Here is a 144179-nt window from a genome sequence, read left to right as displayed (position 1 = left end):
TAATTTCTCTTTCTGGTCTTTCATTGTTGGTGTGTAGAAATGCAGTCGATTTCTGTGTATTAAGTTTGTATCTTGCGACTTTGCCAAATTTCGTGGATGAGTTCTAACAGTTTTCTGATAGAGTCTTTCAGATTCTAGGTACAGTATCATGTCATCTGCAAATAATGATAGTTTTACTTCTTCCTTTCCAATTTGGATTCCTTTTTATCTCTTTCACTTCTCTGATTGCTGTGGTGCTTTCATGTTTTTTCATTTGGTTTTCTGTCTGCTGTCCTTATTGGGTTATTTATATATTCTCTTCCACATCACTTATTTGCTCCTCTACTTTATTCATTCTGGTCTTTATAGCCTTTAGCTCTGTTTGTATCTCTGAAAATGAATTTTCTATTTTTTTGGCTCCTCCTTTTATTTTCTTGTTCCTTTCTAAAGGAATCTGCATTACTGTCATATCCTCTCTTAATTCCTTCAGTATTTCACTATCTCCATTTTGAACTCAAAGTCTGTCAGACCTCAGAAGTCTGTTTCATTGTTGACTGCTTTAGGTGAATTCTCCTGTTGCTTTAACTGGGAATCATTTCTGAGCTTCATTTTGCTTGTGTTTTTCTTTTTCTGTGAGTTGGGGAAGCCAAAACTTAGTCTTGTAAGGCTACTTCTATGCAGAGGAACCCCTTTGCATTTTTGGGGATGTTGCTATTTATTTTTAGTTTGGGAGTTTGAATATTTTCTGTCTCTTTCCTCAGTGTGAACAGGCTGTTATCTCCAGAATGCTAAGTGTGTTTTCAGGAGAAGGAGGCAATGGGTAGGGCCAGCAGTCAGTGCCTGGTCATTGGTCTCTCAACAGAAACAAATACCTGCAGGTAGGTGGCACAGGCTACTTCTATTTGCAGGGCCCTGGGTAATGGTAATGAGCTCAAGGAGGATGGCAAGGTGAACAGAGTGTTTGGCAGAAGAAGCAGCAGGGTGTGTGAGTTCCCGGGTGTGTGAGTTCCCAGGGTTGTGAGGGCAACAACAGCTTGTGTTGGATTGTAACACCCTCCTCTGAGGTGATTGGAACCACAGGTTGTGCCTATCCAGGGACCCTAGTGGGAGTGGGCTTTGGCTGAGCATCAATAATAAATGGTGTTTTACCCCTGCCAAGCATCAGTAATAAATGGTGTTTTCTCCCTAGACCATGCATGAAGTGATCCATCTCACTTAGCCCACATAGGAGGTGCTGCACAGGTGCTCCTAGTTGCAGGATCCTGGAAAGTGACAGAGATCTGGCATATGGGTACTGCCTGTAACATATAGCAGTGGCAGCAGCAGGGCCGGTGTGTTCCCAAGCGTGCAAGAGCACCAACAGGAGGTGTTCAGTCACAATGCTCCCCTCTGTGGTGCCCTTGTAGTGAATGGGGCTGCAAGTTGTGCCTGTTCACTGACCCCTAGTGGTGTTGGGGTACTGCCACCTCTGGTGCCAGAGATAACTGTGGTGGTTTTGCCCCCACGACCTGTAGATCATGCAAGAATTACCTCATCCTACTTTGCCCCCACAGGAGGTGCTGCACAAGCTGCTCTTAGTTGCAGGTTCCTGGAAAGAGAAAGTGATCAAGCATCTGGGCACTGCCCAGAACATTTGGCAGTGGCAGCTGCAGGGAGGTTGTGCTCCCAGGGGAGTGAGAGCAACATCATGTGGTATTCCTTCATAATTTTCTTCTCTGTGGTGCCCTCTGAGTTGGCTGGGGCTACAAGCAATTTTTGTTCAGGTATCCACAGTGGCGGTGGGCCACATCCACCTCTGGAATCAGGATAAATGTGGTGGTTTGCTCCCACAAACTGCAGGCCATGCAAGAGGCATCCTGTCCCCACTTAGACCATCCAGGAGGTGCTGCACCAGCTGCTCCTAGTCGTACGGCAGTGACCAAGTGTTCGGGTTCTGGCCCAGAGCATTTGTGGCAGCTGCAGGGATGGTGTGTTCCCAGGGGAGTGAGCGCAACATCATATGGTACTTGGTAGGCACTGTGTTAAATTTAGCCCCATGATGCCCTTAGCCCACTCTAGAGATGCCTGGCCACTGGTAGCCTGCACAAGAAGTGCCCAATCTCTCAAATGTGAGCAGGAGGCTTCTCTCTGTCAGCAGCCTGTGCCAGAGATATCTGGTCCACCACTGGTTAGCAAGTGGCTTCTGGCCACATGTGGGCTGCACTGGAGATGCCTGGTCCACTGATGGATAGCAACCAGCTTCTTGTGGCCAGAGATACCTGGTCCACAGTGGGCTAAGAATCAGGTTCTGGCTGTGGGGGTGGGGCTGTGCCAGTGCCTCTCTGCCCTCTGTGAACCCACAGGTGCACGGCACACTCAGGCACAAGGAGTTTCCAATGGCAGCCCACCCCTCCTCTCATCCTCTCCAACAATGGCACCTTGCCGCTACTGCAGGTCTGGACCTTCTCCCAGGTTCCCTCTGCTGTGGCTTTCCACTCCCCAGCCCTTAGCATGCCATTCTCCCACCCATGGCACACTGGTCCTTATCCCCTTAACCTGTCTCCACACTGCCTACCCAAGCCCCCTCCCAGGGACGGACCTCCAGAGGCGAAGTCTCAGCATCCAGCCCCCATCCAAGCATCTCAGGCTGTGATGTCTGTGCCAGTGTTTCAGATGATCCATGCATCTCACCCTGCCATTCTGTTCTCAGACCTGCCTACTGCATTTTCTCAGTGACTTTGTGGTCCCCCACACTTGGTTTATCTTTCCATCAGTTAGGTGGCTTCCCAGGGTATGGGTTCTTTTTTCCTTCAGAGCTCCCTCTCTGGAATGCTAGTGCAGTCCTTATTCCTTTTCTCTTTCTCTCTTTTTTCTTTTGTTCTACCCAGTTATGTCAAGAGTTTCTTGCACTTTTTGGAGGTTTGTGTTCTTCTGCCAGAATTCAGTTGATGTTCTGTGTGAGTCACTTTACACGTAGATGTGTTTTTTTGATGTGTTTGTGGGATAAGGTGAGCACAACCTCTTACTCCTCCACCATGTTGCTCTGACCCCCTCAACAAAATTTTAGTCAACCAAATCCAACCACATATAAAAAAGATCATACATCACAATGAAGTGGGATTCATCTCATGTTCACAAGGATGATTCAACATATGCAAATCAATTAATGTCATACATCATATTAACCAAAGAAAAAGTCAAATTCACATGATCATCTCAATATATGCAGAAAAGCACTTGAAAAAGTCCAACATCCATTCATGATAAAAATTCTTACCAAAGTGGGTATAGAAGGGCCATACCTTAACATAACAAAAGCCATTTATAACAAACCCACAGTAAGTATAATACCCAATGGAGAAAAGCTGACAAACTTCCTGCTAAATTCTGTAACAAGTCAAGAAAGCCACTCTCACCATTGTTTTTCAACGTATTATTGGAAGTCCTAGCCACAACAATAAGAAAAACAAAAGAAATAAAATGTATTCAAATCAGAAGAGAAGAGGTAAAACTGTCACTGTATGCAGATGATATGATACTAGATATAGAAAACCCTAAGGTTTCCACTCAAAAACTGCTTGAACTGATCAAGGAATTCAGCAAAATAACAGGATACAAGATTAAAATTCAGAAATCAGTTGCCTTTCTGTATACTAACAATGAAATATTAGAAAAGGAATATAAAAATACAACATCTTTTAAAACTTCACCCCCCAAAAAAAAACACCTAGGAATATACCTGACCAAGGAGGTGGAAGACTTATATGCTGAGAACTATAAAATATTCATCAAGGAAAATAAACAGGATTCAAAAAAATGGAAAGATTCCATGTTCCTGCTTTGGAAGAATTAACGTTGTAAAGGTGGTCATACTCTCCAAAGAAATCTACAGATTCTATAGAATCTCTATCATATTACCCATGACATTTTTCACAGAACTAGAACAAAGAATCCAAAAACTTATGTGGAACCATAAAAGACCCAGAATTTCCAAAGAAAAAGTGAGGACCAAAAACCAAGGAGGAGGCATAACTCCCCCAGGCAATGTTACAAAACCATAGTAATTAAGACAGTGTGGTATTAGTACCAAAACAGACATAGGGATCAATGGAACACCATAGAGAACCCCAAAATAACCACAGTCACCTATGGTCAATTAATCTTACAAAAATGAGGCAAGAATATAAAATGGGAGAAAGACAGTCTCTTCAGCAATTGGTGCTGGGAAAAACTCAATAGCTGCATGTAAATCAATGAAACTAGAACACACCCTCATGCCATGCATAAACATAAACTCAAAATGGCTTAAAGATTACATGTAAGATAAGACACCATCAAACTACTAAAAAAGAACATAGGCAGAGCATCTTCTTACATCAACCATACAAATGTTTTCTTAGGTCAATCTCCCAAGGTAACAGAATAAAGCAAAAATAAGCCAATAGTACCTAATCAAACTGACAAGTTTTTGCAAAGCAAAAGAAACCATTTTAAAAAAAGACAACATAAGAAATAGGAGAAAATAATTTCAAATGATGCAACTGACAAGGTCTTCACCTCTAAAATATACACACAATTTATATAACTCAACAGCAAAAAAAAAAATCCTAATTGAAAAATGGGCAAAAGATCTGAATAGATATTCTCCAAAGAATATATACAGATAGCCAACAAGCACATGAAAAAAAAAGTGCTCATCATCACCGATTATTAGAGAAATGCAACTCAAAACTGCAATGAGGTACCACCTCACACCTGTCAGAATTGTCATTATTAACAAGTCCACAAATAGAAATGCTGGAAGGGGGTGTGGAGAAAACAACCCTCCTGTATTGTTGGTGGGAATGTAAATTGGTATAACCACTATAGAAAACAATATGGAGGTACCTCAGAAAGCTAAATATAGAACTATCGTATGAGCCAGAAATCCCTCTCCTGGGCTTACAATCAGACAAAACTTTCAGTGAAAAGACACATGAACCTGTATGTTCACTGCAGCACTATTCACAATAGACAAGACATGGAAACAACCTAATGTACATCGACAGATGAATGGTTTAAGAAAATGTGGTATGTATACACAATGGAATACTACTACTCGGCCATAAAAAAGAAAAAAATAATGCCATTTGCAGCAATATGGATGGAACTAAAGATTCTCATCCTGAGTGAAGTAAGTCAGAAAGAGAAAGACAAATACCATATGATATCACATATCCAGAATCTAGTATGTGGCACAAATGAACACTTCCACAGAAAGAAAATCATGGACTTGGAGAATAGAATTATGGTTGCCAAGGGGGAGGAAAGAGGGAGTGGTTGGCCTAGGAATTTGGGGTTAATAAATGCAAACTATGGCATTTGGAGTGGATAAGCAATGAGATCCTGCTGTATAGCACAGGGAACTCTATCCAGTTACTTGTGATGGGACCGTGAAGGATATTGTGAGAAAAAAGAATGTATGTATATATTTCTGACTGGGTCATTTTGCTGTACAGTAGAAATTGACAGAACACTGTAAATCAACTATAATGGAAAAATTAAAAATCAAAATAAAGAAATAAAAATAAGCAAAATCTATAGGCAAGAGAAAATCACAATAGAAAAGACAAATATATAAAGGATTAAACAAATAAGGCAAAGCATAGATTTAAAAAAACAGTAACAAAAAGTAAATAGATTATAACTGCAAATTACAGATAAAGAATAAGTGTAAAAATGTAAACTTTGTCAAAAACAGAAAATATTTGAGAGAGAGTTAAAAAAATATCTTTCAGAATGTGTTTGAAATCACATGACTATTGGTCTATGGAAAACAGATACAGTTATGCCTCAACATACTTGAAAACAAGGATAACCACAAATCAAAAACATACAATAGATTTATAGAAACCAAAAAGAAAGGAATTCAAGGATTATAAAGATGAAAACCATCAAACGACAAAAGGAAAAACAAAAAAAGAGGAATGAAAAAATGACTATGAAATTAAATGGAAAATATGGTTTGAAATGGAAATAAAATACATCCCTACAAATAATTATTTTATATTTTTTAATCTTTAAAAATTTTATTGGAGCATATTTGACTTACAATGTTGTATTAGTTTTCAGTTGTACAACAAAGTGCATCAGTTATATTAAAAAATATATATCCACTCATTTCTTCCATATAGGTTATTACAAACTAGTGAGTAGATTTTCCTGTGTTATATAGTAGGTTCTTCTTAATCTTTGTTTTTTTACTGTGGTGTGTGTGTTATTTCCACCCTCCCAATTCCCTCTCTCCCCCAGGTGGTTTCCCCTATAGCAACTATAGGGTCTGTTTTGAAATCTGAGTTTGTTCCTGTTTTACAAATATGTTCTTTTGTATCATTTGTATTATAATTCCACATGTAAATGATATCATATGGTCAAGTAATCTATGATAAGTAGGCAAAAAATACAGTGGACGAAAAACAGTCTCTTCAACGCATAGTGTTGGGAAAATTGGACAACTACATGTCTAAAAGAATGAAACTAGAACATTCTCTAATATTATATACAAAAATAAACTCTAATGCATTAAGGACCTAAACTTAAGGCCAGGTACCATAAACTTCTTAGAGGAAAACCAGCAGGACACACATTGACATAAATCACAGCAATATCTTATTTGATCCAACTCCTAGAATAATGAAAATAAAAACAAAAAATACACCAATGGAAGCTAATGAAATTTAAAAGTTTGCAGAACAAAGGAAATCATAAAACAATGAAAAGACAGAACAGAGAATGGGAGAAATCTTTGAAAACAAAGCAAATGACAAGGGATTGACCTCCAAAATATACAAACGCCTTTTGGAGATTTATATATTAAAAACCCAAAAACACAATCAATCAAAAAAATTAACATGAGAGTTCTGTTGTGGCTCAGTGGAAATGAATCTGACTAGCATCCATGTGAAACACAGGTTTGAAACCCTGACCTTGCTCAGTGGGTTAAGAATCTGGCATTGCTATGAGCTTTGGTGCATGTTGCAGACACAGCTTGGATCTGGTGTTGCTGTGTCTGTGGCATAGGCCAACAGCTACAGCTCTGATTCAACCCATAGCCTAGGAACCTCCATATGCTGCAGGTGCAGCCCTAAAAAGACAAAAAATAAAAGAGCAGAAAATCAATAATTATTTTAATTGTCAATGGAATAAATGCTCCCATCAAAAACATAGAGTTGAAGTTCAAATTTAAAAAAAAAAGTTCCTACAATATGCTGCCTACAAGAGACAATTTCAGGGTGCAATACACACACAGATTGAAAAGTGAGGGGATTAAAAAAAATAGTTCATTAAATGGAAACAACCATAAATGGGAGTAGCAATACTCATAACAGACACAATATACTTTTAAAACAGAGACCACAAAGAAGAATAAAGGACACTCTATATTGATGAAAGGATCAAGACAAGAAGAAAATATTACATTCCTTAATAGATATGCACCCAATATTAGACTACCCTAAAAATTAAAATAAACACTGACAGACATAAAGGGAGAAATTGATAATAATACAATATAGTTGGGGATTTTAAACCCCATTTATATGAATATTCAGATGATCAAGACAGAAATTCTGAACAAGAAAAGTCTTAAATGATTTGATAAACCAGTTGGACTTAATAGATATCTATAGAACACTTCATTCAAAAACAGTAGAATATATATTACTTTTCATGTGCACATGGAAGTTCAACAGGATAGATCCCATATTAGGCCATAAAACAAGATGAACAAATTGAAAGCATAGTAATTATCAAGAAAATTTCTAGGCAACAACAATATGAAACTAGAAATAAATTACAGGGAAAAATGGGAAAAGCAAAACATATGGGGACTAAAACAAAAATAAAACAAAACAAAACAAATAAAACAAAACAAAAAAAAAACAGTGGCTCAATGATGAAATCAAAGAGCAAGTCAGAAAATACCTCAAGACAAATGAAACAGAAATTCAATTTTCCAAAATCAGTGGGATACAGCAAAGCAATTCTAAGAGGGAAGTTTATTATGATATAGTGATACAGGCCTATTACCGAATAAATAAATAAATTTGAAGCAAAAAACCTAAACTACTATCTAGAATTACTTTAAAAAGAACATATAAAGCCCAAGTTCAGTAGAAGAAATGAAATAATAAAGATCAGAAAAAAATAGAGATTTCAAAAATAGAAAAGATCAATGAACCAAGAGCTGTTTTTTTGAAAATATAAACAAATTGACAGATATCTAGCCAGATTAACCAAAAAGAGGACCCAAAAGTAAACAAAGTAATAATGAAAGAGGAGAAAAACAACTAATACAGCTAAATAAAAAATAAGAATATTTTTCCAAGAAATTGGACAATATAGAATAGACAAGTTTCTAGAAACATAGTCTTATAGAATTGAATCAAGAAGATAATTTAAACAGACTAATCACTATAACTGAAATAGAATCTGCAGAAACAAACAAACAAACAAAAAATCCTTGCAAACAAAATCCAGGACTGTATGACTTTGCTGGGTAATTCTACCAAGCATAGGTAAATTTATACCTGTCTTCCTCAAACTATTCCAAAACATTGAAAAGAAAGGAATATTACCACATTCATTTTATGAAGTCATCATCCCTCTGATACCTAAAACAGACAAATACGCTAGAAAAAAAAGAACCTTACAAGCTAATATATTTGCTGAATATAAACACAAAAACTTCAAAAGAATATGAGCATATTGAACCCCAAAATACAGAAATAGAATTATACACCCTGATCAAGTTGGATTCACTCCTGGGTAGCAAGAATGTTTCAATATATGAAAATAAGTATATGTGATACATCACACAAACAAGAAAAGTCAAAAAAACACCTGATAATATCAATAGACACAGAAAAATCATTTGAAAAAATTCAACATCAATTCCTAATAAAAGTTCTCGCTAAAGGCTGTCTAGAGGGGACATATCTCAATTAATAAATCCATTTATGATACACCCACAACAAATATAATATTCAATGATGAAAGATGAAAGCCCTCCAAATAAGTTAGGAAAAAGACTAGGATGACACTCTCACCATTCTATACTTCCAAAATAGTATTAGAAGTCTTAACCACACCAATCAGAGAATAAAAAGAAATAAAAGTTATCCAAATTGGAAGGGATGAGATAAAATTTCATTACCTTCAGATGACATGATATAGTATATATAGAATCCTAAAGACCACACAAAAATTACTAGAACTAATAACAAATTCAGCAAGTTAGCAGAATACGAGATTAACATGCAGAAAATCTGTTGCATTTTTTACACTAATAATGACAAATCAGAAAGATAATTCTTAAAAGTTAAAAAGCACATGCAAAATACTTAGCAATAAAATTAACCAGTGAAATTGAAGATGTTTAACCTGAAACTTATAAAACATTAATAAAGAAAACTGATGATTCAAAGAAATGGAAGATAGTCCATGCTCTTGGATTGCAATAATTAATATATTTAAAGGGGGCACACCACTTAAAGCAATTGTTTTATGTGATCCCTACCAAAATACTCATGATCTTTTTAACAAACTAGAAAAAAAAATAATTTATATGGTATAACAAAGGACCCAGAAGGAAAAATCAGGAGTCCTACCCTACCAGACTCAGACAATATTACAAAGCTAGAGTAGTCAAAAAAAGTATGTTACTGGCAAAAAACAGACATATAGATCAAAGGAAAAGAATTGAGATCACAGAAATAAACCCACACATCAATAGTCAATTAACCTATTGAAAAAGAGGCAAGAATATGCAGTGGAGAGGACAGTCTTTTCAAAAAGTGGTGTTGGGACAGATACATGTAAATCAATAAAATTAGAACACCACCTCATAATGCATACAAAAATAACTCATAATGATTTAAATACCTAAATATAAGACAAAATATCATAACACTCCTAGAAGAGAACACAGGCAGCATATTCTTAGACATAAATTGTATCAATGTTTTCTAAAGTCAGTCTCCCAGGTAACAAAAATAAAGCAAAACCAAAGGGTCAATGAAGAAATCATGAAGGAAATTAAAAAATATCTTAAGACAAATATAATAAAGACACAACCACACAAAATCTATGGAATGCCACAAAAACAGTGCTCAGAGGGAAATTTGTAGTGATACAGGCCTTCCTCAAAAGAAGAAAGATCCACAACATCAATCATGGTGATACACCACATTAACGAATTGAAGAATAAAAACCATATGATCCTCTCAATAGATGCTGAAAAAACCTTGACAAACTCCAACCACCCATTCCTGATAAAAACCCTTCAGAAAAGTGGGCATAACGGGAACCTACCTCAACATGATAAAGGCAATATATGACAAACCACAGCGAACATCTTTCTCAATGGTGAAAAGCTGAAGAATTCCCACTGAGAGCAGGAACAAGACAAGGATGTCCACTCTCGCCACTACTCCTCAACATAGTTCTGGAAGTCCTAGGCACAGAAATCAAAGAAGTAAAAGAAATAAAAGGAATCCAAATTGGAAAGGAAGAAGTAAAACTATCATTATTTGCAGATGACATGATACTGTACCTAGAATCTGAAAGACTCTATCAGAAAACTGTTAGAACTCATCCACGAATTGGCAAAGTCGCAAGATACAAACTTAATACACAGAAATCGACTGCATTTCTACACACCAACAATGAAAGACCAGAAAGAGAAATTAGGGAAGCAATCCCATTTACCGCCACATCCAAAAGAATAAAATATCTAGGAGTAAACCCACCTAAAGGGACAAAAGACCTGTGCTCTGAAAACTATAAGACACTGATGAAAGAAATCAAAGATGACACAAATACATGGAAAGATGTACCATGCTCTTGGACTGGAAGAGTCAATATTATCAAAATGACTATACTACCTAAGGCAATCTACAGATTCAGTGCAAGCCCTATCAAATTACCAAGGACATTTTTCACAGAACTGGAGCAAGATAATTTAAAGTTTATTTGGAAGCACAAAAGGCCCAGAATCACCAAAGACATCCTGAAAAAGAAAAATGGAGCTGGAGGAATCAGGCTCCCAGACTTCAGACTATACTACAAAGCAGCAATCATCAAAACCATATGGGACTTGGCAACAAAGACAGAACTATAGATCAGTGGAACAGGAGAGGAAGCCCAGAATTAACCCACACAACTACAGCCAACTAGGCTATGACAAAGGAGGCAAGAATATACAATGGAGAAAGGACAGCTTGTTCGATAGTGGTGCTGGGAAAACTGGACAGTCACATGGAAAAGAATGAAATCAGAGCACTCCCTAACACCATACACAAAAATAAACTCCAAAGGGATTAAAGACCTAGATATAAGACCAGACACTATAAAACGCTTAGAGGAAAACACAGGCCAAACACTCTCTGATGTAAATGAGAGGAACGTCTTCTCAGATCCACCTCTCAGAGTATTGACAACAAAAACAAAAATAAACAAATGGGACCTAATCACACTTCAAAGTTTCTGCACAGCAAAGGAAACCCTAAACAAAATGAAAAGACTACCCACAGAATGGGGAGAAAATCTTTGCAAGTGAATTGACTGACATTGGATTAATCTCCAAAATTTATAAACACCTTCTGCAGCTCCACACCAACAAAACACAACAGCCCCATCAATAAATGGGCAGAAGATCTAACAGACAGTTCTCCAAAGAAGACAGTACAGATGGCCACAAAACACATGCAAAGATGTTCAGCATCACTCATTATTAGAGAAATGCAAATCAAAACCACAATGAGGTACCACCTTACCCCAGCCAGATGGCCATCATCCAAAAGTCTACAAACAATAAGTGCTGGCGAGGGTGTGGAGGAAAGGGAACCCTAGTACACTTTTGGTGGGATTGTAAGTTGGTGCAACCACTGTGGAAAACAGTATGGAGATGCCTCAAGAAAACCAAACATAGAGCTACCATTTGACCCAGCAATCCCACTCCTGGGCATCTCTCCAGAGAAAACCATGACTCGCAAAGGCACATGTACTCCAATGTTCATTGCAGCACTCTTCACAATAGCCAAGACATGGAAACAACCTAAATGTCCGCTGACAGAAGCATGGATCCAGAAGATGTGGTACATATAGCACAATGGAATATTACTCAGCCATTCAAAGGAACGAAATACCAGCGTTTTAGCAACATGGATGGACCTAGAAATTATCATGCTACGTGAAGTCAGCCATACAATGAGACACCACCTCCAATGCTTTCACTGACATGTGGAATCTGAAAAAAGGACAGACTGAACTTCTTTGCAGAATAGATACTGACTCACAGACTTTGAAAAACTTATGGTTTCCAAAGGAGACAGTTTGGGGGGTGGGGGGATGTGCTTGGGTTGTGGGATGGAAATCCTATAAAATTGGATTTTGATGATCATTATACAACTACAAATGTAATAATTCATTGAGTAATGAGAAAAAAGATGACACAAAGAATAAAAAAGATATACCATAATATTGGATTGGAAGAATAAATACCATCAAAATAGCTATGCTACCCAAGGCAATCTACTGATGTGGTGCAATCCCCATTAAAACAATTGGCATTTTTCACAGAACTAGAACAAATATATTTTAATTCATATGGAAACACAAGACACAAGTAGTCAAAGCAATTTGGGAAAAACTTGGAAGTGTCTCCTGACTTCAGTCTCTACTACTATGCTATAACCATCAAAACAGTATGATACTGGCACTGAAACAGAAATGTTGGTCAGTGGAACAGTGTAGAAAGCCCAGAAATAAACCCAAGCACCTATGGTCAACAAATCTATGACAAATGACAGGACTGTACAATTTTAGAAAGATAGTCTCTTCAACAAGTGGTGCTGAGACAACTGGACAGCGCATATAAATCAATGAAATAAAACATTATTTTACACCATACAGAAACATAAACCCAAAATGGATTAAAGACCTAAACATTAGACCAGATACTATAAATCTCTTAGAGGAAAATATAGGCAGAACACTCTTTGATATAATCACAACAATATCTTTTTGGTCCACCTCCTATAGTAATGAAAATAAAACAAAAATAAACAAATATGACTTAATTAAACTTAAAAGTTTTTTTTGCAGAAAAGAAAGCCATAAACAAAATTAAAAGACAACGCAGAATGGGAGAAAATATTTGCAAATGATGCAATAGACAAGGGATTAATCTCCAAATATGCAAGTGATTTATACAGTGCAATAACAAAAGAAAATCAAAAACCCAGTAAAAAATGGGCAGAAGCTCTAAATAGACATTTATCCAAAGAAGACAGACAGATGGCCCAAAATCACATGACAATATGCTCAACATTGCTAATTATTACAGGGACCCAAATCAGAACTACGAGGTATTACCTCCCACTGGTCAGAAGAGCTGTTCAGAATAGAATAACCATCATCAAAAATTTACAAGTATTTAATGCTGGAGAGTGTGAAGAAAAGGAGCTCTCCTATACTGATGGCAAGAAATTGGTATAGACACTATGAATAACAGCATGGAGGTTCCTCAAAAAACTAAAAATAAAGTTTTTGTATCACCTACATATCCCATTCCTTGGCATAGAGAAAAGCCATATTCAAAAAGAAGATGTACCACCAATGTTCATTGCAACTCTATTTATAATAAAGACAGTGAATTAACATGTGTCCGTTGACAGAAGAATCGATAAAGAATATGTGGTATAATATTTAATATACATTTAATATATATAATATAATGATATAAATAATATATTTAATATAATAATATAAATATTATAACATAAATAATATAGTCCTATATAAAGATATAAGTAATATAATAAAATATATAATTTTATATACAAATATAATATAAATATTTTAGCATATTATAATTTATGTATTAAATATTTAATATCATTTATAAATATAAATATATTCTATATATTTTATACATTAATATATAATATAATATAAATAACATAATATACATTCCTCTATATATGGAATATTACTCAGCCATTAAAAAGATGAAACAATACCATTTTTATCACTATGTCACCATGGATAGACCAAAACTTCACCTTTACTTTGCTATGTGAAGTAAACCAGAGAAAGCAATATCACGTGATATTGCTTTTATGGTAAGTCTAAAACATATTTATATACAAATTTATTTCCAAAACAGAAAAAGACTCACAGACTTAGAAAACAAACTTATGGTTACTGAATGGGAAAAGGAGGTGGGGAGAGGGATAAATCAGGATGTTGTTATTAACATATACACACTGCTATACATAAAATAGATAACCAACATGGAACTACTTTATAGTACAGGGAAGTATACTCAATGCTTTGTAATAACCTATAAGGAAAAAAAAATCTGGAAAGGAATATATGTGAATCACTTTGCTGCATACCTAAAACTCATATGATATACTAAATTAATAATACTTTGATTAATTCTTTAAATTTAGGGGGAGGGAGTGGGATGGATGTGGTGCTTGGGGTTGATAGATGTAGGCTATTGCCTTTGGAATGGATTAGCAATGATATCCCACTGTGTAACACTGGGAACTATGTCTGGTCACTTATGATGGAGCATGATAATGGGAGAAAAAAGAATGTATACATGTATGTGTAACTGGATCACCATGCTGTACAGTGGAAAATTGACAGAACACTGTAAACCAGCGATAATGGAGAAAATAAAAATCATTATATATAAAATATGCAACACTACCAACAATTTACTTCTTAAAATCTTGAGGAAGAAGAGCAAATACTGGAGGCATCTCATAATTTCAAACAATCCTACCAATGCTTAGTAATCAAAAACAGTATTGCATTTGCATAGAAATAGACATATATTAATGAGATGGAATAGATAGGCAACAAATAAATCCATACATATATGGTTAATTAGTTTTTGACAAAGATCCAAGAGTATATAATGGGGAAGAAGGGTCCTTTAAAAAACAGTGGTAGGAAAAACTGGAGAGCTCTATGCAAAAGACAGAAACTGGGCCCCTATCTTACTTCACTGACAAAAATCAAGTAAAAATGCACAAATACTTAATTTGAGACATGAAACCAAAATAACCTGGAAGAAAATATATGAAGTAAATTACTTGACCTTGGTCTTTGCAATTTTTTTTTTTAATTTGACACTTAACAAAGGCAAGTGAACAAAAAGAGCAAACAGCAAAGGCAAATGCACAAAAAGTAAACAGAAGATACTACATGAAACTAAAAATGTCCTTCTGAACAGAAAAAACAGACACAGTGAAAAAATAAAAGGCCACCTATGAAATGAAAGAAAATATTGGCAAAACATATATCTAATAAGGAGTTAATATACAAAAGATATAAAGAAGTTATAGGACTTAATAGCAAACAAAAAATCTTATTTAAAATGGGCAGAGGAACTGGAGGTATTTTTCAAAAGGATATTCAAATAGTCAACAGGTACATGATATTGTGCTCAACATCACTATCACAATGGAAATTCAAGTCAAAACCACAATGAGATCAAATCAAAGTCTTATACCTGAGGGAATGGCTATTCTCAAACAAGAGTTAAGAAGTATTGCCAATGGTCAAAATATGGATAGTTTATGTTGTTGGTGGGAAAGTAATGGATGCAATGACCATGCAAAACAGTGGGGAAGGTTCCATAATATGTTTAAAAATATGGAAAGTCCTCATAATTTTTAAATTTAATCCATAGAAATTTCTCTCTCACACATGTTTTGTGGAATGAAGTGGGATATAAATGTGTAAGAAGGGAGGGAAGGAAAGAAGGGAGGAGGGAAGGTGTTATAAAAAAGGTACCTGCAAAAATATGTCATCAATAACAGTTTCCCATGGCACCTCTATAGGCAATGCCCCCATCGCAAGGGCAAAGTGAGATAACCATGTTGGTTTAGCAATATTTTTCAACATATCCCTTAATTAATGTCCTTCTTTGACATTTGAGCATTCTCACGTTTCCTCTAGATATTATCTGAAGGAGGATTTTCATCCAAATTGAAAATCTTCAGCAATTGCTCAACAATCCAAAAGATTATTCTCGAGCTTTAATTTCTATAGTTTAAATTTTAAAAAATAGATCTTGGAGGGATCGAGATAGTGGAGAAGTAAGAGAGCAATCACCTTTTCCCACAAACACATAAAAAAAAATCTCACCTATGTGTAGAATGATTCACATAAACAAAGACCAAACACTGGCAGAAGACCTTAAACCTCCAAAAATGACAAGAAATCCTCCAGATAACTGGGTAGAACAAAAGGAAAAAAAGAGAGAGAATCAGGAGGAATCAGGATGGGACTAGCACTACTGAGAGGGCAAATATGAAGATGTTAAAAAAGGACTTCAAAATCATACAATGTGAGGAAGAAATGTAAGTTAATCTATACTCTATTTTAGAATGGGTTTGAGCCTATATGAATATCAGGCTAAAGCAAGCAGATATAGGAAGGTGTTAATATACATGAAAAACAGGGCAACAACAAATAAAAACCAAACATTACATTCACACAAATTAAAAAGAAGAGGACATAAGCATAACAAAAAGAAAATCATCCAATCAAAGAAAGAAAGGAACAAAGGAGAAAGAGTCAACTGGAAAACAAGGATTAAAATGGCAATAAATACATATTTATCAATAGTTACCTTAAAAGTCAATGGAATAAATATTCCAATCAAAAGATATAGGGTGGAAAATTTGATTAAAAAAAAAAAAAAGCAAGAGCCTACAATACACTGCCTACAAAAGACTCAGCTTAGGGCAAAGGACATATATAAATTGAAAGTGAGGGGATGGAAATCATATTTCATGTGAATGGAAAAGAGAGGAAAGCAGGAGTTGCAATACTCATATCAGACAAAATAGACAAAAACAAAGACCATAAAGAAAGACAAAGAAGGACACTATTTAATGATAAAAAGGATCCATTCAAGAAGAGGATTTTACACTTGTCAATATATATGCCTTTAATATAGAAGGACCCAAACACATGAAACAAATACTGACATAAAATGAGAAATTGATGGGACTATAGTAATGGTAGGAGACTTTAACACCCCACTAACATCAATGGACAGATCCTCTAGACAGAAAATCAGTAAGGCAACAGAGATCCTAAATGACACGATAGAAGAAAAATGAGACAATTGACATTTTCAGGACATTACATCCAAAAAATCAGAATATACATTCTTTTAAAGTGCACATGAGGAGTTCCCGTTGTGACTCAGTGGTTAACGACTAGGAACCATGAGGTTGAGGGTTTGATCTCTGGCCTTGCTCATTGGGTTAAGGATCTGGCATTGCTGTGAGCTGTGGTGTGGGTCACAGATGTGGCTCAGATCCTGCATTTCTGTGGCTACAGCTCCGATTCGACTCCTAGACTGGAAACCTCCATGTGCCACGGGAGCTGCCCAAGAAATGGCAAAAAGACCAAAAAAAAAAAAAATTTAAAGTGCACATGAAATATTCTCAAGGTTCAGTCACATACTGGGGCATAAAACTAACCTCAACAATTTAGGAGTATAGGAATTATTCCAAGTATCTTCTCTGACCACAATGGCATGAAATTAGAAATCAACCACAGGAAAAAAATAAGAAAAAACTGACTACCTGGAGACTACACGACATGCTACTGAAACAACTAATGGGTCAAAGAGGAAATCAAAGGGAAATTAAAAAACACCTTGAGACAAAGGAGAAAACACAAATGCAAATCAAAACTACAAAGAGGTACAAACTCACACCAGTCAAAATGGCCATCATTAACAAGTCAACAAATAACAAATGCTGGAGAAGTTGTGGAGGAAAGAATACCCTTCTGTATTGTTGGTGGGAACATAAATTGGTACAACCACTATGGAAAACAGTATGGAGGTACCTCAGAAAACTAAGTATAGAACTACCATATAACCCAGCAATCCCTCTGCTGGGCATATATTCAGACAAAACTTTCAGTGAAAAAGATACATGCACCTGATGTTCATTGCAGCACTGTTCACAATAGCCAAGGCATGGAAATGGCTTAAATATTCATTGACAGATGAATGGATTAAGAAGATGTGGTATATAAACACAATGGAATACTACTCTGACATAAAAAAGAACAAAATAATGCCATTTGCAGCAAAATGGATGGAATTAGAGACTCTCATACTAAGTGAAGTATGTCACAAAGAGAAAGACAAGTATCATATGATAACACATATTTGAAATCTAATATGTGGCACAAAATAACCTATTTACAGAAAGAAACAAACTCATAGACATGGATAAGAAACTTATAATTGCCAAGGGGGAGGGGGAGAGAGTGGGATGGACTGGGAATTTGGGTTAGTAGATGAAAACTAGCATTTTGAGTAGATAAATAATGAGGTCCTGCTCTATACCACAAGGAAATTTATTGAATCACTTGTGATACATGTTGGAGGATAATGTGAGAAAAAGAATGTGTGTGTATATATATGTATGTATGTACAAATGGGTCTCTTTTCTGTGCAGCAAAATTTGACAGAACTTTGTAAATCAACTATAATTAAATTTTTTAAAATAAAAAGTTAAAAAACATTTAAAAATCAGTTTTAGGAATATTCCCCAAATAAAACAATGTCAAATCTTTAATTTCAAAGCACATGCTCCCTAGAGACTCCAAGGTGGCCCTCTCCCTGGAGATCCTTGGTCCAAGGCAATTATAGTCACCTATGAGACCAGACAATGCAGTTACTCCAGTGCTTGACTGTATGTTACTCTTCAGGCTTTGTCTTAATCACATAATTTTAAAACTGATGATTATGAACTATGAAAGGCCGTATTGTGCCTGCTTGCTTTTTACCTTTGGGGCCAGCAATAAGAGTGTGTTTGTGAATTTTTTCAAATGCCCTTTGATTGCTTAGAGGAATTCATAAAGTGTCTGCAACACTTAATTAAATGAACCAGATGTTAGGATTGTGAACAGAAGTTCAAGATGACTTACAGTCTACAGAAAACTGAGTCTCTCCAGATAGTTCGTGAATTCCATAGAAGGCCTCCTTCAGGCAGCAAATATGGTTGAGCAAAGCTGGGAAAGAAGACAATACAAGAAAAACTGGGACTTTGAGTTCAAAAAGCACTCTGCAAGGCAAAGAGGTGAGCCTCAGATGGCAAAGGGTTCTCTAAACAGGTCATTATCCTGGCCACTGGAACAGGGCAAAAATATGTGGTATGCAGTTTCCAGCATTTCCTATTTCAATCTATCCTACCAGGCAGCAGACCCTAGAAAATACTATTTGCAACATCAGTCCCCTTCTTTAAGGATTTTAGTTCATCCATTCTATAGAAATTATCTAGATATCTTATATTATACAAACAAAGCACTGTGCAAGGTGCTTTGGGGATGCAAAGATGAAAAAATATGAAGTGTTTTCCCTTCTGCAACTTTAATTGAACAGGAGGTGAAGTCTGGACAGAATTAACATATATGTAAACTATGGCATCGCTGTGGCTGTGTCATAGGCCAGCAGCTGCAGATCTAATTCAGTCCCTAGTCTGCGAACATCTTCATGCTGCATGTGTGGCCCTAAAAAGCAATAAATAAATAAATAAATAAATAAATAAATATATGATAAACCCACAACTAACATCATTCTGGTGAAAAGCTGAAAACATTTCTGCTAAGATCAGGAACAAGACAGCTATGTCCACTCTTACCACTGTTATTCAAGATAGTGTTGGGAGTCCTATCCAAGACAGGACTCCTGAAAAGTCCACCCAGTGCCACTGGCTCTGAAGTGCATGGATTTCCAATAATTAGGAACTCAGGAGACCCAGGGGAGAACAGTGAACCTTGGATGTATTTGCATTCCAATTTGATGAACAGAGAAGTCCTGGCAAAAAGGACTTCTGGGAAGAAGAGGAAGAGCTTCTGGGATTTCCAAGAAAACCTTTTGAGAAACACTGGATGGAGATCATTTGCTGACAGCATTCTCCAACTAAAGAGAAGCTAGACCTAATGTGTCAATCACATAGAGAGATGTTACCTCAAACATCTATGGCCAAGTTTTGCCATAGGCAATAACATTTGCACTGAGTTCACTGTTCTCAGGGCTAACAGAAGGAAAAGTCCATTTTACATCTACTTTAGACAGAGTTCTTCCAGGGGTAATTTGACTGTTGGTTCCTTCCTATTCTGGCCAAGGTCTGTGCACTAAGCAGTTGCCTTGGTTGGGCAGGAGGCTGATGAGGCGGAGTGAGTGGTCACTACACAAACAGAACTTGCAGAGGTTCACCTCAGCAGACTCTAAAGCACCAATTGACAAAGACTTTAAGACCTTTGGAGTGCAGCTTTACTAGCCTGGGGAGAATTTCTCACATGCCCCACAAGTATGCATAGTCTCTAGCCTGCTGAATTGAAGTGACATGACTGTTACTTCTCTAGTGGAATTTTACCCACCAGGCATGCACCAGGCCCTAAAAGATGTCCAAGCCCACTAACACAATACCATAGCCAAGGCAACTGAAGGAAGGCTGGAGAGAAAGCCATTCAGAGTGCACACCATTTTCTATTCATTCATAGAAAACGTGTGAATTTTCTGCAGCTGGAAGAAAAGGAAGGACCCAGGTGGTTCTCCTCACCTGCATAGCACTTACAGCCAGTGTCAGCAGCAGGTAACAGATTGTGGGAGGGATGTGCAATAACACTGCCTTCTTATCCTTACCGTAAGCTCTCTAAGCTAGCAGTGCTAAAAACAAATGGCTGTGAATTAGGTGCAGAGAGCAAAGGACAGCAAGTCTCCTAATACAGCAAGTTTAGTCACTTTGAAAAAGTCCCCTAAATGAAGAGTTACCACATGTTCTTTCAGGGTTCCCAGAGAGTTCCCCAAGGGAGCTGGCCCTTGAGTGCATGAATTTCCAGTGATTTGGTACTTGCTAAAAGCAGGGGGTGAACAGTGACGCTAGGCTGCATTTGGGTTCCAACTGTGATCTGCAGCAAAGCCTCACACCAGACATTTGAGTTAAAAATGTGGAAGTGGCAAAGGATATCCTGTATCCTTTTGAACTGTGAGTTTATGTTTCTTTTTGATTCTAACTGGAATGTTCACAAAAGACCTATCATATGGCATGTTATGAATAAATTCCGCATAAAGTAAATTCATCTTTTTAGTACACTGTCTAAATTTTTTTTCTGACAATATTCTCTCAGTGAGAGAAATTAGATCCAGTTTGCTTATAGTAATTTTCATTTAAATAAATGTATTACTACTCCCAGTTTAAAGTTAACTTGATTTTTAGCATCTATCTCACTGTTCTTAAAAGACAGTGAAGGGAAAGTGGAAGATGTCTTTCAGATTTCCTCAGTATATACATCTCTCTTATAAACAATATGTTTTTCTACTTTGTACTCTAGAAATTTTGTGTGCACACTGTTCTTTAGAGTAATGTGTGATATAGTTGAAATCTTGGGCATGTAAGGAGTAGTTAACAAATCTATAATGCATTTGGAATCAAACTATGGGGCCATTCTCCCATATCCTCTTCTTTATTGCCTCTCTGAAGAATAGCATGTATCTTTTTAGAGGTTTCCCAGGGTATCATGACCTGGCCTCCATGGACAGATACAAGAACAAAGGGTTTCTGCACTAAGAAGTTTGTAACAACCAACCATACCCCTCCTTCACCTTGCCTTTAAAAATGCTTTGCAATTTTGGTTTGAAGAATTCAGAATATTTTGGGGGCACAAGACACCCATCTCATTACATGGCCTTCAATAAACATTTCACTGCTCCAAACTCTGATATTTTGGTATGCTTGGCCTCACTGTGCATCAGGCATGTGGACTTGCTCTAACAATTTAGCAGAGCCAGCCTAGGAGTCTGTGCCATAGCATGCCAAACCCAGCCAGAGGCAGCCCCTTCCCTGACCCCTCAGCAGCTGCTAGAGCCCTTTTCACTCCAGAGATCTTGGGGAGATGGTCCCCAATAGGCACTGGCTGCTTATGGCATGAGGGTATTTTGAGCAGAGAAATGTTCAGAACTGTGGTTCACACTCCATGTCACTGGGGGTAAGTCACTCAGGCTTGCCCTTTTGGAAAACCTCTCTACTCCACCTGGGCTGCTTCCCTTGCTGGAATGGAGCCACTCTGGGTCCAATCTCATTTGAGAGCTGAGCCAGTCTGGAGGCTTCCTCCATCTGATAGTAGAAATGGAATCTCTGGGCTACTCCTTGCCTGATCCTTTGTTGTGTGGGCAAGGTAGTACTTTCACTGATCACTTGAGACATCTTTGGTAATGGGGCTGTGTGTGATGACACCAGGTATATTTCCCTATTGCTTTGGGTTTCACCTGTGGTGGAGTGGTAGTTGGGATTTTCCCTTTGCAACAGATGGGAATCTCCCTTTTGTTGCTTTGTACCTGGGATCCTGAGAGACTGTTCTGCATTGCACTTATTTGTCTCATATTTGATAACAACTGCTATGATAATCAGAGCCCTATTCCATGTAATAGTCCCCCCAGTGCAGGTTTTGCAAAACTGTAAGATCATTAGTATGCTTCTTGAAAGAGAGAGAAAGAAGATTGTTTTTTTAATATTCCATGGCCATTATACTCTTTAGACTCTGGAGAAAATCGGTTAAGCGAAAGTCTTGAATTCCCAAAACTGGTTCTTTTTGTATATGAAGTTAGAAAAACCTGGCTTGATGGAATCACCTAGGTATAATAGAAGTTAAATAAAATCTTTTTATATCTATTATCAATTTATCAACAAGAAAAATAACTTGATATTTTGAACTGGAATTTGTCACTTGCTGTCTGTCTCTACACGGAATATATTATGAGCCATTGCAGCTGCTAATCCTCAGCAACCCCTGAGTGGAGCTCAGGGTGGAGTCTAGAAGTGAAGCACTGTGAGTGCTGGGAAAATTGGAAGGTTTTAAGATAGATATGAATATTTTTTTCTTTTTTATTTTTACAGCTGTACCTGTGGCATTTGGAGGTTCCCAGGCTAGGGGTTTAATCAGAGCTATAGCTGCTGGCCTATACCCACAGCCACAGCAATGTAGGATCTGAGCCACGTCTGTGACCTACACCACAGCTCATGGCAACACCGGATCCTTAACCAGATGAACAAGGCCAGGGATCAAATGTGCAGCCTCATGGTTCCTAGATGGATTTGTTTCTGCTCTGCCATGATGGGAACTCCTAAGATAGTTAGATATTTCTAGGAGAAGATTTTATGTGCCAAATTCTTTCATCTCCTCATATCTAGAAAAACACTAAAATCCTTCATGGTGATGTCTGCTCCTCCAGACCAAAAGCAAACTCTTGCAAAATGTGTGCATGGCTGTATGCACCTCCCTCTTCACCTTTATTACATACACTGATATTATTCCCCCATGCCTTTTTGGAACAGAGCTGCCTGGCCTGTAGTTAAGTTAACAAAACAAAGGATGTCACAGCATCTGTGAATGCAGCCACCTTCAAGGGTGAGCCTCTGATCCCAAAGGGAATTCAGGAAGGAAAGAAAAATATCTGCCATCTAGTGGCCATCAGGCTGTATGCACTCCTAACAGTGAGCCCCACATATCTGAGATGTATATCAAAGGAATTATTTCAGTGAGCCCAGACCTTTGCATCTTCTCACAAAAAAGCACTAAATTGCTTAACCTGAAATATCTGGTTTTCTGTAATCTTTTGTTCCTACTGAAGTAAGAGTTTAACTAAAGAAACAACCCACCTACAACCACTGAGGAGGCAGCTACATGCCTGACAGCAGCTTTGCTCATCCCATACCACCCTTCTTGTATTCTTGTAGAAACTACATGCCTTATTCCTTGCTAGCAGCTCTGCTAGCAGTGCTCCAAGCATTGCTTATCAGTTTCATTTTTGTAATCTTAGTTTACTCAGCTTCTTAGGCAGGAACTCTGTCTGCTTGGGGAAGGGGGAGGTCCCAGGTGCTTGTGCAGGAAAAACAAGACCCGGAAGTCTGTATTGTATAAAAGCTACCCAGAACAAAGACCTGGTGCTCAGATTCTGGAGGCAACTCCTCTGAGCCTGCACTGGTGCTGAATAAACTTTGTTATTCCACATCTCTGAGTGCCATTTTTCTCTTTTTGCTGCCATGGTTTCTGTAACACTACTACCTGCCTTTGTTGCAAAAAAAACTCCTATATATCCTGACACCATACCTCCTCTCCTTGGAGTAGTTTTCTCAGGGTTTCCTGAGATGCAAATGAGATAAAAAGCTCTTTTGTGTGTGTCTTTTGTATTTTTTAGGGCTGCACCCATGGCATATGGAGGTTCCCAGACTAGGGGTCGAATCAGAGCTGTAGATGCCAGCCTACACCACAGCCACAGCAATGCAGGATCCCAGCCATATCTGACTTACACCACAGCTCATGGCAATGCCAGATTCTTAACCCACTGAGCAGGGGCAGGGATCAAACCCACATCTTCATGGATAATAATCAGGTTCATTAACCACTGAGCCATGATGGGAACTCCAAGATAAAAGCTTGGTAAACTCTATAGGAATGATTCAAAACTGCCACACCTCTAAGATGGACATTTTCCAAGAAGAGATTTATGATAATTTTTAAGTTATATCACTAAACTAGGTATTTTGGAAGTCTAAACTCTGATTTCATAGAACTGTTGGTAAGAGGGATTAATTATGTAAGACTGAGTAATCTGATGAATATGGTAATGATTTTTTGGTTTTGCCTGAGATGTTATTGGCTTTTGATCTGTGTTTTTTTCCAGATGGAGGGAAAATATTTGCCCTTGGGACAGTTATTTCTATTGCTGAAACTCAGCCTCTGTTCACCAGTGCCAAATAGAAATGCAAAGACACAGTGTTGGATGAAGGAGAAAAAGAGTTTTTATTGCTTTGCCAGGTAAAGGAGGCCACAACAGGCTAATGCCTTAAAGACTGTGCCCTCCATTGGGAAGGATTGTGGGGAGTTTTACAATAAAAGTGAGAAAAACAGGATTCCAGATAAGAATGAGGGTTGAGGGCAAAGATGCATTTTTCTTTCTTAGGGGGAATCTTAGTTATAAAAGCTGGCATCATGAAACCTCAGCATGATCATTACAGTGCTCTTGTGGGTTATTACCTAAAATAACACTACTTGCAAAAAAAGAGGGCATATTGATCTGAGTTTAAAACAAACTAGGAAATTTCCTGAAAAAAATCATGTTCTAGTAACTTTAACCCACAGGCAATTGTTGTGTTCAGAGTGCCTAATCTTTTTTTTTTTTTTTTGTATTTTGCCATTTCTTGGGCCGCTCCTGTGGCATATGTAGGTTCCCAAGCTAGGGGTCAAATCGGAGCTGTAGCTGCCAGTCTAGCCAGAGCCACAGCAACATGGGATCTGAGCCGCATCTGCAACCTACACCACAGCTCACAGCAACACTGGATCGTTAACCCACTGAGCAAGGGCAGGGATCGAACCTGCAACCTCATGGTTCCTAGTTGGATTCGTTAACCACTGTGCCACAAGGGAAACTCCCAGAGTCCCTAATCTTAAGCTTATGGGTGGTTGTGTTTAGGGTGCAATTAAGCCAGAGAGAAGGACAAGGAAGGATTCTAAGCTGATCAATTTTAAAGTATTCATTTCTAAAAGGAGCGTAAGGAATATAACTTTTCTCTTAGGTGCATAAGATGCCTACACCATTATGTGTATTCCTTGAAATGGAACTAGGATACTGCCCCAAGTCTGTAGTATTGTTTCTTGACTATTCCTCCCTTGTCTTTACATCCCTTTCCTTCTCTGATCAGCAACTGCCTAAAACTCTCCCTTGGAACTCAAGTAAGGCTATGGAGGCTGAAGAGGTCCATTTCCTAATATCAAGATATGGGGGGCACAGAAAGGCTTTTGAGCCTTGGAGCCCCACAGAGCCTGACATGGTTACCTGACTTGCAGCAGTTTGTTGGATTATGCTTTTGTGAACAGAGTTGAAGCATTTCTACTTTCTACCTAACCCCTGCATAAATTGGAAACTCAGATTACCAATGGAGAATTCCTATTTTTCAGATAGGCCTTCCCAGACTCCCACTCATGCCCTACACTTTCCTTTTTATTTACAGAAAAACTTTAGTAAATATTAGAGAAGTGCAAATCAAAACCACTATGAGGTACCACCTTATACCAGCCAGAATGGCCATCATCAAAATGTCTACAAACAATAAATGATGGAGAGGGTGTGAATAAAAAGGAACCCTATTACACTGTTGGTGGGAATGTAAGTTAGTGCAACCACTGTGGTAAATAGTATGGAGATTCCTCAGAAAACTGAAAAATAGAATTACCACTTGATCCAGCAATCCCACTCCTGGACATCTATCCAGAGAAAACCATAACTCAAAAAGATACATGTACTCCAATGTTCATTGCAGCACTCTATACAATAGCCAATATATGGAAACAACATAAATGTCCATCAAAAGAGGAGTGGATAAAGAAGACGTGGTACATATACACAATGGAATATCACTCAGCCATTACAGGGAAAGAAATAATGGCATTTGCAGCAACAGGGATGGACTTAGAAATTATCATGCTAAGTGAAGTCAGTCAGACAGTGAGACACCAACATCAAATGCTATCACTTACAAGAGGAATCTAAAAAAAGGACAAAGTGAACTTCTTTGCAGAGCAGATACTGACTCACAGACTTTGAAAAACATGGCTTCCAAATGAGACAGGTTGTGGTGTGGGGGGATGTGGTCAGGGTTTTGGATGGAAATGGTATAAAATTTGATTGTGATGATCGTTGTACAACTATAAATGTAATAAAATTCATTGAGTAATTTAAAAATTTTAAAAAGAAAAACTTTAGTCAAAGAACCAATTTAATCAGGGAAGTGAAAAATACAGAGAAAAAAGAAAACAGTAATAATAATTTGGCCATTCAACAAAGTCAAGGACCTTCAGTTCTTCAAAGACTATAGATAAAATTTTGAGCCATGTCCTTGAGACTGTCTTGCAGGAGCTGAAGCCCCCACCCGGTAGAAGAAGTCAACTGCATGCAGCCCACAAGCACATAGATCCTAGACCAGTTGGAACCAGAAGGTTGATGACACTGACTCCCAGTTACCTCACCATGCACCATTGAGGTACATGTCCATGACTGAACATGGCCTGCTCCTCAAACACTGTAAGACTTCTCGCTGCCCCCTCCAAGGGGAGCACAGTTCTTAAGGCACTAGCCTGTTGCGTTCCTCTCTTTGCCTGGCAATTAAAGGTACTTTTTCTTTTTCCTCCAACACTGTGTTTGTACTTGGCATTGAGGTACAGAGGCAACCAATATTTTGGCAAAAGGAAGGCAACCTTCACCCTTACACTACATCCCTTTATCCTCCTGCTCCTCCTTTTTCTCCTCATCTTCCTCCTCCTTCTCCTCTTGTTGGGTCTCTGTGCTCCTGCTCTGGAGCCCGTAGCCTTCCTTAGCTCATGCCAGACACTCAGACCCTACACCCTGAAAGCGTTTGTTAATGGATGTGGTGGCCCAAGAAACCATGACCCAGAGGAGCAGGTTAAAAAGATATGATGGCAGCACCACTTTGACCAGGTTCATCCTCAGACAGATTGAATCTGAAACCTCATGGTTCCTAGTCAGATTCGTTTCCACTGTGCCATGATGATAAATCCAAAGGAGATGGGATTATGATGGCAGAATAGAAGGACTGGAGCTCAACATCTGTCATAAAAACAACAAAATTACAACCAAATATTGAGAAACCTTTGACCAAATGGTCTGGAAACTTTCAAAAAGATATCCTACTCCAGAAGACAAAGAGGAGGTCACATCAAGTGGTAGAAGGGGTGATTATGTGATATAAACAATTCCATACCTCCTGGATGGGAAGCCCCACAGACTGGAAAATAGCTGTATCACAGTCTCACCTACAGGAGTGAGAGTTCTGAGCCCCACATAAAATTCCCATGCCTGGGGATCTGGCATTTAGAGAAAGAGCTCCCAGAGCATCTGGAATTGAAGGCCAGTGGGGCTTGTGCATGGGAGCTCTATGGGACTGGGGGAAATGGATGACCATTTGATCCAGCAATCCCGCTCCTGGATATCTATCCAGAGAAAACCATGACTCAAAAAGATACATGTACTCCAATGTTCATTGCAGCACTATTTTCAATAGCCAAGACATGGAAACAACCTAAATGTCCATCGATAGAGGAGTGGATCAAGAAGATGTGGTATGTATACACAATGGAATATTACTCAGACATTACAGGGAAAGAAATAATGGCATTTGCAGCAATATGGATGGACATAGAAATTATCATGCTAGGTGAAGTCAGTCAGACAGTGAGACATCAACATCGAATGCTATCACTTACATGTGGAATCTAAAAAGAGGACACAATGAACTTCTTTGTAGAACAGATACTGACTCACAGACTGAAAAACTTATATTGGTTTCCAAATGAGGCAGGTCGCGGGTGTGGGGGGATGTGCTGAGTGTTTATGGTGGAAATGCTATAAAACTTGATTGTGATGATCGTTGTACAACTGTAAATGTAATAAAATTACATTTACAAAATTAATTTTAAAAAAGGAAGGCCGGAGTTCCCGTCGTGGCGCAGTGGTTAACGAATCCGACTAGGAACCATGAGGATGAGGTTGCGGGTTCGGTCCCTGCCCTTGCTCAGTGGGTTAACGATCCGGCGTTGCCGTGAGCTGTGGTGTAGGTTGCAGACGCGGCTCGGATCCCGCGTTGCTGTGGCTCTGGCATAGGCCAGTGGCTACAGCTCCGATTCGACCCCTAGCCTGGGAACGTCCATATGCCGCAGGAGCGGCCCAAAGAAATAGCAAAGAGACAAAAAAATAAAAAAAAAATAAAAGCAGAAAGTCTGCTTGTTCTCACACCTGTAAAGAAATCTGAGGATGAGCATGCTTGCACTGTAGTGCTGAACAAACTGCAGCTGTTAGTACCAAAAAAAAAAAAAAAAAAAAAAAGGAAGGCCACCTTCTAATATATATAAAACAAAATCTCAAGGTACTTTTGTGAACCCACAAAAAAGTGCATAATTCACCTAAGCCTGTAAGGTGAAGCTGACATTCTTTGGCATGGTTGTTCTAGCCCTGAGAAGCCTTTTAACTTTCAGTCTGAGACTCCTTATGAAAAAAATTTTAAGACAGCCAATTTAAAGGAATAAATTGTGATTAACCAGAATTATTTTTGAAAACAAACTAATCTTAATTTGACTGTATTTGACTTTAAAATGCGGGTATTTTTAGAGAGACAGAGACTATTTCAATGGATATCAAATTCTGATTCTGTTGAGGGCTGCATGTACTGTCTAAGGCCTACCTCTCAGATAGTTACTTCCTTATAGCTGGCAGATGAGTCAACTTGTTTAATCTTGTTCAATAGAACAGCATGTGAATCTAGTATAGTTAAGACAGTCTGAAAGTTAATAGGTAAGTGAACTGGAACCCAAATCCTAAATCCAATTACAAATTAGACTATAATAGAACTAAGTCAGGTTTAAATAATTGTAGATAAATAAGGAAAGAGAATTGTATTATTTACTAAAGATTCTAAGGAATATTTGCTGCCCAAGGCTGATCAGTTCTGTTCCACAAGCACCCCTCATTGCCCCAGTGCAGCTGGACATAGCCAAAGCAGTTGTAACCCCTTTCCCACAAGACTGTGGAATGGACTTTGACAGTGGGGAGCTGTAGTAGGGAATAGCAAATCTGACTCTTTTACTTTAATCTTCATATATCTTATAGTACACATAATGCCCCATTTCTGGAAACCCTATCACATGCTTGCCTGTTAAATAACTTTGTTCAGCTCACAAGGAATATCCTGACCCAGCCCTCCTGTGAATGGCTGCAAGAAAGTAGAAATTAACACATCCTCTCTGAAACCAGGAGATATTTGCAACAGTGTATGATTTATATTGCCTGTTTTACAAAATTGTTTTCTCTGCATTAACAAATGTGCTGCTGAGCCTCTGATAATACATAGATCCATATGAGATGCATGATTGTAATCATGTAACTCTGGATATGGGAAGAAGCAACAAGAGGGAATATTTTCCTTGACAGTAACAGACCAGCAAGATACATGGTCCAGAGACTTTTGGTTACTGTTAATAAGGCCTCATCCAGTAATAATGCACTAAGCAGCCAAGCAATGAAATCTTCACCAGACCTGGGAATGAGTTTTCTTAGCACCATGGGATGCCCCCAAAAAATGTCAAGTCTATGACATTGAAGGGGCCCTGCCAACTAAAAATTTTCTCTTGTCATCTGCCTCTACAAGGGTTAAGTCAACAGCCACTGTAGTCACTGACCTTCAACACCCCCTGAAGGGAATTCAGGGTGGACATCAGGAGTGAGCTACTCTATGCTCTTGAAAAAAAACTGACAATATAGTCCTTCAGACAAATAGATATTTTCAGAAGAGTTTATGAGCCCAAATTATTGCATTTTCTCATATCTATAAAAGTGCAAAAATCATTAATGGCGACATCTGCTTTGGCCACTGAGGAGAGAATGAATTTGGAAATAAAACTGGAGTGACTGTGTCAAATTCATATGCCAACTGCCACTCTCAAAGCTGGTAAAACTTAGCAGGACCCTGTGGGTACCTCTGTCAAGTTTATCTGAACTTTTATTCTTTTCTTCTCTATCACTTTGAGGGAGAACCCTAAAGAAAAAGGGGTAATTGTAAGCTGGTGGGACCCTATGGGGCTTTCCCGGGGCAGGTCTTTCCCCCATATCCTCTACTTCAGCTTCTCCCTGAAGAAAAATTTATATCCTGTTGGAGGTTTAGAGGAAATTGCGACATGAATTCTGTAGACAGCAATAAGAACAAAGGATTTCTGCACCAAGAAGTTTGCAACAACCCACCATGCCCCTCCCTCACCTTGTCTTTAAAAATGCTTTGCAATTTGGCTTCAGGGAGTTTGGGATATTTGGGGGGCATAAGATACCCATCTCCTTGCGCAGCCTGCAATAAATCTTTCTGTGCTCCAAAATCTGATATTTCAGTTTACTTGGCCTCACTGTGTACGGGGCACATGGACTTACACTAACACATCCACAGTAAGAGAAATTTTAGGCTCAAGTTGACTAAGTGTTCTAAAGTCTTCTGTTCAAGCTATTCAGATGGCATTCAAAAACCTTCCTCATATATAAAATATATAATTTTCATACACAATATCTAAATGAAGTAACATCATTTTGCTTGTCCATATGAAACTTCCCCCAAATATGCTGCTGACCCTCCATTGTATGACTGACCTGAAATTCAATTCTTTCCCAAAGACGCTTTAAAGCTTCACTGTGCTGTGTCTCTAAGGTGATTTGGAGAGAAATCCATTCAGCGTGCATACAAAGACTTGTTTTCTGTGCAACAAATGCATGTGTTCCCTAAAAGTATATGAAATAAATTTGATACAGCATGTTCTTCATCTATATAGAATTTATACCCCAGTGGTGAAAGCAAGTGGTGTGTTATTTTAGATAATTTTCTCTCTATTGTCTCTATTGTCTATATTGAAGCTTAGTTCTGAACTGGAAGAGTTCTTACTGAAAGAACATTGTCAGAGGAACTTCTTTCAATTAGAGTTGTAAAAAAATGCATTTTGTTGTAGAGGGAAGCTATTCCTACTCTTTAGATTAAAGGTTTTCCTGTTTTTTTTCAATAATATCTGGTACAGAGCTTTAATGTACCACATAGAGAAAATGCAGTGAACAGGTCTCTTAAGTAACCCACTACCTCCTTGTGCCACTGGGTCCAGTCTCATGAAAGTGTCTATTTATAACATTTCTTTCATGTAGCTTGTAGAAAGTTCTATGCCTTCTGAAAAGCTTTAATTTCAAGTCACCTCTAAAACAGAGCTTAGCTCTGCTTTTCATTAAACTGTACTGCAGGTCTCTCAAAAAATTCAGGACCTCCAGCAGAGTATGGGTTCTATATATAGAGAGAACACTGTGTATCAGCTTTTTTCATAAGGCTTAAATCAAACTTATACATTTCCTACATGGGGAACAAGTTTTCTGCGTGTAGTCTGGGAAGCCTTCACTCCAGATGAATTTAGAACTCTGAACCTAGGGCAGCTCTAAAGTTCCTGTCAATGACATTGTATTAGCATTTTGTAATTAGTCCCTATGTGTACCTGACAGCAATTTTATCATCCACTTAATGAATGAACTCTGCCTAGAATTTCTCTAGAATAGAAAGTATCAAACACCTGCTTATATGTCTAACCAAGCCATCTAAAAGATTTTTCCTTCCTTTGCCTTGAGCACAGTAGCTAAGGTCAAATGCAAAGTGGCACTTAGAATCACAAAAATGACAGCTTTATGAAACAAATCACTTTTTGAATCACACACTTCTCTTCACTGAGAGAGCACTATCAGGAGACTGTTTATGTATCCTTGTAAAAAGACCTTCTGTTTAGTATGCAAATCTATCTGTATTTTGTGAATTAACTGGTCTTTTTTTTTGCCATTCTCAGTTAGAACCCAGATTGACTAGAGCTTTAATGTAACCCACGGAGACACTAGAGAGACAGCCTGCTTGATATTTACTACCCACTTGAGCTGCTATGGTAATGTCCAATATCCTGAAAGAATGCTGTTTTTAATGTTTTTCATGTGGCTTGGAGTTAAAATATAGTCTTATTTGCATTTTCCTTATAAAATAATTTTTCTGGATTACTGTGCCATGTCAGGAAGGGCCTGTGCTGGCAGGAACCAGGATTTATACTCAGCCCCAGGCCTCATTGAAAAGCCCAGCCTCTGTGTCTGAATGACACTTGTGGCTTCTGATGGAATGTGATAGACCTGCCAAACATCTCATATGGTTGTCCTTTTAAAGGGTATTTCCAGGGAATTATGTTCAAAATGACAGGTGATAGCCCTCTAGCTCCTATTTGTGTGGGGAGTACCTGGGATAAGTTCAGAGCAGTGTCTGATTTTCAACAAGATTGAAAGAATTCCAATATTCTTGGAGTTCCCATTGTGGCTCAGCAGTTTAAGAACAAAACATAGTGTCTGTGAGGATGAAGGCTTGATCCCTGGCCTCTCTCAGTGGGTTAAGGATCTGGTGTTGCTGTGGCTATGCTGTAGGCCAGCAGCTGAAGCTCTGATCGAACATCTAGCTTGGGAACATCCATATGCCACAGTTTTGAATTTAAAAGAAAAAAAAACAGAAAGAATTTCAGTATTCTAATTGATAATGCTGTTTTCATTATGCCCAGAGTTTGGTATCATTCCCTTGATGCAACTCCCTATAATCTTTCCTCTCATATCTGTTCTTCAAAGTTCCAACAGAAAATATCTCCACCCTCATAAGATATCAAAGCATGAAACTGTGGGAAAGATCACAGCTGTCCCACAGGGTCTGAAAGCTCAATGTGCTCAATCAAGCCCAGCTACAAATTTAAGGGACGTCAGTAACAACACTACTGGGTGTGAAAACTGGGGAATGTCTGAGACTATGGACTTTATTTATGTGTGTGTTTACCCCCCACTGGTTTATTTTTACACTGTTGTGTCAATTTCTTCTGTACATTAAAGTGAAAATGGATCCTGCTGCTCACCCATTCCAAATGTAGTAGTTTGCATCTACTAACAACAAACTCCCAATTCATCTCACTCCCTCCCCCTACCCTTTTGCAACCACAAGTCTGCTCTCCAAGTCCATGAGTCTGTTTATTTTCTGTAGAAAGGTCCATTCATGCCATATATTAGATTCCAGATATAAGTGATATAATATGTTATTGGTCTTTCTCTTTGTGACATACTTCACTTAGTGTGAGAGTCACTAGTTCCATCCATGTCGCTGCAAATGGCATCATTTTGTTCTTTTTTATGGCCAAATAGTATTTTATTATGTATATATACCACAACTTCTTAATCCATTCTGTCGATGGACATTTAGGTTGTTCCCATGTCTTAGGTATTGTGAATAGTGCTGTAATGAACATACAGGAGCATGTATATTTTTTGATGATAGTTTTGTCTGGATATATACCCAGTGGGATTGCTGGGTCATATGGTAGTTCTATATTTAGCTTTCTGAGATACCACCATACTGTTTTTCATAGTGGTTGTACCAGTTTACACTCCCACCAACAGTATAAGAGGGTTCCCTTTTCTCCACACCCTCTCCAGCTTTTGTTACTTGTTGACTTGTTAATAATGACCATTCTGACAGTTGTGAGGTGGTACCTCATTGTAGCTTTGATTTGCACTTCTCTAATAAAGAGTGATGTTGAGCTTTTTTTCATGTGCCTGTAGGCCACCTGTATATCTTCTTTGGAGAAATATCAATTCAGGTATTATGCCCATTTTTCAATTGAGCTGTTGTCTTTTTTGCTGTTGATTTTTATGAGATGGACTTTAGAAACAACACGTTTGCAAGTATTATCTTGGCCATCAAGGGAAAGTGGGGATTTTTCACTGGACTAGTATTCAGATCCCTATCTTGGTAAATAAAATCTCATCCTGATCCATCCTGTTTCAGCCAGGAAGAAGTGGCCACAATGTACCTGATAGAGAGGCTAGGGGACTCCAGGGAATTTGTGCCTTAAAAATAATTTAATAAGGAAGTGAATGGCTTCTGGAAATCCTAGTTCATAGGTAATATCAATGTTTATGAAGGGAGGCTCAGCAGTAGCCTTAAAACTGTCTCACAGGGAAGTGCCCATTGTAGCTCTCTCATAAAAAAAAAAAACTGACTAGTATCCATGAGGATGCAGGTTTGAGCACTGGCTTCGCTTGGTTGGTTAAGGATTTGACTTTTCTGGGACTGTGGTGTAGGTTGAGAATGCAGCTTGGATCCTTCATTACTATGGCTGTGGTGTAGCCTGGCAGCTGCAGCTCTGATAAGGCCCAGGAACTTCCATATGCTACAGGTGCAGCCATAAAATGGGGGAAAATGGCTGTCTCATCTTTCCCCATGTTTATGAAACAAGAAGGAAAGGAATTGGGAGATAATTAACAAGGACACAAGAAGGATTTAAATCTAGGTAAAGGGTGATTCAGAAGCCCCTGTAGGAGGACTATGAATGTATTATCCTGCCTGCCTTTATTCTATTTGCAAATTATCTTCCTCTTGCCTTGTCCCTTCCACTTGCATGGTTTTACCTCTACAGGTTTTTCTCCATGTAATTCTGATACAATACTAGAGGTTGGTCAAAACAATCTCAACAAGAAACAATCTCAACAACAATTCAACAAGAAAATCAGAAAATATTCCCTCTTCCTCCAGAGCTGTAGAAAGGCAGCCACTGTCCTGGAACAGGCAGGGGCTATTATTAAAGAATCCCACATTTCAGTTGGGTTGTTGCTTTACCTGTAAAAGTGCCTCAACTTCTAAATTCCAGTAGTTCTGTCTGCTTCTTGTCCAGGTTCATGGTACTGAAATGAACATATTCCCTAAGGAGGGAGTTTGAGGGTTTCTTTCAGTAACCAAGGAGGCAGAGGTTAGCTGGTTAGCATTTCTCCCTTAACTTCCATACAATAAGCTGATAATCCTACACAATTCCTAGTTCAAGGTGGAACTTGAATGTACATATATCATTTAAATTTTCATAGATCGTCATGTTGTTTTTGACTTTTCTTTTGAGAATGTGGTGTATGACATAGATTGATTTGCCTATTTTGAGCCATTTTTGTGAACCTAGGATGTATCCCACTTGGTTGTGGTGTATGGTCTTTTTCTATGTAGTTGGATTCAGTTGGCTAAAATTTTGTTGAGAAGATTTGTGTCTATATTCATCAAATATATTGGCCTTTAATTTTCTTTTTTGGTAGTATTTTTGTCTGGTTTTGGTATTAAGGTGATGGTGGCTACATAGAATGTCTTTGGGGGTGTTCCTTATTCTTCAGCCTTTTGGAAGAGTTTAGGGAAAATTGGTATAAGTTCTTTGTATGTTTGGTAGAATGCCTGCGAAGCCATCTGGTCCTGGACTTTTTGTTTGTAGGTAGTGTTTCTATTACATATTCATTTTCATTTCTAGTGATCAGACTGTTCAGTTGATATATTTCTTCATGATTCAGTTTTGGTAGGCTGTGAGTCTCTAGAAAGTGGTACATTTCTTCTAGGTTGTCAATTTTGTTGGCATATAATTAAAAAAAGAAAAGTTGAAAACCATATGATCATCTCAATAGATGCAGAAAAAGCATTTAAAGAAGTCCAACATCCATTCATGATAAAAACTCTTACTAAAGTGGGTATAGAGGGAACATACTTTAACATAATAAAAGCCATTTATAAAAACCCATTACAAATATAATACTCTACAGAGAAGTGATGAAAATCTTCTTGCTAAAATCTGGAACAAGACAGGATTCCCCACTCTCAACACCTTATTCAACATAGTATTGGAAGTCTTAGCCACAACAATAAGAAACACAAAAGAAATAAAAGGTAACCAAATCAGAAGAGAAGAGGTAAAATTGTCACTGTATGCAGATGACATGATACTATATATTGAAAACTCTAAGATCTCCACACAAAAACTACTCAAACTGATCAATGAATTCAGCAAAGTAGCCAAATATAAGATTAACATTCAGAAATTGGTTGCCTTTCTGTATACTAACAGTGAAGTATTTGAAAAGGAATAAAAAAATAAAATATCTTTTAAAATTGCATCCCCCAAAATTAAATTCTAGTAATAAACCTGACTAAGGAGGTGAAAGACTTATGAGAGAACTATAAGCTGAGATCTATAAAACATTAATCAAGGAAATTAAACAGGATTCAGAGAAATGGAAAGAGATTCCATGCTCCTGCTTTGGAAGAATTAATATAATAAAAATGTCCATACTACCCAAAGCAATCTACAGATTCAATGCAATCCCTATCAAATTACCCATGATATTTTTCACAGAACTAGACCAAATTATCCAAAAATTTATATGGAGCTATAAGAGAACCAGAATTGCCAAAGAAATATTGAGGTACAAAACTATGCAGGTGGCATAATTCTCCCAGACTTCAGGCACTATTACAAATACACAGTTATCAAGACAGTGTGGTACTGGTACCAAAACAGACATAGAGACCCAGGGAACAGAATAGAGAGCCCAGAAGTAATCCTAGATACCTACAGTCAATTAATCTTTGACAAAGGTGGCAAGAACATAAAATGGGAAAAAGTCCTTTCAGCAAGTGTTTCTGGGAATACTGAACAGCTACATTTAAATAAATGAAACTGGAACACACCTTAACACCATACACAAAAATAAACTCAAAGTGGCTTAAAGACTAAAATATAAGACAAATCACCATCAAACTCCTAGAAGAGGACATAGGCAAATGATTCTCTGACATCAACCATACAAATATTTTCTTAGACTCCCAAGCCAACAGAAATAAACAAATAGGACCTAATCAAACTGAGAAGCTTTTGTACAGACAATTTAAAAACACCAAAAAGACAACCTAAGAAATGGGAAAAAATAGTTTCAAATGATGCACCCAACTGGGCTTAATCTCTAAAATATACCAACAACTTAACTCAACAGCAAAAAAAAAACCAACAACTTAATTGAAAAATGAGCAGAAGACCTGGACTGACATTTCTCCAAAGAAGACATACAGGTGGCCTGTATGCATATGAAAAAAATGCTCAATATCACTCTTTATTAGAGAAATGCAAATCAAAACTACAATGAGGTATCACCTCACAACTGTCAGAATGGTCGTTATTAACAAGTCAACAAATAACAAAAGCTGGAGAGGGTGTGGAGAAAAGGGAATCCTCTTACACTGCTGGTGGGAATGTAAACTGGTACAACCACTATGGAAAACAGTATGGTGGTATCTCAGAAAACTAAATATAGAACTACCATATGACCCAGCAATCCCACTGGGTATATATCCAGACAAAACTTTCAACAAAAAAGATACATGAAAAATAAGGAATTCCCATCATGGCATAGTTGAAATGAATCCAACTAGGAACCATGAGGTTGTGGGTTTGATGCCTTGCCTTGTTCAGTGGGCTAAGGATTTGTTGTTGCCCTGAGCTGTGGTGTAGGTCTCAGACATGGCTCGGATGCTGGTTGCTGTGGCTTGGTGTAGTCCCATGGCTACAGCTCCAAATGGGATCCTTATCCTGGGAACCTCCATATGCCACAGAGGCAGCCCTAAAAAAAAAGAAAAGAAAAAAGAAAAGATACATGCACCTGTATGTTCATTGCAACACTATTCAGATGGAGACTCAGATATGGCCTGGCCTGTATTGGGCTGTCCTGTGTTGCCTGTTTAGCCTTTTGGATGTCTCCTGCTGATACCAAATGAAAGTCTGTGTGCCAGAGGCACAGTGAAGTCAAACAATACCAAAATTTCAGAGTTTGGAGCAGAGAAAGTTTTACTGTAAGGCCAGGCAAGGAGACAGGTGGCTCACTCCTTAAAAAAAAAAAAAATCCCCAAACTCACCCAAGGCTTTCAGCAAAGCCCTTTTATTTTTTTATTTTTATTTTTTTTCTTTTTGTCATTTTCTTGGGCCGCTCTCGTGGCATATGGAGGTTCCCAGGCTAGGGGTTGAATCAGAGCTGTAGCCACCAGCCTACGCCAGAGCCACAGCAACGCGGGATCCAAGCCGCGTCTGCAACTTACACCACAGCTCACGGCAACGCCGGATCGTTAACCCACTGAGCAAGGGCAGGGATCGAACCCTCAACCTCATGGTTCCTAGTCGGATTCGTTAACCACTGTGCCACGACAGGAACTCCTCAGCAAAGCCCTTTTAAAGGAAAGGTGAGGGAGGGGCATGGTTGGTTGTTGCAAACTTCTTAGTGTCAGATCCTTTGTTCTTACAGCTATCTACATGAGTCAAGTCATGGTCTGGTCATGTTCCTGTAAACTTCCAACAAAACAAATGTTATTCTCTGTTCTGCAGACTTTTACCTCCAGATGACAAAAAGTAGCAAGTCAGCCTGGGGTCTTAGGTAAGGGTGAGGTTGGCCTGGAGTCAGAGAAATTGTCAGAGTCAACATGACTCAGCACAAACAACAAGCACAAAGATCTAATATGGAGTCAGATTTCTTCTTCCTATTACAAAACTTTAGAAGAAACATAGCAAACTTGGGGGGTAGGTAGGAAATTGGATTACCTGGTAGAGTATCTGAGTTTACCAAAAGCTGACTGTAGGAAGTTGCTGGAAAATATCTAAAATTGTGTTTAAATGGATCAGACTAACAACAGGTTGTGTTAATTACCTTCTCCCATACTCAGTCACCTCAGTGCACTGATCTACCAGGCTCAGCCTGCCAGCTGTGTGTGTGGTCAACTGGTGAGGGGTCCCTGTTGTGGGACAGGAAGTCTTGGGTGGGAGGTCTGCCATCCTGATAGTGATGGTGCCTCCATGTCTTCATATCCCACTACTCAACCACCTGAAGTGGCACATGTGGGACACACAGAGGGGAGAAGTCTTTCTGTTGTGACCACTGTCTTTATGCCTCTGCAGAGGAAGTATGCAAATGACTTGGGTCCACAGACTGACCCAGGGAGACTGCCTTCCCTGGTGGGATTCTGACCTTGGCAGAGCTGCCATCAATGGTCAATGGCTGCCCCACCCCAACTACACTGCCAAAGGGCAAGAGACATGGCAGATGAGGACAAAACAAACATCTACAATAACAAAAATAATTGTCACACTGGGCTTTCCTAAGCTCAGAGCCTTTGAAAAGTTGGGACCCAGCAGGAGATCATCTTCCTCAATTGAGGGTCTCCCATAAAGTGAGCTGAATAGGTGGCTGTGTATAAGGATGTGGGTGCCTGGTTACCAGATTCTAGGTTCTGTTGAGGTCTGTGACCAAGGAAGTGAGGTCACTTTTTACAAAATTTCATTACCAGGGTCCTATCCTTCAATCAGACTTATCCAAAGGCCCCTCTAGGCTGTCGACTGCTTAATCTCCTCCCCTTGCCATCTGTACATAATCTACCAAAATCAACACTCTTCAAACTCCTTGGAAATATAACTAGGGCCCTAGATTTGAGAAGGCAGAGCTGAAAACACACTTCCTCTTTCTTTAGAGTTCTGTGCCCTGGAAAATTCACTATGCCTTTCAGGTGCTCCCCAATGTCCAAAGCTGCACAATGGCCATCAGGCTAGAATCTATCCCTAAAGACATCATCAAGATAATATCTATGGACTAAAGCTGAGGTCATGTGTATCTAAGCCACAAACTTTAATGTACAAGAATTACAAGAACACATAGAGTGCAGCATGGAACACCACTCAAAAGAGGCCTGAGTACCAGCAATTTGCTACTAAAACTGTCAATTCCAATTTGGCCTCCTTTTCAAGTAAGTACCATGAGGTTTTTGAAATCAAAGGAAATTAAGGTATTGCCATCTTCTAACATAAAATTGTTCCACCATTTCCTGTCATATTTAGAAAGAATTTCAAGGATATGATCTCAACCTATGAGGTAAGCAGCTTCCACATGGTTCCCAGTTATCCACACCCTTGCTATACATCCCTAATTAACCACTAAATGGTAAGTGACTGAATTTTGGCCAACAGAATATAGGCAAAATGACAGGATATTTCACCTAAATATTAATTTATGAAAGACTCTTAATCCCACTCATGTTCTCTTTCTCTTACTCTCTCTATCTTTGGAACTGGGAAATGAGCAAAAATGTTAAGAGCAGCTCTATGGATAGGGACACATAAGGGAGAACTCAGGGAGAGTCTGTGCCAAAAGATAGAGTGGAACTGTGGCTCTGAGTCCAAACTAATCTTGAAAACATTCATATGTATGAACTCAAGAGAGAGTTTGGGTCAAGCCAAAGACTATGGCCTGAGAGAAATAGAATTTGAATTGCATTCTGCCAGACAGCAAAATGGAGGCAAAAACTTATATAGGCAAAAACTTTATATAGGCAAAAACTTTAAAGTTACAAAAATTGTCAAGAATTAGAATCAGGGCTGGCAAGGAGAAAGGGTGCATGTTTAGCAAGGATCAGTTGGGGTTCGTAATGGTTGCATGGTTACAAGGGGAGACCATGAAACCATAGGTGTCATTAAATTTGATACAGTGTCTTTAATTTGACACAGTTCTGAAAATTTAAGGGTTTTTTTGTTTGCTTATTTTTTAGGGTCACACACTTGGCAAATGGAAGTTCCCAGGCTAGGGGTTTAATCGGAGCTATAGCTATTGGCCTATGCCACAACACCTCTGCCACAACACCAGATCCAAGCTGCATGTGTGACCTACACCACAGCTCATGACAAAGCTGGATACTTAACCCACAGAGTAAGGCCAGGGATTAAATCCACAACCTCATGGTTCCTAGATGGATTCATTTCCACTGCACCACAACAGGAACTCCCTGAAAATTTAAGTTCTTAGTAATGCAAAAATATGTCTGAAACCACATCCACAATGGCCATCCAGCTCCATTTCGGATGCCTGAACTGTATTTACTCCATTTCAATTGCCATCAGATAGTATGACAATGTTAATAATATTGATTCTTCCTGTATCTTGACTGTATCAATATTAAATACTGCTTACAGTATTGTCTTATTTTTTGCAACATTTTTGAGGAATCTGTACAGAAGATACATGGGATTTTGAATTATTTTATAATAGCAAACAAATCTACAGTTATCACAAAAAAAGTTTAATTAAAGAAAATTCATCTCATCAAGTATCGCAACCCCATTGTTGAGACACTAAGACTATACTTTATATAGGAAATCAAGGTTGACACATCCATCTCAGTAAATGATTTGATTTCTAATAATTTATCAGTGGGTTCCACCCTCCAGTAATAAAGAAAAAGTAACTTCCTAGCACTAAGAATCATTGCAAGTTTTGGAGTCACAGGGAACCTAGGATTCCACAATAATTGGTATTCTAGATCAGAAGCAGAGGATATGTATGAATTGCTTCACTCTTAATTGTTGGCCTTGGATTAGGTGAGTTAATGAAAGAATGAAACAGAATCTTGGGTGGTGGAAATAACAAACCATATAGGCCTGAGTTCCTACTCAGTTCTCTTTCTGAATTCTCTGGACTTGACCCATATCCAGTGTGATATGTCTTTCAATGTGATGAGAAAAAGTGATCTGTGTAAATTAAAAAGTTTGTTAATATGCAAAAATTGGAAGTATGTATCAAAATACACAGTGAGGAATTCCTGTGTGGCTCTGCAGGTTACAAACCCAACTAGCATCCATGAGGATGTGGGTTATATCCCTGGTCTCAGTAGGTTAAGGATCTGGAATTGCCATGAACTGTAGTTTATGTCACAGACATGACTCAGATCCCAAGTTGCTGTGGCTGTGACATATGCCTGACAGATGCAGCTCCATTTCGGCCTCTAGCTTGGGAACTTCCATATATAGCAAATGTGGCCCTAAAAAGACAAAAAAAAAAAAAAAGTACACAGTGAAAGAAAAACTCAAGTCAATAAAACACAATAGAGATAGCTTTTGAACTGATTCAATCTTAGGATTTTGTCTAGGAAAAAAATTGGGGGGGTCTGGGGACATTTTATCCATTCATTCATACATTTTTCAAGTACCTTTATTTTATTCACCAATACCTAATTTTTTTTCTACTGCACAGCATGGTGACCCAGTTACACATACATGAATACACTCTTTTTTCTCACATTACCATGCTCCATCATAAGTGAATAGACATAGTTCCCAGTGTTACACAGCAGGATCACACTGCTAATCCATTCCAAAGGCAAGATGTCTGCATCTATTAACCCCAAATTCCCAATTCATCCCAATCCCTCCACCTCCCCCTTGGCAACCACAAGTCTATTCTCCAAGTCCAGGATTTTCTTTTCTGTGGAAAGTTTCATTTGTGCCATATATTAGATTCCAGATATAAGTGGTATTATATGGTATTAGTCTTTTTCTTTCTGAACTTCACTCAGGATGAGAGTCTCTACTTCCACCCATGTTGTTGCAAGTGGCATTATTTTATTCTTTCTTACGGTGGAGTAGTATTCCATTGTATATATATACCCACTTCTTCCTAATCTAATCATCTGTCAATGGACATTTGGGTTGTTTCATGTCTTGGCTATTGTGAATAGAGCTGCAATGAACATGTGGGCACATGTGTCTTTTTAAGGAGAGTTTTGTCCAGATATATGCCCAAGAATGGGATTGCTGGGTCATATGGTAGTTATATGTATAGTTTTCTAAGGTACCTCCATACTGTTCTCCATACAGGTTGTACCAGCTTCCATTCCCACCAACGGTGCAGGAGGGTTCCCTTTTCTCCACACACCCTCTAGCATTTATTTGTGGACTTATTAATGATGGCCATTCTGGCTGGTATAATGTGGTATCTCATGGTTGTTTTGATTTGAATTTCTCTAATAATCAAGGATGTTGAGCATTTTTTCATGTGCTTGTTGGCCATCTGTATATCTTCCTTGGAGAAATGTCTATTCAGGTCTTTTGCCCATTTTCCATTGGGTTGTTAGGTTTTTTTGCTATTGAGTTGTATAAGCTGTATATTTTAGAGATGAAGCCCTTGTCAACTGAAACTATTTTCTCCCATTCTGAAAGTTGTCTTTTTGTTTTCTTTTTGGTTTCCTTTGATGTGCAAAAGCTTGTCAGTTTGATTAGGTCCCATTGGTTTATGTTTGCTTTGATTTCTGTTGCTTTGGGAAACTGACCTGAGAAACTATTCATAAGGTTGATGTCAGAGAATATTTTGCCTATGTTCTCTTCCAGGAGTTTGTTGGTGTCTTGTCTTATATTTAAGTCTTCAATCCATTTGAGTTTATTTTTGTGCATGGTGTGAGGGTGTGTTCTGGTTTCACTGATTTGCATGCATCTATCCAGGTTTCCCAGCAATTCTTGCTGAAAAAAACTCTTTTTCCCATTTTATGTTCTTGCCTCCTTTGTCAAAGATTAATTGACCATAGGTGTCTGTGTTTATTTCTGGATTCTCTATTCTGTTCCATTGGCCTGTATGTCAGTTTTGGTACCTGTACCACACTGTCTTGATGACTGTGGCTTTGTAATATTGCCTGAAGTCTGGGAGATTTATGCCTCCTGCTTGGTTTTGTTCAATTCTAGGTCTTCTGAGGTTCTATGTAAATTTTGGATTGCTTGTTCTAGTGCTGTGAAATATACCATAGGTAATTTGATAGGGATTGCTTTGAATCTGTAGATGGCTTTGGGTACTAAGGCCATTTTTACAATATTGATTTTTCCAGTCCAGAAGCATGGAATATCTTTCCATTTCTTTGCATCTTCTTTAATTTCCTTGATTAATGTTTTATACTTCTCAGCATATAAGTCTTTCACCTCCTTGGTCAAGTGTATTCTGAGGTATTTGATTTTTGGGGGGGTATAGTTTTAAAAAGTATTGTATTTTTAGAGTCCCTGTCATGGCACAGCTGAAATGAATCCGACTAGGAACCATGAGATGGTGGGTTCAATCCCTGGCCTCACTTGTTGGGTTAAGGATCCAGAGTTGCAGTGAGCTGTGGTGTAGGTCACAGATGCAGCTTGGATCCCGAGTTGCTGTGGCTCTGGCACAGGCAGGCAGCAATAGCTCCAACTGTATCCCTGGCCTGGTAACCTCCACATGCCATGGGTACAGCCCTAAAAGACAGAAAAAGCCAAAAAATAAAAAAATATATTGTATTTTTGTATTCCTTTTCTAATATTTCATTGTTTGTATACAGAAATGAAAATGATTTCTGAATGTTAATCTTATATCAGGCTACTTTGCTGAATTTGTCGATCAGTTCAAGTAGTTTTTGGTTTGAGTCCTTAGCATTTTCTATATATAATGTCATGTCATTTGCATACAGTGATAGTTCTGTCTCTTCTCTTCCTATTTGGATGTCTTTTATTTCTTTTGTCTGATTGCTGTGACTAGGACTTCCAGTACTATGTTGAATAACAGTGGTGAGAGTGGGCATCCTTGACTTGTTCCAGATTTTAGTGGGAAGGCTTTCAGCTTTTTTCTATTGAGTATTATATTTGCTGTGGGTTTGTCATAAATGGATTTTTTATTAAAGTATGTTTACTCTATACCCATTTTGGTAAGAACTTTGATCTTGAATGGACTTTGTTAAATGCTTTTCCTGCATCTATTGAGATGATCATGTGGTTTTTGACTTTTCTTTTGTTAATGTGGCATATGACTTTGACTGATTTGCATATGTTGAGCCATCCTTGTGTAGCTGGGATGAATCCCACCTGGTCATGGTGTATGATATTTATATGTGGTTGGATTCAGTTGGCTAAAATTTTGTTGAGAATTTTTGCATCTATATTCATCAAAAATATTGGCCAATAGCTTTCTTTTTTGGTGGTATCTTTGTCTGATTTTTGAATTAGGGTGATGGTAGTATCATAAAATGTCTTTGAGAGTGTTCCTACTTCTTCAAACTTTGGAAAAAGTTTAAGGAGAATGGATATAATTTCCTCTGTGTATGTTTGGTAGAATTCACTTGTGAAGCCATCTGGTCCTGGACTTATATTTGTGAGGAGTTTTTTTTTATTACATATTCAATTTCATTTCTAGTGATTATTCTGTTCAGTTGATCTATTTCCTTGTTGATTCATTTTTGGCAGGCTGTAAGGCTCTAGAAAGATTTCCATTTGCTCTAGGTTGTCAAATTTGTTAGCATACAATTGTTCATAGTGTTCTCTCATGTTTTTTTTTCCTTTCTTTATCAACTTTTGCCATTTTTCTTATGTCTTGGTGTGGGCCTGTTTGGGTTCAACTCATTTGGGGCCTTCTGTGCTTCCTGTATCTTGATATCAGTTTCCTTTAGATTTGGAAAGTTTTCAGCCATAATTTCTTCAAATGTATTTTCAATCCCCTTTTCTTTTTCTTCTCCTTCTGGAATTCCTATTATACTTAGATTGGCCCACTTTATACTATCCCATAGGTCCCTTATATTGCTTTTGTGTTTTTTTCATTTGGTTTTCTGTCTGCTGTCCTTTTTGGCTGATTTCCATTATTCTATCTTCCACATCACCAATTTGTTCCTCTACATTATTAATTCTGGTCTTTATTGCCTTTAGCTCTGTTTGTATCTCTGAAAGTAAATTTTGCAGTTTTTCATAACTCCTCCATATGTTTTCTAGTTCCTTTCTAAAGTAATCTGCATTACTGTTCATATCCTCTCTTAATTCCTTCAGTATTTCACTATCTCCCTTTTGAACTCAAAGTCTATAAGACTGCAGAGGTCGGTTTTGTTGTTGACTGCTTTAGGTGAATTCTCCTGTTGCTTTAACTGGGAATGTTTTCTGAACGTCTTCATCTTGCTGTGTTTTTCTTTTTCTGTTAGTTTGGGGAAGTCAAACTTTAGTTTTGTAAGGCTACAAAATGGTACCTATGCAAGGGTACCCCTGTGTATTTTGGGGGGAGTTACTATTTACTTTTGGTATGGGAATTTGAATATTTGCTGTCCCTTTCTTTCAGTATTAGTAGGCTGTTATCTCCAGGATGCTCATGTGTTTTCTTGGAGAAGGAGGCAGTGGGTAGGGCCAAATGTCAGTGCCTGGTCATTGGGCTCCCAATAGCAGCAAGGACCTGCAAGAAGGTGGCACAGGCTACTCCCAGTTGCAGGGCCCTGGGAAGTGGTAATGAGCTCTATGAAGATCCACAAGGTGACAAGATCATTTGGCAGTAGCAGCAGGGTGTGTGAGTTCCCAGGGGGGTTAAAGCAACAACAGCTTGTGTTTGATTGCAATGCTCTCCTCTGAGGTGATAGGAACTGCATTTGGTGCCTGTTCAGGGACCCCTCTTGGGAGCAGGCCATGACCATCTCTGGATTCAGTGATAACTGTGGTGGTTTGCCCCCACCACCTGTAGACCTGGCATGAAGCAACCCATTTCACTTACCCCACATAGGAGGTGAGTACAGGCTGCTCCTAGCTGCAGGATCCTGGGAAGTGACAGAGATCAGGCATGTGAGTACTGCCCAGAGCATTTGGCAGTGGCAGCAGCAGGGCTGGTGTGTTCCCAGGGGTGCGAGAGAGCACCAACAAGTGGTGTTTGATCACAATGCCTTCCTCTGTTGTGCCTTTGAAGTGAATGTGGCTGCAAATGGTGTCTGTTCATGGACCCCTAGTGGTGGCAAGCCACTCCCTTCTCTTGTGCCATAGATAATGGCAGTGGCTACCCCCCTTCTGTAGATCATGACAGAAACACATCATCCTGCTTAACCCCCACAGGAGGTGCTGCACAAGCTGCTCCTAGTTGCAGGTTCCTGGGAAGGGAGAGTGATCAAGCATCTGGGCACTGCCCAGAGTATTTGGTAGTGGCAGCATCAGGGTGGTGTGCTCCCAGGGGAGTGAGAGCAACAACAGATGGCGTTCTGTTGCAATGTCCTTCTCTGTGTTACCCTCTGAAATTGTTGTGGCTACAAGTGGTTTTTATTCAAATATTCCCAGTGGCAGTGGGCCATGCTCACCTCTAGAATCAGAGATGACTGCAGGGGTTTTCCCCCACCATGTGCAGACCATGCAAGAACCACCCTGTCCCACTTAGCCCACACAGGAGGTGATGAACCAACTGCTCCTTGTTGTAGGGTCTTGGGAATGGACAGTGATCAGGTGTCTTTGTGCTGGCTAGAACATTTTGCAGGGTGGGTGTGTTCCCAGGGAGGTGAGAGCAACAGTGCATGGTGCCTGGTGGCAGTGCCCTTTTTTTTTTTTGCCAACCCCTGAGGTGACTGGGGTCCCAGGTGGAGCCCACTCACAGATCCCTCAGTGGTGGCAAGCCATGCCTCTTTCTGGCCTCTGAGTCAACTGCAGACAGAGTCTGTCCCTGCTCCCTGTAGATTACACAAGAGACACCATATCATACTTAGCCCCCTGATGCTGTTAGCCCATACAAGAGGTACCTGACCACCAGTAGCCTACACAAGAAGTGCCCAATCTCCCCTAAATTAGCATGAGGCTTCTTGCTGCCCAAGGCCTGTGCCAGAGCTGCCCTGCCCTCTGAGAGCTCATGGGCATGCACACACTCTGGTGCAGGGAGTTTCCTATGGTGGTCTGCCCTTCCTCCTCTCACCCTCCCTAACAATGGTGACTTGCCTCTCCTGCGGACCATCTCCTGGTTTCCCTCTGCCATGGCATTCCCCTCCTCAGCCTGTGGCATACCATTACCCTGCCCATGGCACACTGCTCCTTAGTCCCTCAGGCTGTCCCCACACAGCCAACACCAATCCTCTCCCAGGGACTGACCTCCAGAGCCTAAGTCTCAGTGCCCAGCCCCTGCCTGAGTATCTCAGGCTGTGGTGTCTGGGCTGGTGGTTCAGATGATCTGTGCTGCTCTTACTCTGCTTTGCTGTTCTCAGTGCAGCTGCTGCACTTTTCTCAGTGACTTTGAGGTCTCTCTGACTTGGCTGATCTTTCTGTCAGTTATGTTGCTTCCCAGGATGTGGGTTCCTTTTCTCCTTCACAGCTCCCTCTCAGGAATGTTGGTCCCATCCTGATTCCTTTTCTCTCTCTCTTTTTTTCTTTTGTTCTCCCCAATTTTGTCAAGTGTTTCTTGCCCTTTTTGAAGGTTTAAGTTCTTCTGCCAGCATTCAGTTGATGTTCTGTGTGAGTTGTTTTACACATAGATGTGTCTTTTTGATGTGCTTGTGAGAGAAGGTGAGCACAACCTCTTCCTCCTCTGCCATCTTGCTCCACCCCTTAAGTACTCTGTCTAAAACTTCTATGAAAGGAATTCTGATCAAAATTCTCTGTTCATAGCAGTTCCCATCATGGTGCAGTGGAAATGAATATGACTAAGAACCATGAGGTTGTGGGTTTGATCCCTGGCCTCACTCAGTGGGTTAAAGATCCAGCATTGCCATGAGCTGTGCTTTAGGTCACAGACATGGCTCGGATCCTTTGTTGCTGCAGCTGTGGTGTAGGCTGGCTTCTGTAGCTCTGATTCAACCCCTAGCCTGGGAACCTCCATATACCATGGGTATAGCCCTAGAAAAAAAGTAAAAAAAAAAAAATCTATGTTCATCAAAATCCTGATGAACAGAGAAATTGAGTGTGAAATAATACATATTTATAAATAAATTAATATTATTGAAAATATATAATATACATTATATGAATAAATACACATTTGTGAATAAATAATCACAATTTTGTTAGTGTAGAACACACTACACCTTTGTGTAATTTCCACAATACTGTAGATTTAAAACTTACTTGATTAAGCAACAATCTTCATTAGGCATTTTAACATTAGGGTAAATAATGTCTTTTGAATTTTTATATCTATGCTTTAACGGATCCTCATTTCTATGGGCCTAGACCTTTAAATCCATGTATGGAGTAATATTTTATTACATACTTTCCAAATATCCCTTTGATTGTTTTATGTATTCCTCTTTTCTATGACATTTCTCCATATTGTGTTGTCTTCTACCCATTATTTCTTCTATTTTATTTTGATTTTTGTTGTTTTCTGTTGTTTTTTGTTTTCTTTTTTGCTTTTTCTAGAGCCACAGGTGTGGCATATGGAAATTTCCAGCTAGGGGTCAAATCAGAGCTACAGCTGCTGGCCTATACCACAGCCACAGCCATAGCAACACAGGATCTGAGCTGTCTCTGTCACCTACACCATGGCTCATGGCAATGCCAGATCATTAACCCACTGAGAGTGGCTAGGGTTTGAACCCATATCCTCTTGGATACAAGTTGGGTTTGTTTCCACTGAGCCACAATGGAGACTCCTTTTCTTTTTTTCTTTTTCTTTTTTCTTTCTTTCTTTCTTTCTTTCTTTCTTTTTCTTTCTTTCTTTCTTTCTGAAACCTACACTACCACTCACAGCAATGGAGATCCTTAACCCATTGAGTGAGGTCAGGGTTTGAACCCACATCCTCATGAATACTAGTTGGATTCATTTCCACTGTTCCACAATGGGAACTCCCTTCCCTTTTGTTTTGTTTTGTTTTAATAGTTATTTAAAGTTCTTTCCTTGTTAAAAATATCTATACACATATTTGTCAGTTGCTATTGGTTATCTCTATTATTCCTCAACATGTTACTAAGGAATTAAATGATATAAGCTTCCTTTGGTTTGTCCATTTCCTTCACTGAACACACATGTGTTGAGTGTTTACTAGACATGGAGTTCTGGACATTCTTGGGCATAATGAGGGAGAGAGTTATGGAGAGGTGAGAAAAAGAGGTGAATGTGTTTTACCATGGTGTTGGTCATGGCAGAGTGTACTATAAATTTATGAACAGTGGCTATTCTCAGGGAGGAGCTGATGAGTGAACTAGTAAGAGGTTGACATAGGGGAAATCCTAGGCTGACATGGAGGATCTTCTCAAGAGGTAGGCTAAAAGCCCCTCAGATTTATGGCAGGCTGTCCTGGCCTTGATATCTGTAATTTAGGATGATGGGCAAGTCAGTCTTGTGGTTTAGGAAATGCCTGGCTTAATTGGATTTCCATTCCAAGTTGAAAATTCAAACACCAGGCAGACCCTGTCCTTTCTGGTATTAGGACAAATCTGAGAAATAGAGAAAGCCCTGGAAGATGAGGGCTTCACTTCATCTTCCAGGGCTTTCTGGAAGTTTCAAATCCAGTAGTTCAAATACAAAAGTTTCCAATCCAGTAAGGATTAATGCAGGTATGCACTTTAAATTGTGGAAGGTATTCAGGTTCTTCATTTCCATCCTAAGAATCTCCTTTGAAACCACCCCACTAAATGACTCCCAGAAGCAGGGCCCAACAATCTGGTCAGGGCTCTTCAGCATAGAAATATCCAGAAAAATTCTCCAAGGTTATTTTATTTAAAAGGTATTTTTTTCAGGACACTGTACAAGTTTCCCATTTAAATTGATGACAAGAAGCTTTCTATGACATTAATTTTATTTTATTATTTTAAAGAGAAACATTTTAGGAGTTAATGTTTTTGTTCAGGGGTTTAATGACCCTACATAGTCTCTGTGAAGATGTGGGTTTGATCTCTGGCCTCAGTCAGTGAGTTAAGTGGCCTTGATGCAAGCTGTGGAGTAGATTAGAGATGTGGCTTGAATCTGGTTTTACTGTGGTTGTGGTTCCCCCTTTGGGTGTGTATTACTGCTTTGCTTCTGCCTTAGATAAACTATTTCTCTGTGTGCTTTCCTAGATGTTGTACTGCATTGCTGAAACCAACAACACTTATGATTTGAACTCACGTGCCAGGACTCAAACACAGGCAGGAGACAAATTGGGACTTGAACCCATGGTTTTTTAATTAGAATCAATCACCTGGTGGCTGGACTTACTGAAATTCAGGTTCTTTGTGTCAGCAAGCGACAAAGTGATAGCTGTAAGAAACAATGTTCAATGGTCCATTTTCAAGAGTAAATGCTAACTTAAGAAACTTAAGAATGGGGATCTCCAGGAGTTCCCGTCATGGCGCAGTGGTTAATGAATCCGATTAGGAACCATGAGGTTGTGGGTTTGGTCCCTGCCCTTGCTCAGTGGGTTAACGATCCGGCCTTGCCGTGAGCTGTGGTGTAGGTTGCAGACGCGGCTCGGATCCCGCGCTGCTGTGGCTCTGGCGTAGGCTGGTGGCTACAGCTCCGATTGGACCCCTAGCCTGGGAACCTCCATATGCCGCGGGAGCGGCCCAAGAAATAGCAAAAAAAAGACAAAAAAAAAAAGAATGGGGATCTTCCAACAGCTCATTGTATAGCTTGTATAATTATTACTGGAGTTCCTGTCCTGGTGCAGTGGAAATGAACCTCACTAGCATCTGTAAGGGCTCAGGTCCTATCCCTGGCCTCACTCAGTGTGTTAAAGATCCAGAATTGCCATGAGCTGTGGTATAGGTCACAGACGCAGCTTGGCTCTGGCATTGTTGTTGTTGTGGTATAGGCCAGCAGTTATGGCTCTGATTCAACCCCTAGCCTGGGAATACCCATATGCTATGGGCATGGCCTTAAAAAAAAATAGTCGATTACTGATATAGCAAACTATGAGGCTTATAAAACTGGAAACCCACTGGTAATGCCTGAATAAAACATGAACTTGGGGAAAATCCTCAGCAAACAGCCCTGGAGCTACACTGCTGAGTCCTGGTGGAGGGGGGTGGGGGAATTGGGAGGTCTAAAGTTTCACGTGGAATGACTCTATTAATGAATTCAAAACATATGAGTGGGAACTAGTACTTAGGAAGTGAGAAGCTAGGGGCCAGTCCATAACCAACATTTAAATGAAGAATGACCTTATAAGGGAATAATGAAATCTAGGCAACATCTGTGAAGATTGTATATCCCAGCCAATGAGGAACCAAGGGAAGGACTTTCATACTACGCAATAAATTGCTTACTGTAAGTGCACCGGGGGGGGGGGGGGGGTGCCTGCCCACCAGACACCCCATCTTGCAAGACCATCATTAAAATCTCACTTCCATTGTCCTTTGTGTCTCTGAGTCCATTCTTTGAATTTGGATAGGTGAGAGCTTCTCACAATGTGCAAGAAATAGATACAAGCAGGCAGGCAAAGAAGGACAGCCCTGAGGATGAGTTGGGCTACATTTTTATAATCCAAGGGAAGCAGGGAGGAGAAAAGACCACCTTCTTCCTTATTCTTTGTGTAGACATCCTTCATATCAGGTAAGAGAGTATTTGACCCTGAGGTCAATAGGACTGTCATGGCATTTATTCAAATCAACAGAAGTGTGGTAACATATGCTAAAATATGTTGAATCATCTCAGATTTCTGTACACTGAGGGTATTGTACTTTGGAATGTCACCTTTTCCTTAAGTTCCTCTCCTTGGGCCTAAGGATCACAATCTTGCTGAACTTGAATGCAGGCCTCATTTTATATTTCACTTAATGACCTGAGGCATATCTTGTGCTTTTACTTATGGTTTTGTAGTTAAGCAAGCATGCTTCCTTCTGATGGCTTTCTTGAACAATTATTAACTTACAGTGGTCTCCCAAAATTACCTAGGTTTCCCTCTCTGTCTCTGGTCCCCTACTGGGACTTCTACAACTACGTGTGTAAATATCCTACTTCATCCCTATCACTTTTTTTTTCTTTGTTTTTTAGGGCCACCCCCATGGCATATGGAGGTTCCAAGGCTAGGGGTTGAATCAGAGCTTTAGCCACTGGCCTACACCACAGCTCACAGCAATGTCAGATCCAAGCTGCATCTGTGATCTACACCACAGCTAACAGCAACACCAGATGCTTAATCCACTGAGAAAGGCCAGGGATAGAACTGTGTCATAGATGCTAGTTGGATTGTTTCCTTTAAGCCACAATGGGAACTCCCATACCTATCATGTCTAAGAGTAAAATTTGCACCTGCTTTTATAGTCTTTACCTCCTTGAACGACTGTTGCTTTCAACAGAAGCAAAATCAGAGTAATTCTCCTTTTATCTGCTCTAGTAGACAGGATTCTTTGTTTTCATCCAGGCTGCCCAAGTTCATTTCCTGAGAAGAAAATTAAGATCTTCCTTCAAGCCATCCTTCATCTCTGTCTGAAATCAGCAGCTTTCTTCAACTTCTCCACACACCTGATGTAAGAACTGAAGATTTGGGAAAACTCAGTTCATGGGTGGATACCATCCCCTAGTTAGTGTCCAGGAGGCCTACTTCAGTCTTTTGTTATGTTAAAATACCTTTTTAAAAGAATGTATATGAAAAGTAAAGCTTTACTATCTCTGTGTACATACAAACTAATACCACTTGCTATTATTATTATTGAAAAATAAAGTGCATTATTGAAAACTAAGAGAAATGCATTCCTTTATTTTGCAAATTCATCTGCCATGGTCCAAGATCTGAAAAACAAATGCACAGGAAGGTGAAGCCAGATTCATTCAGTTCCCACAGCAAATCCACTTAAGCATCCCAATTGGAAGCTTTGCTGTGAAGATTTGTGATCAAAAGGAGAACATCAAAATATTTTTTAGGAGATCTTAATTTGAAAAAGTTGGTAGTCCCACTAGGGTCAAATCAAGCAATTTTTGATCTTCAGTCCAAAGCCCTTTGAACTGAGTTTTTTGAGCTATAGAGAAAATGAGTGACTCACAGATGAGGATACATAGACAATTATTCATTTCCCAACTGAAAATCAGTATATGGCTTCCACTTGCAGGTCCTAGAATCAATGAAGGGGAAATTTCTAAACCCTCCTTCCTCTATATCTCTATATGGACCTATCCATATTGCTACTCCACCCAGGAGGTGTTTAAGATGCCCCAGTAAGGAAGAGATTGCTGTCATCTAAGCAGGTCTTGTCAGGGAGCAGGGTCTTGAGAGATAGAAGTGAGTGATGGCTTGAAGCAAAATCTTAATTCTCTGCTCAGAAATTAAACCTGGGCAGCCTGGATGAAAACCAGGAATCCTAGCTACTACACCAGCTAGAGGGTAAAGTCAGTATTGCCCCGATTCTTGCCCCAGTAGAGCAAGAATGTGTCAAGGAGGCAAAGACTGTAAAAACAGATATAAAGTTTATTGTTAAAAACACAGTACAACATGTGGGAGAGCACAAAGAGAAGTAGTCTATTTATATAAGGCAGAAGCAAAGCAGTAATATACACCCAAAGGAGGAGTGCAGGTGTGCTCATACCACTCAATGAGGAGAATGCCAGAGAGGTGCATTAAAACACTTATATTGGGCAGCTTTTTTGGGTCTTTGTCTTTCTTTGGCCAATTATCTTGTTTTATTTTTCACACCTGACCAGACCCATGGCCCTCCCCTATCTGTGTTGGCATCATTTGGCCAAGCTGGATTCCAAAGAAAAGCATGATGGGAAGGTTATCTAGACTTATTATGGCCTGGCACCTCCTCCCTTTCTGACCCATATGGGTCTTTCTGCACATGTGTAGTATAAACAAGAGGCTAATTGTACCTATCTCCTGCCTCAAGAAGTGTAACTGAGAGGCCAATTGTAAATGTTTATCCTGGAGTGTATCTATCTCCTGCCTCAGTCCTAGGCATATCACACAATGTTGGGTAAAAAGCAAACTTGTAAAAACATTTTTCATACTAATCTAACTGTATATACAAATGAAAAATTTTATTTTGTGATTATGACCCCCAGTTATAAGTTTATCAGTCTAATGAAACCATAAATAATCAATGTCTGCATAAAATGCACATACTGGGACCTAAGCTACCTGAGGCATAGTGGGTCCTGGCTTTCTCTTTTCTGGCATCTCATGTTGGGTGGACCTGCTGTGCAACTTGGTCAGTCTGAATGGAGACCAGATTTTCTGTTGCAACAAAAGAAAACAGATTTTCATTCTGAATTACCACCTATCTCACTCAAAAAAAGGAAAGGTAAGAACATGTATTCCAAAACTTGGAAGGGAAGTGATGGAAAAATTGCCATCAGAAAAATCAAGTCTGTGTTTAGGCATAGTAATTAGTGCCCCTGAAAACAGAGGCTTCACTGGAATATAAACCCACCAGGGGACAGGACAAGATTGTAAACTCACAAGGGGACAATTTTGTCAGTGGAAAAAAAAAAGTTTTCCATCAAATAAATAAATAAATTATGCTGCAACAATCATGCCATCACAGTGCAGCCATCCAGATGGTGAGCCCTGAGGGAACTAAGAATAGAAATAGGATGCTGACTATCAAGCCACCAGCCGAGGCAGCCACCACCCTGATGAGACTCAGAATGAGAAAAAACAGGATGCTGGCCCCAGATAGCTGAGGTGCATATCCAAGTAATGATTTCAGTGAGCCCTGACACTTGCATCTTCCTATACATAGAAAAGTGTCAAATTCCTGGAGTTCACATCATGGCACAGTGGAAATTAATCCGACTAGGAATCATGAGGTTGTGGGTTCGATCCCTGTCCTCACTCAGTGGGTTAAGTGTCTGGCATTGCCTAGAGCTGTGGTGCAGGTTGCAGATGCAGCTCAGATCTGGTGTTGCTGTGGCTGTGGAGTGGGCCAGCAGCTGTAGCTCTGATTAGACCCCATCCTAGGAAGCTCCATATGCTGTGGGTGCAGCCCTAAAAAGCAAAAAAAAAAAAAAAAAGTGTTAAATTTCTTAACTTGAGATGTCTGGTTTTCTTTAATTAACAGCAATCTTTTGATGTTCCAACTACCTGCTCTTTGCTGCAAAAACTTCTAACTATCCTGGCTCCTCCCTTACGTTTTCAGACCAGCCCCTCAGAGCTATCTGAGAGGCTGTCCTGGGCTTAAGTCCTTAGTTTTGTCTGACAAATAAAACATAATTTTCAACTTTTACATTGTGTATTCTTTTTCAATCGACAAGAGGTATGGTCTTTCATGTCCTGACTCTGGGGAAATTTACCTAAGTTCCTTACTGCCACCACATTCTTGGCCTTCATAATGGAATGAGAAATTGACAAAGAAGCTCCCTTGCTCACTTGGGGGAGTGAAGCAGTTTCTTTTATGGGAGTGAGGCTAGGGGTGTTGCAAGAAGGGGAGCCCCTTCAAGGGCCCCAGCATGGACTCTTGTACAACATTCAGAAGTGAATTGTTGGTGGAGACACATGTGCTGATAAAGAAAAAAACTTTATTGGGATGAGGTTCCTGGGCAGAGAGCAGCAGGGTGAGGGAACACAGAACTGTTCTGCCATGTGGCACAAAGTCTCTGATTTTATGGGAATAGTGTTAGTTTCCAGATCGTCTCTGACCAATCATCTTGCTTATATTTTTGCTCAGGTTCCTTCCTGGTAGTGCACCCACTTCTCAGCTAAGGTGGATTCCAGCATTAAGGATTCTAGGAGGTCAGTCTTCGCTTCCCTCCACTTGGCCCCTCCCAAATATCTCCTGGTGAGTCTTCAGGGCAGCACCATGTCCCTTATCAGGACTTCCTATTGTGAGACAACACACTCAAGTGGCTATTATTGTGCCTGTCAAGGCAGGCAGTTACATTCAATGCTGTTGGGCCAGAGTGGTGGCTTAGGTGGTCTGCCCACTCCTTTTGTGGTGGTGCATGCAAGGGGTATGCATAGTACCCTGTTTTGCTCCCTGCTCTTAAGAAGCTGCAGTTGGGTTTTTAGGTTTTTGTGTCTTCTTGCCTATAATTTGCCCCAACTCTGCATGTACACAGTTATTTTTAGTCCCTTATAGTTTCTTTGTATTTTGTTGTTTGAGATGTTTGTCCAGGTGCAAGCATTGCAACTATTGGGGCAAAGGATTCCAGGTCCCAGGTCCCAGCCTGTCTTATTTCCCTGTGAGAGATTTTATGCCCTTATTCTTAAGGAGGAAGGGGCTGAAGGTCTCTTCTGAAACTTCTTGCTGTACAGGATCTCTACACCCTTGGGTACTATGGGTTTAGAAGTCCCTTGGTGACTGTTTCAAGGATCTGTAATCCCGTGGGTCATCCTCTGCTGGAATGGGTTGAATTCCTCAAGCTATCATGCTAGAGTCTAGAGGACATAAACTTAGCCAAAATGCCAAAAAGGAGAACAACAATACTCTTTAAAGGGCTTAGAAAGGGAAGGAATCAGGTTAGCTTTAGGAGGGCTTCCTTAACTGTGGACTAGACAGGGGAGGCAGCATTGCCCCTGCCAAAACTGTGAAGCCAGTCTGCCCAGGCATATATTCCCTTAATATTAACTTCTGCCTGTCCTATCATATTAATCCAGATGCAGCAGGAAATATTAGTTATACAAATTCCACCATATTCTTCCAGAAGGTAACCAAGAGCTAGACAACTGTCACAAACTCCATTAGCCAAAGGAAAAACAGAAGTCTTAAGTTCCCTCAAGGCTTGTCCTATCTGTTCCAACATATAAGCATGCTGTCTGATGAGATTTCCCATTGTTGCTTTATGGTAGGTAAAGCCTACCCATGGTGGTGCCAGCCCTATGGTCAGTCCTACCCCTGCTAGGATCCCTAGTGCTTTCCAGGTTCAGTACTGGGCCTTGAGTGGTTCCATTAGAGATGAAAATCCCTATAATGTACTCCTTATTATCTATGCATTTATGGGCTATAGTTTGGTTAGAAAAGGACAGGTTCTGGCCGTAATTCATTATTCCTTGGGTGTCTGCCAAGGAAAATGAACCCTTAAGGGGTGCATATCTGAATGTTTGTCTCATGGTTGTTTGTCTCATGACTGTTATGTTCTTTAAGTATATAATTGTTAGTACTTTAACAATTAGAGGACAGCAGAACATTATGTTGATAATTGAGCATATGAAGCTCTAGAACATTTCTAAAAAGGTGCTCATGTGTGATCCTGCTGAGTACAAGAGACAGAATGACCAAGAAATTCAACCCACTGCATAATTTTCCTTATCTGTTTATGGGGCCTGTCTTTTGAATAGGTATCTCAGAGCTTCCACTGGCTCACAGGTATACTGTCCTTCAGTTGTGAACTGTGGGGTTTCTGGAGGCAAAAGCTTTAGTCTGGACAAATCTACCCAACTGGCCATTGCTTGCAATTTGACAGCAGTGGTGGTAGGTAAAATTACTTTATAGGGGCCCTTCCCTTTTGGCAATCATTGGTCTTTAGTGGACCCCTTTTTCCAGGTTTTGAGAAGGACTTGACCCCTGGGATTTATTGGTGAAGGAACCTCTTCCTCTCTATTTCCAGTGGGATCTGGCAGTGTCCTGTGTACATAATCCTCTACTGCCTTCTGAATTTTTCCTAGGTTAATAATATATCTCAGGGCCTAGTCCACTTCCTTATCAGTGTAAAGGCTTCCAATAGGTCCTTTCAAAAAGACTAAGCTCAAACCACTCCTGAGGGTTACACATATCCTGAAGAACACAGTAGGAAGCAGGTTGGCCCAAAGTTCATGGGTTTCTTGACAGAGATTTTCTAAGGTTTTCTTTAAAGTGTGGCTCATTCTCAACCTTCGCAGAAGCTGAGGATGCCAAAAAGTATGTAGCTTGTGATCTATCCTGAGGGCTGATGTGAGCCCCTGTGTGGTTATGGCTCTGAAGTAGGGCGTGTTATTGCTCTAGAAGGATTTGGAAGTCCAAAGTGAGTAATTACTTTTTCTACAAGGGACTTGCCGACTTCCATAGTCTTTTCAGAATTGATGAGAAAGGCTTCAACCCATCCCATGGAAGTATCAATAAGCACAAGAAGATCATTTGTATCCTGATCATGGGAGCATTTGGGTGAAATCTAACTGCCAGTCTTCCCCCAGATATGTCATCAGCAATGAACTCTCCTGAGTAGTGAAGGGGGGGTTAGAGGGGCCTGCAAGGTTATTATAGGAATATAAATCACAGGAATGTATTACCCTTTTTAGGGATCTTTTAAGCTGCTGCCCTGAAAAAGGGTTTTGCTTTAAGTCCCATTGTGTTTTCCTCCCACAGTGGGTGCATCACATAAGCTCTTAGTGAGTTTCCATTGTTGGGACTCAGGGATTTGAATCTTACCCTCCTTTTTCTACCAGCCTTTGCTTCCTCTCTCAGACCCCAATTGCTCAGCATTTTCCTGTCCCTGCAGGGGACACTGGGGAAGGCTGAGGGGTTTGGAGGGCCAGTCACTAGGGCCATAACTTGCTCAGGCTCCTGCAATAGAGCAGCCTGTTTTGAAGTTTGATCAGCTTTGCTCCTTCCTTGTCTCACAAAATATCAATCCTTCTGATGGCCCCTACAGTGGATCACTGCTACCTCAATTGGGAGCTGTACTACTTCTAAAAGAGCCAGAATCAAATCTATATGTTTTACAGGAGAATTTCTAGAGGTTAACATTCCTCTTTTTTCAAAATAGCAGCATGAGCATGTAGCACATGGAATCAAGTAAAAACATTTAATTTCTTATCCCACCCTAATTGCAAAGCTCTCATTAATGCAACTAGTTTGGCCTTATGGGATGATGCCTGGGGTGGCAGGGCCTTGGAATACCCCACCTCTCAATTTCCCATTTCTATAAAACTGCCCCCATTAGTAAACCATGCTGCCTCAGGGTTGTCAAGAGGTTCACCTAGAAGATCAGATCTTCTGGAGTAAGTTTGTTCTATGGTCTCCAAAAACTGATGCAATAAGTTTTCACTCTTGACCACTGGAAGCAGAGTTGTTGAGTTCAGGGTGTGGCATACCTTTACAGTAACATTGGGGGTGTCCTTTAAGAGGGCCTGATATCCTGTTAACCTTCCTCCAGTCAGCCAATATTGTCCTTTGACTCCAGCACAGACTGTAACTGATGAAGGGTGAGTGCATCTTAGTGTTGTCCCAGGGTGAGCTTGGAAGCCTCATTTACCAGCAGGGCTATGACTGCTACTGCCCACAGGCAGCTGGGCCATCCCAGGGCCATAGATTCCAGTTGTTTTGAAAAGAAATCCCCTTGTCTCTGATCTAGTCCCAGCCTTTGGGTAAGGGCACCTAGCACCATCCCTGACCTCTTATGAATGTACAGGGTAAAGGGTTTGTCCAAATTTGGAAGCCCCAGGACTGGTTTTCTACTCAACTCAGTCTTTAGAGGCTCAAAATTCCCACTAGTTGTGCATGTTCCATTGAAATTTTTCCCTTTCCTCTCTCTTCAGAGCCTCATATAGATGAGATTGGCTTTAGGCCATAATTTGGAATCCAGGTATGACAAACCCAGCCCTCCCAAGAAAGCCTCAGACTTGCCTCTCTATGGTTGAATATGGTAATATACTAGTGGTTGTTTTTCAATCTATGGTCAGGGCTCATGCCCCTGGGTTCAAAACAAATCCTAAATTTTGAACCCATTGCTGTGAGATCTGGTCCTTGTTTGAGGTGATTTATATCCCATTTTTGTCAGGAAATTTAAGACCTTAAAAATATTTGGATCTGAACCCTGTTTGGTTTCACAACTTAAAAAAATCATCAACATATTGTAGTAGAATTCCCCTCTCAAGGCTCAGTTTTCTCAGCTCCCTTATGAATGCATTTTCAAAAAGATGGGGGCTGTCCTGAAAAGCCTGAAGAAGAACTATCCAGGTATATCAGGTAGACTCCAGGTGTCAGAGTCCCTCCATACAAAGACAAAAATGTATGGAGAATCTGGATGTGAGGGAACACAGAAAAATGCATCATTGAGGTGCAAAAGAAGAGATACACTGAGCACTCCCCAGCACTTGGGTGAGGATATTGTATGGGTTCAGTACCAGTGGATGACTGGGATGATGGCCTCATTCACTGCTCATAAGTCTTGCACAAACCAATACAACCCATTAGGCTTCTGAATGAGGAGGATGGGGGTGTTGCTCAGAGATAGGGAGGGCCCAATTTGTCTGTGTTTTAGGAGTTTGGGGAGCAGTGGATGGATTCTCCTCAGGGCCTCAGTTTTTAAAGGGTATTGCCTCTTCCGTGTGTACTTTTCCCCAGGCCTTAACCTTATTTTTACTGGGGAACATGTTTTGCCCTTCCTGCAACTGAGGTGTTCCAAAACACAGGATCTATTTTCCTCTCATTTCTTGGGGATGTCTTGGGGACAATTTTGATGACCAGCAGATGGGTCCCTGGGGCTACCAATAGATTCATACCCTGCTTGATTTCCCACTTCCTTGGACTTCACCCTGTCCTAAGACTCTGCTAGCTGATTTATATAGAAGCTCTCTTCCAAGTAGTTGGCAGGGCATCCTGGCACATCCACAAAAGAGGGAGTCATGATGATGGACCTGGCTTCTCAGGAGAGGGGAGATGTAATCTCCTTCCCTTTGGCTGTCCATCATGTCCCATCACAGTTCAGTCACAGCTGAAGAGGGGGCAGCTGGCCACTGCAGAACAGAGTAGGTGGCTTCAGGGTCTACAAGAAATTCACTTATCCTACCCACCATATTGAGGGTGACCAGAGACTCCATTGGAGTGTTGAGGATGAATCAAGGGGGATCTGGAGCTGGGCAGGCTCCTGGGCTTATAGTCAGTGTGTGGGACTCTCTCATCCAAAAGACTCATGGAGTTCCCATCATGGCTCAGCAGTTAACGAATCCAACTAAGAACCATGAGGTTGCAGGTTCGATCCCTGGCCTTGCTCAGTGGGTTAAGGATCCAGCATTGCCGTGAGCTGTAGTGTAGTTTGCAGATGCAGCTCAGATCCTGTGTTGCTGTGGCTCTGGCGTAGGCCAGCAGCTACAGCTCCGATTCAACCCCTAGCCTTGGAACCTCCATATGCTGTGGGAGTGGCCCTAGAAATGGCAAAAAGACAAAAAAAAAAAAAAAAACCTCACAAGATACTGGGGCCAAATAAGGTTTCCCCTCAGGTGTCCCACAGGAGGGTGCTGCAGACATTCCCCCTTCCAGTGCCTCTCCTTCACCCAAATTGCACAATGGCCCAGGCCCAGGTGCCTTCCTTGGTGTTGGTCTAGACTCTTGGCCCTCCAGGATCCCCTCAAGGTCATGGGTGAATCAGAGCAGCCAGAAGCTTCATTTTCTTCACTAGCCTCTCCTCTTGTTGTCATTGGTCTCCTCTGTTAAGTCTCGGTTGGTATAAAACTTGAAGGCCTATTTACCAAGGTTGACGATGGGGTTTGTGGCACAGCCTCAAGATTTGGTAATTTTCTCCTGCTATCAGGAGTGGCCTAGCTGATAATATGCATGGCCAAGAGTGTTTTCCTTTCTTTGGACTCAGGGTCTCTATTATTGTCCTTCCTGATGCCTCTGTCACCCAGCTCAGGAAGACAGCTGAGTTTTCATCCTTTTCTTGTGTGACCACTCAGCCCTTATAATACACAGGCTTCAACATTCACCTTTTCATTCCCTCTGATAGACAAATAATATAATGTCTCACCCTAACCTGACTTATGTTATCTTCATAGTCCCAATGTGGTCATGCCCTGGGACAGCATCCCTACACAGAGAAGTAGTTTGTTTAAGACAGAAGCAAATAATAAACATCCAAAAGAGGAGTGTGAGTGTGGGCATCCTCCTGAATGAAGAGCATGCCAGAACCACTTATATGGGGCAGTTCTTTTAGATTTTTGTTTTCCTTTGGCCATTTTTTTTTCTGTTTACAGTCACTCCTGTGGCTTATAGAAGTTCCTGGGCTAGGGGTCAAATCAGAGCTGTAGCTGCAAGCCTATACCACAGCCAAGGCAACACAGGATCTGAACCACATCTGCAACTTATGCCACAGCTTGCAGCAATGCTGGATCATCAACCCACTGAGTTATCAGGATTTATTATGACTTGGCACCCTCTACCTTTTTGACCCCTAGGAGTCTTTATGTACATGTGTAGGGGAGTTCTCCTTGACCCTAGCAGGACTTATTGCTTCAAGCCACCTTATTTTTCTTTGAGACTCAGCCACACATTAGGTAATACAAGAAAAAAAAATCTTGCAAAGCAGGCAAATATAAGAAATATAGCTAATAACAGTAATGGAGATATAAGCAAATATTTAAGCCAACAGCTTCCTGCTCCAAACCACTTTTAGAAGAGGATGTTGTCAAGACTAGGGAGCAGGTCACTTAAAGCAGCATAGGAACTCAAAATTCAGTAGGCTAAGAGCCTTGTTATGGTCATTTAAAGTCTGTTTGAGTGAGTTTCTTTAAGGATTTGATGTGACTGATTATAGGCTCCTATCCCACTGACAGTACAAAAATAGCTGCTAAGTTGTCATTCCAGTAGAATACAGATTTCTTGACCCATTGGTAGATTGGTTGGGGTCATATTTAAATTGTTAAGTATATGACCTTAGGTCCAAGGGAGTCCTGGAGTACACTTTCCTATCCATCCTTGTGGAAGCCAAGGCCATGAATTAGCACTACAAATTCACTGAATTTCATTAGGTGTGACCTAAGGAATCTCCAGTTGTCTGACCCAGCACTTTCCACACCAGCCATTATGTAAGCATTGTTCATCAGGCACCCAGCCTATTTTCCCAATGTTACTTAGGCTGGTCATTCTTGGTATGATTTAATTGTTCTCAACATAGGAGCCTTTAAATTTAAATGGCCATAGCTTTGTGTTAACCACTAAATCCATCTCACAAGTGTGGGAGGTCCCCTTTTAATAAGCAGGAGGTTAGAGTTTTTGACTGAGACTTAGTTCATTGCTCTGGGATTGAGTGAATCTAAAAGAAAATTCATATTTATGTCAGAGAAGGTATGAATTGGCCAGGTGAGAAAATTCCACCCAGGAATAAAATAAATTTCCTAAGGGTTGTTCAGCTCTCTCTTATCTGTCTCAGGTTTCCCAGTGGGATCTAGAACACCATAGGTGCTCAGATAGCTAAATAGCCAGTTCTTATTTGCATCCCAGGTTGAGCAAGAATTAATTAATGAGTGAATTTCCCTACAGGACCACTGCATCATGTGAGGATTCAGCCTCCACCACCCCTGTTAAATTTCTCAGTCACCTGAGAAAACTGTAACCAGTCAGGAGAAGTCTTGTCCTTTTTCAAATCAGCCTCTTACCTAAACACTCAGCCCAGACCCTTCAGACTCTTCCAACTAAGCAAGGTGCAGTAACTTAGTCATTGTTTCATAGCTGTAAGTCAACTAGTTGCCTGAGATCTTTCCCAGGGAACTGCCTAATGGAATTTCAGAGATGTTTCCCATATTGGCTTTGTTTTTCCTTAGCTTGCAAAACTAAGTCCTAGGCTAGAACCTCTGTCAAAATCTTTTCTAGGGTACTGAGGCAGAATAATAATTCAGGTAGTTAGTGTAGGAGAATGGGCTTTGATAGATTCTTTGATATGGTCATTAATTAACATCCATGACTTAAGAGTTCCAGGGAGTAATATCCCCATTGGCCTTGTTTACTACAGAGAGTATATCTGTTTTACAGCTAGATGGATGTTAATCTCTAACCCACTCCTCAACTGATAGAAAATGAATAAGAGGAATGAGGACTCCCAGTCTAGGGAAAAGAAGAACAAAGAAACCATAAAACTTGAGGGGTATATCTACGTCTAAGACCCCATTGGATAAGAACTGATATACGTAAACTGGACAAGGCCAATAGGAAAAAGAACTGATATCTGGGCACATTGGTATTCCTGTCTTTAAGAAATAAAACACCCTTAGAAAATTAGAGGAGGGGGGAACTCTTCTTCCCTGCTCTCAGTGTCTATGCTGAGAGCTGTTTGCCTTTCTACAATAAAGTCTTTTGTTGCTGCCTGTATGAGTGTGTTTGTGAAGTTCATTCTGCTCTGTGGACAAGAACCTGGATTCTGGTAACTGCACCATCAGATGGAATTAATACTCATGCACAAAAATGAGAAAAAAAAAAACTGAAATCGTTACCAGGCAAAAGGAAGCCAAAGATTGCAAGTCCCAAGTTGGCTTCCAAGTTCCACTAAGCCTGGGATCTGAGTCCATGTGGCACCTTTACAAATAGAATTCCCAGTGAAAGCCTGGAATTCCCAAATGGACCAGATCCAAAGGACCTTGAAGTGCATGCAGGAGGACTTACCCAAATGCTGATAGTGGAGTCACTACATCCCAGATGTTACTTTTCTCCTTCCCAAAAATTTCTTGAAGTGAGAAGTTTGGATCAGCAGGAGCAGAGGGAAAGTGAGGCAGAATAATAACTCAGGTAGTTAGAGTAAGAGCATGGGCTTTGATGCATTCTTTGATATGGCCATTGATTACCATTTGTGGCTTAAGGGCTCCAGGGAGTAACATCCCTACAGGTCTTGTTTACTATAGGGAGTGTATCTACACCCAGATGGACATTACTCTCTAACCCCTTCTCAACCGATAGAAAAGGAATGAGAGGAATGGTGACTTGGTCTAAGAGAAGAGCAGGGCAAAGAAACCATAAAAATTATAGGATATTTCCATTCCTAATACTCCTATTGGAAAAGGACTGATACAGGTAACTGGGAAAGGCCAATGGAAGAAAAACCACATCTTTCTGGACCACACATTGGTAACCCCCATCTTAAGAGATAAAAACCCTTATAGCACAATAGATATGGGGGCGCTTCTTTCCCTTCCCAGGCTGTCCTGGGAGCTCTTGATTTCCTGTAATAAAGACTTTGCTTTCTTGCTACCTGTGTGTTCACAAAGTTCATTCTTTAGCTCTGTGAACAAGAACCTGGATTCCAGTAACATCTTTCCAGCATCAAAAGAAAGGAGTTCCCCTAAGGCCAATGGAACCTCAGCAGCTGCTTGGGTGGTCCTTGCCTTCCAACCACTTTCCACACCAGAGTTCCAACTTCCAAGATGGCTAGTTTGGTCTGCTTGAGGCAGGTCCTGCAGTAGGAAATGCTTGGCAATCCGGTCTCCAAAAGTGTCCTCCAACACTCTGCTCACCCAAAGGGAGCCTGACATGGAAAGAAAATTAAGAGCATCCAATAAAGCTGAGAGCCCTACAGGGCTGGCTGCCCAAAGGCAGATCCTGGATGAGCCCCCAAAATTTGTTGTTGAAACTTAGCCTCTGTCCCCAGTTGCCAAATAGAAATATGGAGACAGAGTTTTGAGTGAAGGAGAAAAAGACAGCTTTATTTCTTTGCCAGGCAAAGGGAGCCACAGAAGACTAATGCCTTAAATGTTATAGCCCCCTTGGAAGGTGGTTTTACTGTTTGGGAGTGAAAAATAAGGCCATTGATAAAGATAAGGGCAGATGAGAACTTGTATTTTTTCTCATAGCTGGTGTTTAGTTGGTCTTAGGATTTGGTCTGATGATCCTTCTTTTGGAATGAAGAATTCTCCATCAATATCTTCCATTTGTTGAGGGTTTTGGTTTTGTGGAAAAACTCAAAGATACTGTTACATATATTCCTTGAGGAGGAACCAGGACACCATCCCAAGCCTGCACTTCTGTCTCTGTCTCATGAATGCTCCTCCCTGGTCTCTGCATCCCTTCCATTCCCTGATTTGCAAATGTTTAAACCTGCTTTTTGGAAGTCAGGGAATGTCATGGAAGCTGAAGCCCATTCCCCAAAAACAAGAAATGGGGGACACAGAAAACTTGTGTGACCAGGAACCCCACAGGGCCACCTCAGTTTCAAAATCATGAGTGAGGCACACTGTGCACTGGGAAAACAGGAAGAACAAGTCTTCATATAGTCATTTTTAGGAGAAGATTTTATGTACCCAATTCTTGCATCTCCTCATATCTAGAAAAACACTAAAAATACTTCATGGTGATGTCTGCTTCTTGAGACCAGTAGCAAAGTCTTGTTAAATGTGTACATGGGTGTGTGCACCTCCCACTTCACCTATATATGCTGATATTACTTCCTTCTGTCTCTTTGGTGATGGTATTTTAGAGTTATCTGAAATGCCTCCACCAGGGCTGTAGTTAGGTAGACAAAACAAAAGAAGTCACAGTCATCTATGAATGTAGCCACCTCCAAGCATGAGCTGGTGAGCCCTGAGGGAAGTCAGGAAGGAAACAAAGAATACCTTCCATTTAGCAGCCACTCCTAACAGTGAGCCCTGGGGAAACTCAGGCTGTGAAAATGCAGGATACTAGCCCCAGATAGCTGAGGTTTATAACCAATATTATTATAAACAAAATAATAATAATAATAATAATGCACAACCTGAAAGTTGAGAGTTAAGTTTTATTTGGGGCAGAATTAGGAGTTAAACTTTGGAGACAGCCTCTCAGGTAGCCCTGAGAAACCACTCTGAGGTAGTGAGGGAGGAGCTAGGATATATAGGAGTTTTTGTGAACAAAGGGCAGGTAACAGGAATAAAAGAGGCCTGGGCTCACTGAAATCATTTCTTTGATAAGCACCTCTGCTATCAGGGCCAGTATCCTAAGTTTTCACAGCCTGTAAGACTCACTGGCTATAATCCTTGGAGGTGACTGCATTCACAGATGACTGAGACATTCTTTGTTTTATCCTTAACTACAGCCCAGGTGGGCAGTATTTCAGACAGCTGTGAAATGTCATACCAAAGAGGAAAGGGGGAATATCAGGATGTGATAAATGTGAGGGGGAGGGGCATGCATCCATAAACATATTTTACAAGAGTTTATTGCTAATCTCCCAAAGGTCACAAGGAGCAGACACCATTAAGGATTTTAGTGTTTTCCTAGATATGAGGAGATGCAAGAATTGGGTACATAAAGTATTCTCTTAAAAATATCTGACTATCTGAAGACCTGTTTTTCCAGTTTTCCCAGAGCACAGAGACCCTCACTCCTGATTTTCACCCTGAGCTCTGCTCAGAGGGTGCTGCAGGTCAGCCTCTTCAGTGGCTCATAATTTAGTCCATATAGAGGCTGATGGCAAGTGCCAAACTTCAGTTCACATGTGCCTATCAAAGGAATGATTTCAGTGAGCCCAGACCTTTGCATAGTCCCATAGAATAAAAAACACTAAATTCCTTGAGATATACAGATTTTTGTAACCTTTTGTTCCTATTACCTGCCCTTAGTTGCAAAAACTCCTATGTATCCTGACTCCTCCCTCCCCTCCTTGGAAAGTTGTCCTCAGGGTTACTTGGATGCTGCCTCCTGGGCTTAAGTCCTCATTTTGCGCCAAATAAAACTTAATGCTAAACTTTCAGGTTGTGAGGGTTTTTGTTTGTTTAAGTTGACAGCACAGTGGAACAAAAAGTTTTAAACACCCAGTCAGATAGTGTTTGCTGTGAAACAGTACAGTGAGCCTTCTGCAACTTTCTGTACCCATATTGTATTGTCCCTTATTTTCACACTCAGAAATATGTAGCTTTAGGACAAAATCACTTATTTTTCCTTTTAACAAAATGTACTTTTGAAACTGAACACAGCCCTGTGGGGCTCCTAGGCACAAAAGCCTTTCTGTGTCCCCCATTTCTTGTTCTTAGGAAATGGGCCTCATTCAGCCACCATGACCTTCCCTGAGTTCCTAGGTGAAACTGACAGCACTAATGGCTTGAACCTAGCCAGAACACAGATTGGGACTTGAACCCAGCTTAACCAGACTGGGACTTGAAGCCACATGTCTGAACTCGAACCGAGCCAAAACCCAGATTGGGACTTAAACCCAATGTTTTCTATTAGAATCACTCACCCAGTGTCTGGAGTCACTGAAGTTCAGGTTCTTCATGCCTCTTCACAGAAGGAATTCATTGAGAGACAAAGTGATAGGCAAGAAATAGATTTAAAAGGATGCTTGTGAGAGATGTAAGAGGGCAGGTAAGGAGACTCTTCCTCAAGGATCAGGTGGGCTACAGTTTTATCATCCAAGGGGAATGGTGGTCAGAAAAGACCACCGCTTGCTCATTCTTTGAGTAGTAGTTCCTCCTTGGTATCTGATTATGGTGCTTATTCCAATCAGCAGAAGGGCAGTACTTAAACTCCTTCCCTTGGCCTGAACATGAATGAAGGCCTCATCCCATTCCCCACCTGATAACCCAAGGTATGTCTCACATCTCCACTAGTCAAGCAAGCCTACTTTCTTCTGATGGCCCTCTTGAGCAGTTATTACCTTATGGTGATCTCCCCAAGTCCCCTAGGTTTCCCTCTCTATCTATGGTCCCATATTGGGACTTCTACAACTACCTGTGCCTACTCCATCCCTATCATAGATACAATAAAAGTATTACAATTAATGTTAATGACTCTAAAAGACAAGTGTGTTAACTAGACCCACAAACTTAAGCTAAACTAAATACAAGTTATCAATTCAACACTGAATACTTTCCATATCACAAGAACCTGAAAAGTATTCCGATGAGTTTCTTTTATATTTCTGAGAATGTAAATAAGGGCTCACTTTCCTTTAAGCCAATTAAATACAGCTCATTTACAAGTTAATTTTACTAAAGACTGACAGTACAAGAGATCTCATAGTTTCCTGCTTGAATTTAAAATTCTATCTTGGGAGTTCCTGTTATGAGTCAGTGGTAATAAACCCGACTAATATCCATGAGAACTCGGTTTGATCCCTGACCTCCCTCAGTGGGTTAAGGATCTGGCATTGCTGTTAGCTGTGGTGTAGGTCACAGCTGTGGCTCAGATCCTATGTTGGGGTAGCTGTGGTGTAGGCCAGCAGCTGCAGCTCTGATTAGACCCCTGGCCTGGGAACTTTCATATGCCATGGGTTCAGCCCTAAAAAGACAAAAAATAAAATTAAAAAATTAAAATGTCTCTCTCTCTCAATCTAGGGAACTACATATGGATCAGATAATTTCTGAGAGCCAAGGCAGAATATTTACTTTACAAAGACAGAGTAGGGAAGTGCAAGCACCTCTCCTTTGTGTTTTTTTTTTTTCTTTCTTTTTAAGATCCCACTAAGTAAACTAATTCTGGAGTTTCAGGCACTGTTGGCTGCATTTGCATTTCAAAGTTTAAATGCTCCACCACACTGTCAGACATGCAGGAGTAGTTGTACAGACAAAGCTATATAAAACAAAGATACCAAGGAGAGAAACTTAAAGACACAAACAGGAGGTTTTAAGGATTAAGGGGACAGGAGCATAGGGGTGAGGATAAAGGAAGAGATAAAGAGAAGAGGGACATGAAAATCTGAAAAAGAGAAAAACTGAAAGAGAGAGACTGCCCTTTCAAATTGCTTCCTGCCAGTGTCTATCTAGGCACCAAGTTGTGCACTTCTAGAAAGGGCCAGTGAAAGGGGGAGCACCCTGTGCACTGCTCACTGGGGTGATCTAGCCCAGAAACCAGCCAGCTCCATGTCATCTATGGGTCCCCAAAGCCCACTGGTGGGACTCTCACCCATGCATAGATCAGTCATCATCGGTATATAGAAATCTGCTACTTCAGCCCATTCCCAAGGGGACTTCTCTTGGTGGCAAGAAAATAAAGGTTAGAATAATGAGATCAGACTTCCAGCCACTATGGGGAATGAGGTTTGAACCTCTAGCATTCTCATACATCTCCAGTCAGGGAGAGCCTGCTGTACCTGTCTCTGCATGTTGTGAGGCAAGCCTTTCCCACCTCTGCTTGTCACCATTTAAGATGAGCCATTGCCAGCCAGAGGGAACAGGTCTCACAAACTGAAAGGACTGATGCTGTATCTGCAGGATGGCCACTGTCTTGGAAGAAGAGGGGAGGAAAGGAGAAGAAAGGGGAGGGTAGGGGGAAGGGAGGAAGGAGAAAGTGGGGAAGAGAGAGAGATATCTGGAGAAAGGGACAAAGGGGAAAGGTAAAATGTTGTGGGAAAGTGTGAATTGAAGTTTGGCACTTGCCATAAGCCTCTGCATGGAGTAGAACATGAGCCACTGCAGCTGCCCACCCACAGCACCCTCTAAGTGGAGCTCAGGGTAGAGACCAGGAGTGAGGCACTCTGTGCTCTTGGAAAACTGGAAGAAAGAGCCTTCAGATAGTTAGATATTTTCAGGAGGAGTATATGAGCTGAAATCTTACATCTTCTCATATCTAGAAAAACACTAAAACCCACAATGATGACTAGTGTCTGTGACTAATAGTAGCCTTCACAAGACCGGCAGAAAACTTCTGTATATTGTGTGCATGGCTGCATAAACCTCCCCCTTCACCTTTATGACTTATATCTTGATAGTCCCCCTTTCCTCTTTGAGGCTATCTGAAATACTATCTCCTGGGATGTAGTTAGTGGGCAAAACAAAAGATGTCATGGTCACCTGTGAGAATAGTCACTCCCAAAGTTGGGCTAATGAGCCCTGAGGGAACACGGGAAAGTATATAAAAGGAGTGATTTCAGTAAGCCCAGACATTTATGTCTTCCTATAGAAATGGTTTTCTGTAAATCTAGTTATCTGTAAATCTTTTCTTCCTACTACCTCCTCATTATTGCAAAAACTAATATATACTAGCTTCCTCCCTTGCCTCCATGGAGCAGTTTCTCGGGGCTACCTGAGATGCTGTCTCCTGGGCTTAAGTCCTAATTTCACACCAGATAAAACTCAACTCTCAACTTTCAGGTTGTATTTTTTTAGTCAACAAAGGAGAATAAAAGTTGAGGGGGGGGGGATTGCTTGAATGAAGGTACCTAGGCCCTCAGGGGCCAGGAAGGCAGATTTGCCAAATGTGCTGACACTGAAATGAAAGGTTCAGGTGGCTGCTTGTTACCCATGGGGAAGCTGCATTTTGTGGTCCAGGAGGTGCCCAGATCTTCTCCCAAGAAGGGGACAATGTGATGTCACCACAGAATGTTACTATTGGGGGGAGGGGTTAACCTTCTTAATCAATGGAAATTGATAAGATACCACATGGGAAAATTGAATCAAGACTTAATTTGGGCTCTTGCAGTAGCAAGGGAGAGTGACAACAAAGAGGTTCCCTTGCTTGCTGGCTAGCTAGTATTACTACCAGTCACTGTGCCTGATCCACAGTAAGGCCAAAGAAACTAAAAGTCAGTGTGTTGCTGGAATTTGGCCTCTGTCTGCTGGTGCCAAATTGAAATGCAGAGACAGAGTTTTGGGTAAAGGAGAAAAAAAAATAGTTTTATTGCTTTGCCAGGCAAAGGAGGACCACAGCAGGCTAATGACTTAAAGACTGTGCCCCCTCCCTTAAAAGAATTACAAGGAGTTTTATAGTAAAAAGGAGAAAAACAGGTTTTCAGATAGGAATCAGGATTGGGACAAACATGCATTATTCTTTCTTCAGAGGAATCTTCGTCATCAAAGCTGGAGTCAGGAGATCTCAGCCTGACCATAGTGGTGGTCTTCTGGGGCACTGCCTAGAATAACAGTATTTGTGAAAAGGGAATATTGATCAGAGATTAGAACAAACTAGGAAAGTTCTTGAAAAACATCATGTACTGATAATTTTTAACCCACAGGCAGTTATGCTCAGGGTACCTAATCTTTAGTTTACAGGTAACTGTGCTTAGGGTGTAACTAAGTCCAGGAGAAGGACAAGGAAGGACTCTAAGCTGTTCAATTTTGAAGTATTCATTTCAAAAATAAGGGTAAGGAATATAACTTTTCTCTCAGGGGTATGAAGTGCCTGCATCAAGTGTTTGGAACAGAGGAAGGTTTATTGCAGGCTATACAAGGAGGTGGGTGTCTTGTGCCCCCAAAATATCCTGAGCCAAAATTGCAAAGCATTTTTAAATACAAGGTGAGGGAGGGGTGGGATTGGTTATTGCAAACTTATTGGGGGCAGAAATCCATTTTTCTTGTAGCTGTCCACAAAAGTCAGAACACTAAGTTCCTATAAACCTCCAACCAGAAACAGTTTATTCTTCAGAGAGGAGCTAAAGCAGAGGATATAGGGGAAGGGCCTACCCTGGGAATGTCTCCTAGAGTCCTGTTCCTTACACTGGGGGTGAGGGTAGGGTATGAGTTGGTTCCTTTTATGGAGAGAGGGTAGGGGTGGTTCCAGAGGTTAGAGCAAGGTGTGGCTTATATATACTTGATCATGTCCCTTCCCAGGAACCTACAACTGGAAGCAACTGGTGCAGCACCTCCTGTGGGGGCTAAGTGGGACAAAGTGCTTCTTGCATGGTCTACGGTTGGTGGGGACAAACCACCACAGGTATCTGACTCCAGAGGTGGGTGTGGCCTACCACTACTAGGGGTCCATGAACAGGCACCACCTGTGGCCTCAATCACTTCAAGTGTACCACAGAGGAGGGCATTGTGACCAAACACTGACTGTTGTTGCTCTTGTACTCCTGGGAGCACACCAGCCCTGTTGCTGCCACTGGCAAATGCTCCAGGCAGTGCCCAAATGCTTGATCACTGTCATTTCCCAGGATCCTAAAACTAGGAGCAGCCTGTGCAACACCTCCCATGTGGGCTAAGTGAGATGGGGTGCTTCTTGCATGCTCTACAGGTGGTAGGGGAAAGCCATCACAGTAATCACTGACTCCAGAGGTGGATGTGGTCCATGACCACTAGGGGATCCATGAACAGGAACAACTCGCAGCTCCAATCACCTCAGAGGATGGCATTGCAATCAAACACTACCTGTTCTTGCTCTCATTCCCCTGGGAACTCACACACCCTGCAGCTGACACTGCTGAATGCTCTAGGATCATTATCATTTCCAAGGGCCCTGAAACTAGGAGTAGCTTGTGCCATCTTCCTGCAGGTCCTTGATGCTGTTAAGAGCCCAGCAACCAGACACTGACTGCTAGCCCTACCCATTGCCTCCTTCTCCCTGGAAACATACTCAGCAACCTGGGGATAACAGCCTGCTCACACCAAAGAAAGAGAGAGCAAATATTCAAATTCCCATGCCGAAAACAAATAGCAACCCCCCCCCCAAAATACAAATGGGCACTCTTGCATAGAAGTAGCCCTCCAAGAATAGACTAGAGTTTGGCCTCCCTAAACTCACAGAAAAAAAAAAAAAAACCATAAGCAAGGTTAAGAAATTCAGGAACCATACCCAGTTAAAAGAACAGGAGAATTCACCTGAAGCAGCAAACAATAAAAGAGACCTATGGGGTCTGACAGACGTTGAGTTCAAAAGGGAGGTAGTGAAAATAGTGAAGGAATTAACTGGGAATAACTAATGCTGAATAACAGGGAAATAGAGTGGATATAAACAGTAATTCAGATTCCTTTAGAAAGGAACTAGAAAATATAAGGAGGAACATAGAAAAAATTAGAAAACTCACTTGCAGAGATGCAAACTGAGATAAGGCACTAAACAGCAGAATTTATACTGCAGAGGAATGAATTAGTGACTTGGAAGATAGAATAATGGAAATCACCCAATCAGGACAGCAGACAGAAAACCAAATGAAAAAAAAAAAACCATGAAAGCAATATGAGTTCTATGGGATAATATAAAGTGGACCAATCTATGCATAAGAGGAATTCCAGAAGAAGAAGAAAAAGAAAAGGGAATTGAAAATATATTTGAAGAAATTCTGGGTGAAAACTTTCCAAATCTAAAGGAAACTGATATCAAGATCCAGGAAGCACAGAGGGCCCCAAACAAGTGGAACACAAATAGCACCACACCAAGACATATTGTAATAAAAATGCCAAAAGTTAAAGAGAGGATTCAAAGGCAGCAAGAGAAAAGAAAAATGTTAATTATAAGGGAACTCCCATAAGGCTATAAGCTGATTTCTCTTCAGAAACACTACAGGCCAGAAAGGAGTGGCGAGATATATTTAAAGTTCTGAAAGTAAAAAATCTGCAACCTAGAATACTCTATCCAGCAAGAATATAATTTAAAATAGAATGGGAAATAAAGAATTTCTCCAACAAACAAAACCAGAAAGAGTACAGCAGTACTAAACCCATTCTAAAAGAAATACTGAAAGGGCCTCTCTAAAAAAAGAAGTAAGGAGAAATAGTATAGAAGAAACTACAATTGGAAAGCAATCACTTAAATAAGCCAGAAAAAATATTTTAAAATGGGGGAAAAAAAAAACCTACTGTAATAGTGATGATAAAAACAAGGAACAACAAAAAGACAAAAAGGAAGATGTTAAAAAAAAAAAAAAAAAACACTTCAGGAGTTCCCATCGTGGCGCAGTGGTTAACGAATCTGACTAGGAACCATGAGGTTGCGGGTTCTTGTCCCTGCCCTTGCTCAGTGGGTTAACGATCCGGCGTTGCCATGAGCTGTGGTGTAGGTTGCAGATGCAGCTCGGATCCCGCGTTGCTGTGGCTCTGGTGTAGGCCAGTGGCTACAGCTCTGATTAGACCCCTAGCCTGGGAACCTACATATGCCACGGGAGTGGCCCAAAGAAATAGCAAAGAGACAAAAAAAGAAAAAACTTCAAAATCATAGAATGTGGGGAAGGAAAGTAAGAAAATATAGATTCTTTTGATTTATTTTAATATTGTGTTTAAGCCTATATGACTATCATGCTAAAGCAAGCAGATTCAGAAGGGGGTTAACATACTTAAAAATCAGGGCAATCACAAATCAAAACCAAACATTACATTCACAAAAACCAAAAAGAAAAGAAAGCAAGCATAAAATAAATAGAAATCATCCAACCAAAAAAAGAGAGGAACAAAGCAGAAACAGAATCAACTGGAAAACAAAGTTTAAAATGGCAATACATATATTTCTATCAATAATTACCTTAAATGTCAATGGACTGAATGCTCCAATCAAAAGACAGAGTGACAGATTGGATAAAAAAGCAAAAATCTTCAATCTGCTGTCTACGAGAGACTCACCTTACTGATGACATATTTCAGAGAACTACAACAAACAATCCAAAAATTTGTATGGAACCATAAAAGACCCATAATTGCCAAAGCAATCCTGAGGAACAAAAACCAAGCAGGATGGAGTTCCTGTCGTGGTGCAGTGGTTCACAAATCTGACTAGGAACCATGAAGTTGTGGGTTCGATCCCTGGACTTGCTCAGTGGGTTAACAATCCGGCGTTGCTGTGAGCTGTGGTGTAGGTCGCAGACATGGCTCAGATCCTGCGTTGCTGTGGCTCTGGCATAGGCTGGCAGCTACAGCTCTGACTGGACCCTAGCCTGGGAACCTCCATATGCCGCGGGAGCGGCCTAAGAAATGGCAGAAAGACAAAAAACAAAAAAACAAAAACAAAAAACGAGCAGGAGGCATAACTCTCCTAGACTTCAGGCAATGTTACAAAGCCACAGTCATCAAGACAGTGTGGTACTGGTACCAAAACTGACAGACAGACCAATGAAACAGAATAGAGACCCCAGAAATAAACCCAGACACCTATGGTCCATTAATCTTTGACAAATGAGGCAAGAACATAAAATGGGGAAAAAATAGAGTCTTTTCAGCAAGTGGTGCTGAGAAAACTGAACAGCCACCTGTAAATCAAAGAAACCGGAACATACCCAACACCATGCAGAAAAATAAACTGAAAATGGCTTAAAGACTTAAACATAAGACAAGACACTATCAAACTAGAGGAGAACATAGGCAAAACATTCTCTGACATTAATGTTACAAAATGTTTTCTCAGCTAGGTCTCCCAAAGCAACAGAAATAAAAGCATAATAAACCAATAGGACCTAATAAAACTGACAAGCTTTTGCTCAGCAAAGGAAACCTAAAAAAAAAAAAAAAAAACACCTTACAGAATGGGAGAAAATAGTTTCTAATGATGCAAGTGACAGGGCTTAATATCCAAAATATAGAACTTAAACACCTCAACAGCAAAAAAAGCAAACAACCTGATTGAAAAATGGGCAAAGGACCTGAGGAGACATTTCTCCAAAGAAGATATACATATGTCCAACATGCACATGAAAAAATGCTCAACATCATTGATTATTAGAGAAATGCAAATCAAAACTACTATGAGGTACCACTCACACCTTTCAGAATGGGTATCACTAATAAGTTCAGAAATAACAAATGCTCGAGAGGGTGTGGAGAAAAGGGAACCCTCCTTCACTTTTTGTGGGAATGTAAGCTGGCACAACCATTATGGAAAACAGTATGGAGAGACCTTAGAAAATTATATATAGAAGTACCATATGACCCAGCAATATCACTCTTGGGCATACATCCAGACAAAACTTCCTTAAAAAAGATACACACACCCACATGTTCATTGCTGCACTATTCACAATAGCCAAGACATGGAAACAACCCAAATGTCCATTGACAGATGATTGGATTAGGAAGAAGTGGTATATATACACAATGGAATACTACTCGGCCATAAAAAAGAACAACATAATGTCATTTCCAGCAACAGGGATGAAACTAGAGACTCTCATACTAGTGAAGTAAGTCAGAAAGAGAAAGACAAATACCATATGAGATCACCTATATCTGGAATCCAATATATGGCACAAATGAACCTTTCCAGAGAAAAGAAAATCATGGACATGGAGAATAGACTTGTGGTTGCCAAGGGGGAGGGGGAGAGACTGGGATGAATTGGGAATTTGGGGTTAATAGAAGCAAACTATTGCCTTTGGAATGGATAAGCAATGAGATCCTGCTGTATAGCACTGGGAACTATATCTAGTCACTTATAATGGAGCATGATAATGTAAGAAAAAAGAATGTATACATGTATGTGTAACTGGGTCACCTTGCTGTACAGTAGAAAATTGACAGAACACTGTAAACCATCTATAATGAAAAAAATAAAACCATTATAAAAATAAAACTTATTATAGTTATTATAGTATATATTATATATATGTACTTTTTCTCATATTATCTTCTATCATGTTCTATCACAAGTAATGGAATATAGTTCCCTGTGCCATATAGCCAGACCTCATTGAGGATTAAATTTCTTTTAAATTAAAAGTAGTAGAGAAGTTCCCGCTGTGGTGCAGTGGGATAAGAATCTGACTGCAGCCACTCTGGTAGCTTCAGAGGTGCAGGTTCAATTCCCACCCAGCAGCTGCAACATAGGTCACAGCTGTGGCTTGGATTCAATCCCTGGTCCAGGAACTTTCATGGGCCACTGATGTGAGAAAGAAAGAAAGAGGGAGGGAAGGCGGGATGGAGGAAGGGAGGGAGGGACGAAAGAAGGAAGGAAGGAAGGAAAGATTTGTTATCTTAAAGTCTTTTAAGAGATGTTTTTTGTTGATTAAACATTACCTATGCTAATTAAATGGTATTTGGTTACTTTATCAGCATAAAGTCCTCTGTCCATTTGGTTATTTTGTTGAATGGTTTGATCTTGGCCAGATTAACCACTGATTATACATACAAAGGGGGAATTTCGTATTAAAGAAACACTCGGAATGAGATTTCAGCTGTATCGACCAGAGACGACTTCTGTCCATGTCCTTTATGGCTGAGCTGCATAAACAGCATATCTAACATTGACGCTCTTCCAAGTATCCCACCCGCATGATTTCACTCAATGCGGCAACGCATTAAGGCGGCTATTGCTATTATATCCTTTTTTTTTTTTTTTTAACAGGAGTGGAAACTGGGATATACGAACGTTAACTTGCACTGTCACAAGGTAGAGGGAGAAGAGCCAGGATTCAAACGCGCAGTTTTACTCCTGAGCCTGCAAACTTCACTCTTGTGCTCTTCAGTCCCATCTGTTAGTGCACTGTCAGTACACTACTCCGATTCACAAAACTTCATGTACTAACTGTGGCTCAACAATGAATGTGCTTTGGTTCAAACAGCAGGTGCGGATGAAGACCCACGCACAGCCGCTAGGAGCCAGTTCCCTGCTCAAGAGAGGGAGCTAGATGGGTCCTGTCTCCTAGGCAACGACTAATGCAAAGGCTGCCAACAAAGCACACCACTCCCCAGGTCTGATGTCATTTCCTTCGTCTGGGCGGTTGCCTGAGTGACGCGTCTGCCTGCAGGGCGGTGCTGGGTACCCAAGAGACCTGGCGGTTGAGTATCACTTCCTCCAGGAGACGCTGGTTCCTAGCAACCGCCTCCCGCCTCCGTCTTAGCCCCGCCTCCTAGCTCCTTGTGGAACCTGGATCTCCGAGAGCAGGCAGGCGCAGGCGCAGGGCTGGGACTCCTGCCAGAAGCCACCCTGCTGGGTCCTCTGGAACGCGGGGGTGAATAACGAACAAGGCACTAGAGGGTCTCGGGGAATCGGGACCCGGGCTGTGCAGCAGCCTGACCGGTGCCGCAGGCTCGCCCGGCTGCGCGGGGCTGAGCGGCTGGAGACTGGGTGCCACCTGGTCTGGCCGGAGAGGTCCCTGAGGGCGCTGCGGAGAGCAGCTGGGCTGCCGAGCTCGGGCCTGCGCCTCGCAACCCTAGAAACATTCACGGGACCATTTGCACGCCGATCTTAATGCAGTCCATTGCGGAAGTTTCATTTTGTTTTATCTAGTACCGTTAATACTTTTGTGAGAGGGAAGAGTGGCTGGGAAAATACCACTATTTATGATCTTTTTCTTTCCCAGTGCTGTGTAAGCATTTTGTTTGTTTTAGTGGTAATATTTTTAGTTATATTCTTTAAGCTGACAGCAGCCCTCTTGGTAGCCTTTTAAATAAGTATGACTGTTCGTAGACAATATTATGCTTTTGGGATGGAAAAGAGGTGAAAAAAGTTTGTTTTAATTGGCAGCAACCTATTGCAGTCATTTATTTGTTCATCCTTAAAATAATTGTTAAAATATTTTAGGAAAACTTCAATTTGAATTTTTTATAAAACAAGTTAGTAGAATTTGCTGTTTCTTTACAAGAGTTCTGGTTGCATTTTTAAGTGAAAATGTAGCTCAGTGTTCATGTGATGCTTTTTTTGTTGGCTTTTTTTTTTTTGAGGCTTAGGGGAAGGAGCACTAAGAGTAGTAATAGACATTCTGGATGTTGCAAAAATCTGATTTGTTTTTTATATGTTCCAGCCACCACCAGAGTGTGAATTATTCTTAGCATTTGTTAGCCATTTTATAAAGGTAGGGAATTAACAAACACTATGTCTGATGAAGTTTTTAGCACAACTTTGGCATATACAAAGAGTCCAAAAGTCACCAAAAGAACTACTTTTCAGGTAAAGTATTTTTATTTTGAATGATTTTACAAAGTAAACACTGTATTATGAATATTGGACTTGAAAGTGATTCTAGAACAGTCCTATATAAAGCTGGAGTAAATCTTAACTTTCTTCTGAGATTCTGGAAATGATTTTACGTAGGCTCCATTATTACCAACTCTTCTGTGGGGCTTTAAGACTTCCGAATTAGGAGTTCCCATCGTGGCACAGTGAAAATGAATCCGACTAGGAACCATGAGGTTGTGGGTTCAATCCCTGGCCTCCCTCAGTGGGTTAAGGATCCATTGTTGCTGTGACCTATGGTGTAGGCCACAGATGAGGCTCGGATCTGGAGTTGCTGTGGCTGTGGTGAAGGCCAGCGGCTGTAGCTCTGATTAGACCCCTAGCCTGAGAACCTCCATATGCTGCTGGTGCGGCCCTAAAAAGACAAAAAGACCAAAAAAAAAAAAAAAAAAGACTTAAAAGACTTCCGAATTAGACTCAATACTAGGTTCTTACTAAGTTAAAAGTTAAATGAGCTTTTAAAGGTCAATTAGCAGCTTGAAATTGCTGTTTTCATATAAAAATTTTTATTTTTTTTTTCTGGTGTAACATAATATTATTTTAGCTTTCTCTATCCAGTCACTACACTTTTGAACTCATCCTCTAAATCTGCAGTATTGATTACATCAGTTAACAGCAATATGCTGAAATAAAAGAATCAAAAAGATTTCCGTTTCTTCCAGAATGCCAGTTTGTAATGAACCCTGTCTAAATTGAGTCCCTCGATTAGTTTAGTTGATATCGTGTGTCTTCTTTAATTTAACTGTAAGCTCCATGAGCTGAGGGATAATGTCTGTGGATGTTCTGCATTGAGTCTGAGGGGTGGGGTGCATGGTATAATGCAGGCTTTCAGTGAATAGTTGTTAGATGAATGAAACCTAGGTTTTAAAGCAGCTATTAATCAAGCATTATTTGTTTAAAGAATTCTCAATATGAGTCCTCCACATTTGGATAGAAATTGATTCTGATTTTCTCATTTCAGGATGAGCTAATAAAAGCAATTACAGCTCGCTCTGCAAGACAGAGGAGTTACGAATATTCAGATGACTTTGACAGTGATGAGATTGGTATGTGAGAACATGAGAAAGTAACCCGCTTTTCTTTTTGCTTCCTTAGTTACATTTAGTCCAGACCTCCAAACAACAACAAAAAATAATACCTATGAATTCACTGGTTTTAGATCTTCAACATTTTAATGAGTAAAAAGACACTTCTTTTTTTTCGGCTACACTCTCAGCACATGGAAATTCCTGGGCCAATGATTGAACCCAAGCCACAGCAGCACTTTTAGCTGCTGCAGTTACAATGCCATGTCCTTAACCTGCTGTGCCAGAAGAAAATTCCAAGACACTCTTAATTTTCAAGAAGTTGTATGATTGTCCTTGGTTTTTTCTGAATGTGTATATAAAAATAAAAATTAACTGACAGCAGATTTGCTTGTCTGTTGTAAACCTCATTGGAGATGACAAGTTCATCTTTAAGGTCAACCCTGTGAGACCCTACCAGTAAGTTAATTACTAGGGACCATAGTACTGAATTTGGTGTTCATCAGAAGCACTTTTATAATGCTTTTTATAAATCAGATTTTTTTGGCTGTGACAAGGGGATCAGTTTTAAAAACCCAGTATATCTGTACTGTACGATTAATTTGGTTTCCTTTGATTATGTAAAAGCATTAATGTTTTAGCATTAGCAGTTCCTGTTGTGGCTCAGTGGTAAATGAACCCAACTAGTATCCATGAGGACATGGGTTCAATACCTGGCCTTGCTCAGTGGATTAAGTATCAGCATTGCTGTGAGCTCTGGTATAGGTCACAGACACAGTTTAGATCCTACATTGCTTTGGCTGTGGTATAGGCCAGCAGCTATAGCTCTGATTCTACCCCTAGCCTGGGAACTTCCATATGCAGTGAGTACGGCCTTTAAAAAAGACAAAAGACAAAAAAAAACAATTTTATATTTTGGGATAAACATACAAAATTCTAAACTTGAAATTCAATGTTTTATGCTTTAATATTCAGTGACTAACTTTCAATGTTCTCTGTAAAAATGATCAGAACAACAGTTAAATCATTGTTGTATGTTAGGTTAATATTCTTTATTATTCTTACAGTAAAATCTAATACCATGGTGTGGAGGGAATTTTAATTCCAGAATTTTTGTGGAAAAACATAATTAGCAAGTCCTTCCATTTACACACATTCTTAATTTTATATGATGAAGTTTTTGCAAATAAAAGGTTTAGAGTCCAAATCTAATTTAAATATCTATGGCTGATTGTTATTTTGAAGAACCTTTGGATGACTTTTCTCAGAGCAAGCGCAGTGCTTGTCATGACACACTGTTTGCACTCCCTAAATATGTTTTGAATAAATTAATGAATTTTTTATTTCATAAATGCCAATAAAAACTGCCTAAGTTAGTTGCTTTTTACAGCTGCAAATCTCTTCACAGTTGTAAATTCATTTCTAGTCTTTAAGGTAATCTTTTTTATAAATTTAACCTTCAAAACTTTAAAACATACAATTAAAAACATTATTTTCTGTTATATCATTCAATTTCCTTAGGTGATTTTTCTGACACCTCAGTAGATGAATATTCAGTTAAGAAAAAAATAAATGATTTTCATATACCAGATGATGAAGAAAAGAATTCTCCAAAACTGTCATTTTTGAAAACCAAGAAATCAAACAATGATGTGAGGAAAGTTGAGCCAAGAGTCTCCATTAAAAACGATAAGGACATGGAACCAAGTGGTGATGGAGAAATGAATGTAAAACTCCTATCTGAATCTCAAAATAAACAACAGGAAATTGAAAATGAGAAAATTAAAATGGAAAGTAAACCCAGAATTCGCCCAATCAAAGACACATCTTCAGGTAATTTGTTACTGTCATTGTGTTTCTTGAAAATTTAAGATAATCACAAATACTTTTGTATAGTGGCTAGTAAATAGAAAAAAAATCAGACTTGGAGTTCCCATTGTGGCTCAGCAGGTTAAGAACCTGACTAGTATCCATGAGGATGTGGGTCCAATCCCTGGCTGCTATCAGTGGGTTAAAGATCTGGCTTTGCCATGAGCTGTGGTGTAGGTTACAGATGAGGCTTGGATGTGGCATTGCTGTGGCTGTGGTGTAGGCTGGCAGCTGCAGTTCCAATTTGACCCCTAGCCTGAGAACTTCCATATGCCGCAGGAGCAGCCCCCCAAAAAAAAGTCAGACTTAACTTTTCAGTTTTACAGATTTAAATCAAAATAATGGAACCATAGAGAAAAGTCATAATTCTGATGTCTAGCTGTACATTCAGTCTTGTGTCTCTGCTGTTGCGTGATAGGAGCCCAGAGTTCTTTTCTCCATCCACAGCCACAGCTCCAAAACTCAGGCCTGTGAACTTCAGTTTTTGAAATCCCCTTTTTTTTTGGCCTTGACATGCAGAAGTTCCCAGGCCAGGGATGGAACCTGTGCCACAGTAGTGACAACACCAGGTCACTAAGGAACTTCCCAGTGGAATCCTTTCTAATCCATATCACACTCCATACATTAGGGTTGTAACAGCATTGGGGGTAGTCTTTTAAACAGTCATTTCCATATAACCATTCACCAGAATATTTGACATTTGTGTATTTGAAGAAAGGGCATTGGTCTTGCTGTCATTGTTTAAGCCTCTAGACTTTCCTTAAGAGAAGAGAATCTTCATTTGGCTTCTCCGTTCCCCAGGAAAATCCATCAAAACTTAGTATTTTGAGGGGACATTCCTAGTGTGACATTACAGTAGTTTCTCCACAATTCTGAGCTCTGGACGCAGCAGAACAGAGATAGAGTGAAGCAGGCACCAGCTGCCGTGACATCCCTTGGGCCATCCTATAGACACAAAGGCATGGAAGGGTAAAGGGTTTGGGGTTTTCCAGTCTTTTGCTGTTTTATAGAAAAAAAAAATAGTAGTTTTTGCTAACTTTCACAAATATCTCTTTCCTTTATATCATTGTTAAATACACTACTAGTATTTCATACTTTATGTATTAGGTAGCACTGATATCCTCAGGCAAAACTTTATTTCACATATATATTTGGGACCCACTCCTTTTTCCACTCCCACGATCTCAATCCCATCCACTTTCAAATGGGGAGGAAGTGTGGGCAGGCAGAGATACTAGGGGAAAAGCCTAGTACTTAAGTTACTTAAGTGCGAGAAGGGAGGGTGAGGCTTACTCTCCTCATGAAGGGGAGGAAACCTGCCTTTCCCCCCTACAGAGTTGTTTCAAGACTCTACTAAAGTAGGTCTCAAACTATAAAATTCTACAGCAGTATGAGCACAAGGCCTAATGATGCAGAATTAACTTGCTTAAATGCACCTCCCCAGTATACTGAAGAGAATCAAAAATGTCAACAAGGGAAATGTCATCAAATGGTAAGTAATCCAATATGTTAGCATTCCCCAAAGTACACTCCATAGATTGTTCATTGGTGTTAAGGAGTTATAGAAATTTTCAACCAGTTTCTTTATGAGAGAAAATTTTGGAGTCATTAGTGAAGAAATATGCACAGTGAGTCTTCAAGAAGGACAGAATAGTCCTAGTGGTGTTTAGAAACCCATTTTCATGGGTTATGTTTTTCCTATTTGTCCTGATTCTGAAAAGCTTTTCATTAGGTTAATTAAAAATGTGAGCATATTATGGAAGCTAAAAATTAGTCTGATGTAGATAGCAGTATGTAATTAGAACTTTATGGTAGATAGTAATCTACCTGCTTAATACCTTTTTAAAAAAAAAATCTGTGACAAATTAAAATGAATATAGAAATGCTGTATTTTGACCACAAGATGGCACCAGGATTCCAAATGTGCAATACTATATACATATTATATTTGTTATTTTATATACTCTCTTTCTATATATATGTATTATTTTTACAGTGATTTCTCTCTCTCTCTCTCTCTTTTTTTTTTTTTTTTTTTTTTTGCCACACCTATGGCATGTGGAAGTTCCCTGGCCAGGAGTAGAACCTGTGCCACAATGATTCAGGTCACTGCTGTGACAATGCCAGATCCTTAACCTGCTTTGCCACAGGAAAGCTCCTGCAATACTAAAATATTTAAAAACTTGTTAACCATTTGTAATTCAGTATATGTAATATAAAAATAATTACCAAAATAGTTAATTATTTACATTTGATTATAAAACAAAGCATTTTGATAATATAGAATGTTTTTTTTTTCTTTCTGAAAACTTGATAATGTTTCTCGTTTTTTGTTTTTTGTTTTTTTTTTTTTTTAGGGCCACACTCATTGCACATAGAAGTTCTCAGACTAGGGGTCGAATTGGAGCTGCAGCTCCCAGCCTATGCCACAGCCATGGCAACACTGGATCTGAGCCACATCTGCAACCTACACCACAGCTCAGGGCAACGCTGGATCCTTAACCCACTGGGAAAGGCCAGGGATCAAACCCGTGTCCTCATGGATCCTAGTCAGGTTTGTTACCACTGCACCATGACAGGAACTCCTGATAATGCTTCTGGAAGTGGACTTGTAGTATAAAATATATCAGAATCATTATCTCAAGTTTATTCAGGTTGAAGCAAAAAGTTGATATTAGTGCCTGGCATGTAGAATTCATTAAGCATTTGAATGTGTATATGAATGAATGAATGATAGAATCATGAAAGAAGGGATGTGGTTCATGAGCTTAGCTTTATCCTTCTCTAAATTTTTACTTTGTTTTTCTTAAAGAGTTTAGAACTTAGTATTTTTAATGTGGTGAGATATTGCTCATGTGGACTTAAAGAAAAGGCACAACCTAGGAAGTTCCCTTTGTGACCCAGCTGTAAGGAGCCCAACTAGTATTCATGAGGATGTAGGGTCAATCCCTAGCCTTGCTTAGTGGATTAAGGATCCGGGTGCCATGAGCTCTGCTCAGGGGTTATTGCAGGTCAGCAGCTGCAGAGGCTCATGATTTAATCCATGTAGAAGCTGATGGCAAGTGACAAACTGCAGTTCACACTGAATATCATTTAATACTTTATAAAAATATTAGAATCTGAAAGTTACCTTTGTTCTTGCTTATCTTCTGTGAAAAGTACAATAACCAAACTCTCACTTTATCAAGTAATGATCACATTGGTAGTGATTGTAGGAAGTAATTTTTATAGGCTATGTTGTTTTATTTTAACATTAAAATGACTAAAGTCATGAGTTTTGGAATCAGTGTGCTCCTGCTTTAATCTCACAAACCAGGGTTTCTGACCATGGGCAGATGACTTATTTGTTCATTTTATTTATCTGTAAAGTGGGGACACTCGGGGTTTGAGGTAATTTAAATGAGGTCATGTATTTGAAGTGCTTAGAGCAATCTTGGCATAAATTAAGCACATTATAAATGCTTTTACTATTCATTTTATTATTCAGCATTTGTTCTTAAGCAGATAATTTTGTTTATCTACACATCTTTATTGTGGGTACAATATATATCACTATTTCAAGTGCCGTAATGGAAACTGTGACCTAGCATCAATTCTCCAATACTGTTTTAGTCTGTTTGGGCTGACAAACTGGGTGTTTATTTTATTTTATTTTGATTTGAATGTGTGTTTTTTTATTTAAAAAATTTTTGTTATAGTTGATTTACAATTTTGTCAATTTCTGCCATATAGCGAAGTGACCCATTATACATATATGTACAGTCTACATTCTTTCTCATATTACCTTCTATCATGTCCTGTCACAAGTGATTGGATATAGTTCCCTGTGCTATACAGCAGGACCTCATTACCTATCCATCCTAAATGTAATAGTTCACATCTACCAATACCAAACTTCCAGTACATCCCACACTCTCCCCCTCCCTCGTAGCAACCACAAGTCCATTCTCCATGTCCATGGGTTTGTTTCTGTTTCACAGATAGGTTCATTTGTGCCATATTTTAGATTCCACATATAAGTGATATCATGTGTTACTTGTCTCTCTTTCTGACTTCACTTAGTTTGAGAATCTGTTTGCATGCATGCTGCTGCAAATGGCATTATTTTGTTCTTTTTTATGATAGAATAGTATTCCATTGTGTGTGTATACCACATCTTTTTAATCCATTCATCTGTCATTAGGTTTTAGGTCATTTCTATATCTTGGCTATTGTGAATAGTGCTGCATTGAGCATAGGGGTGCATGTATCTTTTTCAGTGAAAGTTTTATCTGGATATATGCCTAGGAGTGGGAGTGCTGAATCATATGGTATTTCTATATTTAGTTTTCTGGGGAACCTCCATACTGTTTTCCACAGTGGTTGTACCAGTTTACCTTCCCACAGTGTAGGAGGGTTCACTTTTCTCCATATCCTCTGCAGCATTTGTTATTATAGACTTATAACCATTCTGGCTGGTTTGAGATGTTAACCTCATTGTAGTTTTGTTTTTCATTTCTCTACTAATTAGGGAGATTGAGCATTGTTTCATGTGCCTGTTGGCCATCCATATGTATTCTTTGGAGACATGTCTATGTTTTCTGCCCATTTTGCAATTGTGTTGTTTGGTTTTTTGCTGTTGAGTTGTATAAATTATTTACGTATTTTGGAGATTAAGCCCTTATCAGTTGCATCACTCGAAACTATTTTCTCCCATTCCATAGGTTGTCTTTTTTTTTTTTATGGTTTCCTTTGCTGTGCAAAAGCTTTTACTTTTTATTATCTCCTATGTGTTTATTTTTGTTTTTATTTCTGTTGCCTTCGGAGACTGACCTAAGGAAACATTGAATGTTTTGCTGTGTCCTCTTCTAGGAGTTTGATCATGTCTTGTTTTATGTTTAAATATTTAAGCCATTTTGAGTTTATTTTTGTACATAGCGTGAGGGTATGTTCCAATTTCATTCATTTACATGCAGCTGTCCAATTTTCCCAGCAACACTTGCTGAAAAGACTGCCTTTTACCCATTTTATATTCTTGCCTCTTTTGTTGAAGATTAATTGACCATAGGTATCTAGGTTTATTTCTGGGTTCTCTGTTCTGTTCCATTGGTCTGTATGACTGTTTTGGTACTAGTATCACACTGTCTTGATTACTATAGTTTTGTTACATATCAAATTTCATTTCTGGTGATTGGTCTATTCTTCTTGATTTACTGTTAGTGGGTTGTAAATGTATCTAGAAAGGTGTCCATTTCACTAGGTTGTCAGATTTGTTGGCATATAGTTTTTTATAGTGTTCTCTTTTTTTGTGTGTGTGTTTATGCAGTATCCCTTGAGGTTTCTCCTTTTTCACTTCTTATTTTATTTGGGTTGTCTCTCTCTCTTCTTGGTGAGTCTGGCCAGAGGTTTGTCAGTTTTATTTACCCTTTCAAAGAACCATTCTTGGTTTTATTGATTTTTTGCTGTTGTTTTTTGCATCTCTGTTTTATTGATAGCCTCTCTGATCTTTATGATTACCTTCCTTTTGCTGACTTTAGGTTTTGTTTGTTCTTTTTCTAATTCTTTTAGGTGGTGGGTTAAGTTGTCAAATTGAGATTTTTCTTCTTTTTTGAGGAAGGCCTGTATCACTATGAATTTCCCTCTAAGCACTGCTTTTGCAGCATCCCATAGATTTTGAGTGGTTGTGTTTTTATAATCATTTGTCTCAAGTTTGTTTGTTTGTTTGTTTTGGCTTTTTATGGCCTCACCCATGGCATTTAGAGGTTCCCAGACTAGGAGTCAAATCAGAGCTGTAGTTTCTGGCCTATACCACATCCACAGCAATGCTGGATCCTTAACCCACGAGTAAGGCCAGGGATCAAACTTGTGTCCTCATAGACACTAGTCAGATTTGTTTCTGCTGAGCCCCAACAGGAACTCCTGTCTCAAGGTATTTTTTAATTTTCCTTTTGATTTCCTATTGACCCATTGGTTTTTTTTGTTTGTTTTGTTTTGTTTTTTGTCCTTTTTGTCTTTTAGGGCCACAGCTGTGACATATGGAGGGTCCCAGGCTAGGGGTCCAATCGGAACTGTAAACACCTGCCTATGCCAGAACCACAGCAGTGCTGGTTCCAAGCTTTGTCTGCGATCTACACCAAGCTCACAGCAATGCTGAATCCTTAACCCACTGAGTGAGGCCAGCGATCATCATTGACGATAGTCAGATTCACTAACAACTGGGCTAAGACAGGAACTCCTGTTTCGTTTTTTAATAGCATCTTCTTTAGTCTCCATATAGTCAGTTTTTTTCTCATTTCTTTTCCTATGGTGGGTTTCTTGTTTCATACCATTCTGGTCAAAGAAGATGCTTGAAATAATTTCTATACTCTTAAATTTGTTGAGGTTAGTTTTTTGCCTCAGTATGTGGTCAGTCCTTGAGAGTGTTCCATGTGTACTTGAAAAAAAATGAATATTCTGATTTTTTTGGATGTAATGTCCTGAAAATATAAATTAAGTCTAACTTTTCTCTTGTATCATTTAGGATCTCTGTTGCCTTATTGATTTTCTCTCTAGAGGTTCTGGCACTGATGTGAGAGGGGTGTTAAAGATCTCCTACTATTACTGTATTCCCATCAATTTCTCCTTTTATGTCTGTTAGTATTTGTTGTATATATTTGGGTGTTCCTATATTTAGGGTATGTATATTAACAAGTTCATTATTATCTTCTTGAATGCACGCTTTCATCATTAATTAGTGTCCTTCTTTGTCCTTTTTTTAAATTACTCAATGAATTTATTACACTTATAGTTGTACAATGATCATCACAATCCAATTCTATAGCATTTCCATCCCACAACCCTCACACATCAACCCAGCCCCCGAACTGTCTCCTTAGGAAGCCATTAGATTTTCAAAGTCTGTAAGTCAGTATCTGTTCTACAAAGAAGTTCATTGTGTCCTTTTTTCAGATTCCACATGTCAGTGAAGGCATTTGATGTTGGTGTCTCATTGCCTGACTGACTTTACTTAGCATGATAATTTCTAGGTCCATTCATGTTGCTAAAAATGCTGGTATTTTGTTCCTTTGAATGGCTGAGTAATATTCCATTGTGTATATGTACCACATCTTCTTAATCCACTCCTCTGTCAATGGACATTTAGGTTGTTTCCATGTCTTGGCTATTGTAAATAGTGCTGCAGTGAACACTGGAGTATGTGTGTCTTTTTGAGTCATGGTTTTCTCTGGATGGATTCCCAGGAGTAGGATTGCTATATCAAATCGTCATTCTAATTTGATCTCCATCTGCAGCATCTCCATCCTGTTTTCCACAGTAGTTGCGCCAATTTACAACCCCACCAAAAGTGTGCTAGGGTTCCTTTTTCTCCACACCCTCTCCAGCACTTATTGTTTGTAGACTTTGGGATGATGGCCATTCTGGCTGGTGTAAGCTGGTACCTCATCATGGTTTTGATTTGCATTTCTCTAATAATGAGTGATGTTGAACATGTTTTCATGTGTTTTTTGGCCATCCATAGGTCTTCTTTGGAGAATTGTCTGTTTAGATCTTCTGCACATTTTCTGATGGGGTTGTTCCTTTTTTTTGGTATTGAGCAGTAGGAGGTGTTCATGAATTTTAGAGATTAATCCAATGTCAGTCAATTCATTTGAGAAGATTTTCTCCCATCCTGTGGGTTGTCTTTTTGTGTTGTTTAGGGTTTCCTTTGCTGTGCAGAAACTTTGAAGTGTGATTAGGTCCCATTTGTTTATTTTTGTTTTTGTTGTCAATACTCTGAGAGGTGGATCTGAGAAGACATTGCTGTCATTTATGTCGGAGAGTGTTTGGACTATGTTTTCCTCTAGGAGTTTTATAGTGTCTGGTCTTATATCTATGTCTTTAATCCCTTTTGAATTTATTTTTGTGTATGGTGTTAGGGAGTGTTCTAATTTCATTCTTTTCCATGTGGCTGTCCAGTTTTCCCAGCACCACTTATTGAGCAGGCTGTCTTTTTTCTCCATTGTATATTCTTGCCTCCTTTGTCATAGATTAGTTAACTGTAGGTGTGTGGGTTGAATTCTGGGCTTTCTCTCCTGTTCCACTGATCTATATTTCTGTCTTTGTGCCAGTACCATAGGGTTTTGATGACTATAGCTATGTAGGATAGTCTGAAGTCCAGGAGCCTGATTCCTCCAGCTCCATTTTTCTTTTTCAGGATATCCTTGGCTGTTCTGGGTCTTTTGTGCTTCCAAACAAACTTTAAAATATTTTGTTAGGGTTGTATGAAAAATGTCCTTAGTATTTGATAGGGATTGCATTGAATCTGTATATTGCCTTAGGTCATATAGTCATTTTGATGATATTGACTCTTCCAGCCCAAGTGCGTGATATGTCTTTCCATCTATTTGTGTCATCTTTGATTTCTTTCATCAGTGTTTTATAGTTTTCAGAGTACAGGTCTTTGGTCTCTTTAGGTAGGTTTACTCCTAGTTATTTTATTCTTTTGGTTTCAATGGTAAACAGAACTGCTTCCCTGATTTCTCTTTCTGATCTTTCATTGTTAGTATATAGAAATGCCATTGATTTCTGTGTATTAATTTTGTATCCTGTGACTTTGCCAAATTCATGAATGAGCACTAATGGTTTTCTGGTAGCTTCTTTAGGATTCTGTAGGTATAGTATCATGTCATCTGCAAATAGTGATAGTTTTACTTCTTCCTTTCCAATTTGGATTTTGTTTCTTTCTTTTTCCTCTCTGATTGCTGTGGCTAGGATTTCCAAAACTATGTTGAAAAGTAGTGGCAAGAATGACATCCTTGTCTTGTTTCTCATCTCAGCGGGAATTCTTTCAGGTTTTCACCATTGAAAATGGTGTTTGCTGTGGGTTTGTCATATATGGTCTTTATTATCTTGAAGTAGGTTCCCTCTGTGCCCAATTTCTGAAGATTTTTATCAGAAATGGGTGTTGGATTTTGTCAAAGGTTTTTTCTGCATCTATTGAGAGGATCATATGATCATACAGTTTTTATTCTTCAGTTTGTTAATGTGGTATATCACACTGATGGATTTTCAGATGTTGAAGAACCCTTGCATCCCTGGGATAAATCACACTTGATGATGATGTACAATCTTTGTAATGTATTGTTGGATGTGGTTCCCTGGTATTTTGTTGAGGATTTTTGCATTGATGTTCATCAGTGAAATTGGCCTGTATTTTTCTTTTTTTGTGGTATCTTTGTCAGGTTTTGGTATCAGGGTGATGGTGGCCTCATAGAATGAGTTTGGGAGTATCCCTTCCTCTGCAATTTTTTGAAATAGTTTCATAAGGAGAGATGTTAACTCTTCTCTAAATGCTTGATAGAATGTACCTGTGAAGCCATCTGGTCCTGGACTTTTATTTGTTGGAAGTTTTTAAATCACAGTTTCAATCTCAGTATTTGTGATTGGTTCATTCATCTTTTCTATTTCATCTTGGTTTTGTCTTGGAAAATTGTACCTTTCTAAGAATTTGTCCATTTTTTCTGGGTTTTCCATTTTATTGGCATATAGTTGCATATAGTAGTCTCTTATGATCCTTTGTATTTCTGTGATGTCTGTTGTTACTTCTCCTTTTTCATTTCTAATATTATTGATTTCAATCCTCTCTCCTTTTTTCTTGATAAGTCTGGCTAGGGGTTTATCAATTTTGTAGATCTTTTCAAAGAACAAGCTTTTTGTTTCATTGATCATTTCTATGGTTTTCTTCATTTCTATTTCATTGATTTCTGCTCTGATCTTTATGATTTCTTTCCTTCTACTACCTTTAGGTCTTGTCTGTTCTTCTCTCTTGAGCTGCTTTAGATGTAACGTTAGGTTGTTTATTTGAGCTTGTTCTTATTTCCTGAGGTGGGCTTGATTGCTATAAACTTTCCTCTTAGAACGGCTTTTGCTGCATCCCATAAGCTTTGGAGTGTCGTATCTTTGTTGTCATTTGCTTCTAGGTATTTTTTAATTTCCTCTTTGATTTCTTCAGTGATCCATTGGTTGTTTAGTAGCATGTGGTTGAGTCTCCATGTGTTTGTGTTTTTTTGCAGTTTTTTTCCTTGTTGATTTCCAGTCATTTAGCATTGTGGTCAGAAAAGATGCTTGATATGATTTCAGTTTTCTTAAGGTTACCGAGGTTGGATTTGTAGCCCAGGATGTGATCAATCTTAGAGAATGTTCCATGTGCACTTGAGAAGAATGTGTATTCTGTTGCTTTTGGATGAAATGTCCTATAAATATCTATTAAGTCAGTGTGGTCTAATGCTTCATTCAGGGCCTGTGTTTTCTTGTTGATCTTCTGTCTGGATGATCTGTCCATTGCTGTAGGTGGGGTGTTCAAGTCCCCCACTATGATTGTGTTATTGTCGATTTGTCCTTTTAAAGTTGTTAGCAGTTCCCTTATATATTGTGGTGAATCTATGTTGGGTGCGTAGATATTTGAAATTGTTATATCTTCTTCTTGGTTTGGTCCTTTGATCATTAGGTAGTGACCTTCCTTGTCCATTAAGACATTCTTCATTTTAAAGTCTATTTTGTCTGAATGAGTATTTCAACTCCAGCTTTCTTTTGAGTCTCGTTTGCATAAAATATTTTCTTCCATCCTCTCACTTTCAATTTGTATGTGTCCCTAGAAGTGATGTAGGTCTTGTTTTTGTATCCATTCAGCCAGTCTATGTCTTTTGGTTGGGGCATATAGTCCATTGACATTGAAGGTAATTATCGATATGTATGTTCTTACTGCCATTTTATTCATTGTTTTGGATTTGTTTTCATTGCTCTTTTTTCTTACCTTCTTCTCTTGTTCTCTCCTCTTGTGGTTTGATGACTATCTTTAGTGTTGTATTTGAGTTGATTTTTCTTATTTGTGTGTGTATCAAGTGTAGATTTTTGGTTTGCAGTTATTCTGAAGTTTTGATATGAGTCTATATGTATATGAGATTGTTCTAAGTTGTTGGTCTCTTAATTGCAAGTTCATCTCCAGTGTCCTGCATTTGTACCCACCTCTTCTCATGAGTTCTGATTTTGGTGGCATAATTGTGCATGGATGATTTCGTATCCTACTGTATATATATATATATATATATACCTTTAGTGGTGAGCCTTGTTATTTGTTGTATTTTGTTTCCTGTTGCAGCCTTTTCTTTTCTGTCTAGAGAAGTTCCTTTAGTATTTGTTGTAAAGCTAGTTTAGTGTTGCTGAATTCTCTTGGTTTTTGCTTATTTGTGAAGCTTTTGATTTCTCCTTCAAATGTGAATGAGAGCCTTGCTGGGTAAAGTAATCTTGGTTGGAGGTTTTTTGCTTTCATCACATTAAGTATATCATGCCACTTCCTTCTGGCCTGCAGAGTTTCTGCTGAAAAATCTGATAACCTTATCGGGGTTCCCTTGTATGTTATTTGTTTCTTTTCCCTAGCTGCTTTCAAGATTTTCTCTTTTAATTTTGGTCAGTTTGATTAATATATGTCTCGGTGTATTCCTCCTTGGGTTTTTGTTGTATGGTACTCCTGGATTGTGCTTCCTGGATTTGAGTAAGTGGTTCCTTTCCGATGTTAGGGAAGTTTTCAGCTGTTATTTCTTGGAATATTTTTTCTGTCCCCTTCTCTCTCTCTTCTCCTTCTGGCACCCCTATAATATGGATGTTGGTGCATTTAATGTTGTCCCAGAGTTCTCTGAGACTCTCTTAATTTCTTTTCAATCTTTTTTCTCTTTTCTGTTCCGCATCCGTAATTTCTACTTATCTGTCCTCCACCTCACTTGTTCATTCTTCTGCCTCCTATACTCTTCTGTTGGCTGTTTCTAATGAGTTTTTTATTTCAGTTATTTTATTTTGCATCTCTTCTTGTTTAAGTTTTTTATCTTGTCCCTCTTTGCTCAGTGTTTCCTGTAAGTTATCCGTCTTTGCCTCCAGTTTAGCATCAACAGTCTGAAGTCTGAAGTCTTTTTCCTGGAGGCTGAGAATCTCCTGATCACTTAGCTGTTTTTCTGGGATTTTTCTTTCTCCCTCATCTGAGTTCTAGTTCTCTGTCTTTTCATCTTGATAGGTTTTTGGTGTGGTGGCTTTTTACAGATAATAGAGTTGTAATCTCTCTTAATTCTGGTGTCTGCCCCCCTTGTGGCTGAATTTGGTACAGGGGCTTGCTGTAGGCTTCCTGATGTGAGGGGCTGATGCCTGCCCACTGGTAGGTGGCCTGGTTCCTATCCCTCTGGACGGTGGGGCTTTGTCTCTGAGTGAGATTAGAGGCAGCTGTGTGCCTGGGGGATCTATAGGCCACCTATTTACTGATGGGTGGGGATGTAATCCCACCTGGATTGCTCTTTGGCCTGAGGCTTCTCAGTGCTGATGGGTGGGACCAGATTTTCCCAATATGGCCACCTCCAGAGAAAGGAATGCTGCTGAATATTCCCAAGAGCTTTGCTTTCAATGCCCTTCCCCTACCATAAGATGCATTCACCCTTGTTTTCCCAGGAGGTCCTCCAAGAACTGCAGTCAGGTTTGACCCAGATTCCCATGAAGACTTTGCTTTGCCCTGGATCCCAGTACATGTGAACGTCTGTGTGTACCTTTTAAGAATAGGGTCTCAGTTTCCCCCAGTCCAGTGGAGCTTCTGCTCACAAGCCTCACTGGCCTTCAATGCCAGATGCTCCAGGGGCTCTTTCTCCCAGTGCCAGATCTCCAGACATGGGAGTTTGATGTGGGGCTCAGAACTCTCACTCCTATAGGTGAGTCTCTGTGAACCAGTTAGTTTCATTTGTGGGGCTTCCCACCCGGGAGGTATGAGGTTGTTTATATCACGTAATCGCCCCTCCTACCTCTTGATGTGGTCTCCTCTTTGTCTTCTGGAGTTGGATATCTTTTAATTTTTTTTTTGTCTTTTTGCCATTTCTTAGGCCGCTCCTGCAGCATTTGGAGATTCCCAGGCTGGAGTAGGATATCTTTTTGAAAGTTTCTGGTTGATTTTGTTGAAGATTGCTCAGACTTTAGTTGTGAATTTTGTTGTTTTTAGAGAGAAGTTGAGCTCCAGTCCTTCTATTCCCGCCATCCTGATCCTATCTCTCCTCCTTTGTCTTTCTTTATGACTTTTTTTTTGTCTTTATGTGTTTTCAGGGCCACACCCTTGGCATATGGGGTCAAATCGGAGCTGTAGCTACCAGCCTATGCCACTGCCACAGCAACGTTGGATCTGAGCTGCACCTGCGACCTGCACCACAGCTCACAGCACCAGATCCTTAACCTACTGAGCAAGGCCAGGGATCAAACCCACAACCTCATGGTTTATAGTTGGGTTCATTAACCACTGAGACATGGTGGGAACTCCTAAAGTCTATTTTGTCTGATATGAGTATTACAATACCTGCTTTCTTGTCTTTTCCATTTGCATGAAATATTTTTTTCCATCCTCTCACTTTCAGTTTATGTGTCCTTTCCCCTAAGGTGAGTGAGTTTCTGGTAGGCAGCATATTTCAGGCTCTTTTTTTTTTTTTTTATCCAATTTGCCACTCTGTGTCTTTTTATTGGAGCATTCAGTTCATTGACGTTTAAAGTAATTATTAGTAAATATGTATTTATTGCCATTTTAAACCTTGTTTTCCAGTTGATTTTATGTTTCTCCTTTGTCCTTTCTTTTTTTTTTGTTTGGATTATTTACTTTTATTTTATTCTTGTGTCCTCTTTTTTTTAGTTTTTGTGAATGTATTATTTGGTTTTGATTTGTGGTTGTTCTGGTCTTCAAATATGTTAACCCCTTCCAATATCTGCATGCTTTAGCCTGATAGTCATAGGCTCAATCACATTCTTAAAAAAAAAAAAAAAAAAAAACAAGATTTTCTTACTTTCTCCACATTTTATGATTTTGATGTCCTTTTTCCATCTTCATATTCATCCTTTTGCTGCTCCTTGTGTTTATCATCACATTTATATTTTTTTTCCTTTCAATCTTTATACCTGCTTATTTAAGTGATTACTTTCCAATTGTGATTTCCTCTTTTCTATTTCTTCTTACTTCTTTCCAATTTTGAAGAGATCTTTCAGTATTTCTTTTAGGATGGGTTTAGTATTTATGTATTCTTTTAGTTTTTCTTTGTTGGAGAAATTCCTTATTTCTCCACCTATTTTAAATGATATTCTTGCTGGATAGAGTATTCTAGGCTACAGATTTTTCCCTTTTAGAACTTTGAGTACGTTTTGCCACTCTCTTCTGGCCTGTAGTGTTTCAGTAGAGAAATCAGCTGATAGCCTTTGGGGTTTCCTTGTAATTAACTCTTTGTTTTTCTCTTGTTGCCTGTAGAATCATTTCCTTATCTTACTTTTGCCATTTTTATTATGGTGTGTCTTTAATTGCCCCTGTTTGGGTTCAACTTGTTTGGAGCCCCTGTTTTTCCTGTATCTTGCTATCTGTTTCCTTAAGATTTGGATGGTTTTCAGCTGTAATTTCTTCAAATATGTTTTCAATCCCCTTTTCTTTTTTTTTCTTCTTTTGGAATCCCTGTTATGCATAGTTTGTCCCACTCTATATTATCTAATAGAACTCTTATATTTCTTTCTTTCTTTTTTTTTTTTAACTTGGTTTTCTGTCTGTGTTCCTGCCTGGGTGATTTCCATTATTCTATCTTCCAAGTCACTGATTTCATTCCTCTGCATTATTCATTCTGCTCTTCAATGCCTTTAACTCAAGTTGCATCTCTGCAAATGAGTTTTCTAATTTTTCTTGGCTCCTCATATTTTTAGTTCCTTTCTAAAGTAATCTCTGTTACTGTTTATATCTACTCTTAATTCCTTCACATTCACCTTTAATTCCTTGAGTATTTTCACTATTTCCTTTTTGAACTTGGTGTCTGTTAGACTGTAGAGGTCTATTTTATTGTTTGCTCCTTCAGGGGAATTCTCCTGTTCTTTTAACTGGGAATGTTTCCTGAGCTTCTTCATTTTCCTTATATTTTTCTTATTTTGTGAGTTTAAGGAAAATAACTAATGTAATTTTGGAGGGCTATTTATATGTGAGAGCACCTCTGGGTAGTTTGTGAGGGCTTACTAATTTTTTTTTTCCCTAGCATGAGGGCTGCTTTTGGTTTGGATGCTTACTGTCTCTTTCTTCAGTGTGTGCAGGGTGTTTTCCCCTTGATAGGGGGTATGCAGATGTGTGGCCTGCATGCTTCCAGGGAGATTGAGGCAGTGAGAAGAGCCTGTAGCCAGTGCCTGGTTTCTGGGCCTTTGACAGTGGCAAGGACCTGTGAGGAAGCAGCACAGTTTACTCCTGGTTGCAGGGCCCTGGGATGTGGCAGTGGCCCTTAGGCAGGTGTAGGTAGTGCCCAAAGCCTTTGACTTGGCAACAGCAGGGTGTGTGCATTCCTAGGGGAGTGTGAGAAACAGCGGGTGGTGCTTGGTTCTAGTCTCCTCCTCTGCCACTCCCCAGATACCCCTGAGGTGATTGGGGCCTCAGATCATTCCTATTCACAGACCCCTAATGGTGGTGGGCCATGCCCATCTCTGGAATTTGAAATGGCTGTGGCAGTTTGCTCCCATCACCTGTAGCCCATGGAAGAAGCTCTCCACCACCCATAACCCATGCAAGAGGCCCTCTGCCACCCCAGAGCCCACTTGTGCACAGAGAAAAATATTCCAGTGGTGGTCTTGCCCCTCCTCCTCTCACTGTCCCCAGCAATGGTGCCTTGCTTCTCCCGAGGGCCCAGGCTTCCTCCCACACTCTTCTGTGGCACTCTGTGCCCTGCCTATAGCATACTGCTCCCCAGTTCCTCAGGCTGTCTCCATATAGCCAACCCTAGTCCTCTGTCTGGAACCAACTTCCAAAGTCTGAGTCTCAGAGCCCAGCCCCCTCTGGAATGTCAGCCTGTGGTGTCCAGGGGAGGTGGTACCAATGGTCTGTGTAGCTCTTTCTCTACTTTGCCTTCCTCAGTCTGGCTACTGCACTTTTTTCTGAGGCTTGAGGTTTCCTCTTCATCTCAGCTGACCTCCCCATCAGTTAGGTGGCCTCCCAGAGTGTGGAATCCTTTCCTCTTTCACAGCTCCCTCTCAGGAGTGCAAGTCCCATCCTGATTCCTTTTATTTCCTCATCTCTTTCTCTCTCTCTCTCTCTCTTTTTTTTTTCCCCCTTTTGTTCTACCCGGTTATGTGGAGGGTTTCTTGCCCCTTCTGGAAAGTTAAGGTCTTCTGCCAGTGCTCAGTAGATGTTCTGTGTGAATCATTCTACATGTATATGTTGGTGGTGGTGGTTTTTCTTTTCTTTTCTTTTTTTTCTTTTTTTAATGTGTTTGTGGGAGAAGGTGAGTGCCATGTCTTACTCCTCTGGCCTCTTGATCCCTTCTCCCAAACTGGGTGTGTATGACCAACAGAAACCTGTTTCTCCTGGTTCTGGTGGCTGAAAGTCTGAGATTATAGTGCTCACGTGGTCAAGTAGGGCTGTATCCTGGCAGATTTCTCATTGTATCTTTCTTGGTGGAAGGGGCAAGAGAGCTCTATAAAACATCTTTTTTAGGGCACTAATACCGTTCATGAAGCTTTTACCCTCATGACCTAATTCTCTCCCAAAGGCCCCACTTCCTAACACTGTCAGCTTTGGGATTAAGATTTCAGCATAAGTGTTGGAAGGGGGTGGAAACACAAACCTTCAGACCATAACAAAGACTTTATAGTTTAGTCAGGAAGTGTATAAAAGGAACAGTAAGAACACAGGACAATGGGCACCTAAATTGACCTGAGGGCGTCAGGGAAGTCTTTCTGGAGGAGAAAGTGTTCATAGGAATAACTGACAGATAATAGCGCCCATAATGAGGACTCTCAGTTACCAGTGATCCAGTTCAGATGTCAGTGGAAAGAGGAATTTATCACCATACAGATGATGTTACGTGGATGTCAGGAGGCCTTGCTTTAGATGTAAGTGTAGAGAATCAGTACAGGATTATGTTATCAGGATTCTTGCTCTTTACTGTGCTCTCCCTAACCCTCATCATCTCTTCCACTACTGTCCCTGCCCCTGTTACTCCAGCCCTTGGTCCTCATTTGGTCTCTCTGTCTCAGCCAACTCTTCACTCAGCAGTGGGTGAAGCCACTAGCAGTCTCCAAATCTCATCCTTGTGGCTCCGTGGCCTAAAGGCATAGAGCTGGCATATCCACCAGCTCTTACGTAGAAAAATGACTTCCTGATTACTTGCCATGGGCATGTGGAAAGGAAGTTTCTGTGATACGCTGAGCAGGAAGGAGGAGTTGCATCATTGGCCCATCTTTCTCACTGAGATATGGAGATATTGTTTAATCTACCAAAATCACACAGAGATAGAGGGGGAGAGGCCACCTAAAAAGAAAATGGGAGTGATGGACAAACCAAAACAGGACATGTCTATGCAGTTGTTAATAGTAGCTGGGCACTTTCCATGTGTCAGGCTCTGTGTGGTATACTTTGTGCATATTATCTCACTCAAGCCTCTATTAGCACCTTTGCATTTCTCAACTGATTCTTTCAGTGGGAAAAGAGGTGTGTGTGGCAGTGATCCAATTTGTCTAAGTTTACAATGCTAATAAGTGTTAGAACAAGATTCACATATGAAATATCTGAAATAAGACAAACCCACACTGAGAGTGAGTAGAATGCTAGTTGTGAAGGGCTATCTGTGGGCAGGGGAAAATGGGAGCTGCTGTTCAGCAGGCACAAAGTTTCATTTCTATAAGATGTATAAGTTCTAGAGATCCTCTGTAGGCCTTGTGTGTTTAGTCCACAACATCTACTCTGAACTTAAAAATTTGTTAAGAGATAGATTGGTTAAGCGTCCTTACTGCAATAAAACAAAAATAACTCAATGCTTCTTTTCAGGCATTTACAATATTCTTAAACCTAGGCTCCAAAGATAGGTAAGCATTGGTCAGAGGAAGCAAGATGTAGACATCTTAAGCAGAGATATTGTTTGGGTAAAGGCCCGGTGGCAGGAGGGATCTGGCACAGCTCAGAAGAACAGTCAGCCCAGCATTTCAGGACAGCCTACTAAGTGTGGGTGCCAGTGACAAGGCAGCATGGATAGCAAGGGACAAGACTGTGAAACCTGTTATATTGTTCAGAGGCAATGAAGTTTTTATTCTGAAGATCTGGATACATGGGAAAGTGTTGAAGAACTTTGTGGAGAGGGGTGACATGACCTGTTGTGTGTCTTCTAAACATCATAAAGGCAATCATGAGTGGATGAGGAGCTGATGGAGGGCCTGTAGAAAGCGGGATACATGAGAAAAGTATATCATGTAGATTCAGTAGTGTGATTCTTTGGCTGTAGAGGGAGGCATCTAGGATGACTCTTGCATTTGGGATTCAATGTTTGACTAGTTTAGGACATAGCTAAAAGTGGCAATGACACATTTATAGTGGTTCCAGTTAAGTAGGATATAGAATTTCCTAGCAGGATTTATGAGCCCACTTATAGATAAAAAGGAGAAAAAATTTTAAAAAAAGGAGAAAGGTGTTAATTAGCTCAATTTTGAAGTTTTGTCACAAGAATACGTTGGTAGATCAATGGAGAAATGGATCCGTATAACAAGTAAAAATTAAGGAAAAGTTCATGTAAAAAATTTTCTTATGTTTCGGAGGCTGGAAGTAGACCAGCATTAAACTGTTGTTTGAAACTTGGAAGTAATGGAAATAGTAACTGGGGAATTGTAATAGCAGGTGAAGTGCTAGGAACCTGTCTAGTTTTCCACCTACCTTCCAAGGACATTTGGCTCTTCTACTCCCTGTCCCAACATCATCTTCATACTTGTGATAGCACTTAGCTTGGCCTTATAATTCTGTCTGTTTAGAATCATTTCCCTTCCCAAGCTCTCAAGCCCTTGGACAGGGCCATTCCCAGTAATTTGGATTCTGAGGTCCAGTAATGTGAGGGCCTGGTGGCAGATACTCAATAAATGTTTAATGGATGAATTGCTTTATTTTATGCTGAAACTGAGGCATAGTTTTGTTTGTTTAAGAGAATTTTTAGGAGTTCCTGTTGTGGCACAGTGGTAATGAACCTGACTAGTAACCATAAAGATGCAGGTTCGGTCCCTGGCCTCGATCATTGGGTTAAGGATCTGACGTGGCCACGAGCAGATCACAGGCACGGCTCAGATCTCATGTGGCTGTGGCGTAGGCCGGCAGCTGCAGCTTGGATTTGACCACTAGCCTGGAAACTTCATGTGCTGCAGATATGGCCCTAAAAAGCAAAAAAAAATTAATACTGTGTGAGTTGATAAAGTGAGGCATTAACTACTCACAAAACTGAAGTATACTAGTTCCAGATATGTATATTTTTTAATATTGCTTATGAACTATCATGTATTTGTACTTTCTAGAGCTTTGTGTAGGGAAGGGTCTGGACTTCTTCTGGACTCTCTGGGACTGCAAACCATGGTGCGTGGGCACAGGTATGAAGAGTGGTGGCACTTGGGTTTTAGGAGAAGCCATGATAATTTTTTTATACACTCACCTTTAAACATTGTATTTTTCTGCAGGAAATAACAACAGCCTTGAAGCAGACAACCACTTTGAGCCTTCGCCTCGGCCACGGAGCATGCTGAAAAAGCATAACCACAGGGAGGGGAAAGATGAGCAAGGAGAAGATAAGGAAACTGCCCTCCATGAAGAATTAGAGGTGCTTTCTGCACCTCCATACCTCTCAAGGCCAAATGGTAGACAATCAGAAGCTGAGAACAATGCAGTCTCTGAAAACGTTGATACTGAGGTTAGCGCTACCGCAGAATTGTGTTTCGTTTTCTTCTTCTTTTTTTTTTTTTTTCAGGGCCACACCCACGGCATATGGAGGTTCCCAGGCTAGGGGTCGAATCAGAGCTGCAGCTGCTGGTCTACACCACAGCCACAGCAACTTGGGATCTGAGCCACGTCTGCACCCTACACCACAGCTCATGGCAACGCTGGATCCTTAACCTGCTGAGTGAGGCCAGGGATCAAACCCATATCCTCATAGATATTAGGTTAATTACTGCTGAGCCATGACAGGAACTCCTGAATTGTATTTTGAATCCAGGTTTTTGCATCTGATTATGAGAAAGAATATTTGCCTTCTTGCATGTGTGTGTATGTTTTACATGTTTTCTTCATCACTCGATAGGGAAATAATTTTAAGTTTTTAAATAAATTCTGTTGGGTCTGAAACTCAATTGTACGACAACAAAGGCATAGCATTACTTTACGTACTTCTAAGAAAGAAGAAAACTCCTGATTAAGCTCTAATACACTGGTTGTTATAAGATGCATCGAATTTTAGAGAAAGTAAAATGTAGGGAAAAAATGTTGCCCATTTGAATCTATGCAGCGCTTGAATTGCAAGAATTTTTATTTACATATCTTTGAATTGTAGAATGTATGGCTAAAGATAATATGGACAGTGTCATTTTATTCATTTGATTTTATCCACTCAGCAAATGTGTATTGAATGTTCATGGCACTATCCTTTATTTTGGGAGATAGGCCAGAGTGGCAGTAGATGCGATCCTTCAGGATTTCATCAGGAAATTGACTGTGTATTATTGTTGGGGAAGAGCACTCCGCCCCCTGTATTTCCATCTCACTATGATTAGAGAACTTCCACCTCACACTTCAGAAGTACTAAGTATGGGAAGAACATCCTCCTCCATAATCTCCTTGAGCAGATCAGAGACAAGGAGCTAGGCTTCTTTCTTCTCCTGACTCCTCTGTGGTTCTGATCCAAGGATCTGCTCCCCGAGAGGTGGTGCCACAGAGGCCAGAGGAACCCCTTTGTGTCACGATTAAATAAATGGATGAACTTCTTAATTCAGACCAGAATCGTGAGCACTGTTGCTGATTCCAGTCCTGTCCTGTGGGTCAGCATTTATCGGTAAAGCTGGCTATTTGCTATAAATCTCTGTGACTGCAATGTGCTATGTCCTAGTTCATTCTGAAAATCGGGAGAAGAAACAAGGATGTTAGTAAAAACAAGTAATTATTTTATATTTAATAAAATTATCTGGCCAAGTAGATACTATGTTAGTTCATTGTAACTGCCGTAACAAATTGCCACAAACTACCTGTATTAGAACAACAGAAGTGTATTCTCTCAGTTCTCTGGGTCAGATGTCCAAAACCCGGTGTAGACAGGTCCACATTTCCTCTGAAGTCTCCAGGGAAAAACCCTTCCTTGCAGCTATGTCACTCCAATCCCTGCATCTGTTATGACATTGCCTCCTTCCCTGGGTCCCTGTGTCTCGCCTCACTTTTCTCTAAAAAAGACACCATTCATTTGATTTAGGGTCTACTCTAATCTAGCATGTTCTCATTTTAACTAAGTCCATCTGCAAACACTTTATTTTCAAATAAGATCACATTCTGAGATTCTGGACAGACATGGATTTTGAAGGAACACTCTTTGTACTGGTTGTGATAACTCACTAACTGCTCTTGGCGATGCTTTTCCATGTCCCTTAATTAAATAAAAAAGTATTCCTAAAGTTTTTAAAGTAACATCATGTTATGACAAAATTTAATTGAAAAATATCTGCCTGTAATCCCACCATCTGATAACAACTATGTCCATTATTCTTATTTCCTTTTGGGCTGTTTTCCTGAGCTTTTTCATCATATTTGTCATCTTAACATTTATCATGTTGTGTATCATGCTCTTTTTTAAGAAAAAAAAAAAATCTCTTAACATTAGGTCATGAATTGTTTCCATGTTGCTGGGTGATCTTGAGACTTGTTCACCTTAATGATTATAATACAGCCGATAATGTAGAGCTGTTAAGCCACGTTGGGTATATTAGATACTTATGTTTTTAATAATATAAATTTTCCATATTCCTCATTATAAAAATTTTCCTGATTATGCTATGTATCTTCTTTAAGCCTGCCTTCACTGGGACTTCCCATTTATGTTTTGTCCAACTCTTCTCTCTTCTAAATCTATAACCTTTGGCCCTAGATGGGTCTATTTTCATCTCCATTCAACTATGCTCAAGCCTCTTTAGTTTTGTATAAACTCTCATTTGATATTGTACCTCTCTCTCTACTGCCTTACCTTCCTGCAGATGTCACAGCTAGATATTGTAAGAGTGACATTTTTTTCTTTCTTGCTATATGTTCACTCTCCAATTTTCCTGTGTGTGTGTAAGATGATACACACATGTTTATATTTTAATTAACATATAATTATACATTAAATTAACTCTGCATTCCTGACATAAAATCTAGTTGATTGCATATTTTAGTGTGGGATTTGATTTCTTTTACTTTTCTTTTTTTTTTTTGTCTTTTTAGGGCTGCACCTGCGGCACATGGAGGTTCCCATGCTAGGGGTCTAATCGGAGCTATGGCTGCCAGCCTACGCCAGAGCCACAGCAATGTCAGATCCAAGCCACGTCTGCAACCTACACCACAGTTCATGGCAACACCGGATCCTTAACCCACTGAGTGAGGCCAGGGATCTAACCCGCAACCTCATGGTTCCTAGTCAGATTCACTTCCTCTGCGCCACCACAGGAATTCTGGATTTGATTTCTTAATATTTTCTTAAGACTTGTACATGTATATTTATGGAGGCTATTTGTCTATAATTTTTTTACTTACAATGAAATATACGAAGATATGAGTGTTATCAGGCATGAGTATCATATGTATGGGGGGATGCCTCTTCCACCTTTCTTTTCATTTTTGGGGGGGAGGGGGGTGCTACACCTGTGGCATATGGAGGTTCCTAGGTCACAGCAGTAACCTGAGGCACAGCAGTGACTATACTATATCCTTAGCCCACCGAGCCATTAGGGAACTCCCCCTATTTTACTTTCTAAAAGTTTGTTTAGTATGAAACCAGTATCATTTTGAAATTAATTGAGAAAATTCACCAGTGAAATTATCTGGGCCTGGAGTTTTCTCTGTGGGAAGGTCCTGGTACTAAATTTTTTTTTTCAATAGGTATTTTGGTATATAGATTTTCTGCTTCATCAGTTTGGTAATTTATTTCTGTTTAGAAATTTGTCCTCTTTATCTGAGATAATGAATTTATAAGCAAAGTTGTTTGTGATATTCCCTTATCCTTTTGATAACTATACAGTTATCATGATAGTCCATCTTTTATTTCCAATATATAGTTTGTGTTTTCTGTCTTTCTTATTCAGTTTTGATGGGCATTGTTCCTTTTGTTTCATTTTGTAAAAACCTTTTTTCTAACAACTAACATTGGCTTTGTTTTCTCTATTGTTTATTTATGGCTTCATTGATTTTCACTATTATTTCTCTCTTTTATTTTCTTTTGGTTCAATTTGCTTACCTTTTAGTTGGAAAACATGTCCATTCTAGGCTGTTCATTAAAACCATTGAAAGTTATAAATTTTCCTCTATGCACTGACTAGAAGCACCCAATTTTTTTTATGCCACTGTTGTCATTACCATTTCTTTACATATACGTTCTAATTTTCCTTGTGATCTCTTTTCTGACCAGTTATTTTATGGTGAATGATTTTATATTCAAATTTTTGGATTTTCTTTAGATACACTTCTGCATTGGTTTAATTATTAATATCAGGTTAATATTTCCTTTTTAAAATTTCTGTTGGAGCATCAGTAGAATAATGTAACAGAGTTTTAGAAGAGCTAGATGGTATAACCTTCATCAGTATGTTCAGGGCCATAAACAGGTTTTTATGTCATTGAGAGGTAGGTGATTTACAATTTTATTTTATAAATTTTATTATAGTTGGCTTCCAATGTTGTGCTAGTTTCAGGTGTACTGCAGAGTAAATCAGTTATACATATATCCATTCTTTTTTTCCATGTGGGTTATTACAAACTATTGAGTAGATTTTCCTGTGCTATACAGTAGGTTCTTGTTAATTATCTATTTTATGCAACAGTGTGTATGTGTTATTTCCATCCTCTTAATTCCTCCCTTCCTCCTTTGGTTTCATCCATGGTGACCATAAGATTGGTTTTGAAATCTGTGAGTTTGTTTCTCTTTTATACATAAGTTCTTTTATATCATTTTTATTAGATTCCATGCATAAGTGATATCTTATGATATTTGTCTTTCACTGTCTGACTAACCTCACTCAGTATGATAATCTCTAGGTCCATCCATTTTGCTGCAAGTGGCATTATTTCATTGTTTTTTTCTTTTTAGGGCCGCATTTGCGACATATGTAAGTTCCCAGGCTAGCAATCCATCTAATCTAATTTGTGATCAGAGAATATGTCTTATACAAATTCACATTTTTAAAAATTGAGTTTCTTTTCTTTCTTTTTTTTGATGGCCCAGCCTAAGTGTGTCTTGTAAAAGTTCTATGTGCATTTACAAAGAATGTGTGTTCTGCAGGTGTTGGATATAAAGGTTCTGTAATTTCATTTTGATCAAGATGGTTAGTAGTGTTATTCAGATCTTCTCTATTCTTACTGAGTTTTTGTCTAATTAATTAATTGTTTAAAATTTTCTAATGGTCCAACCTAGAGTGTGTTAAAATCTCTAGTTATATTTGTGAACTTTGCTATATGTCCTTTCAGTCCTGTCAGCATTCTGTGCCTCTGTTATTAGATACATACACTTTTATTATTATGTCTTGACCCTGTTTAGCATTATGAAATATTTCTATCTATGGTAATGCTCTATATCTTGCAATTTCTTTTATCTAACTTTTCAGTGTTTTGGTATTTGCATGGTATAACTTTTCTGTAATTTTCCTTTCAAACTATTTGTGTCTTTTTCTTTAAATACCTCATATAATAGCAGTTTAGTATTACTTTTTTTGTTTTGTTTTGCTTTTCAGAGCTGTGCCCGTGGTATATGGAGGTTCCCAGGCTAGGGATCTAATCAGAGCTGTAGCCGCCGGCCTACACCACAGCCACACGGGATCCAAGCCTTGTCTGCAACCTACACCATAGCTCACGGCATCGCCAGATCCTTAACCCACTGAGCAAGGCAACAGATGGAAGCCACAATCTCATGGTTCCTAGTCAGATTCGTTTCCACTGTACCACAATGGGAACTCCCTAGTATTACTTTTTAAAAATCATATCTGACAGTCTTTTTAATTGTCCATTGATAAATCCATTATTCCATTTGTGAGTGTTTCATCCATATGCTTTTAATGTAAGTACACTTTGGTCGAATTTGTTATGTTTTCTGTTTATTTCATCCATTTTAAAAATTGATGTTGTTCCTCTATAACTCATTTCCTGCCTTTTTTTTTTTCTTCAGAGTTAACACATAAGTTTTAGTTTTCCATTGGATTTCTCTAATGCCTTTTTAGCTGTACCTACTTGCATTACATTTTTAGTAGCTGTTGTGTGGATTAAGAGATGTGTCTATAGGTGATCCCAATACAGTTGACACTGTATTTTTTCACATTTAAAGTAGAACTCTTGTCAGCGTAGTTCTGTACACTCCCTCTTCCATCATGCTGGTATTGTCACATATGTTACACCTGCATATGATAGAATTCCCACAATACAGTGTTATAACTTTCTTTAAAAGGCCTTTTAAACTTTTTGTCTTAGACTTTTTAAAGAACTGAAAGAAGAAAATGACAAATATCTATAGTTTTCTTAAATATATACACCATTCTGGGGAATCTTCATTTCTTCCTATAGATCCAGGTTACTTTCCAGTTTATATAACTTCAATCTTAAGAACTTATTTTTGCATTTCTTGTGATGTGTATTTGCCAGTAATGGATTCTCTCTGTGTGTTACTTATCTAAGAAATATTTACTTTATCTTCATTTTCAAAAGATGGCTTAGCTGAATATATACTTTTCGGCTGACAGTTCCCTTTTCCTTTCCCCAGCTCTTTATAGGTTTCCATTGTTCCTGGCCCCTATTATTTCTTTGGGGAAATCAGCAAAAATTTATTTTGCTGTCCTCAGTATATAATGTTTTGGGGCTTTCTGGCTGCCTTCAGAATTTTTTAAAATCTTAAAAGATCTTAAACATTTTGTCTTCTTTCTTTGAATTAGAACAGTTTGATTACAAGGTACCTAGGTGTGGTTTTCCTTGTATTTATCCTGCTTGGGTTTTGTTGAGTTTTTAGGATCTGTAAACTAATACTCTCCGTGAAAATGGTAAATTTTTTTTAAAAAAAATTCTATTTTATTTTTCTTTCCTCTTATTTGTACATGTGCATTGAAATTTTTGCTATCTCACTGATTTCTAAAGTTCTTTCATGTTTCTTCAATTTTTTTCCCTTTATTTTCTTAGACTGAATAATTTGTATTTGCTGTGTTTCAAGTTCATTGCCCTTTTCTGCCATCCCTGATCTGTTAAGTCTCTCCAGTGACTTTTTTTTTTTCAGTAGTGTTCAACTCTAGAATTTACATTGGTATTTTTTTTTAAATCTCTCATAATGAGATACTACATCTCTTTAGCCACTATGTACACATTTCTCATTAAGTGCTTGAACATATTTATAATACTTTAAAGTTATTGTTTGCTGATTGCAATGTTTGGGTCATCTCTGGATTGGTTACTGTGGATTTTTTTTTTTTTCATGAGTATGCATCAGCCATTTTCTGTTACTTTACTTGTTTATTATCTTGATTGAATACTTGGCATTATGAATGATATGGTGTAAAGATTCTGGATTCTGTTATGTTCCTCTGAACATGTGTTCTAGCACATAGATATTATGGCTAGACTCAAATTCCAGCTCTCCCTTGCCAAGGACAATGACTGAAGTATATCTCTGCTTATTTTTTTACTTTCTAGCTACTGTGATTTTATAGGTCCCTCTGAGGCCTTTCCCATGCCATGGATAGATAAGCCAGGGGTTTGAGGAAGATATTATATGTAGATTTCAGAGTTCATGCCATGTGCAGCTCTTCTCCAAATTTAACAACTGATCTTCTAGTCCTAAACTCTACCCTCTGACCCCTTATTCAGTCCAGGAAGGCAATAGCCTTCTACTACTTGGCGAAGTTTCCTCAGAAAAAAAGCTACTGAATGTATCAGCCTTTCTGCCATCTTCTCAGATGGTTTTTCTCTGTTACTTTTCACATAGAATTTTCTTTGTAGACTTTTAGAGTAAGACTTATAAAATATTGTGGGAAAGAAAATTAAAATTTATTTTTCATGCAACAAAATCAAACTTCTCACATCATATCATCACCTACAGACTAGACTGTTATTCTATAAAATAGAGATGTTTAAACATACAAATATAATTATTTCAGATACAGTAATAACTTTATTTCAAATGTAATTTTGAAGAAAACTAAAGTGCATGAAATCTATGTACTTTTTAATCTAAAATGTTTGAAAGTAGCTGTCTACTTGGTTTTATAAATTGCTTTAGTTTGTACAACTAATATTTGTTTGAAACTAAGGATTTTTACCTATTATATCTAAACTTTCTTAGAAAGTATATACTTAGATAAAGAGATATCAAATATTTGTCTTAAATATATATGAGGTTAGATTTTAGAGCGGCAAGAGTTTTCAAAATTGCTAAAAAAACAAATATAAAGGTTTCAGTTAAAGAACTAGAGTAGCTCTCTGTGACCCTTTTTAATGATCAAGACCTCAAGGCTTAGAGTTCCTGTCATGGTATAGTGGGTTAAGAATCTGACTGCAGTGGCTCGGATTGCTGCAGAGGTGTGGGTTCCACCCTTGGCCCTGGCCTGCCGTACCGGGTTAAAGGATCTGGCACTGCTGAAATGCAGGGTTAGTCATAGCTGTGGCTGGGATTCAGTCCTTAGCCCAGGAACTTCCAATATTCTGTGGGTGTGGCCATTAAAAAAAAAAAAAAAAGACATCAAGGCTTGAAAGTAAAGCCTATTATAACCTCCATGACTTAACACTTTTGGTGTTTCAGCGGGAAACTCATAATAATGCAGATTTCAGAACTATGAAGTAGTAATAATAATGTTATTGCTCCCCACAACTCTTGAGAACTAAACTTACATAGTAAATGCATTTTCTTTAAATAGGATCCATGTTTACCAAGTCTATCATCATCATCCCTTAAAGAAAGTCTTGGAGATTCCTTTTCACCAGGATCTGGGGAAAAAGCATTCACCACAGGTGGGCATATCAAATTATTCTATCTTATTTGTGAACTCTGTATTGCTTAGAATGCTATTTGTTAAAGAAACAATAATTTACATACTTATGGGGACAATATATGTTTGTATTTGCCTAAACTTTAATTCTATGTGATTTAATAACCATGTGATTTTAGATGCAGAACTTAATCTCTCAGTGCCTCAATGTCCCCATGTTGTAATAAGCTTCATAATCTCATAAAGCTGTGGTGAAAAATAAGTGATGCTATGCATTTTAGCCACTAATCTAATTCCTGGCACAAGCAGAGCTTTTGCTATATGTGAGCTATTATTATGTATGTGTTGCTGCAATAAACCACATGATAGGTAGGTGGACTTTTAGAGTGAGACTAAGCTGGATTTCAATCCAGGCACAACTACGTGAGCAAAGTAGCTCATCTTTCTGACCTGAGTATATTGAGCTTTAAAATGGGTATAAGAGTAAGGTGGTTGTGAGAATCAAATTAGTTCATACATGTAAAGCACTTAGAACAGGATTGGTTATTATGTAGTAAGTGTGAGGTGTAAGTAGTACCATTATTTCTTTCCTTAATCCTATGATTACAGCTTAATGAGAGCTAAAGGCATAGCTATTTCTAAGACTGGGATGTGTAACTAACATTTATTAACTGCTTACTGTGTAGTATAACTTTTATCATTTTACAGATGAGAGAAACTAAAGTACAAAGATATTGGGAAACATACCCAAGGTCAGTGATGGAGCTGTAATTTGAATCTTTGGCTCCAGAGTTCTTGTTCTTTTCACTGAAGACATTGATTAGCAGCTTGAAAGACTCCATTAATGATACTTCGAGTCATGAGTACTCTCCAAATATGAATGTATACTTGGGATTATAAAGTGATATTAAATCCAGCTCACCTAAAAACGCATTCCTTAAAAGTGGCTGTAATGAAAGCCACAGAATTAAGACTTGGACAGTAAGAATACAGGTTTGGCCAGCAGATGGATCCTAGTACAACTGAAAGTTGGTCATCAGCAGAGAAAGCACTGATTTTCTGTTGTGCATGTTGAAGTGTGGTAAACTCAGAATAATAGGAGTAATTCTATAAAAGCAAAACTAGGTCCTCCATGCCCTAGCTTGAGCCTGTCCCTTGAGCACTGAGAGGATAAGTGCTAGGCCTTCCTTTGCTGCCTCTTTGGTATCAGAGGCAACACTGCATCTTAGTGGGAATGAAATTCTAGAGGGTTGCTTTATTCTCTGTGTGGTGGACCCTTCTAAAATTGAATGCATTTGTGGTTGTCTTTGCATCTATACAATTTCACAGTTGCATTGCTAGTAACTATAGTAGCTTTAGAGATCTTGTGCCTCTTGTTCTAGCTGAGAAACACAGGCTTTTGAATAGAATAGATACTGCCATCTCACATCAACAAGTGCTTGTGTGTTTATGGGTTAGGGTAGTTATCCCATCCTATTTACTTAATGTGATATTTTTTATAAGTATTAGCTGTGTCAAATGCTTTAATAGATTTAGTAGCCATTTTTCTTTTTTGTAGTTCACTTGGGAAAAAATTCTATTCAACTTGAATAGGATAATTTTCTCCATATTTTATTTTACAAGAAAAAGGGTTTATAGATAGTTTTCATTTAGGGGAAAGTAAATGAATCTTTAATAAACCTTATTAATTCAGAATAGAGATTTAATTCTATTACTCTGTCACGAAATAGAGCAGAAGGAGGAATGCGCTGAAAACCATAATCCGTTGAAATCAAATGAAAATGAAGAGAACTCATTTTTGATAGACGTTGTTACTATTGCACTTGAGAAACCAAAGGAAACTCAAGTGAGTACTGATGACCTTGAAGAAGAAAAGCAGAAAGCTGAACTGATTATGAATGATGACTTAACAGTTGATGACCCACCACTGTTGCAACCGCGGAGTATCTTATGCACTGAGTCTGCTAAGGTATTTATATAAAATTCTACCTTCTATACTGCAGCTTAAGACTCAAAACAGAACTATGAAATATTTTATCTTCCATGTTAGTCACTTCTGAATTATCTCTGGAAAACTCATCTTTTGATAGTGGTATTATACTTTCAAGTGATTCTTATTCAACAGTATGTTTCATTAAAAATTATCAGAGGTAGGAGTTCCCATTGTGGCTCAGCTATAACAAGCCCAACTAGTATGCACGAGGACGTAGGTTTGATCCCTGGCATCACTCAGTGGGTTAAGGATATGGGATTGCCATGAGCTGTGGTGTAGGTCACAGACGTGGCTTGGATCTGGCATTGCTATGGCTGTGGTGTAGGCTGGCAACTGTAGCTCCGATTAGACCCCTAGCCTGGGCACTTCCATGTGCTGTGGTGCAGCCCTAAAAAGACAAAAAAAAAAATTATCAGGGGTATATGATATGATCATAATTCACTTTTAAATGTTTCAGAAATACATACCCAGAAGAGGGTAGGTTTCTAAATGCAGCTGTCTGGAACTATTTCTGGAGGTTTGAATTAGTGAATGGTATTCCTTTGGACATCATTTTTAAATATTTTACAAATTTTAATAAAAATCTTTAAGAAATATTTGTCAACATCCATGCCTATTTAAATGGATGGTCAGGGTCATTATCAGGAATGTTATTATTACCTTGAGAACCAGATTTGTGGTATGTAGGATTATTTGTCCTTCCACTATATGAACCAGAGTACTATATTGTTAAAATGTATGGTCTAGCATTTTTAGTCTTTATTTGTCCTGAATTTTCTTTATCTCTTATAGCCACCTTAGCTGGTGGCTATGTGTATTTATTATTGGGGAAGATAAGAGTGTTAGCTGAAAGGTTGCAGTAAAATAGAACTTTTATAATACAGAGTATTAGGTTTCTATTAAATTGTATGGAAAAGGTTCATTAAGCCATGTTGCAGGTATATTGTCCTTAACCACTTTTCCTTAAGAAAAAAACACTAATGCCAAGTCAGGGAGGTGTTTTCATCTGTGCTCTCACTTTAGTGCTAGCACCCATCTGCCTGTGTAAAGTAGAAAAGTTATTCCTTAAAAGGAAGAAGGGTATCCTGGACTTTGTAGACAGTCTTAGAAGTGTTAAACAGAGGTCATTCTAAATTAGAATAGGTGATTTACATAGAACAAGATTATAACATTTATTTTGACTGAATCCTTGGCTTTAATTTTACTCTACTTAGTGATATTCAGTCTGAATCGAATCGTTCCCCTCTAAGGTGTCTTTGTGGGATTCTCATCTTGCAATAAAGTCAGACTCCTCAGTACTCCCTAGAGATCCACACGGTTCTTCCTGGACTTTTTACACCTCAGTTCTCCCTGCCATTCACCGTGCCCCAACATCTTTCACCTTTTCCTCTTTCTCAGAATTATCAAGCTCTTTCCATAGAATATCCTGTGACCCTTTTCTATTCATCATTTGTCTTAGTGCTGATGTTAAGCCCCAGGGAGGCCATCCCTGTTCACCTCTGTTAAAGTAGCTCCTCCATCTCCTCTGTCAGTGTCACTGGACCCTGGTTTATCTCCTTCATGAGTCACATTTGTTTATTCGTTTATGTGTTTACTGTCAGTCAGCCCTCCCTAAAATGTAGTATCCTTATTTGTTCAAAGTGTCACTGTGATAAAGACAGTAAGGAATCCATCTATGCATTTTTCTATTTCACAGAAAATAATTCAAGATAGAAATATGAAGAATAAAAAGTCAACAAATAATAGAGTGTCCAGTGCATCTGGCAGGTAATATCATTTTCCCTCAGTTAAGGGTTTACATTCCAACAAAGCTAGTTTTAGTTTAATTTCTATAAAGTAAATTTCATTTGGTGTTACTAATTTTCTCTTTATTTTCATCTCATGAGAAAAATGAAGTAGTTACTTTATGATAAATCCCCTAGTTGATTATATTCTTTTATAGAGAGGAATTGATTAAGGACCCTCCATCCTTTACCTTGCTCCTGGGATAGAGTTTCATTCTCCTGTTTTTCCTGAGACAATAGATATAAAGTGGTAATAGAACTGAAGTCCAGCTTTCTTCTGCATGAAACATTATACTTTAAAGGTTTTTGAGGTTCCGTGGACTAAGTTGGTTTATTGAAATGATAAGAACTGACATAACTTCATTCACACTGATGATAATGGATGCCTAATTCATAAATGCTAATCAGAACCTTCTGAATCTTTTGAATTTTCATTAGTCAAATAGAACAAGGATCAGCAAACTTTTCTGTAAATTGTTGGCTGTGTGATCTCTGTTGTAATCACTCAGCTATACTATGTAGCAGAGAAGCCACCATTGGCAATATGTAAATATATGAAATAGTTGTGGTGCAATAAACTTTACATACCAGAATAGATGGTGGGCCAGATTGTCACACCAGCCCCTGAAATAGAGGATATTTGTATAACTTTATATTTACATTTAAGATGGTTTATGTAACAAAATAATAAAAGAAATTATTAAAGCTACGTATTAATACTGTTTTTTTCCATGTAACTTGAGCTTCAGTCCATGTTTGTTAAAAATATCCTAATTACAGGGAGTTCCCGTTATGGCTCAGTGGTTAATGAATCCAACTAGGAACCATGAGGTTGCGGGTTCGATCCCTGGCCTTGCTCAGTGGGTTAAGGATCCGGCATTGCCGTGAGCCATGGTATAGGTCACAGATGTGGCTCGGATCCCGCATTGCTGTGGCTCTGGTGTAGGCCGGCGGCTACAGCTCCGATTAGACCCCTAGCCTGGGAACCTCCACATGCCACAGGAGCAGCCCAAGAAATGGCAAAAAGACAAAAAAAAAAAAAAAAACCCTCCTAATTACAGATACCTAAAAAAGAAAACTACTTTGAAGCTATGTAACTTAAAGTAAGGAAACTTAAATTATGTTGAATGGGAGGTGGGTCTTTGTATGCTAAGACTACATTTTCAAAATAATTATAGTTTATGAAATTATAATGTAATTTTCAAATTTAGTAGTTGAAAATTCTAATGAATATTTCTTCCATCAAGTGCAGTTGTTAATAGTTTGTCTTGATTCATTTGAATCTTTTCAGATTAATGACCTCTGAGTTCTTAAAGAAATCTAGTTCTCTAAGGAAAACTCCATCAACAGCCCCTACTTCTCACTATTTAGGGACTTTGAGAGTCTTGGACCAAAAGCCTTCACAGAAACAGAACACAGAACCTGGCAGAGCAGATAACATAAGGGCAGCTGTTTATCAGGTAAAAAGAAAAATAAATTAATGAGAAGAATTAATCATTTATGGTTCATTTATCAGGTAATAAAAATGACTCTGTCAGAAATGAAAATTTAATAATTTATTTCCTTTATAATACCTGAGCCATCTAAAGCTTTTTCTTTTACTAAATTATTTACTTCCAAGGAATTCCTGTTGTGGCACAGTGGAAACAAATCTGACTAGTATCCATGAAGATTCGGGTTTGATCCCTGGCCTCACTCAGTGGGTGGGGGGATCCATTGTTGCTGCGAGGTGTGGTGTAGTTTGCAGGCATGGCTCGGATCCCATGTGGCTGTGGCTGTGGTGTAGGCTGTGAGCTGTAGCTCCAATTAGACCCCTAGCCTGGGAACTTCAATATGCTATGAGTGTGACACTAGAAAGCAAAAAAAAAAAAAAAAAACTTCCTTCCAAGCTTTCATTAACTGATTATAGTTTTTAAAGAAAGAGAATATGCCATAGCTATTGATAAAAAATAAAGCAGAACCAAAATACATTTAAGGTATACCTATGTTTTTATACTTTTTTTCCTTAAAGTTTATATTGTTAAGAACAAAAAGGGTTTTAATTTTTTTCCCTTCCTTTCCTGAGACTTTCTGTACTTGAGTTAAACTTAGAAAAAAGCCTTCCTGATTTTTTTGTTTGAAAAAATGGGTTTTTTTTTGTCTTGTTTTATAAAATATAGCTCATTCTAGAAAACTGCCCATGTGAATTTCAGAGAAAAATGTTTCTATGTGCATTATATTCAATCTTTGAAACCTGTTCTTTTTTTTTTTTTTAAGCTTTTAAAAGGACCATGCCTGTGGCATATGGAAGTTTCCAGGCTAAGGGTCAAATCAGAGCTGCAACTGCCAGTCTACACCACAGCCACAGCAATGCAGGATCCGAGCTGTATCTTCAACCTACATCGAAGCTCCTGCCTGGCAAGGTCCTTAACCCACTGAGCAAGGCCAGTGATCAAACCTACATCCTCATAGATTCTGTTCGGGTTCATTACCGCTGAATCACAATGGGAACTCCTGAAATCTGTTCTTAATATTTAATATGTAAGATAATATACATATGATCTTCTTAATTCATGTTCATCTTTTTTTATTGGAATATTACCAGAAAAAGAAAAATTTATAAGTGCTGCGTTTTGATTTTGTAAAGTTTTGATCAGAAACATTTCAGAAATGAATAGAATTCTAATTCATTTGTAAAACTTTGAATATCATATAGCTTTTTCTTGTTCCCACAGGAGTGGTTAGAAAAGAAAAATGTATATTTACATGAAATGAACAGAATTAAAAGAATTGAGAGCGAAAACTTAAGGATTCAAAATGAACAGGTATTTCAAAATAATAGAAGTAAAAAATATTCTGCATTTTTAAGTCAATAAAATAGTCACAAATGTTTAATATTTCCAAATCAACTTTTTTAAATGATGAAATAACTTGTATATAAAAGAACTGATTTTCAATTTTATTTCTCTGGTACTTTATACATTTTTAGTTTGGTACATATTATAACTGTTTTACATGAAAATACAGATTCACCGAGACATTTATTTTTTATTTTTTTATTTTTTTGTCTTTTCTAGGGCCACGCCTGCAGCATATGGAGGTTCCCAGGCTAGGGGTCGAATCAGAGCTGTAGCCGCTGGCCTACACCAGAGCCACAGCAACACAAGATCTGAGCTGTGTCTGTGACCTACACCACAGCTCATGGCAATGCCAGATCCTTAACCCACTGAGCAAGACCAGGGATTGAACCTACAACCTCATGGTTCCTATTCAGATTTGTTAACCACTGAGCCACAATGGGAACTCCAGAGACATTTATTTTTTATATGTGTGGAATAGATTTGGCACTACTGATTACGAATTTTATTTTTTCTTGGGACCACCTACCTACTGTATTCTTTAAAAACTGGCTTCAATATTACAACTTAGCCAAGACAATAAAGGGCCATCAGACAATAACCTTCATTTTTCCTCTTTTCTATCTTGAGTTTTGTATGTATCTTTAAGACTAGCCCCCTACCTGAGCTTTAGCTGGTATCCTTAGCCCTATCTAGAGCTGAGCTCTCATTTCAGTCCCTCCTGTACTTCACTCTCTGCCTCTTTCTCCTGCCTTGGAGCCTGCAATATGCTCACTTCTTTCCTATCTTCTAAAGTAAATCCCTGGAAGAATAACAACAACAACCCTTCATTGTCCTTTTTTATGCTGCCAAGAAGAGAAACATACTTACCCTTGCATAGCACTGTGTGGGCCTGCCTGCAGGGGCCGTGCCTGGACACTGGCACCACACTTGCCGTAGTACCTGCCACTAGGTGCCAGACCCCTTCTCTTCTGGTCGTCACAGTTCAGTGTGGTAGGTCATGCTTTTACCTCTAAATTATGTTGTCTCCATCATCAGGCTTTATGTTATTTGGTGCTGAGCAGTATTAGAAGGCAAACATAGAATACTGTGGGATTAGACTGAAGTTAAATTATAGCTCACTTGCTCTTACTACATATTCACCTACATATTTCCAATCTGGCATGTTTTCAATATTTTGGTTATGTTTATGCCGTAAGAATTTTATGCTCTGAAGGTAGTCAAAACGCTGGTTCAAAGCAAAGATTTCTGGTTTACTATGTGACTTGACCAGTTTACCTTATTCTGCTGACTTCTAAACTTATAACTTTCCTGATATTTTTCTTTTAATGTAATATTTTACTGTGGGCACTTTTCAGTATAACATAGGCTATTACGGTTTATTTTGATAACACTTGTTCATTAAACTTCCAAAGAAAGTTTCTTTTGATGAACAGTAGTAGATCTATATCTAAGAAACACTTACAAAAGACTTTTTTTTTTTGCTTTTTAGGGCGGTACCTTCAGAATATGGAAGTTCCCAGGCTAAGGGTCAAATTAGAGCCACAGCTACCAGTCTGTGCCACAGCCACAGCACATGAGACCCAAGCTGCACCTGTGACATAAGCCACAGCCATGGCAATGCCAGAACCATAACCCACTGAGTGGGGCCAGGGATCAAACTGGAATCCTCATGGATATTAGTAGGGTTTGTAACCCACTGAGCCACAATGGGAACTCCCAACAAAGGACATTTTAAATGCAGTGAATTAATTCAGTAACTTTTTTTTACAAATCAACTTTTCTGAATCATTTTAAATAAATTACTTTGAAACCTAATTTGATGAATAAATATGAAGGGAATTAAAGATAAATGCATATGTGTATGTATTTGTCTATTTGTACCTACACATAAACTATTATCTTTCCATGATAGAAAAGAGCTACTAAGAGAGAAGAAGCCTTAGCATCATTTGAGGCCTGGAAAGCCATGAAAGAAAAGGAAGCAAAGAAGGTAGCTGCCAAAAAAAGGCTTGAGGAAAAAAACAAGAAGAAAACTGAAGAAGAAAATGCTGTGAGAAAAGGAGAAGCACTGCAAGTATGCAATGGCTTTTTCAAATAGCTTTCTTTTTATTTTTTTTTCTTTTTTCTTTTTAGGGCTGCACCTGTGGCATATGGAAGTTTCCAGGCCAAGGGTTGAATCAGCTGCAAATGAGGCCTACACCACAGCCATGGCAACATTGGATCCAAGTCGCATCTGTGACCTTGTGGCAATGCTGGATCCTTAACCCACTGAGCAAGGCCAGTAATCAAACCCGCAGCCTCAGGGACCCCGTGTCAGGTTCTTAACCCACTGAGCCACAACAGCAACTCCTGAATATACTTCTTAATTCCTTTTAAGTATTTGAAAATTAGTGATAAACTATGTTTTTACTTATTTTATTATATTTATATTAAATAAGAAAATAATTCTGAATTTTTTCAGGCTTTTGAAAAATGGAAAGAGAAAAAGATGGAGTATCTTAAAGAGAAAAATAAAAAAGAGAAAGAATATGAAAGAGCAAAGAAACAGAAAGAGGAGGAAACTGTTGCTGAGAAAAGGAAAGATAACTTAAATGCTCTTGAAAAATGGTAATCCAAAATAATAAACGTTTTCATAGATTTTAAATTAGTTAACACTAAATTTAGGCTTTTCTAAAATTTATTTACTTAAATGTTATTAATGCATTGTTTCATTATTGCAAAGATACATTAGGAAGTCTATCATATATTCTCATTTAATTGTCCAGTGTTTTGTACTATCCTAATAGGAATGAAAAAAAAGAAGCTTTTTTCAAAGAAAAGGAAAAAGAGAAAAGAAATGAGAAAAGAAAAGAAGAACTGAAAGAAGCTGAGAAAAAAGATAAAGATAAACAAGCTCTTGATGAATATGAAAAATGGCTGGTAGGTGTTATTGATGTACTTGTGTCTTTTTTTTGTCTTTTGTTTTTGTTTTGGCGGCCACATGCAGGACATATGGAAGTTCCCAGGCTAGGGGTCAAATTGGAGCTGCAGCCACTGGCCTACACCGCAGCCACAGCAACGTCACCTACAATGTAGCGTGCAGCAACACCAGATCTTTAACCCACTGAGCAAGGCCAGGGATCAAGCCCACATCCTTATGGATACTAGTTGGATTCTTAGCCTACTGAACCACAATGGGAACTCTCACTTGTGTCTTTTTTTTTTTAGGGCCACAGGTGTGGTGTATGGAAGGTCCCAGGCTAGGGGTCAAATCAGAGGTACAGCTGCCAGCCTAGGCCACACCCAAAGCAATACCGGATCCAAGCTGCATCTGCAGTCTACCCCACAGCTCGTGGCAACACTAGACCCTTAACCCACTGAGCAGGGCCAAAGATTGAACCCACATCCTCATGGATACTAGTCACATTCGTTTCTGCTGAGCCACAATGGGTACTCCCACTTGCGTCTTTTAAATGAACATGTTTGTGACTTTTCTGTCCCTAACTCCATTTCTGTTTGTCCCATGCTTACTGACAGTTTCTACCTGGAATATGCTTTGTTGAATTAATTCCCTCCTACATATGTAATAATTTCTTTGATTTACTCATTTCTATTAATGATTTAGCTGTTCTGTAAAGCACTCAGGCTTGGGAGTTCCCATTGTGGTGCATTGGAAATGAATCAGACTAGTATCCGTGAAGATGTGGGTTCTATCCCTGGCCTTGCTCAGTGGATTGGGGAATCTGTTATTGCTGTGAGCTGTGGGGAAGGTCACAGATGCAGCTCTGATCTGGCATTGCTGTGGCTATGGTATAGGCTGGCAGCTACAGCTCTGATTTGACCCCTAGCCTAGGAACTTCCATATGCCACGAGTATGGCTCTAAAAAGCAAAAAAAAAAAAGCACTCAGTCTTAAAATTTCAGTCATAATTTTCTTTCTTACCTGTCCCCCCCACCACATTTAGCCACTTACCAGGCATGTCCATTCATCCTTTGCCATACTTCTTATATCTAAAATCATAAAAAGCTGACAAATGTTCTACCAAAGGTATACCAGGTTAGTTTAGGGGGAACTTAGTCATGACAAATTGTGTTTAATAAGAAAGTGATTTCATTTTTACTTTCTTTTGAGTTTTGTGATGACCTCAAGAAGAAGGTCTTCTTTAAGTGATTTTTTTCTTTTTTCTTTTTAGGGCTGCATTCATGGCATATGGAAGTTCCCAAGCTAGGGGCCGAATCAGAGCTGCAGCTGTAGGTCTACACCACAGCCACAGCAACATGGAATCTGAGTAGTGTCTCTGACCTACACCACAGCTCATACCAACACTCTATCCTTAACCCTAGCATCCTCATGGATACTAGTCAGGTTTATTACTGCTGAGCCACGACAGGAACTCCTAAGTAAGTTCTTAATGAAAGAAAGCAGGTTTGAAATTTGGGAGAAACAGTATCTAGCACAAGTTTATATTTTTTGTTTGCTTCAGTGTACTAATAGTTACTTTTCATTCCTGTCAAGCAAAATACTATTTTATAGTTTAAAATATCAATGTAAGTATGTATTTTATTAGTTGATTTTTGTGGGGGTTTTTTTGTTTTTTGTTTTTTGTTTTGTCTTTTTGCTTTTTTCTAGGGCTGCTTCTCACGGCATATGGAGGTTCCCAGGCTAGGGGTCTAATCGGAGCTGTAGCCACTGGCCTACACTAGAGCCACAGCAACTCGGGATCTGAGCCATGTCTGCAACCTACACCACAGCTCACAGCAACGCCGGATCCTTAACCCACTGAGCAAGGTCAGGGATCGAAGCCACAACCTCATGGTTCCTAGTCAGGTTCGTTAACCACTGCGCCATGACAGGAACTCCTGATTTTTGAATAAGTACTTTATATAAATAGTTAACATATTTATATGAATAGTTAACACATTCACATGGTTCAGCAAAATTTCTCCACAGGGTTTAGGATGTAATAGGTTTTCTTATCAAACTTTTTTTGAATTCATGTCTATAGAAATTTAAGAAAATGTCAACCAGGGTATTTTTTATTTGCATTTCTCTAGTTAGGATTGAGCTTGAGCATCTTTTCATTTGTATAAGGATTATTTGTATTTTTTTCCTGTGAAGTGTCAATCAAAAGCTGATTGTTCATTTTTCCATTGTTCATTTTCTTACTGATTTCTAGAAGCTTTTTTATATACCAGGGAAATTAGCCTATCATTTCTAATATGAGTTATAATTTTTTCCCATTTTGTTGTTGGTCTCTCAACTTTGCTTCCATAAGAATTTTATTTTCAGGTATCAAATCTGTCAAAATTTTTTTATGGCTTCTGATTTTCAGGCATAGTTTAAAGGACCCCCTTCATAATTTGAGATCAAAGCTCTCATTTTTCCTTCTAATAACCTTATGATTTTAGTATCTTAATATTTTAACATTTGCCTTACTTAGAATTTATCCTGATGTATGAGTGGAAATACTCAATTTTAATTTTTTCCAAATTCATCTTTCATGAGACAGTCCATCTTTAACTCACTGTTTAGAGGTAATGGCTTTGTTATATGATACATGAGATACAGTCCCATATTGGGACTCTAGGGTCTCTTTGTTTCTTGATTTTCTGTTTCATTGGTCAGTCTCATTGTACATATATCAGTACCACAGTGTTTCATTATTGGGACTCTGTATATTTTCATGTCTATGAATCTCCTTTCATAGCTCTTTCTTTCAAAGTATTTCTGAATATTCTTTTTTTCCCCACATAAACTATAATCAGTAGTAGCTAGAGAGGTAGACAGGACCCAGTGCAGGCTATTTAAAGATAGGATAGGATTGTGGCTCAATGGGTTGAAGATGCGACATTGCCACAAGCTGCAGCATAGATCCCGTGTTGCCATGGCTGTGGCAAAGACTGGCAGCTGCAGCTCTGATTTGACTCCTAGCCCAGAACTTCCATGTGACATGGGTGTGACCATAAAAAGAAAAAAAAAATAAAAACAGGATAAAAAGATGAAACATCTAGGAATACACTTAGGAAATGTGCAAGACCAATATGAAGAAAACTTTAGAACACTCCTGAAGGACATAAATGTAGACTTGAGAGAATGGAACAAAACTGCCCTTGGATAGAAAAGCTCAATCTTATAATAATGTTATAAAGATGTCAGTTTTCCCTGAAGTAATTACAAATGTAATGTAAACCTCATAAAAATGGCAACAGAATTTATTGTTGTTTATGTGTTGACATTAGCACTGCTGTTAAATCCACACACACAGTGGTAAAATGAGGTGATCAAAATTGATTCAGTGGTTTGAATGAGGAAGGGTAGTGTTCTACGATGATTTCCTTAGCTTAAACTCTTAAATAATGCTTTGTTCTAAGAAAAATTTAAAATCTTCTTATATTTAAAATCTTCTTATTTGTATGCTGATTCTGCTGGTATCACCTAGAATAGTTATAGAATATAAATGTTTGTTTTATTTTTACATTGACTTGAAAATGAGATAGAATTTTCTTAATGACTAAGTCATAGTTAGGTATATTATGTTTTGTTGTAGTATCTAGTGGCTTTCTCATTCTAATGAGCCCTGGAGAATAAAAACTCATCAAAGACCTAAGACATCATAACTCATTTTGGGTTTTTTTTTGGCTGAGCATGTGGCATGTAGAAGTTCCTGGGCCAGGGATCAAACCTGCGCCACAACAGTAGAATGACAATGCTGGATCCTTAGCCCTCTGTGCCACAAGGGAACTCCACCATGACTTGTTTTGATATATAGTATACCCCTACAAATATAGTGCTATCCATAAAAACATCTGTATACAATATGTTATAGACCTATTACCAATTTCTTATTGAAATTACCAATTTCTTATTGAAACTTGTTTGCAAAAAAATAATGTGGAGTTCCTCTCATGGCGCAGTGGAAATGAATCCGACTGGGAACCATGAGGTTGCTGGTTCAATCCCTGGCCTCACTCAGTGGGTTAAGGATCCAGTGTTGCCGTGAGTTGTGGTGTAGGTTACAGACACGGCTTGGATCTGGCATTGCTGTGGCTCTGGCATAGGCCGGCAGCTGCAGCTCCAATTTGACCCCTAGCCTGGGAACCTCCATGTGGCCCTAAACAGACAAGAGAAAAAAAAAAAAGTAAAAATACCCCTATACAGAAGAGCTGATTACTTCAGTGTTCATGTAAAAGAACATCTCAAAATTTTGATGTACAAAACCGAGCATAGAGAGTGAATGATTGATGGGTAAATGCTTTAATGGAAAATTGTAGCCAAAGATCAGGTGAGGTTTTTTTTTTGTCTTTTTGCCTTTTCTAGGGCCACTTCTGTGGCATAGGGAGATTCCCAGGCTAGGGGTCTAATTGGAGCCATAGGCACCGGCCTACGCCAGAACCACAGCAACATGGGATTTGAGCAGAGTCTGCAACCCACACCACAGCTCACGGCAACGCCAGATCCTTAACCCACTGAGCAAGAAGACCAGGGATGGAACCTGCAACCTCATGGTTTCTAGTCAGATTCGTTAACCACTGCACCACGACGGGAACTCCCAGATGAGATATTTCTTCACGCTGGTTTCCAGATAAATTTGTAGTTAACCTGTAATAAAAAAAAATGAGCAAAAAGTTCAGATTCCAACAGACAACAGTCAGAAGGACTTTTTAACAAGACCCCTTTAATTATTACTCAAGATAATATTGATTCATTTTTATTGATATTAGTTGATAATTAAATTCCTCTTTCCTGCCCTGACTTTATAGCACCTGCTGGTAAGCTCAAACTTGCTTTAGGATCTTCTCTCTCCATGTTAAATAAATGGACAGAGAGGTTTGTTCAGTCAGTTTCTGTGGACACAGCTTGGTCACTGCTTTTCCATCACCTGGCTAGAGGTGAGAGGCCTCTCTAAAAGTTCTAGGATGACTGACAGTGGTCCAATTACAGCTTTTATTTTCTCATTTAGGATTCTGAAAGGAGCTTCTTTCTTTGCTATGTCAGGAGAAGCAAGGATACAAATATTCTCATGATGAAGAGCAAAATGTTAAGGCAAAAAAAAAAAAAAAAAAAACCTCGCTTTCACTCCCTTTATTGTATGTGAATAATTCCATGTTAATGGAAATCATATGTTATCCTCTTCTCCTTATGACATTATCAATCCAAGGTATGTACTGATGAAAGAAGCATAGACACCTAGTAATTACCAAAACACCACTCCTCCCAGTCCATCAAGCCTGCAGAGGCGGGGGTACAGTGACACCACTGCTCTTTTGGAATATGAGGAAACCCATAAACTTCATAGTTTTAGCACAGACTCAAAGAGACAGAGACAATTCAAACTGCAGGATGGAAAGGCGAGACAAATGGTGTTAACATCTCAAGTATTCCTAGGTCATTGTTTAGATGTAATATTCTCATATTCAGCCATTTCTTAGAAGAGGATACGTGTAGGGAAGCCAAATGATTCTAAAATTTACCCAGTATAATAAAAATGTAAGACTATGGAAGATAATATTTTCAGAATAATATGAAACAGGACTGTACTGATCACGTAATGAAACACGCACTTACCATTCCACTCTCCTGTGAATCAGCATTCTTCTACCTCTTAGATTATTCTCATCAAGCTCAGGATATGGAACTTAAAGAAAAATAAAATTAAACTCTCTTAATTCTTCATTTCCTTCCCACCATGGTCCCACATTTTGCTATTCTTTGTTTTTTTTTGTTTGTTTGTTTGTTTTTTTACAGCCACATGTGCAGCATGAAGTTCTCAGGCTAGGGGTCGAATTGGAACTGTAGCTGCTGGCCTACACCACAGCCACAGCAATGCCAGATCCAAGCTGCTTCTTCAACCTAGAGCACAGATTGCCACGGTGCCACATCTTTATCCCACTGAGCAAAGCCAGGGATTGAACCTACATCTTCATCCATACTAGTTGGGTTCTTAACCCACTGAGCCACAATGGGAACTCTTGCTATTCTTTTTTTTTTTTTTTCTGATCCTTCATATTTTATTTTTACCTTTTTATGTTTTTTATTTTTTATTTTATTTTCTTTTTACTCAAATGAATTTATCACATCTGTGGTTGTATAATGATCATAACAATCTGATTTCACAGGATCTCCATCCCACAGCCCAGGCACATCCCCCCACCCTCCAAACTGTCTCCTCCAGAGACCATAAGTTTTTCAATGTCTGTGAGTCAGCATCTGTTCTGCAAAGAAGTTCAGTCTGTCCTTTTTTCAGATTCCACATGTCAGCGAAAGCATTGGATATTGGTGTCTCATTGTATGGCTGACTTCACGTAGCATGATAGTTTCTAGGTCCACCCATGTTGCTAAAAATGCTGGTGTTTAGTTCATTTTAATAGCTGCCTAATATTCCATTGTGTATATGTACCACATCTTCTTGATCCACTCCTCTGTCGATGGACATTGAGGTTGTTTCCATGTCTTGGCTATTGCGAAGAGTGCTGCAATGAACACCGGAGTACATGTGTCTTTGCGAGTCATGGTTTTCTCTGGATAGATGCCCAGGAGTGAGATTGCTGGATCCAATGGTAGTTCTATGTTTAGTTTTCTGAGGCATCTCCATACTGCTTTCCACAGTGGTTGCACCAATTTACGATCCCACCAAAAGTGTGCTAGGGTTCCTTTTTCTCCACACCCTCTCCAGCACTTATTGTTTGTAGACTTTGGGATGATGGCCATTCTGGCTGGTGTAAGGTGGTACCTCATCATGGTTTTGATTTGCATTTCTCTAATAATGAGTGACGCTGAACATCTTTGCATGTGTTTTGTTGGCATCTGTATGTCTTCTTTGGAGAACTGTCTGTTTAGATCTTCTGCCCATTTTTGGATGGGGTTGTTTGTTTTTTTGGTATGGAGCTGCAGAAGTTGTTTGTAAATTTTGGAGATTAATCCCTTGTCAGTCGATTCACTTGCAAAGATTTTCTCCCATTCTGTGGGTTGTCTTTTTGTGTTGTTTAGGGTTTCCTTTGCTGTGCAGAAACTTTGAAGTGTGATTAGGTCCCATTTGTTTATTTTTGTTTTTGTTGTCAATACTCTGAGAGGTGGATCTGAGAAGATGTTGCTGTCATTTATGTCAGAGAGTGTTTGGCCTATGTTTTCCTCTAAGATTTTTATAGTGTCTGGTCTTATGTCTAGGTCTTTAATCCATTTGGAGCTATTCTTTTTTATCGTTAAACTTCTGTCTAATTTGTTTACACTTCTTTAGTTCTCCATATCCTTTCATCCCAACAGACTCTGGTCTTGTCCCTTTCCTGGAACTGCACTTTGAGAGTCATGATTTTAGGCAGTATTTAGTGCTGTTTCCTAGCCCCGGGCACTCTGTACAGTTTCCCCTCCTGCTTGTGAGTGTCTCCTCCTCTGCTTACCTCCCATCACTATCTTCCTTCTCCAAGGCATCTGTTAACAGCTCTTTTTCTACCTGTGTTGGAAATGCTACTGTGGCCTGCTAGGCCCCATCTGATCTCACTCATCTGCCATGTTGTTTTCATATGGGACACTCCCCCTCCTCCCCTCCTCCCATCCCACTGGGCTGTACTCACACTGGCTCTCTTGTTTCCTCTCCCACCTCAAGTTTTCCCCACTTTTCAGAACCTCACACTCCCCTTTGTCTCTGCATGGGGTGTCCTCCCCGCAGTGCACACCACTGGTGACTCCATTATCCATCATGCCTTGCTTCAAGTGACTTTCCCCAAATCCACTTTTTTTGAAAGTAAGTACTTTTATTTTTCACCATCACAACAACTCGTTTATATGTTTCATAGAAACACACAATTTGGAATTACCTGTCATTTATGTACTTGTTCATTAATAGCCTGTTTTGAAAGTTCCCTAAGGGATTGGAAGAGTGTATGTGTATTGGCATTTTGTAATCACTGCATGCATGGCTCCCAGTACACTGCTTGACCCAGAGTTAGAGCTCAGTGCCTAACGCTGAATGAATAAGCACAGATTACAGTATAGTGCAAGCAGAATAATAGACCTGTGGACCCCTAGAACCTGTGACCTGAAAGGATGTCCTATATGATAAAGTAACAAATTAATGGGTATGAGGCAACAACAATTGGGATTATTTGTGACATTTGCACATAAAATCACTTCCAACAATTACTGTACAGCAATAGAAACTTCAAAAGAATTAAGGCGTTAAATATAACGTGCCAAACAATGGAAGAGTCAAAAGAAAATAAAACCTATTTTATTTATCTGATCTTATGGTGATGATTTGGATGGCTTTCTAAACCTAGAAGTGCTGTAAGAAATAACAAAGGAAAAGATGAACAGATATTAAATTTAAAATCATTAGTACATCAAAATAAAAAGTCAGCATAGGTGCTCATTGGTGGGTAATTTCCTACAACTTTGGAGAATAAATCATCATTGTCCAGCAAAGTTGAACATATTCATACCCTACAAACCACAGTTTCACTCCTAGGTATAGACATGGAGAGAAACACCTTGGCTTATAAGCACAAGGAGTCAAACAGGAATATTTATAGCAACATTGTCTTTGCATGAAAAAAAAATTAGAATATGTCTTCAACACAAAAATAGATGAATAAATTGTGATGTGTTGATATACTGGAATTCTGTGCATCAATGAACTAGAGCCACAGCTGCATATAGATGAATCTTAGAAATGATAAATAGGAGTTCCTATTGAAGCTCTGTAGGTTAGGGACCTGATGTTGTCTCTGTGAGGATGCATGTTCAATCCCTGGCCTGGCTCAATGGGTTAGGGATCCCATGTTGCCGTGGCTGTGGCATGGCCTTGGCTACAGCTCTGATTGAACCCCTGGCCTGGGAACTTTCATGGTTGTTGAAGATGCAACCATGAAAAGAAAATATGACAAGTAAAGTTTCAGAAAGAATATAATAGCATGATACCTTTTAACATAAATTCAAAAAAATCATGCAGAACAAAATTATTTGTGATTTGGGGTTGAATGCATGTATGATAAAAGTATTGAGAGATGCACTGTAGTACTCAGCACTATACCAGAGTAATGGTTATCTCTGAGGGTGCAGAGGAAGCAGGTGCAGTGAGGGAGTGGGTACAAGGGCCGCACAATAACTGGTCGTATTTTAGTTCAAAAGGCCGGTAGTGGGTGCCCAGGTTTTGGTTATATGACTCTTTAAAGAGTTTAGTTGTCTATGGTTGAAATATTTCTTAATTTTTTGATAAAAAATTAAGGACTAAAAATAATGTAGATACAACCACATTTATTATATGAAAATATGCAAATTACTAAAAATTACAAGCACTGGTATCCATAAGTTAGAAGAACCAAATAATTGACCAAAAATGCACAAAAAGGCTAAAGAAATGAAAATGTGTTCTAGCTCAATAAAAAGCAAAGAAATAACAAGCCTCAATATTTACCTATATGTAAAAACCGTGACATATTTGCTGCCATCACATATTTAAACTTTGCATCCAGTAAATGTACTTCCGAGATGCTGTTCTCAAAAAGTCTCTACATGGAATTCCCGTCATGGCTCATCAGTTAACAAACCCAACTAGCATCCATGAGTACGCAGGTTTGATCCCTGACCTCACTCAGTGGGTTAAGGATCCGGCATTGCCGTGAGCTGTGGTATAGGTTGCAGATGGGGCTCGGATCCCATGTTGCTGTGGCTGTGGTGTAGGCCGGCAGCTGCAACTCTGATTGGACCCCTAGCCTGGGAATCTCCATATGCCATGGGTGTAGCCCTAAAAAGACAAAAAAAAAAGTCACTACTACCTTCTAATAATTATTCTTTTTATATTATGGCATTATCTTTTCCTATTTAATCATAATTATTTTAAAATATTATCACTTAATATTTTTAAAAATTAAGTAATGCATTAATGCTTATTGATTATAAGTATACTTATAAATTTGCAATGTTCTCTAGCTTTTCCTAGCTGCTATTGCTTTATAACCAATTAAGCTAGCAAATGACATTTAAATATCTTGTAATGATTATTTTGTTTTCATCGAACAACTTGATTTGAAAATAATAGTCATAGATATACATACAAATATATAGTTTTTATTTTCTCTTTAGGAAAAGAAAGAAAGGCAGGAAAGAATTGAACGAAAGCAAAAGAAACAGCATTCCTTTCTTGAAAATGAGGTACTTCCTCCATGGAGCCCTCCAAGCAAAACTGTATTCTCAAAAGTGTTTTGATAATTCTTATTCTTGCATTATTTTGTTCTTTATCAGTTCATCAATTTTAGCCAAACTAAATTTAAAACTATTAATTCAATTATTTATAGTTAGAAGAATCTGTTTTAATTAAATGCCAATCACATCTGCTGACAGTGAAAACGGTGCTTTGGCATTTAATCAGTGAAAGCACTGAAAGCATTTTTTGCACTGTAGATAAACTGCCTCAAATGAAGTGTTAATAATCAGATTGAAATACATAGTCCTTTATCATGTGCTGATAATTCTTGTAGTCTGATGATCCATCATCACTTTCATTAACCTGTGCATGTTATTTAAATATGTTTATTCCCCAATATGAAAAAGAAACCATGTAAGTACTGATAAAAATGATTGAATTTGTGACTGATTATGCATCTAGATTCAGGTTTTTAAATGAATGCTCACTGGGGAGTACGCATATGTCATTTCTTCTAAAACTAATTTTTAGTTCAAAGCAGTTGCATTAGCTCTGTGCAGGTTAAGAATTTTGGTTAGTTGAGGCAGCATTCAGTAGAACTCCAATTGTCAAGGCTTTTTTTTTTTTTTTTTTTTTAAGAATGTTGCCTTATTGTAGTGTAGTCCAGCAGCTACAGCTCCAATTCAGCCCCTAGCCTGGGAACTTCCATATGCTTTAGGTGCAGCCCTAAAAAAGACCAAAAAAAAAAAAAGAATGTTGCCTTATGAGTATACTTTCTCTGTCCTGCTTAAGTGACAGTCATAGGCACTTTATAATGAGCAGACCTCTGAAATGTGTCTTCCTGAATTCTATCTCACTTTAGTATTTCTTTCTTTCTTTTCTTTCTTTCTTTTTTTTTTTTAAATCTTTTTGTCTTTTTGTCTTTTTAGGGCTGCAACTGCAGCATATGGAAGTTCCCAGGCTAGGGGTCAAATCAGAGCTGTAGCTGCCAGCCTACACCACAGCCACAGCAATGCCACATCTGAGCTGTGTCTGCAACCTAAACCACAGCTCACGGCAGCACCAGATTGTTAACCCACGAGCAAGGCCAGGGATCGAACCCAAGTCCTCATGGATACTAGTTGGATTTGTTACCACTGAGCCACGATGGGAACTCCTCACTTTTGTATTTCATTGCTATTAGAAGAGATCTGTTTTGTGGTAGTGATATACAGTTATGGAAATTCCACAAGGACCTAAGGTTGTTATCACTGTTATTTTCCAGACTAAAGCCATAAAGATGATAAGGGTAATTTTTGTCCTCTTAAATCCAGTGTCTTCTAGCTTACATTTGAAGATAGCTATATGGGAGATAATTTATAGACTATGTCCAAATAATTTATTTTTTTTTTGAGCTGTGTATATCTTCATTAACTGGACTCATACTTGACCTGGTCAGCTGGTTTATCATAGACCAAATGTATGCTCTCAGAGTTGAAATACTGCTTAAACCAGTAATGCAGTGCAATGATGGATGAGAATAAACCGTTACTGTTTATTAAGCACCTGCTATATCTCTCTGCTGAATCTTTACAATTTTTTTTAATCTTTACAACTACTACGCAGAGTAAGTGTTATTAGGCTATTTAGCAGATAAAAATACTCAGAATACTAGAAATACTTAGAAAGATTAAAGAACTTGCCATACACATAGCATGTGACTGAGCTGGGATTAGAGCTGATGAAGCCCCTCTACCTCTAGAATCCAGTTGCTCATGTTCCTGCTCTCATGTGGCCTCAGAGAATTGTGTTCTGTCAAGACTTGTTACTTGATTAACCTTATACATTTACCTTTCAGATCCTAAAATCATGTATTGTTATCCAGAGATTATCTTTCCTTTAAGAAATAGCTGTCTGTCATTAGAAGACAGTGAACCTTACTAGATCTTCAAAGTGAAAAAAAAAAAATCAAAATATGTAAGGAGTTAGTTAAATGCCTGTATCTAGTATTAGAAGATCAGAATGCTCAACAGTTGTGGAACTTGGGCTTTAAGACAGTCAGTCAGGAGGTTTCACACTCAGGACTAGCCTTCTTGTTGCAGTGATAAGAAAGATATGGGAGTTCTCTTGTGCAGTGGGTTAAGAATCTGGCATTATCAGTGCCACATTGGGTTGCTGCTGTGGCATGGTTTGATCCCTGACCCAGGAACTTCCACATGCTGTGGGTGGGGCCAAATAAAAAATGGAAAAAAGAAACAAAAAATCGCCAGAAAGATGTTATGGCTCATTTTTTAAGATCACATCAGTGCTACAGCTAAGTTTTTTTTTTTTTTCATAAATAAAACTAGAAGTCTTTTTATGCTGTTTGAACTAGAGAATCCATCATGAAACTGAAATGATTACCAGCAGTATGTGTTATCAGCTTGGGATTGGGGCATCTCATTCATCCTTGTGTCCCTCCATGGTATCAAACATGAGGCCTGGAAGGAAAGATTGTTGAGTATTTATTGTATCAGATTAGCTATTTAGAGCTTAAAAGATCTTTGGAAATTCCAGGGAAGTAAAAGAAAAAACAGAAGAAAGTACAGCTACTTTTATAGTCATGAGATTTTAAGTGTGTATGTCACAGAGTTCACATTAAATATTTATGTAAACATCCTGATCATTTTCTTCTAATTTATCATGTTCAGTGGCTTAACTATTATCACATTTTAGTTGTGAGAATTGAATGACATTAGTTAATTAATGTGTGGCACATAATAAAGGGCTTAATAAAATGTTCATTATTTGAATTTCTTTCCTATCTTGAGCCCTATATTTTCCCACCTCATATTTGTGAGATTAGCATGGACTAGGCTGATAATGGTAATTTGACATTGCATGTATCTGGCATACAAGAAGAAATCTCTGCTCTCCTAGCCAATCTAGGCTGAAGCACTCAATAGAGAGGTGACCTATACTTGAGACCTTCTGAAAAGAAATCTAAATACTAATCCCTTACTGTTGCTTGTGAGGTAGATGAAAAGGGAAATTGAGGTGTTTGCAAAGGCCTTACAGGGCATTTCCTGCAAATAGGGATTTTTGCCTTACTATGATAAATAATATATTGTTTCCTGTTTACAGCAAGCTGTGCTGATTCACTTGTCTAGTTGAATGAAATCACCTTATCTTCTGTGGCAGAAATAAAGCTGAGTTCTGGTTGCTGTGTGAAAATACAGTGCTTTTACTTTCTGACACCTACAAGGTCTGCTAATGTTTTCCCAAATATATTTATCATAAGGAGTGTGATTTCCCTGTATTTCCATAGAAATTATCAAATATCAATGTCATTAACTTTAAGTTCTCATTGTAATATTCTCATTATAATATAAGGGAATGTTAATTCAAATTAAAGACATAATTTAAAGACTTTCATATTAAACTTGTTTTTTAAACTATATTGATCGCTTGAAGAAAGCTGATATATCAGAGAAAATAGGAATTTAATGAATATTTTTAAACATTACTGAAAACAATTTCCCTAGAAATTTAACTAGTAATACTACAAAATAAAATTTTATTGAGAACCGAAGTTCATAGTAACCAAGAAAATAGTAGTATTACATAAATAAAAAGAAACAATATGGCATGTTAGATGAGCAGGAGGGTAAATTTTTCTTAATGTAGGAACACAACAGCTGTTCAGAGATAACAGTATTTCAGTGGTTTGTACTGCACCACATTTGGGAAATGTTAGTACATTTGTTTTAAATAGTATTGGAACTGATGTTCTTCACTTTGCCAAAGCAGTACCTGATAGTAGCTGGTACTAGTCCACAGCTGTATGTACCTTAGAGTGAGGTAACTATGCATTTTAATGAGATTTAAATAATAAACTTGGCCCATACTCTTATTTCTAAGCTGAAGAAACTGATTTCCAAAGCCTCTGACTTGCCTAGACTCACACAAATGACCATAAAAAATCTTGAGCCCCAACTCAGGTTTCTTGTTTCCCAGCCGTAGGCTATCTACCATTCCACAATTGATAATCTGATAGAAGTTTCACACCACCTCTTTCCTGTAATGTGGTCGTTAGTATTGTTATTGATTTTTATCCTCTCAAATGTGCCCTTGATCTTCCACAGCCTTCTCCATGACCATCCATCAGATCAGAGCTGTTTGCACACTTAGACTGTCACTGAAAATGTGGGGAAGTACTCACGTTTCTTAAATCCTGAGTCACTGACTAAGAGTAGAGAAAAGGAATTTTACAAAATAGGAGAATTTGCTTGTCAGAATAGTTTCCAAGAATAAACTAATACAGAAAACACATTTTCCTGATTTAATTTTGGCTCTGTTTTCAATAGTCCTGTATTAAAAAATATTTAAATCCATATATCTCCATTTTGCACAAAGCAAAGATATTATCAGTTATTCTGATTCCTGGGTACATTGGCTGACAATAATAAAGGTTAGGTAACATTTAACTGGTGACTTCTCTGAATTCTTTTTACCTTAAAATTTCATGGAGTTCCTGTCATGGCACAGCAGAAATGAATCCGACTAGGAACCATGAGGTTGCTGGTTCGATCCCTGGCTTCAGTAGGTTAAGGATCTGGCGTTGCCATGAGCTGTGGTGTAGGTCACAGAGGCAGCTCGGATCTGGCATTGCTGTGGCTCTGGCGTAGGCCGGCAGCAACAGCTCCGATTAGACCCCTTCCTGGGAACCTCCATATGCCGTGGGTGCAGACCTAAAAAGACGAAAAACATTCATGTGATTTTGAAATATATATGTTATATATAGTTGTATAATGGTAACTTGAGTACACTAAATTCTGCATTCTGAATTTAGGATGTTTTATAATTATTAGAATTATTTAAGAGGATGTATTTAACATCTGCTTTTTAGTAGCATATTTTCATGTAAAGTTTAATTAAAGTGAACCATTCAAGATTTATTATATTGGGTGATACTATTTATTGACTGTGCCCGAATTTCTTTTCACAATTAAATAGGAATTGAGTTTTATTTGTGGGCTAATAATGAAATAATCACATTTTGTCGATATACCCTTTATTAGAAATGACTAAAAATGTGGATATAAAAGTTTTCTTTACTTGAAACCCTACACAAATTACAAAGGTAGTATAAGTATATAGTTATTAAATAACTAGAAAATGCAAATAGAAAGAATTATGTTCCTGTCTACTCCAATCATGGTAAACGTACTGCATACTCTTACAGTTTTTATCTTCTAGTGCATTTTCCCCTGGACATAAAATTAAGCTGAGAGTGGCTAAGGTAGAGGTATAATTCTCTCTCTCTCTGTTTTTATCTCTCTATCCATCTCTTTCTCTACCATGCTACTTGTATATCTGTAAACATATATGTGTATATCTATGTATGCATATTATATAAAATACAGCAGATGCACATACACACATATATTCAAACATTTTTATTCTTTAAATATGAAATCAAAGAGTTCCTACTATGGCACAGTGGGTTAAGAATCATCCTGCAGCACTCAGGTCACTGCAGAGACATGGGTTCAGTCCCAGCCTGGCACAGTGGGTTAAAGGATAGGCATTACTGTAGTTGTGGCCTAGGTTGCAGCTGCAGGTGGGATTCAGTCCCTGGCCCAGATACTTCCTTTTGCCATGGATGTGGCCATTTAGAAAAAAATAAAAGAGAGATTAAACCACATATTTGATACCACATTTTTCCACTCAACAGCATATAATAAACATACTTTCATGTTTCAAATAATCTTTGATGCTGCGACTATAAATTATTTAATCTTTTCTTTTGATGGCCTCACCTGTGGCATATGGAAGTTCCTGGGTGAAATTGTAGCTGTAGCTGAGGTCTACACCACAGCCATGGCAACACTGTATCTGAGCTGCAACAAACCCACTCAGCTGCCAGAGATCAAACCTGCATCCTCACAGAGACTATGTTGCAACCTTAACCTGCTGAGCCACAACAGAAACTCCTATTTAATCTATTTTTGAGCAATTTGTTTTCTTAAGAATGTTTACTATAAAAGTAACAATACAGTCAACATTCTTGAAGCCAATATCCTTGTTATTAGAGATGGTAGACCTCATTAAATCTATGAAATGAAAAACAGAATTCAGAATATTTAGGGAGTTGATCAAATGCCTGTATCTGTGTTAACATGCCAGAAGACCCAGTGGTTATGAACTTAGGCTTTGAGGTAGTCACTCCGATTTCATACTCAGGATTAGCCTTTTTGCTGCAGTGTGGGTCCAAGATGAGAAAGGTCTTGGATCACTTTTAAGATCACATCAGTGCTACAGATAAGAGAAATTTCATAAGTAAAGCTAGGAATCTTTCATGCTGCTGGAACTGCAAGACATGGAAGAGGGGTTGTTTAATGGGTATAGAATTTCAGTTTTTCAAGATAAAAAAGTTCTGGAGATCATTTGCACAACAATGTGAATGTACTTAAAACTACAACTGTACACTTCAAGTGTGATTGCACTATGTTGGAAAAGATCACATATATTCTAATATTTACAATTAAATAGATTGAACCCTGTCAAGAAAACTGTTCTTATTTTTCTTGGTGTCCTTCTTCTTTTGGTAATATTAAGCAACAGCAATGAAAAAGAAGAGGGAAGGGAGGGAGGAAAGAAAGAGAAAGAAAAAGGAAAAAAGGACAAAGGCTTTGAGGAAGTAAAGGGCCAGCATTGCTTGGCAATGAACAAGGAGCAGAGAGGGAGGAGATGAGGCCAGGGATGTAGATAGGTTTAGTGTATGCAGAGAGAAACAGTTTTAAGGAGACTGAATGTAATTCCAAGGGCAACGGGAGGGTTTTAGTTTGGGACTGAGGTGACATATACTTTAAAAAGCTCCTTCAGGCTCCTGTATTGGGGATAGCTTGTTGGAAGTCTTTACTAGTCCAGATAGGGACTGATGGAGACTTGGTTGGGGTTGTAGCAGTGGAGATAATGAGAAGGGGTTGAATTTTTGATACTTTGGGGAGTTAGAAAAATGTACTTTTCTAATAGACTGAATATGAGATATAAAGAAAAGAAAAATCAACAATGCCTTTGGGTTTTCATCCTACCCTGAGCCCTTTGGATGGTGATGTCCTTTATTCAGCTAGGCATGATGGAGAAAAATTTGGGGATGTGCAGGATGATAAATGATAGACTTGTGAAGTTTGGTCCTAGAAGTCTCAGAGCCTAGCACAGAGATTGGGGAAAGAAGATGCTGATTGACTTGAGCCAATATGTTTGACTAAAATACATTTGAATCTGCTTGCTCCTTAATTAACACGTTCCATACAAAATCCCATAACACAATTTCATTCAAGGGACACTTCAAGCCTGGGCCGTGATCTGTAGCAGGAAGCAATCATGACCCATGACAGTCTATGCTTGGGGTAAAGCCCAATCACAAGTCCAGTCAGCACTTCCCTTTTAAGCTGTTTCTGCCTTCTCCCACCATATTTAGTAGGGGCCACTTCAGTATATCATGACCAGGGGTGATGGTAACAAAGAAGTTTCTCTGTGTGTTTACTTCCAGGAAGTCACTTGGCCCACCTGACATTTTTTTCACCCTTTTTCCAGCAACTTTCCAATTTTGCATATCAGTAAATACATAGGGATATCAATTTTTTGTTTTTTGTTTTTTTGGTGTTTTTTTTTTTTTTGCCTTTTCTAGGGCTGCTCCCACAGCATATGGATGTTCCCAGGCTAGGGGTCTAATTGGAGCTACAGCTGCCGGCCTACACCAGAGCCACAGCAACATGGGATCCAAGCCGCATCTGTGACCTACACCATAGCTCACGGCAATGCCGGATCCTTAACCCACTGAGCGAGGCCAGGGATTGAACCTGTAACCTCATGGTTCCTAGTCAGATTTGTTAACCACTGCACCACAATGAGAACTCTGGGGATATCAATGTTTGTCAAGCAAAACACAAACTTAATATCCTATTCCAGAGCTTATAGATTCACTGAGGCACACTTGTAAAGTATGATATTGTGATTTATAATAAAGAATATAGATATATTTGTCTTCTTCCCCATTTCTGACACAGAGCCCCTCAAACCCTTGGAATTTCCTAAGAAATGATAATAGTAGCTACTGAGATGTCTTTTGTTATGTTAATGAGACCACTTTTGGGAAGTCCCCCAAGGATGGGGGCTAGTTGGGAGGAGACCAACCATGTGATTGGAGGGTTGGAAATTTCAGTCCCATTCCTTGACCTCCAGGAACAGAGGGGCTGGAGGTTGAATTCAGTTGCCAATGACTAATGATTTAATCATGCTTATGTAATGAAGCCTCCATAAACCCTCAAAAGGTCATGTTTGGAAAGCTTCAGAGCCAGTGAACATGTGGGAACTTGAGGACAATGGTGTGCCTGGAGAAGGCATGGAAGCTCTGCCCTTACCCACACCTGGCCCTATAAACCTCTTCCATCTAGCTGTTCCTGAGTTATATATATCTCTATAATAAACCAACAATCTAGCAAGTAAAATGTTTCTCTGAGTTCTGTGACAAGCTCTAACAAATTAAACCAACCCAAATGGGGTCATGGGAACCTCCAGTCTTCAGCCCATTGGTCAGAAGCACAAGTGACAACCTGGGCTTGTGATTGGCATCTGAACTTCAGTTGGCTGATCCCATCCTGATTCCTTTCTCTCTCTCTCTCTTGCTTCTTTTTTTTCCTTTTGTTCCACCCAGTTATGTGGAGGGTTTGCTTGCCTTTTTGGGAGGTTTAAGGTCTTCTGTCAGCATCCAGTAGATGTTCTGTGTGAATCACTCTACAAGTAGACTTTTTTTTTTATGCGTTTGTGGGAGAAGGTGAGCACCACGTTTTATTCCTCTGCTATCTTGATACTGCCTCAACAGCATATTAATGCATTGGAAAGAAATTGTCTTTTGAAAATTGTTTAAATTACCTTTCAAACATCCAAATAACATAATAGCATGTAGCTATTATAGCAGAACAAGGTAGTTCTATATGCATTAATGTGTAAAGTTTCCCAGGATATAAGCAATGTGCAAAATAGTGCATGTAGTTTACTATTATTGAAGGGATAAAAAGAACAAATAATTACATACTTTTAATATGAAAAACTGGTAATGACAGTTGCTTTTTCTAAAGGGATACTGGAGTCTGAGAACAGCAAAGAGAGACTGATTTTAATGTATACTCTTATAGCGTAAGTGGTTTCTGCACTCTTAGCCTAGTGTGTGGAGATATTGCCATACTACCAATAAACAATTCCACAAGCTGGGTGTCTACAATTCAACTCCTTTCTGACATGATCGACAGAGATAGCACAGACTCCACAGGTTAAGGACTCAGTCCCACCAGACTGTGTTGTGTTCATGTGCCAGTCCAGAGGTGGATGTGGCCCAACACCATTAGGAGTCTGTGAACAGGGACCATCTGGAGCCCCAGTCACCTTAGAGCACAGAGGAGGGCACGCAACCAAGTATCACCCTTTGTTGCTCTCAGTCTCCTAGGAAAGAACATACCCTGCCACTGCCACTACCAGATGCTCTGGTCAACACCTAAAGTGCCTGAGGCTCACTGCCATTTCCCAGGGCTCTGCAACTAGGAGCAGACTGTGCCACCTTCCCAAGGTTCCTTTCTACTATCAAGAGCCCAGTAATCAGGCACTGGCAAATGGCCCTGCCCATTGCACCCACCTCCCTGGAAGCACACACAGCACACTACCAAGGGGGTAACAGCCTGCACACAATGAGGAAAGAAACAGCAAGCATCCAAACTCCACAGCAAAAATAATTAGTAAGCACTTGCCAAAAACTAAGGGGCAATCTCACTTATAAGTGCTAAGACTACAGTAGTTGATTTCTCTAAACACGTAGAATAAGAAAAATATAAGGAAAATTAAGAAGCTCAGGAACCATTCCCAGTTAAAAGAACAGGAGAATTCACCTGAAGCAGCAAACAATGAAAGAGACCTCTGCAGTCTAACAGATCCCAAGTTCAAAGAGGAGTGAAAGTGCACAAGGAATTAAGGTTGAATATGAGAAAATTAAGAGTAGATATGAACCAGAGTTCCCGTCGTAGCTCAGTGGTTAATGAATCTGACTAGGAACCATGAGGTTGTGGGTTCGATCCTTGGCCTTGCTCAGTGGGTTAAGGATCCGGCATTGCCATGAACTGTGGTGTAGGTTACAGACACGGCTCAGATGCTGTGTTGCTGTGGCTCTGGCATAGGCCAGCGGCTACAGCTCCAATTCGAGCCCTAGCCTGGGAACCTCCATATGCCAAGGGAGCGGCCCAAGAAATGGCAAAAAGACAAAAAAAAAAAAAAAGAGTAGATATGAACCATAATGTTGATTACTTTAGAAAGGAACTAGAAAATGTAAGGTGGAGCCAAGAGAAATAAAAATTCATTTCCAGAGGTGCAAAATGAGTTGAAGGCACTGAAGAAAAGAATGAATAATGCAGAGGAATGAATAAGTGACTTGGAAGATAGAATAATGGATGCCACCCAATTGGGACAGCAGACAGAAAACCAAATGAAAAAACATGAAAGCAACATAACAGATCTATGGGATAATATAAAACAGGCCAATCTAGGCATAATAGGGATTCCAGAAGGAGAAGGGGAAAAAAAGGAGATGGAAAACATTCAAAGAAATCATGGCTGAAATCTTTCCAAATCTAAAGGAAACAGATATTAAGATACAGGAAGCACAAAATGCCCCAAATAAGTTGAACCCAAACAGGCCCACACCAACACATGTAATAAAAATGGCAAAAGTTAAAGAGAGGATTCTAAAGTCAGCAAGAGAAAAACAAATAATTGATTATAAGGGAACCCTCATAAGCCTATCTGAGGGTTTCTCTACAGAAACACTACAAGCCAGAAGAGAGTGGCAAGATATATTCAAAGTTCTACAAGGGAACAACTTCCAGCCTACAACACTCTACCCAGCAAGAATATTATTTAAAATAGAAGAAGAAATAAAGAATTTATCCAACAAAAACTGATAGTATAGCAATACTAAATCCATTCTAAAATAATACTGAAAGGGATCCTCTAAATAAAAAAGAAAAAATAGGGTGGAGGAAATCACAATTGGAAAGTAATCAATTAAATAAGACAGTATAGAAAACTAAAAAGGAAAAAAAACTATGATAAAAGCAACTATAAACACAAGGAACAGCAAAAGAAGACAAACATTAAGATGTTAAAAGGTCACCACACCAAAAACCTATAAAATTGAAAAGACAGAGAATTATAACTCAGATGAGGGAGAAAGAAAAAACCCCAGAAAAACAGCTAAATGATGAGGAGATTCTTAGCCTCCAGGAAAAAGACTAGATTGTTGACCCTGAAGATGGTGCAAGGCATTGGAAATAAACTGGAGGCAAAGATGGATAACTTATAGGAAACACTGAGCAAAGAGATACAAGATATAAAGCTTAAACAAGAAGAGATGCAAAATACAATAACTGAAATAAAAATTGCACTAGAGGCAGCGAACAGCAGAATACAGGAGGCAGAAAAACGAATAAGCAAGGTGGAGGACAGATGAGTGGAAATTACGGATGCAGAACAGAAAAGAGAAAAAAGATTGAAAACAAATGAAGAGAGTCTCAGAGAACTCTGGGACAACATGAAACACACCAACATCTGTATTATAGGGGTGCCAGAAGGAGAAGAGAGAGGGAAGGGGACACAAAATATATTCCAAGAGATAATAGCCAAAAACTTCCCTAACATGGGAAAGGAACCACTCACTCAAATCCAGGAAGCACAACAAGTACCATATAAAATAAACCCAAGGAGGAACACCCCAAGACACATATTAATCAAAATTAAAGACAAAGAGAAAATCTTGAAAGCAGCTAAGGAAAAGAAACAAATAATATACAAGGGAACCCCAATGAGGTTATCAACAGATTTTTCAGCAGAAACTCTACAGGCCAGAAGGGAGTGGCATGATATACTTAACGTGATGAAAGGAAAAAACCTCCAACCAAGATTACCCAGGAAGGCTCTCATTCACATTTGAAGGAGAAATCAAAAGCTTCACAGATAAGCAAAAGCTGAGAGAATTCAGCAACACTAAACCAGCCTTACAACAAATACTAAAGGAACTTCTCTAGGCAGAAAAGAAAAGACAGCAACAGGAAACAAAAATTCCACAAATGACAAGGCTCGCCAGTAAAAGTATATATACAGTAAAGATATGAAATCATCCATACACAATTATACCACCAAAATCAGAAAGCATGAGAAGAGGTGGGTACAAATGCAGGACACTGGAGATGAACTTGCAATTAAGAGAACAACAACTTAGAACAATCTCATATACATATAGACTCTTATATCAAAACTTCAGAATAACTGCAAGCCAAAAATCTACAATTGATATACAAACAAAGAATCTCTGGAGAAGAAATATATCTCATAGTAAATAAGTGCATAAGCCACCATGAAGGGGGTCATTTGACATCATTCTTGGAATGCTGGAGTCTTCTTAGAACTGATTCTGATGTCCTCTCCATCAAATAATTTATGATAATTATAATTAAATAATGCAACTGTACAAATAATTAATACAGTTCTACAATTATATTATTAATAACCATTTCTCTCCATGGTACAATGTAAGGTCTATAATGTCTTGTTTATCATATCACCTAGAATGGTGTAATGTCTATATTGAAGAACAAATAAGATGTAACAAATTGAGGACATATTTATATAGTTACACTGGTTTTAACCAATTTATGCATTTTATGTTTTACTTATTTTCAAGGGTATATTATTTTTGTTATTCTTACCAGTTAAGTTATTCTTTCTATTATGCTATATAAAATATTTAATGGTATATAAAGCTTTCTTCTTTATAAATTTTAGTTGCATAATATACACAATTTTAATATAATGCTAATATTTAAAGAAAAATTGAAATGTAATAGATGATACTAAATAGTAAAGATGAAAGCCATACAAAATGGGATAAAGTATAGAATAAATTTCCTATTTGTCTCAGCATATTTTCCATTCCACTTCTCCAGAGGGAGTCACTTAATCTGCTTCTTAAGATCCATGATATAATAACCTGTGTGAATGTAATTGTGTTTAAATATGTGTATTATATACTGTAAAAAACAAATTAAAATAAACAAATAAATAAATAAAGTAGGGGAAATGTTTTGTGGTTGAAGAAGCAGCAGAACACATCACAGGAAAGAGCAACATAATTACAAAAAGCAAAGAAAAATTTTCAGATGAAAAAATAACCTGAAATTTAGAGATAGATTTTGATAATGTGAGGATGGTTCTGAATGTTACAGAAAACCAAAAACTCTAAGTATGGACTAGTTAATGTGTTTTATACTAGATTATTGTAACTAAAAATAGATTAATTTCAATAGTTGGCTGGAATGAACCAGAGTTCAGTGAAGAAGAAATGAGGAACTTCAGGCAACAGATATGCTTCTTTTTCAAGAAGTTTATAGGAAAGGAAAGGAGTAGCAT

At 39.0% G+C, this 144179-nt stretch overlaps 1 protein-coding gene across 1 annotated transcript; it reads left to right on the top strand.

Annotated features, from left to right (window-relative positions):
* Nucleotides 1-79118: 79118 nt before the first annotated feature.
* MAP9 (microtubule associated protein 9) lies at nucleotides 79119-131336 on the top strand. The gene is made up of 13 exons (XM_047799124.1): nucleotides 79119-80046; nucleotides 81074-81158; nucleotides 82659-82970; nucleotides 102468-102697; nucleotides 110901-110994; nucleotides 112703-112941; nucleotides 114662-114732; nucleotides 116041-116209; nucleotides 117464-117553; nucleotides 119502-119663; nucleotides 120051-120196; nucleotides 120376-120508; nucleotides 130646-131336. Exons 1-13 carry the CDS (start codon nucleotides 79972-79974, stop codon nucleotides 130766-130768), a joined length of 1929 nt encoding a protein of 642 aa, XP_047655080.1. The 5' UTR covers nucleotides 79119-79971; the 3' UTR covers nucleotides 130769-131336.
* Nucleotides 131337-144179: the final 12843 nt, after the last annotated feature.

The sequence above is a fragment of the Phacochoerus africanus genome, chromosome 10 (assembly GCF_016906955.1).
Source record: "Phacochoerus africanus isolate WHEZ1 chromosome 10, ROS_Pafr_v1, whole genome shotgun sequence".
Taxonomy (NCBI): domain Eukaryota; kingdom Metazoa; phylum Chordata; class Mammalia; order Artiodactyla; family Suidae; genus Phacochoerus; species Phacochoerus africanus.
The sequence above is the reverse complement of the archived record's forward strand: the minus strand, read 5'-3'. Positions and strand labels throughout refer to the sequence as shown.

Excerpts from the sequence above, each read along its gene's own strand:
- MAP9 (XM_047799124.1), top strand. The coding sequence starts at position 79,972 with ATGTCTGATGAAGTTTTTAGCACAACTTTGGCATATACAAAGAGTCCA. Across the intron at positions 116,210-117,463 it reads TAAGGGCAGCTGTTTATCAG|GAGTGGTTAGAAAAGAAAAA; the intron begins GTAAAAAGAAAA and ends TTGTTCCCACAG. Across the intron at positions 120,197-120,375 it reads TTAAATGCTCTTGAAAAATG|GAATGAAAAAAAAGAAGCTT; the intron begins GTAATCCAAAAT and ends CTATCCTAATAG.